The sequence below is a fragment of the Nansenia antarctica genome, assembly GCF_963989245.1.
Source record: "Nansenia antarctica genome assembly, chromosome: 7".
Lineage (NCBI taxonomy): Eukaryota > Metazoa > Chordata > Actinopteri > Argentiniformes > Microstomatidae > Nansenia > Nansenia antarctica.
In genome coordinates, this window is record NC_137677.1 from 48,392,217 (window position 1) to 48,512,216 (window position 120,000).

General features: G+C 46.4%; 7 protein-coding genes across 11 annotated transcripts in view; 3 read left to right on the forward strand and 4 right to left on the reverse strand.

The window, feature by feature from the left end:
- The window catches only part of caska (calcium/calmodulin-dependent serine protein kinase a), a 96,673-nt gene extending 85,481 nt beyond the window's left edge, over positions 1-11,192 (forward strand). The window contains exons 17-25 of the mRNA XM_080536841.1: positions 1,218-1,259; positions 1,848-2,044; positions 2,861-2,976; positions 7,289-7,369; positions 7,612-7,692; positions 7,789-7,991; positions 8,263-8,346; positions 9,202-9,228; positions 9,600-11,192. Coding sequence (XP_080392967.1) covers positions 1,218-1,259; positions 1,848-2,044; positions 2,861-2,976; positions 7,289-7,369; positions 7,612-7,692; positions 7,789-7,991; positions 8,263-8,346; positions 9,202-9,228; positions 9,600-9,776 — 1,008 coding nt within the window. The 3' untranslated portion in view covers positions 9,777-11,192. The remainder of the gene's footprint in view (positions 1-1,217; positions 1,260-1,847; positions 2,045-2,860; positions 2,977-7,288; positions 7,370-7,611; positions 7,693-7,788; positions 7,992-8,262; positions 8,347-9,201; positions 9,229-9,599) is intronic.
- A 3,871-nt stretch (positions 11,193-15,063) lies between these two features.
- nyx (nyctalopin) lies at positions 15,064-18,850 on the reverse strand (the record flags this gene model as incomplete). Its single annotated transcript, XM_080536842.1, has 4 exons — positions 15,064-15,901; positions 16,084-16,388; positions 16,620-16,906; positions 18,829-18,850. The coding sequence occupies 4 exons, from the start codon at positions 18,848-18,850 to the stop codon at positions 15,064-15,066; spliced, it is 1,452 nt and encodes a 483-aa protein (XP_080392968.1).
- Positions 18,851-20,474: 1,624 nt separating this feature from the next.
- On the reverse strand, positions 20,475-39,019 carry ddx3xa (DEAD-box helicase 3 X-linked a). 2 transcript variants are annotated; one of them, XM_080536399.1, is made up of 18 exons: positions 38,707-39,019; positions 37,478-37,523; positions 36,988-37,035; positions 29,818-29,986; positions 29,612-29,719; positions 29,413-29,512; positions 29,016-29,151; positions 28,807-28,901; positions 28,526-28,624; positions 28,163-28,323; positions 27,616-27,760; positions 27,389-27,533; positions 26,214-26,264; positions 24,619-24,800; positions 24,396-24,513; positions 24,012-24,165; positions 23,711-23,853; positions 20,475-23,562 (listed from the first exon to the last, which is right to left on the reverse strand). In XM_080536399.1, the coding sequence occupies exons 1-18, from the start codon at positions 38,749-38,751 to the stop codon at positions 23,471-23,473; spliced, it is 2,037 nt and encodes a 678-aa protein (XP_080392525.1). In that variant the 5' UTR covers positions 38,752-39,019; the 3' UTR covers positions 20,475-23,470. The 2 variants fall into 2 exon arrangements, with proteins under 2 accessions (XP_080392525.1, XP_080392526.1); XM_080536400.1 differs by lacking the exon at positions 26,214-26,264.
- Positions 39,020-46,285: 7,266 nt separating this feature from the next.
- Positions 46,286-48,038, reverse strand: LOC308162702 (putative E3 ubiquitin-protein ligase makorin-1; the record flags this gene model as incomplete). Its single annotated transcript, XM_080536844.1, has 4 exons — positions 46,286-46,819; positions 47,503-47,591; positions 47,751-47,850; positions 48,018-48,038. The coding sequence occupies 4 exons, from the start codon at positions 48,036-48,038 to the stop codon at positions 46,286-46,288; spliced, it is 744 nt and encodes a 247-aa protein (XP_080392970.1).
- Positions 48,039-52,571: 4,533 nt separating this feature from the next.
- Positions 52,572-55,107, forward strand: rpl8 (ribosomal protein L8). Its single transcript, XM_080536102.1, has 6 exons — positions 52,572-52,589; positions 53,312-53,454; positions 53,591-53,732; positions 53,870-54,088; positions 54,560-54,675; positions 54,923-55,107. The coding sequence occupies exons 2-6, from the start codon at positions 53,317-53,319 to the stop codon at positions 55,079-55,081; spliced, it is 774 nt and encodes a 257-aa protein (XP_080392228.1). The 5' UTR covers positions 52,572-52,589; positions 53,312-53,316; the 3' UTR covers positions 55,082-55,107.
- Positions 55,108-56,459: 1,352 nt separating this feature from the next.
- usp9 (ubiquitin specific peptidase 9) lies at positions 56,460-86,378 on the reverse strand (the record flags this gene model as incomplete). 2 transcript variants are annotated; one of them, XM_080535726.1, is made up of 47 exons in its annotated part: positions 56,460-58,577; positions 58,807-58,905; positions 60,103-60,213; positions 61,141-61,353; positions 61,552-61,708; positions 61,981-62,069; positions 62,280-62,500; positions 62,664-62,849; positions 62,990-63,119; positions 63,513-63,738; positions 63,857-63,980; positions 65,108-65,867; positions 66,048-66,189; positions 66,325-66,498; positions 66,691-66,881; positions 67,413-67,633; positions 67,911-68,118; positions 68,302-68,448; positions 68,555-68,701; positions 69,129-69,237; positions 69,535-69,701; positions 71,458-71,595; positions 71,795-71,920; positions 72,162-72,440; positions 72,599-72,729; positions 72,889-73,009; positions 73,123-73,272; positions 73,670-73,910; positions 74,113-74,324; positions 74,461-74,556; positions 75,542-75,770; positions 76,034-76,147; positions 76,492-76,582; positions 76,760-76,893; positions 77,575-77,613; positions 78,337-78,473; positions 78,643-78,849; positions 79,837-79,941; positions 80,147-80,299; positions 80,504-80,642; positions 80,871-81,122; positions 81,290-81,405; positions 82,452-82,670; positions 83,627-83,739; positions 83,999-84,078; positions 84,255-84,400; positions 86,271-86,378. In XM_080535726.1, 47 exons carry the CDS (start codon positions 86,376-86,378, stop codon positions 58,335-58,337), a joined length of 7,941 nt encoding a protein of 2,646 aa, XP_080391852.1. In that variant the 3' UTR covers positions 56,460-58,334. The 2 variants fall into 2 exon arrangements, with proteins under 2 accessions (XP_080391852.1, XP_080391853.1); XM_080535727.1 differs by lacking the exon at positions 77,575-77,613 and having other exon boundaries at positions 56,460-58,580.
- A 22,803-nt stretch (positions 86,379-109,181) lies between these two features.
- med14 (mediator complex subunit 14) overlaps positions 109,182-120,000 on the forward strand; it is a 19,011-nt gene continuing 8,192 nt past the window's right edge. For all 3 annotated transcript variants that reach the window (XM_080536237.1, XM_080536235.1, XM_080536236.1), the window contains exons 1-19: positions 109,182-109,523; positions 109,769-109,795; positions 109,920-110,025; positions 110,144-110,317; positions 110,730-110,859; positions 111,373-111,501; positions 113,397-113,504; positions 115,025-115,157; positions 115,389-115,539; positions 116,088-116,199; positions 116,447-116,572; positions 116,670-116,748; positions 117,752-117,911; positions 118,094-118,291; positions 118,412-118,546; positions 118,960-119,036; positions 119,284-119,444; positions 119,564-119,710; positions 119,973-120,000. The exon at positions 119,973-120,000 is cut by the window's right edge and continues 64 nt beyond it. In XM_080536237.1, coding sequence (XP_080392363.1) covers positions 109,351-109,523; positions 109,769-109,795; positions 109,920-110,025; positions 110,144-110,317; positions 110,730-110,859; positions 111,373-111,501; positions 113,397-113,504; positions 115,025-115,157; positions 115,389-115,539; positions 116,088-116,199; positions 116,447-116,572; positions 116,670-116,748; positions 117,752-117,911; positions 118,094-118,291; positions 118,412-118,546; positions 118,960-119,036; positions 119,284-119,444; positions 119,564-119,710; positions 119,973-120,000 — 2,354 coding nt within the window. In that variant the 5' untranslated portion in view covers positions 109,182-109,350. The remainder of the gene's footprint in view (positions 109,524-109,768; positions 109,796-109,919; positions 110,026-110,143; positions 110,318-110,729; positions 110,860-111,372; positions 111,502-113,396; positions 113,505-115,024; positions 115,158-115,388; positions 115,540-116,087; positions 116,200-116,446; positions 116,573-116,669; positions 116,749-117,751; positions 117,912-118,093; positions 118,292-118,411; positions 118,547-118,959; positions 119,037-119,283; positions 119,445-119,563; positions 119,711-119,972) is intronic.

Sequence of the window (120,000 nt, forward strand, 5' to 3'; positions counted from 1 at the left end):
AAACCAGTAACACCACTGTTTCATGTGTATCCACCATTCCTCATTAGCCTGAAACCTACCTCTGCAAACGCAACGCAAACCCAAGCTATAACATCACATTAAATAGAAATCTAACCAAGGGGAGTGGTCACATTACACTCCTACCTGGAATGATAACTGCTCAGCTAAGCTAAGCAAGCTGAGGCCGCACACCGAAGGAGGACATTGTGTACGTTTCTATGCACAGCTCCACCAGTAGAGGGCACTGTTGCCTTCAACAGCACAGCCAGGCCCTCTCCTAGACTGTCCCAGATACTGTATTTGGCTGCAGTTCAAATGCAGAGTCACGGCATTACACACACAGTCCACATATAGACCACACTCACTGAAGCCACATGCACGGGCAGGAGTTGGCCTCCAAATCACACGTGTGACATATGTGTCCCATAATCCCTTCACACCTTCAACAGAGCACTGCTGCCTCGTTCAAACGCGTCATGCATCCTTCCGACTTCAATCACTGATCTGAGCGGGATGGAGAGGTGCAAGATGCGTCACCTTCACCCATCTGAACGTGTCAGATCTATTTAATGAAGCAGAACAGGAAGGCATGCATGTTATAAGCATTTGAACTTACGGGCTTATGGTTTGTCATGACTTCATCGTCATAGTAGAACACGCAAGTAGTAGTCATCTCTAGACTTTGCCCCCAACTACTGCTATAGGGTCGGATATTGTTGTATCCCTCTACTTGTTGAAGCAGCGTTTTACTCAAAAGTCTTCGTTTTCTATATTTCACATCCACCCACCATTAATATGTCCCAAAATGTAATGACTTTGTGCATACAAACCTATATCCTAGTTGTTGAGTTTTATTTATAGATTTATGTTTGATGTACTTCCCGGAATAGGCGACGAAATGCATCAGGAAGTAAATCTAAGATTGCTGTTAGGATATGAGGCTCTGTTGTGCAAAATAATGATATTTGGGGACCATGTCAACGGAGGGCTGACGAGAAATATATTTTAAAAAAACAATATTATTGAGTAAAAGTTCTGCTTTAAGGTTTGCATTCGGGGCAACCTAATCTGATCTGAAATCTGTGGTTAGGGGGCAACCTCTACTTCCAGTTCATCACCCCACTCCCACGCCACTCCCCCCCACCGCGGTTGTAATGTTGTCTGGACTCTCAACACCCGTTTTACTGCATGACGTGTGTAATGCTTTCACATTCTAGATCCTACCCAAGACTCCAATCAAGGATAAAATGTCTATCAAGGTAAGATATAGCCCACGCAAAAAAAATAAACAGATATAGCTCACTCTGATTCATCCTTAAATCACTGTACCATCACTTCGTACCATCAAAGACGTACCCTAGACATTTCTGATGTTCAGAATAACAGACGGCTCTAGAGCTAGTTGTATTCCCACCTGCATGATGGCAGGAAAGGATGGGTTTTAACGAGTCCTGTGAGGGATTCTAATGAGAGTGGGTGGAAGGGTAAGCGATGCCTGTGCTATTAATACCATTGAAGCCAGAGGCTCTTTTATAGGACTGCTCTGTCTGGGCTCTCTCGTGGGAGTTAACACTCCCCCGTAGAGACAGGTCTCCAATCTGGCAACCCGGGGTTCAGTACAGCCACACACTCCGCTCCCTCTCCTCTCCACAGAATCAAGGTGTCTGGGGGCAACGTTGTTTATCACCGCCCGTATGCCCAGCCTTAGGACCAGCCCTCCCTACACTCTCTCTCTCTTTCTCTCTTTCTCTCTCTCTCTCTTTCCCTCCATCTCTCTCTCCTTACTGACTCTCCGCAGCTCACCTGGCTCTCCCTCCTGACCTCTGAACTTTGACCCTTTGTCTTAGATCTACGTGCGGGCGCAGTTTGAGTACGATCCCTCCAGAGATGACCTCATCCCCTGCAAGGAGGCGGGGATTCGCTTCCGGGTGGGTGACATCATCCAGATCATCAGCAAGGACGACCACAACTGGTGGCAGGGCAAGCTGGAGAACACCAAGAACGGGACGGCAGGACTCATCCCTTCACCTGAGCTGCAGGAGTGGTGAGGAGGGGGCAGAGCACCAGACATAGAGAACACACACACACACACACACACACACACACCCCTTTTCCTCCAAGGCAGTTTGAGGGCTGGTTCAGAGCCAATGCATAATCTCGAACCAGTTCTTCACGTTTCTTCCAAAGTGGCACCAAACCGCTTACGTGAGGGGGCTGGGGGCGGGATTATCGTGACCAACCAGGACCAAGAAATTGCCGTATCATTAATAGCCTATATTAGATTTCTTTGATGGTAATGTGATCGATACCAGCGTAGTCGATACTAGGTAGCTAGCTATATCAACCTAGCGAGCTAGCTTACAACAACACAAAAGGCTAGTATTAACATCTTACGTTCAGTGTTAATAATAATGAAAATGTGTAATTACCTTTCTTCTTGAACAACAGTACAGATAAATATTGTTGCTGTGGTGCTTGAAGTTGGCGCATTGCTGGGAAAGCGGAGACGTATGAGGATGTATACAGTGACATACCGGCCCGTGGAAAAGCAATCCGGTTCTTAGAAGGTTCACAAGTTGGACCAATGGCGAACCGGCACTAGCATCAGCCCAGAACTAGAGCTAGCTTTGCGTTGGTGGGAAAAGGGGGACAGTGGCGATGAGAAATGTCAGACACACCGGACTAAGAGACAGATCCCCCACACACACACATACACACACACACACACACACACACAAATAACCTAAAACCATAAGAGCATAGTGTGTATGAATGCCTCTCTGCTCAGGATTGGAATATGACATTCAGGCATATCCAAGTAGCAGCAGTAGTGATGTTCTCTGGGACGTTCTCTCTCCAGGCGCGTGGCGTGTATAGCCATGGAGAAGACCAAGCAGGAGCAGCAGGCCAGCTGTACCTGGTTTGGCAAGAAGAAGAAGCAGTACAAAGACAAGTACCTGGCCAAGCACAACGCAGGTACACACACACACACACACACACACACACACACACACACACACACCTCAGCTGTTACAGCATGGAATATGACAATGTCACGTGTGTGAGAAGGACGTATGACTGTCTAGATGGTATGGGGGGGGGGGTTGACAGGTAAGAGAGCTCTGTAGCCTGCAGCTCCAGTAACACTGTCATGACAGAAATAGAGAGTGTGTACACGGGCGCTAGCAGAGCTACTGAAATGGGATACGTGTGCTTGTGTCTGTGTGCAAGGCATGTGTGAGTGTGCAAGAAGGCGTGCGTGTGAGTGTGTGTGCGCATGTGAGTGTTTGCATGCACATTAATGTCCTGTTTGCACGTGTGGTTGCGTGTGACTGTGTGTCCGTGTCAGTGTGTGCATGAGAATTAGTTTTGAAGGCCTTCGTTCGTCTCCTCACAGTTGCAAAGATAAAAAAGGTCAATAGCACGAAAACAGAGGCCTACATTAAAGTGGCATACATGCCATCTATTGTACTGTACCAAAAGCTCTGTTGTATTCAACGCAGATAGTGTCACATCTGAGTTGCTCTGCAGAGGGCAGCACTGAGTCATATGTGCCACACTGTGTGAGCAGGCTAGGGAAACGTACAGGAGGAACCGCCACGTTTGTGTCTGCGACCAGGACTGGGATGGATCAGATGACATGGTGGGCTGGGGGAGGGAAGGAGGAGAGGGGAGGGAGGGAAGGAGGGGGTGGGAGGGCGTAGGTAAGGAATGGGAGAGAGGAGTAGGGGTGAAGAAGGCGAAGGAAGGAGGGGGAATAGGGTAGGAGGTGGTGTGAAGGAGGCGTGAGGGGTTGGGAGAGAGATGGAAGGAGAGAGGGAGGGAGAGAGGGAAGGAGAAGGGGGTTGGGAGAGTGAAGAGTATCAGGTGACCCAGGAATGTTGGCAGCACCTGCTGTAGATATAAAGTGCTACACCCACCCACCCACCCACCCACCCCACCTCTTCCCTCTCGACCCGGGCCAAGGTCACGCCGTGCTTCAGTCCTTGCCCTTTAACGAGCTTCTAGAACTGTGTGAAGCAGAGGCTAGAAAGCCTCTCTCCACCCTGTTCTGCTGTCAGTTCTGACCCTCGACACTGCCCGTCTGCCAGAGTTGAAACAGCCGTGGCACTGATCTCCTATCAGTTCTCGCTGCTGGACTGCCTCTGTGCCAAGGATGTGTCTGGGAAGAGAGAGAGAGAGAGATCAATCTGGCAGGAGAGACTGTATCCATCTCCAGCCAAGGGCTCCACACCCACATACACACACACACGCACAGACACACACAGACACACACAACAGCCAGAGAGGAGCATAGGGGAGGGCCAAAGCCTCCATAGAGACTGTGCTAGCCTCCTTATGAAGTTGGCCTTAGGCATCGATCCAGGATCAGCAAAGATGACCAACATCCAAGGGCAGGTTCACCCTACTCCAGAGGCCACGGGGAGCCGACATAGGGCTCACTAAAGGCAGAGCGGAGCTGCAACTAGAGATCAGCTCTTAATCCCCCACCAGCCCTGTTTACAGGGGACCTGGAGAGGACAGGGAGGGAGGGAGGGAGGGGACAGAAGGGGGGGGATGGTTGAGCCAGGGTATTATGTTGATTTTGTTGTGGGGAGAGTTCATTTTTAATTGTGTAAAGATGTTTACACAACGTTTGCTACAGCTGCACACCCAGCTTTTACCCAGGGATTATGGGAAGCAGGGGCCATGCAGTGTGTGTGTGTGCGTATGTCCATATCTGTGTGAATGAGCCTCTGAGGTGAGTTTAGTGCGAATGGTAAAGCACCACAAACAAGTCAATAACCTAACTAAGTAACGATTAACGCACTGTTCGGTTTAAGAAATAGACGTACAGAATATCAATCTAATGAAGTCTAATTAAGGGGCGTGATGTTTACCTAGGACTATTTCATACAGAACTCAAGAACACATTTGGGATGTGGTAGAACGGGAGACTCGCGGCTTGAAAGTGCCGCTGAAAAAATCAACAGGAATTGCGTGATGTAATCATGTCATCATGGACCAGAACCTCAAAGGAATGTTTCCCACATCTGCTGGAATCAATGCCACGAAGAATCGAGGCTGTTTTCAGAGCAAAGGGAGGCCCTACCCAGTATTAGTATAGTGTTCCTATTCCTAATAATGTGTCGGGTGAGTGTCTGTGGTGGATGGATGCATGTCTGGTGGAGGTAGAAATGGGAGGACGAGTTCATTGCAATGCGTGGCGGCCGTACAAGGAGCCCGAAGGAGGAAATGATGTTTGATACCATACCTCCGTGCATTCCAATGAGCCGCAGTCGTCCCATGTCTACCTCCACCGGCCTCCCCTGACGCATGTCCACATGATGATGTTCATATCCCCGGGCCTTGTTCAAATACAGCAGTGAAGATGCATCCCTCCTCACTGCTTGACTGGAGTTTGACTGTGATTGAAAGCGCTGTGTGTGTGTGTGTGTGTGTGTGTGGTGCGTGACAGCAGGTGTGCATCGCTGTGTTGTGGTACTGCTGCTGTATGGTAACTGCTGTTGTGTAACTGAACCGTGTTATGCCCCCCCCCTGTCCATCTCTCATGCTGTCTCCTTCCAATGGCCTCTCTGCATGTAAGTAACAACGAGTGACAGTAGTTAACGCCTCTTTGGTTAGCACCTCTGTCTTTCTCTGTCTCTCTGTCTCTCTGTCCCTTTACTCTCTCTCTATCTCTCTTTCTCTGACTCTTTACCTCTGTCTTTCTCTCTCTTTATCTCTTTTGCGCTCTGTATTTCTAGTCTTTCTTACTTCCCTCACTCCCTCTGCTTCTGTGTCCTGTCTTTGGTTCCTTTGCCTCCTCATTAACTGGGTAGTTTTGATCCCGTCACTTTCAACATTTCGGTTTTGTTTCTGTTGCCGCCCCCCCGGAGAGAGAGCCACAGAGAGAGCTCAAACAAAACTGAAAGAATACAGCTTTGCAGTGTTTTTGTGTGCATTTTTTTTTTTATGTTTGTGGGTGTTGTTGTTCAGTTGCAGTGTGTGGTGCCACACAACACAAATAGAATAGAACATTCTTTTCCCCCCAGGGACATTCCAGGGGTGGCATTCATAATCACAACGCACCTATTTGAAAATATTATAGATACACACACATACAGCATCTTAATGGATATTTGTTCATAGAAAATGAAGAGTCAGACTCAGACAGACAGAAGGCAAGATAGTGGGGGACAGACAGACAGACAGACAGACAGAATAGAGAGACAGACAGACAGATAGACAGACAGATACAGACAGTCACAGACAGATACAGACAGACAGACAGAGAGAGAGCTATTACAGAGTACAGGGGCTTGTTGGTGTTGTATTTCACACGTCAGCTACACAGATGACAGGCTCACATTACAGTCAAAGCAGAATGTGCAATAACCTGCACTGCAAGATAGTATGAGCTCTGCTGGCGTCCAGGAGGGCTCTCTGTCCTCTCTGTGACCTCCTTTTTCCTCCCATTCATATACCTCTCCTCTCCCTTCCCTCCATCATACCATTGTCTCTCTTCTCCACCATCCATCATGTCTACCAGCTTTTCGGTTTGAACTCATCAGGACCTCATAAACACACACACACACACACACACAGACACACACACACACACACACACACACACACACACACACACACACACACACTGGCAGATGGTTGTTTGTGCCACTTCTGGGATGTTACCTAGTGGTCACATCTGTGTAATGCTCAGGTCAGTGAAGATGATTGAATTCTAAAACATTTCCCCCCTCTCTCTGCAATCACATAGAAACACACACATACACACACACACACAAATCTCTCTCCTGCGTCTCATTGGATTAGGGCTTCAGCTTGTTTTTGAATAAATTGCTCTCCGGTTTATGATATTTGATACAATGATGTCTGGTTCCCAGATATGCAGGCTCACACAACTCTCGGGAGAGAACGTATATCTCTTTCCTTATCACATAGTTAATTGAACAGTTAATTACACAATGAACACTAATTAAGTTCCTTTTTTTTTTCTTCTTGTCACCAACTGTTGTTATGTCAAAGTCTCGATCCCTGTCCAATAGTATGACATGATCAGTAGCCTCGGTGCCAGTCTGTTTGTGCTATAGTCAGTCAACCAGCCATGGTCTTTCACAGCTCCATCTCAACCTCATATACATACTGTATATCCTATCATAGATTCTCCTGACTTACGGTTCAGGTTTGTCGCAGTCTGTGGATGTCGGTACCTCTCCTCCTCAACCTCACAATCTCTCTCTTTCCCTCCCTCCCTCCCTCCCTCCCTCCTTCCCTCCCTCTCCAGTATTCGACCAACTAGATCTCGTCACGTATGAAGAGGTAGTGAAACTGCCCGCGTTCAAGAGGAAAACGCTAGTCTTATTAGGTAAGTACAGTCCCTCCTCCATGTGTCCTATGGTGTAGTTATGTTGTTAGCAGAGGTTACTAGATAGCATGCTAGTGTGGATGGAGGGACAGCGTATTGTGGGTGCATCTCAATGGTCTACAGCAGCTCCCTTTTCTACTTGATCAGTTGTCAATGTCAATTCTGGTTGATATCTGTGAGGTAGACTGACAGTAGGACCCTGGGGACACGTGACTGACTGCCTGCCTGCCTCTCTTCCACAGGTGCCCATGGAGTCGGCAGAAGACATATCAAGAACACACTCATAACAAAACACCCAGACAGATTCGCCTACCCCATCCCACGTAAGACACGCACACACACACACACGCAGACACAGACACACACACACACACACACACACATTTATTTACTGTATTTGACCATTCATTCTCTCTCAGACACGACCAGACCTCCTAAGAAGGATGAGGAGAATGGGAAGAACTACTACTTTGTGTCCCACGACCAGATGATGCAGGACATCAGTAACAACGACTATCTGGAGTACGGCAGTCACGAGGACGCCATGTACGGAACACGACTAGAGACCATCCGCAAGATCCACGAACAGGGCAACATATCTATACTGGACGTAGAGCCTCAGGTGTGTGTGTGTGTGTGTGTGTGTGTGTGTGTGCGTGTGTGTGTGTGTGTGTGTGTGCGTGTGTGCGTGTGCGCGCGTGCAGAAACTGGAAAGCGATGCGTGTATGGAGACAGGGTAGGTAGGTGTGTGTGTGTGTGGGGACACCGTGTGTGTTGGGAAAGTCAAAGCCCAGTCTGTTGCCAGCATGTACTATATGTTTTGTATATCGAAAGTTGAGGGACCTTTCTCACACGTACACACACAGCTGACCCCTGACCCTGTTCTCCACTAGGCCCTGAAGGTCCTGCGGACAGCAGAGTTCGCCCCCTACGTTGTCTTCATCGCCGCGCCAACCATCACCCCCGGCATCAACGAGGTACGAATCGACATTGCATACACACGGTCACACAGTCACACACATTTCACAATCCAACTTTCATTTGACAGGGTTCCCACGGGTCCTTGAAATCCTTGAAAGTTTGTGAATTTGAGAAAAAAAAATCAAGGCCTTAAAAGTTTTTTACGACATGGGTCATTGAAAGTGCTTGAATTCCCCTCTCTCTCTCTCTCTCTCTCTCTCTCTCTCTCTCTCTCTCTCTCTCTCTCTCTCTCTCTCTCTCTCGTAGTAGACTATGTAGACTTATAGTAGATAAGTCACATTGCTTAACTTAACACAGTATCTTTACACATATTTCACAATATTGTTTTGCTGTGCTGTGGTAGAGAAGGCAAGAGACTACTTGCCTCTACATTTAAAAGCCTCTCTTTTTAATTGTTGTCTTTGAGCGGATAGTTCCTATTATACAAATTCTCATCTAGATCTGTCTCAAACTATGCCGTGTTGGGTCCTTGAATTTGAGGGAATTGAGTCTTGAAAGTCCTTGAAAAGTGCTTGAATTTGATGTTTCAGAAGGTGTGGGAACCCTGATTTGACCCATTAAAACCTTACAATGACCCAACGTGGTTGTATGTGCTGCTTCAATACATACGTACAGATCTTACAAACATCTTACAAACATCTTTCAAACACGACACACGTGTATGAATCCTGACATGGACGTCTGCTGTCTCCACCGTGTCAGTCCACTGTCTGCATGTGGTTCTAACGCCCAGAGACACGCTCCTCCACCTGTCCTCTCAGAGTCTGCACTCTTCTGTCTTCCTCTCTCACCCTCTTTACTCACCCCATTATTTTGCACGCTGCATGCATTTGTCTGGCACTCCCTATCAGCTCCCCAGGTGGTGCAGAAAGCTGCCAGTAAGTATGAGTAGACAGAGCAGTGACTGTATAGACGTGTGCGTGCGTGCGTGTGCACCTTTCTGAATCTGTGTCTGTATCTATCTATGTGTGTGTGTGTGTGTGTGTTTATGATTTATTCATCCCGGTTCAGTCCCATTGAGACGTGTGTGTGTGTGCTGTTTGGTAGTCAGTCAGTAGTGCCTGTTGTGTGGTGCTCCACCTCAGTACAGACAAGCTCTCCTCGTACTCTCCTTCACTCTCCTCTCGCTATGGTTGACATTTTAGTTCCAGAGCCCCTCTTCTTCTCCTTCTTCACTTTTCCCTCTCTCATACCTTCCTGAGCTTGCTCTCTCTCTCTCTCTCTTAACCCCCTCTCTCTGTCTCTCCAGGATGAGTCCTTGCAGAGACTGCAGAAGGAGTCTGAGATCCTCCAGAAAACGTATGCCCACTACTTTGACCAGACCATCATTAACAATGAGATAGATGAGACCATCAGACATCTGGAGGAGGCTATAGACCTGGTCTGCACCACTGGCCAGTGGGTGCCTGTCTCCTGGGTCTACTGAGCTAGACACAACCCCTCCTCTCCCCCTTCTTCTCCTTTCTCTCTCTCTCTGTCTCTCTCCCCTGTCCCCCCTCTCTTCTTCCTCCTTCTCCCCTCCTGCCCTGCCTCTCTCCTCCTCCTCCTCTTCCTCTCTCTCTAGCCCCACCCCCTCTCCTGGTGATGCATCTGCGAAACTCCCATCATTCCTCGGAAAAGAAAAGCACCTCAACCAATCAGAAACCTCTGTGCACTGCGCACGACCTGCAGCAGCCAATCAAGATCATCTGTGGTACTGCACATGACCTGCAGCAGCCAATCAGACTCTGCCCTTACAGACTACCTAGCCGTAGTGTTGTATAAACAAAATAAACAAATGAGTATTGTCATGTCTGTAATAGCTAGGAGGCAACATTTTTGTAGATGTTTGTTTTAAAGAGACAGTACTGAATCTCCTCCCCTGTGCACTGCAGCCCCCTCACACGTGACTGTCTGTGCTCCCACACTGTAGTCCTGCTGGGTGTTGTAGTTCTTAGCTCGTAGCTCTCTAGACGCTGTTCGTGGGTACTCTCTCTCTCAGCAGACTGAAGAAAAGCACATAAACTCTGCAGTGTCTCATCTCGTCTACCACATCATTACCCCCTGTCTTCTTCTGTTCATCCCTCGCCCTCATTAACAGTCTCCTGCATTCATATACTCATACAGTACTGGTTCTCTCTCACGTCACTCTCCTTTCGTCATTCATGTTGTTCTGTCCAATGTCTTTGTTCATTTCAACGGTACTGTCATCACCTCTCGGCCGGTGTCGCCCCCCCCCCACTCCCTAACACACCTTTTTCCAGGTACTGTCTCTTCTAAATGAATCCATAAATGTTTTAAAGATTTGAATGAGGCGTCATGCATGTGGACATTTGAAAGCTTCCATGCTGTCAGTCAGTGTTCCCAGTGTTCTACTGTAACCTCCCACTGAAGAAGAAAACATTCCAACCGTTTGGAAGACTCGACTCAAACCAAGGGAAGCAAGATGAGCAAGAAAATAACCAACAACAACAAAAAAAGATAAAGACCGTTGACTTGACACCTATGCACATCCCTTGCATTTTGGGTGACATTTCTAAACAACTTGATTTTTAAATCAACCATGTAGTGAGATGTGTTTGTAAATTGTCTCGATTTTGAGTTGTCGTATAAGAAGATCAAGACGGGGGAAATTACACCTGATTCCTGATTTGCCAATTCAGAAACGTGTCGTCCGAGAGTATTAATGTTTTAATTAAGTTGAATCAAAGAAAGATAAATGCTGATTTTTATTCTGCAACCGTGTAACTGTTTGGAAAAAAAATTGCAAGTTTTTGCAAGGTAAACACTTTGCAAGGGAAGAGGAGGCAGTTTGTGCATCTGGCTAACCGTGTATATGAATATGACAGACTGATGATATATGACTGCCCCTGTGTAAATTACTCTGCAATGATAAAGTTCTTCAATATGAACCGTTTTTTAAAATATATTCGCTTTTATGTGTTGAAAAATTAACACCATCAGTGTTTCTTGTTAGTTTTTTTTCCCTAAAGACAGACAAACAGACACACATGTACACAATCTGAAATACTTTACTTGGATGCATAATAAGATATGGACGTACAAAGGAATACAATATTTAACAAATGTGTTCACTAGTCATTTTTATAGCATTTAACACATACACAGGATGTGTGTAATTTGTAAGTGTATGCTGGCAATAAGTGTGTAAGCATGGTGTGACAGTAGGTTAGTACTAGCCTGTTGACAGGAAGTAAAAAAAATCCTCTAATGAACAACTGGGCCATACTGACCATGGCTGGGAGGAGAGGGTAGAGCCACACACAGACACACAGGGCAGAGATGGTAGGGACATACACACATAAAAGACGGATTGAAACACAGACATTGGAAAGAGAGCGTAGGTTGATTTTAAGTGTGAAAATGCAGGGTGAGCCAAGCACATACCACTAGGCTTGGCTGAACACAAACACACTCAAAGGCTAATAAGACGGGCAAGCACACAGGCTAATCCAGACACGCAAGATGGAACATGCCTGCAGACACACAGGGCTAACTGGCTAGGCAGGACAAGTAGGTACCAATTAGGCAAATAGAGCACCCTCAAGACATGTGTTGCAACCAAGTCTTTCCCTGAAGTTGTGTACCTGTGCATTCCCCACGTAGCTTTACAAGCATAAGATTGATCTGACATACGGTGTTAAGGTGTAAGAAACTAGTTAAGAGAATTAAGAAACAAAAAACACAAATGGCCACATCTCAATAGTCTAGTGATTCTGTTCTAATCTCACTTCCTTCACCCACATCGTTCTGAAAGAAGCGACCAGGGGAAGGTTTGTTCCCAGACAGCAACTGCCATATTGCTTTCACCTGCCGTGTCTACTTAGATCAGTGCATTGGAATGTTCCAGGAGGTATAAAAAAGTGATGTGACCTAGTTCCTGTCATGGGTGTTGCTGTGGTGGCACACGCCTGGTAATTACCAGTGTCAAGAGTCCTCCCACCTTCAGTCCCTAGCCATGTGACCAAGTTCACTTGTGTGCTCCCTGACCCAAGTGAGTCCAGCTAGGGTGTGTCTTCTACTGTCTAACCAGTGGAACTGGGAGAGGAAAACCTAGAATTCGGGATTGACAAGGCCTAGTATTTCAAAACGTGTAGGGTTATAGTGTAAAGTCTCTATCCTCATGACCGCTTCTAAAGAGGAACCTACACCTGTCTGCTTGTGCTGACAGTTATTCTGCAATACTGAATGTAAAAGGTGAAACTAATAAATAATGGATACTTTATTAAAGAGCAAAGAAGACACATGCAGATTCTTTGAACAGGATCATGTTTGTTCAGACAGATGGTGTTCAGGTTTAGTAGCAACATCTCTGCTTTGTCAGTAGTAAGCCCCCACCACCATTTTCTTTCAGTCCATACAAATATAATCTCCCTCATAAACTTTATAATGGTAAAATATGAATAATGTAAAAACATTAAATTATAAAAATAAAATAAAATGATGAAATAACACCATGGCCTTGCAGTGGACAGCCCTGCCCAGGGTTTGTCACCCATAGTCTTTACAGTCCTAATCCGACTCTAAAGGGAAATGACAGATTACCAGGACTCACTGCTTCAGCAAATCGACACCTATGCATAGCTAAAAGGACTTACTTAAAAACAGGTCAAAGTTCAGCGTGCATTTCTGTAGAATCATGTGGGAATATGCAACAACAATATTTATATGCAACAAACATTGACCTTTTTATTGACCTAAATTACTAGTCTGATGAAGCTACTTTGATACAACAAGCACCATCAAGGAAACTGGTGAGCGTTTACATATCAAATCAGGGAACATTTGATGTATTCTAGCAATAAATATACATCAGTACACATACACATCCATATGATAAACAATACTGTAAAATGTACAGTATTATGCATCTAAGGCAGCATATTAGATCAGATCCCAAAACGGGTTGAAGTCCTTTTACACCATGGCTTCCTGTATTGACTATACAGTAAGTATACGATAGGTATACCCACGACAAAAATATGGTCCATAAGAGGCAAACGTAATGATACTCTATGTACAGGCTTAGAGGATAAGAAGTGCACGAGCCGTGTGCTGTAAGCAGATTAATGCATTTATGAAAAGCTCTACGTTCACAGAGTTGCATGAATATAACAAGCAGGGAGCGAGCCGAGGGTAGAGAGAGGACATCTGGTTGGAGGAAGGTTACAGGCGCTACTGGCTTCATCTGTGCTTTTACACATGGGCATGAATTACACATGGGACATGAACGTTACAAAAAAACGATTAATGTTATAACATGTTCCCTAATACTAATTCATGTGAATCTTCGTTACAGATTGTTACATAATACACTTTGGGATAATCACGATAATCCATGATTTTGATGATTCGACAACTGATATACATGGAAAAGACAGTGCTGTACAATAGCTGTTGGTGAATCCTGAAATTTAGCAGTTCAATTAGATTTTGTTGATGAAGTGACAAGTCCATCACACTCCTCTCATCATTTAAATTAAAACAACATGAAGTCTCTTCATCAGAGACATGCCCAATCCCATTTCTATCCCAACCCGTCGTTTTGGAGTGCCACCCGCTTTGGAGCCAAGGCCTTGAACAGTCACAAGATGGTAGTGATTGAAAACCTTCCCCTATGAAATGAGACAACACTTCAAGACCCTGATAAATCATCAGTAGTATCGTAGAAAAGCATCGACGCTCACGATTCGTTCACAACTTAAGTTTCATCCTATCAATCGATCAAACAAGTCATCAAATAAAAAAGAACAATGCTTCATTACCAGGCCAGTTCATGACAGAATAGCGGTGCTCTGTAGGCTCGCAACCCGTGCCCCTACTCTGCCAGTCTGCACTGATATTAGAGGAGCAGTAACAAGTGGAACAACTTCGCGGCTGAACTTAAGTTACATTTTGGGCGTCATATATCATCAAAGGAGGAAAATGCGGCATGGAAATATGGCGAAATGCGGGACTATCATGCACAAATCAGCCTTAAAACATGTAACGTTAGTTAGACACACAGCTAGACACACAGGCATAGGCATAAACACATAGGCATAAATAGCATTTTTTTTATGTTTGTTATAAAGAAAAGGTCCATAATACACTGAAATAACATTAAACTTAAAAGATAATACAATGGTTATCATAATTTTTTAAATCTTTATTAACTAAGAAAATAATTACATTTGTGGTTCTCTTCCTGCTTCTTTTCCTCATTCCACTATCGTGCCGATGATTCTCAAGGCATTCTGGGATGTCGCATAACCCTCTGGCTGTGACTCTCTTTGGAGTCTGGTCCTCAAAAATCTCAGTTTGGAGGGCTGATGTACACCTACACCTTGGCCCTAGCCCTACATGAAAACAAGAATTGGGACACCCCGACTCTACACGTGAACACGCAAAACGGAGCCATAGGGCTGAAATTGAGGCCCAAGGGGTGGAATGGGATTGGGCCACAGTCTCTGTGGGCTCAAGTGATGTCAGACCTCTTTTCTGACCTGTTCTCTGGAGGTTTCTTAGCACTGTCCTTTAGTTAGTGGATATTTCCAAGAGAGCAAAATATTCATACCTTCTCTTTAGCACCATATTCATACAAGATAGCCAAAATCGACACGTCCAATAAAGAGGAAAACTTTAGTTTCCAGTATCCATACATCCGTTTTAACTCCCACTGGTATTGAAAAGAAAACGTTTATTTTAGATGCTCAACCCTAATCTTTCAGCTCTCAGGTGCCAGTCACATATCCTGCTAGGGCGCCAAAGTCTGAACGATCAATGATCGAAACCCAGATGACCCACACCACCAGGAAGAAGAGCAGTGATTGGCTGGCCTGTGCTTCCTGCCTGCTGGCCCCTGCAGTGAGCTCCTCTGCAGGGTCCAGCAGGGTTCCATTCCTGGCGGTCTCAGTCCCGTTGCCCAACTCCTCCCTCAGCTCCTGCTGCAGTAGTTTAGAGATCAGACTGTTGTAACGGTCCTCCGTGGTGGAGAGAAGCCCTGAGGAGGAGGTGGTCAAGTTCAGCTCTCCCGGATCCACGCAGGTTCCATTGATCCGGGCATAGACCACCTCACTCAGGTCCAGACCAGCTACAGACGACGGGGAAGCGCAGGGGATGTCCCGCACTAACTTATAGCTCTCCATCCATTCCTTCAGGTACTCCAGGGTGCAGTCACACTCCCAGGGGTTCCTGAACAGGTAGAGGCGGCCAATGAAATAGACAGGCTGGAAGACGGGGAAGGGAAGGCTGGTTAAGTTGTTGCTGTTGAGGTGGAGGGTGATCAGGCTGGTCAGGTTTTCAAAGGACCCTTCCTCGATGTAGGCCAGACGGTTCCGGTCCAGGTAGAGGACCTCCAGTTCTACAAGGTCGCTGAACCAGGTGTTGGAGACGTTGATGAGTTGGTTCCCACCGATGTTGAGCATCTTGAGGCGGGTGAGGCCCTTGAAGGAGTCCCGAGGGAGGTCCGTCAGGACGTTGTCGTTGAGGTAGAAGTTCTCTAGCCTTAGAAGGTCCTGGAAGGCGTAGTCATGGATCACGTTGATGCGGTTCTCTTGGAGGTTCAGATACCTGAGGTTATGAAAAAGGGAACTATGTAATCCACATCCGAAACACAGAGGCTAGACAAAGTATACTGTTATATTCTATGATGGGAGAAATGTCTGTTTGCTGCTCACAAACAAAGCGTGTGCTAACCTTTTTTTTAAGGATGCAGCAAAGAAAGCAGTTCTAACTTTTTCAGTGGTACCTACTTGAGATTCCCCAGGCCCAGGAGGGAGTTATAGGCCACCGCCTCAATCTTGCACCTCTCCAGGTAGACATGGGTCAGGTTCTCCATCCCTCGCAGTGCTCCGGGGATCCTGCGGAAGTTGTTTTTGAAGCAGATGAGCTCCTTCAGGGCCTGTTGCTCAAGGAAGATGCGGTCAGGCAAGTTGAAGAGGTGACAGTCAGCCAAACCCAGGCGGACAAGCCTCTTTAGCCCGGTGAAGGTCCTGGTGTGGAGGTAACTGATGTACTCGTTGTGGGCCATCTCCAGCTCCACCACATTGTGCAGGCCCTTTAGTGATGAATAGAATCACTAACATTCATTTGTGAGGCCTTTTTCAAGAAACAGCATAGCTCATCACATTGTCATTGTATACAGCTAGCCTGGGTGTGGTTCTGCATTAGCCTACCCCTTTATCGTTGTCATGGCAATTGGAGGAGTTGTAATAGCAGAAATACATCTGACAAATAAAAAAACATAGGACAAATAAATAATTTCAAGAGAAAAAGATGACGCCCTAACCTTGAAGGCCCCGGGGGTGATGAAGGATATGTTGTTATGGGCCAGAGAAAGTGATTTCAGTGAGGGCAGGGTGCCGAAGGCCCTCTCAGATAGGAACTTGAGGCTGTTCTTGTCGAGGTTGATGTAAGAGGCTTCGCAGGGGAACTCTCTGGGTAGCTCTGCCATGCCAGTGCGGTCACACAACACGCTACAGCTCTTCTCTTGTGTACACATGCACAAAGCCGGGCACGAGCGTGCACATGCCCACAGCCCCAATGCAGCCTGGGGCAGTAGGGACAGCACAGAGACTGGGAGGGGTTGAGGGGGAGGAGACAGAGAGAGAGGGGGGAGTGCAAGAGAGAGAGAGGGGCACAAATGAGAAAGAGTGGGTACAGTGAATACAGTGTCTAGATCTATTTACTGTATGTCTAACAACCAATATGATTGTGATGAGGCAGAGGATGTGAGTGGGTTTGTTTCTTCAGATGTACTGTACCGAAAGCTTTCCTACAGTTTGCGCTCTCCTTTTAACAAGATATAAAAAATAAAAAAACTTTGAGCTTAGTTGAATTGTCTCAATACTCACAATAACCCCAACTTAACTGGAGCTTTCATCATCTGTCCAAAAACAGATGATTTATCACAGCTGGTTCACTCATTGATCATACAGTGGTGAACACTACACAGAAAAAATAATGCGGTTTGATATATGCGAAATAGCTTTTGAAAAAGGACTCATGACCAAAAATCTCCCCAAATCTCCAAAATCCGCCAAAAGCAAAAATGAAAACTCATCCCAGATGGGTTTCTCTCGCAGGCAGACAGATGATGGAGGAGGATTGCCTAATACTGCTGATGAAAGGGGATTTCAGAGACTTGATTTGAAAGTTTTAGGATTAATACTTTCATTTGGTAACCCTGCAGTTACACAAGCCAGCTGTCACAAAACAAAGCATATCACTGATTAATACAGGACAAACAAACAAATGTTTTACTTGGAATACAGATGTAGGTCGAACAGGTCATTTGTTAAGCTTTCGTATTATCATCTCACAAAGTCAGCTTTTTTATGATGGAAATGTTTTGGGGTTTTTTTGCATTCTCTTTTTTTATTCAATATATTCTGCATATAGACATGCACTAGCCACAGTGAGATTTGAGCTTTTCTCAAAAATGCTACCTATTCAGAGGAATGATTCAAGTGCAGAAAGTAGTTGTACACAGCTTTGCTCCATGAAGCACCTCCAACTGTGCACATGTGCTAACCAACCATAAGTCTCCCTGATCATAATTATTGATGCCTGAAAATCACCAGTCAGGACTATCCAGGACATCACTTTGCAGATGGGTTCTGATATTTCCACCCTCCACAGATTAAAAGGAAGCTGTGAATAGACGCAGCGAGAAACAGTGTAATAATGATTTGATGAGTGAGTCACGTTGACTGAGGGCTATTTTCAGGGTGTTTTGTCTCGTTTCCAGCTGGTGACCACGGTGAAATGATGTGATTAAGAAAGAACATCTTAGATTAGAGATTAGCCCAACAACAATAGGCATTGTCTGCAAATGGGATTATTTCACCCACTTTACTGTTAATGTGTGCTGGAGTATAAGAGCGCTTTTTAATTTGATCAATCAATAAAGCTCTTAAGATCAGGGGCAACTATTCAATCAAAACAGGTTCCCAAGTTTCTGCTATGAATCAACAATATTTGACTATAAGGGTGATATTTGGCTCAATGCACAATGTTAAATGTAGAGATATCATCTCAACTCCTTCCTTGCAGTCTAATGTTATTTCTGGCCTTTCCCCACAGACACAGTTACCACATACTTTACCATGCTTTTATAGAGCCCTTGGTTTTACATAGATTTCCTAGGCTACTAGTGGACCATTTGGAGCAACTATAGACTTTTTGCTCTAGTCTTTTACTGTAGATCCTTGTTCAATTCCAAAAATGATCTCTTGCCCTTTACCAGGGTAGCCTTGTTTTAGATCTGTGTTGAAGCCAACTCTGACTACAGTTGTCAACTGTCACCATGGCAGTCATTCTGGCCCTACCAAATGGATTACTGAAGACTGGATTAGTGAAACCCTTGCTTTCACATATTCAATGGTGTTGGATCAGCGGTTACGTTCAGTGAATCAAAGAAGGAATGGAGGATGCATGTTTTAAGTATTTAAACAAGGCCCTAGAAACAGTGAATTAAGAGCGTAGTTGAAACTTACCAGTGAAAGCGATGAGAATCATCCCTGTATTTTCTCATCTAGGACATGGCAGGATTAAATGAGGGGACATTTTTAAGTAATAAGCAGGTCTGCTGATAAACATTGATAGATAGAAATGCTGCCTGTACTATTGTTGTACTTTAATAATTTTACAGGTCCTCTTGAAATGGTTCATAAAATGAAATGGAAATACCTTTTTATCTGCTAAAGTTAATAATAAATAAATGCCCAATTGACAGTAATTGATGTCCATTGTACTAATGTCTATGTAATAACGGTTTATATCCAGTACATAAGCAGTGTTACTGAAAATATAAATGTCAAGGGCTGAAAATACAAGTAAATCCGTCACAATGACAACATGCAATGCGGAAATGTTCAAGGGCATTACAATAGCAGTGGAAAATCAACATGGATGTCATTTAGGAAATGCTAGTGTAATAAATAATGTGACACCACCGTTATATAATTCAAGTCATAACTATTACAAATCTGGCCAAATGTACGCCAACATCATTGCACCTGGAGCGAAACGCAGACTTACCTGTCAATCATGTCTGAAACTTACGTCCATGTGTGACACAGGTGACTGTCCTACTGTCCATGTCGGCCCTTTCAGCCAGTCACTCTGAAGAGTTTGCTCCCCATTACATTACTGAAGAGGCTTTCAGGTCCTGGTCCTGTGCCTGTGTGTGTGTGAAAGAGAGCAAGAAAGTGTGTGCATCTGCATGACTGGGTCTGTATGGGGATCAGTTTGTAGCCTGTAAGAGTGTGTTATTACACTTATTGCACAGGGACCTCCCCTCACAAAAGCGTGTGCGCGAGTGTGTGTGTGTGTGTGTGTGTCTGTCTATGACTACACACATCACACACACACTTTACTAAAAGCCATCTCTTAATGGCAGTGAAATCCCCTGGACGGAGAGATAGAGGGATTGAGATAGAGGGAGTGTTGGGCGGCTGGTAGGATTAGAGAAGGGCAGAGCAGTACTCAGATCAGAGGACCAGAGACAGGCCTGAAACCCTGCAGTGACAAGCACTCAGATCCCACCAGCTCCAATCCCCTGACCCAACACGGCAGTTCACGCTCACACGGCCGGGGACGAGAGGAGCAACGCAGATCCATTCAAATGGATAACGGATCAGCAACCCATTAGAGGTGTGATCAGCAAGTATATGCAGACATGATGATATCGATGCTATCATTCAGTCACCGCTCTGCAACGCAATGGGGTTATTTCATACCTTTCAATCTAAGATTAAGTCGAAAGCAGACTACTGCTAATATCGGCAACTCTCTGAATATGTAAGCCTACTTAACTGTCCATATACAAAAAGAACATCTTGGGATGCAGAGCATTTGAGTAATTTTAGCCAGTATTTTTTTATCAGTTCAATTGATTCATATTTTCAGTTCAATTGATTCATGTGATCATGATCTTCAATGAGGATTACTACCAGTTAAAGTGTAAAGAGCTGGTACAAAAGCCTGCGCAAACTGCAGGACAGTAGTGGCTCACGTGTGATCTAGCATGTGAAAAGGCATTGAGCCTGTGTCAAAAGCAAGAAGAACACAGTGACTTGAACCTCAAACAGCAGCTTTGACAAATACAAAGGACATTCTCAAATAAGACAAGTGACAACGCTTGATTTAAAAATTAAATTTCTTTCAAAAGAACTGAAGCCCATCAAATCTCAACCAACTTCAATTTTGCCAATTCTTCTCTTCGCAGTCACACAGCCAGCCTGCTACAGCAGTTTCCTCTGCAGAGCTACAGTTACCACAAGTCTTAGAAAACATGCTTGATTTTTAAGGTACTTTTGCATTCAAACTTTTTATTTTGGTAAAATCATACAATAATCGCACAGCTGAGTCTTTCCCATGCAGTGCATTAGCCTATAAGCTAGTACAGAAAGCAAAGTCTACATCTAACGAGTTCTGGGCTTCTCTGAGGGGCATAGAGCAGGTCTGGGGCCTAGTTCAACCCATCTGCACTGTGCGAATGCTGTGGGAGTCACTGTTGCAACCGAGACGTGCTCTATACCTCCGAGAGAAATTGCCAGAGGTGCCATATATGCAAATGCAACAATAGAGAATAAACCACATGTTTGTTTTTTTTAAGATTGCCATGTGCCAGACATTCACTGGAAAAAAATAAATCAGGTCAAATTAGAGTAAAGAATCATACACAATGCACACAATTGGAGAATCCGAACACTTCTGCACTGATACGTTTAAGAAATTGTTTGCTTTTTTGACAACTTTTTTCCAAACCTTGGCATGTTTGTTTAATTCCATTTCGAATTTTTGATGGCCAATTGGGTATCTAATAGTTATCATTGGCCCTTAGGCCTCGAAACAGCTGCGGATATTATTGACCGAGTCCAATATGTCTTAAACATTAAAAAGCTCACACTACCCCGAAATATATAAATTTCACGCATACAGGTGACATTCAACATTCAAGTGCCAGTGTTTTTGTACTGTCTTTTGGTCAAGTTTCTTGAAACTTTCAAAGAATCACTTTGAGGCTTACAAAAATAAATATTTCTCAAAAATGCTTAATAAATTACACAAAACTAGCAGCAAAAGTAGAATCTAGAAATCTGTGTGCAAATGGCTAAATTCCCCAACTGCTAAATCCCCTGGTCCCAAATAAATCCTGGTTGAACGTTGAGAACCCTTCCCCTTTGTAAACAAGCTGCGTTTTTCCACAATCTCCTCACACACAATATTTGGAAGCTTAAGGACACGTATTCAAGACATTTATATAAAACTCTAGATGTGCAATAAAATAACTTTTGTAAAACTCGATGGGCACGACATACAAGGGCCTACACACCTAACTCAAGTAGCACCATTCAATCTTAAGTTCACAACACTGTCAGTGCATCCGCTTTAACTTTATCAATTTTTTAAAAAGTTTTCAAGGCACAACACGCATGAGAAGAAAAAAGAGCACTTATGAGGTTAAATGCCCTATCCCTCCTCCTCTCGTTGGCTGGTCCTCTGGTCTGGCTTTGATAAGCCAGAGCTATTATACACATTTATGCAGATGAACTCCCAGAGGAGTTGACAGTACTTATGTACCACAAGGAAGGGTAAACTCCCCTGTCTTTGGCCACCTCCACAGCTACAGTACAGAGCAATGGAAACCAAAGCCACGGACTACAATGGTGGTGCACTGAAAACTGCGCCCCAGACCTGACCCCAGTGGCCAGAGTGCTGCCCTGCCCTGCCCTTGCTTAGACTGGTAAACCTCAGTGATCATTCTAATGCCTCTGTCTCTGAAAGATGAGCCATGCCTCCAACGCAGCTTGAAAAGAGAAAACGTTTGTAATTAAGTTAAGCCTGCGACTCGTTCATTTGTCTTATATCTCCTTGACCAAAAAACAAAACACTAGCATGCGTAGAATAACGGCTGGACCTCGCAGTTAACGGTATTACGGTAAACGTTAACGCCACGCCACGCTTTGCCCCCCCCCTCCCCCCGATGCTGTGGTTCTTATGCAGCCATTTTGAACTTCACTTTCAAGATGGCGGGCATTTTTTGTTTTGATACATATTTGTAAAGAAACATTTCACTCAAATCAAAAAACTGAGTCAGTTCCGTCAATCATGCGCGCACCCGCTCTAAAATGTTTCAAGTAAAAATAAACCAACAAAAAACACCGCCCACTTATGTAGCTAGCACGTGGTAACTTACTAGCTGCCGTAACACTGTCAAGTCAATTCAAAGATGTGGAGTAACAAGTTCCAGCATTGAGTGTTTATGCTGTTATACCCCAGTGTGTGTTAGCACTGAGATGAACAACTCTCCGTGTTAATTAAGATCACAACTGGAATGGCTTTTTTGAACACTACCATATCCATAATAGCGGAGCCTATCCAGGATAGAGTGAGCGAAAAAAGAAAAAAGTAATCGAACTCTTCGTCCCTTAAGATCAGAATACAGTTGCCACACTAGGAGTAGACCCAGTGGAATAGGACGCTATAGTGATGGCTCCATTAGCTGTTTGACTCGGGCCTGTAGAAAAGGCTTCATGATGTCCCTGCAACAATTTTGAAGTTCAAATGGAATCATGACTCGATGGAGCCACAACACCATGGTTTTGCCAAGGTTTGATTAAGTACAAGCTTATTTTTTCTATGCTTTTCACCAAATAAAAAAATAACAATAACAATTTAGAGCTCTTGGCCAAGTTCGTTTGGTGAAATGACAACAGATTTCCTGCCTAAATTCAAAAGGCACAGTACATTAACATACAAATGATCCTCAGGTTATTCATTTAGTTAGTTTACTTGTTTTTTTTGTTTTGTTTTTTACAAATAAAGAAAATGTTTTGCTGTTTTGAACAACGAAAGTCCAAGTTGCTATCAGACAATACATGCCAGCATCCATGCCCACACTATCTAAAAGGTGAGCGACTCTCTGCTTTCTCCAGTGGATCGCGCTGGCTGGTTTCTTCCTTCGCGACGTGGCGCACTGCGCTCCGTTTGAGAGAGGCGAAGGGCAGAGAATCAGAGTTGGTAATGTACTGTGTGTCAGTGAAGCTACACAGGGGGAGTATTATGGTCTGGCTAAAGTTCACATGTGGTTTCCGTGGGAATGGGTTGGCATGGCAACCATTGATATGGTAACTAGTTGCCCCACCAGTCGGTACCGCTGCCGGAGTGGCTGTAGTTTCCTCCGTAGCCATCGTTGCTGTAGAAGTTGCCACCGAAGCCACCACCTGGGAAGGACAGGGTCATTGGTCAGAGTTCAAATAATAGCTCGAGTGAAAAAAAAGTCAGAAACCCTTACCCACTGCGTGCCAAACACACACACACAACTCCAAATCAGCTATGTACAGAACATGAGATGTGACAGATGGATCTCACCTCCACCGCCGAAGCCACGGTTTCCTCCTCCATGGCCACCTGAAGTGCCGCGTCCGCCGCCACGTCCACCGCCCCCACCGAAGCTGCTGGCACCGCCGGGCGTCTGGCGGTAGTCCCTCGCTCCGAACCCAGAAGAAGAGAACCTATAGAACGGAACGTGTTGGACATCATTCACTGGTGACTGTGGACCCAGCTGTGTGGGTGTATGCGGAGTGTCTGTACAGAATTACTGTCTGTGCTCAATGTCTGTATTTTAGTCAAGTATGTGGTGTAGCTCTTGGTTGCTGGTGTGTGTGTGTACCTCTTAGAGCGTCCACGTGTGGTGCTCTTGTGCTGGTGCTCGTAGGCCAGACTCTCCAGCCAGGAGGGTACCTCCTGCTTGGCTTCCACCAGGATATCCAGAAGATCTTTGGTAATGTTGCTGTTCTTGTCGTTAAAGAACGACGTGGCCAGACCTACACACAAGCATACATACATACAGGCTTTAGCTATGTGGCTAAATATTTATAGCTCCATTTCCCAGCTCAAGCTCTACAACTCCAAGTTCAACTAGCCCCTGGTCTACGCTGGTCTTTGGTTCAAACCTGTACCGGTGTTGATGACCCCTGCTGTAAAGGCTTCTGGGTGAAAAACAACGGCTTGTTTATCATTTAGTTTAATGAGTGTGAAATGCTCCCACGCTTACCCAGGTTTCCTACACGTCCCGTACGGCCGATACGGTGGACATACTCTTCTATGTCGCTGGGCAGGTCAAAGTTGATGACGTGTTTGACGTTGGAGATGTCCAGACCTCGGGCAGCCACCTGCAGCAGAGAGAAACCACCGTCTCAATGAACTTCAAGGCCAGACAAGGTGAGACTAATGATGTCATTACTGCAGAGTGTGTGCGTGGGCGTGTGTGCACGCACCGCTGTGGCCACCAGGATGGGGCAGCGTCCGGAACGGAACTGGTGCAGCGCCTCCTCTCGGTCTCTCTGGGAACGGTCTCCATGGATACTGGTGCAGGCATAGCCCTCGCGGTACAGGAAGTCCTCCAGAGAGTCAGCTCCCTTCTTTGTCTCAACAAAGACCAGTGTCAGAGAGTCCTTACCTAGAAAGAGAGAGAGGGGAGGGGAGAGAGAGAACGAGAGAGGGATAAAGAGATCTTGAGACCTAAGCACACAGGGAATAGCAGTAGACAGACAAGAATGAGGGAGCCATGGGAGCAGGAACTTAAAATGGCACAGCACTTTAAGGCAGTATGCTGTGCGACCTCATTAACCATGAGAAAATAAACTAAATGGCAACTGAAGATGGAGCCCAGAGGTGCATAAGCAGCTGACAACCATTAAGTAAAATCTGTTTTATTATGCGTTTACAGCATTATGCCTGTTCATGTTTAGAACTACTCAATCGTCCAAATACTTGGCCATTGGGCACACACTTTGCATTAATGGCTGTCAGAGCAAATTAAAGCTCAAGAGTGAAACTGGATGGAGAGGTGGGTGGGTGGGTGGGTGGGTTGGGGGTGCAGACAGGGCCATGAGGTAGCCTAACACCCCTGCATCTTCTCGATGCCACCATTCTCACACCCAATCCCATAAGGGCCTGTAGACCCAACCCTGGGCATTTGGTCTAGTTTTGGAAGGGTTGGACGGGTATAACCGACAGCTCTACCTTGCCGTCTAACAGGCAAGGGGGAAGCCTTTTTCACAATCACGGCTTGTATACATCCGATTCTTTTAGATCTCCAAAAGCCTAGGGGGTCAGGGCTAAGGGCTGAGATTGAGTAAGTGGCAGGTTGGCCATGTTAGGGTTTGGGTGATGTTGCCATGGCAACATGAAGCAGTGAGGATACACATTTACATGCTTTCCCCTCTCCGGGCCTGGTCATCATGGTGATGGGAGATGAGTGCTTGCTTTGGCCAAGCTGCCTGCGACATCTATTTGTTTAATTTTAAATGGCGACTAGTAGCCAGGGAAACATCACGGCAATACGTCGACGTTTCATTTCTGGTTAGCAATGGCCAATACAATTGGTTGGGGAAAAGTGGGTTGTTCGGTGATGCACTCAATACTAAAATGAGAGAGAAGTGAATACACAGGGCTTGTATTCTGTTTGTCATGGACAAGACCCGAACCTCTGATTTAAGTCCTCCTGACAGTTGACCAAAGGAAACTGGAGCTCAGTTTCCAAAGGCAACAACCCAAATTTGTCCACATTGACTCACTACACAGGCAGATGGTGTTGTATGTGTGTTGCTGTTGAACATCGTCCCAGACAGCAACTCTAAGCCAAAGCGTCTATTTTCACCAGAAGGGGAAATACTTTAAATGCAAGACCAGCTTTGTTCCATTTAGGAAAACCTCAGTAGAGGATAGCAAGGACTGCTGCTGCTCCTAAGCTCCGGTCAGGAATGAGAGAGGGGAAGGTCGGCCAGGGAGGAGGGAAGAGAGGGGGGGGATGAGGAGTGGGATGTGATGTTTCCAGCTGGTGGGTCAGACAGGTATTATTCATACTCACCGGGTTTCTCTGGAGTCTCTGCCACAATTTCCTGAACATCATTCGGAATGACTAGATAAATACAGACCGCCCAGTAAACGCAAGGCCGTACACAACAGTTAGCAGATGTGGGTGGTAGTAGAACATTAGTAGTGGATGAGTCCCCATAAAGTCCCCATAAAGTAAAACGCTTTGAGCACATGGGAATCAACTCAATTAAAAATGTAACCCATTATTTATTATTGGTTTACCAAAATACTCCAATGTTTTTACATTTTACCATTTAGCAGATGCTTTTATCCAAAGTAGTGTTGTTCCGATACCATTTTTTGATCCCGATACCGATACCGATACCTGACCGTGCAGTACTTGCCGATACCGAGTACCGATCCGATACCACGGCGTTTGAAAAAACAAAACAAAAAAACATGTTTTTTGAGCCGCATACTCACCTCGATGTAAAATTATTGCTAACACTTAGTCTGGCACTGCTCAAAACCTTTGTAAAACTCGTAGGGCCGGTTTCAGAGACAAGGCTTAAGCCTAGTCCTGGACTAAATCACACTTTCAATGTAAAATCTCCATTGAAGATGTGTTTTAGTCTAGGATTAGGCTTAAGCCTTGTCTGTGAAACCGGCCCGTAAAGTTTTTGTAAAACTTAAGTAAAAAAAAATTAATAATAATAATAAACTTACGTTTTTGTAAAGTACTCGCCGATACCGATACCAGCATTTTTGTGCGTATCGGTGGCCATGCCGATACTAGTATCGGTATCGGAACAACACTAATCCAAAGTATTACAGATTACAGGGACAGTCTCCCTGGAGTAACTTAGGGCTAAGTGCCTTACTCAAGTGGTGGTGTTCCTAGGTGAAATTTGAACTCATGACCTTCTAATCACCAGTCCAACTCACTCCTCAACTGCCTAGGCCACCACTAACCCTACAGTGTCTGTAATAAGGGTGAGGGTTCCTTGGTAACGAGGATACACCATAGTGTTACACTGCCTTCTCTCTCCTTCTATACTGGCTGCGCATAAGTAGCACACTAGCTAGCACAGGGGGCGGGGGAAGTACTCTAACAAACACTCACTATCCTCAATGAGAAGATTCTGTATCATTTCATAGATATAGTATCATTGGTTTAATTACAGTTATAGTACTGTGTTACTGAATTTGCATGTGTGTGTTCCTTACCTGTAGCATTGAGCAGATCCAGGAGGAAGGACCTCTTGTCGCCATCCTCAACCCACACCACCTTCTGGGTGATGTTTTCAGAGGTGGAGCCAACACGGCCTACCGCTAGGAAAATATAGTCTTCCAGGAAATCACGAGCCAAGATCTACAAAAACAAGAAAGGTCACATTTTGCACTCTAGCTTTTTCCACAATCAATGTGGTGTGGGCAGGTGTGAGTGTGTGTACCTGGATCTCCTTGGGGAAGGTAGCGCTGAACATCATAGTCTGGCGGACGCCTTTGGGGGGCATGGTGTCCTGCTCCACGATGCGTCTGATCTGGGGCTCGAAACCCATGTCCAACATACGGTCAGCCTCATCCAGCACCAAGTAGCTACAGGACACAACACATACACCTCACTTAGCTATATAGGGCTGGGGGCCTTTACCGGGGGTAGTGGTGGCCGAGTGGATAGTGAGTTGGACTGGTGTTCAGAAGGATCATGAGTTCAAATCCCACCAGGGAATACCACCACTAGGTGTGCCCTTGAGTAAGGCACTTAGCCATAAATTACTCCAGGGAGACTGTCCCTGTAATCTCCAATTGTAAGTCGTGTAAAAGCATCTGCTAAATGATTAAAACGTAAACTTACCAGTTACCATTGCTCAGTACTAAGAAAGCAAGAATTATAAATACCCCCACATTTCAATAACTGGATGCAGCATTACTCATCTGCAGAAACATTAGCCTGAGCCAACCAACTTATCGGCCACATGCGTTAGCGCCTCTACTCACTTGCAGTAGTCCAGGCCGATCTTGCCCCTCTCCATCATGTCCACTAGGCGTCCGGGCGTGGCCACCAGCAGATGGCAGCCTCGCTCCAGGTCTCTGATCTGCTGCCCGATGTCTGCCCCTCCGTACACCACGCAGGGACGCACCTTGGAGCGGTACGCAAACTACAGGAGGGGGCAAATACAGAGATCCAAGGTTGAGTGTCTCACTCTTTGTGTGATGGGAACAAAGCATAGCAGCATTAGCGAGCAAGAACTTGAAGCAAGCCGAGCAAGTCAACCTCTTAATCATGTCCTTAGCTACGAGAAAATACCGCTGCAGGTATTACAAAACACATGAGGCCAGCCTGTATGGGCTTGTCACTACCTTTCTGGCCTCTTCGTAGATCTGCAGGGCCAGTTCTCTGGTGGGAGCCAGGACCAGAGAGAGGGGGAACTGCTTACGACGGCCATATTTACCATTGTCCTGAAGGGGGAAATGAGACAGGAAGACAACTTTTACAACTCGTCAAGATGACGTAAGAAGTAGTGTGGGGGGGGGGGGGTGTATGGTGTACGTATGTGGGTTCAGAGAGGGTTGAAGGAACACCCAACTCCTGGTCTGGAGTGTGGGTGTGTGTGTTGGTGGTGTGGGTGTTTGTTCAGTACCTGTCCTCCATTCTTGCCTGACGAAGTATCTCCAGGCCCCAGTGTGTAGATCTGACTCAGCACGGGCAGCAGGAAGGCTGCGGTCTTGCCAGAGCCTTAGAGGGAAGACAAACACACACTTTTGTAAGTCATACAAAGAGGTGATCCCAAGCAGAGCAGGTCACATTAGATCCAGATGCATGCAATATTATTCTGTACATAATTTTTACCAGTTTGCGCGCAAGCCATGAGGTCTCTCTTAGACTTTATGATGGGGATTGCGTATTTCTGGACCGGGGTGGGCCGTGTGTAGCGAGTCAAAGCAATGTTTCCCATAATGATCTCCCCCATGTCCACGTCATGGAACTGAAACACAAACAAAGCCATTATAAATATGAGGCGTGTTATTATTACAAACGGACATGTTTGAGTCCTGTATAAGGATCAAAATCCCCAGGAAAAGTTATTCCTTTATAAACCCCAATGCCGCTAATCTGAAGGCATGGGATGGTTGTAAGCGATATGGTGAAAACTCCACCAAGCTTTTCTAATTCCATTTAGACCTTCAGTAAAGGCCACGGTATAGGGGTTTAACTTCCTACAGGACACAACAGTAGACAGCCTTACACTCTCGATGTGGGGAGGGCAGTTGGCTCCGGTGGCCTCCACAGGAATGTCGTCATAATTATCAAAGTTAATCCCTGTGTTGCCGCTAGAGAACAGCTCACTAGAGGAGAGAGAGAAGAGGGGTTTGGGTTAGCGAAGAGAACCCAAACGGTAGATTGGTGAGGAGATCCAGGATGAAGCGTTAAGAGAGGAGACTCACTTTTCCAGGCGCTCGTTAGAGGGTGTGGGTTTGGACCAATCGTCTTCCTCTCTGGAGTCCTCTGACCAACGGCTGTTTCCTCCACCGCCGAAACCGCCACGCTCATATCTACCACACGCACGGTTTAACACAGCTATTACTCGATACACAGCTTCAGAAAATGTGGTTTAACACACACATGTAACACATCAACAGACGTCACCCACCTTCCTCTGGAGCCTGATCCGCCACGGTCGTTGAAGAAGGCAGACTTGCCCCGCCCCCCGAAGCTGTTGTAGGCTGCGTCCTTGGGAGCACCGCCCCAGCCGCTGACGGTGCCGACGCTGCCGCCGCCGCCGCCACCACCACCACCGCCACCGCCGTCACCACCGAACCCTGGGGAGGAGCAGAGGGGCGATTGGAGAACGGTAGGACGGCAGGATGCCTAGTTTCCCCTCACATCAACCATGCTGTGGTGTTCTTACCAATACACAGATTTGATGGGTATTCGTTTCCAATTTACACTATTTAATCCAACCATTTTCTTTTGAATATCTATATGTGTGGTTACGAAATGTCTACCTCTGCCGATTTTACCTCTGTTAGTATTACATCCATCTTGTAGTATTAGTCGTCATTTAAAACAATCTTAAAGGAATTGGAAGCTAAATTTAGACTGACACTGTTACTTTTTTTGTAGTAACTACTAGGAGTGTGCCGAACTCGTACGTGTATCCCTTAATTAGCACTTGATACTTGGAATCATATTGAACTCGCGATCGGACAACCGGGAGTGCGATTTTAATGCCAAAATGACGGGGCGAGTGGTTTAGAATGTCATTGAGCAGCACAAGTCAGACAGGTGCTTGCATATTGCCTGTAACCATCCCTCCTCACAAATTGTTCCTTCCAGCCATTTCATGCACGAGTCATGGGAGTAGGATGGAATCATGGCAGTATTCATCACGCACATCTCCCATTTGTTAACAGATCGATAAACTGGCCAATGGTGTAATCATTTTTGAGAGACAGGAAGAAAGGAATCCCCCTCCAATAACATCTCAAAATGATCCGAGTGATGAACGTATCTGTAAAACGCCCAAAATCCGCAGAGTACTTGTTTCGTCCGAGTAACCGGCACACCCCTAGTAACTAGGCTACTAGTATTCAGATTAAACAAATAATCAATCAATCAGACTATAGCACAGTAGGTTTCCCCACCTGCGTTATGCATTGGCTGATTAAACGAGCCTCCGCCCCTGTTACCACGGTAGACGCCGCCCCCACCTCTATCATTGCGAGGGGGTCCTCGCCCACCGAAGCCGCCATTCATGCGGTTGTCATTGAAACCATTCACGAATCCGTTGCCTCGTCCGCCATCCCATCCAGGAGAGTCTTCGTGGTGAGAAGAGGGGCATGAAAAGAGGAAAGTGGTATGAGGAAAAGAGGTGTAGAGATTTATACTATGGGGCTGGTTGTCTTGGTCAGTGAATATGGGGATGGATAGTAAGTTCAGGGCCGATGTGCTTCAAATATCACTATTTGATGTCTGATATTGTTCTCTTACAGAAAGTACTAGGCAAGTATGCTTAAAACGAACTATGTAGATAGAAGTGCAGTTTCCAGTATCTACTGGTGAAAACGTGTTTCTGTTTCAGAAGACTATCCACAACACCAGCCAAACACTTCACGTCATTTTGCTCACCCTGGCATGTTTACACCTACTTCATTTTGTACATACACCAACCTGTATGGACATTTTACTACCGGGCCTACACCGCCCGTTGTCAATCAATCCTTTGTTTATACAGGCCTCAAATTGTCATTCCAATTGATGCTTGTTAAGAAAATAATCAAGACTCAATGATTGCATTGTTAAAGGAATCCTAAATAAACTCCTACACAACGGCACGTAATGGACAGCTAGATCGAGGGGGGCACCAAGGTAGAAACTCTTCCCAACCATCCCAACCTCAAGAGCTAACAACTTTATTTAGCTTATGTAACGAGGGCTTCTCTTTCCCACACTCCACATGCCGTTCCCCTGCCTCTGAGGGACATTTACCACAACAACCTGCCCAGCCCAGCACACTGGCTGTGTCATCGTCCCCATCGGTGGCCACACTGCTATCAGTGGAGGCGGGGGGGGGGGCTAGGAGGGACAGTGTACAGTTAGTGTCACCAGATTGAGGCTAGGCTTACCTAGGCCTGAGTCAGAGGTGACAGATGGCCCCAACCCACCGATCTACGGTCAGATTTGATCTTCTGATAGAGGTTTGGGTAGGGAGGGTTGACCCTAGATCTGTGGTAGAGATCTCTAACCTAAACCGATGGGCAGAGCTCCTTCAGTGCCAACCCCCCCCCCCACACACACACACACAGCTGTGTATACAGTCACACACAAACAGTACCAGCTAACAGCCATAGACCAGGCCAAACGGCTCATACCCCGGGTCACTGTGCAAACAGAGCTAGCCACATCATGCAGGATGAAAGGCTACTATTCAGGTAGGCAGCACTAAGGAACTTGCCTATAATGACTGCATCAAAAAACTGTCTCATCTTAGACTATAGGCAAGAAGTCCAGAAATACTTGGCTCATTTAGCCATCCAGTAATGCAAACTGGGCTTTAGGCCAAACATAAGAGGCTTGTGACTCACATCGAAGCAGGTTAGCATAGCCTGGGTCATATGATCCATCTGAGGTGTAGCCCTATTCAACTTCTCATATTTATCAGGAATCTTGTGAACAAAGCAGAGAGGCTTGTATAGTTCATATCGGTAGGCATAACACTGAGAATTATTAACTGAAACGTACAAGACATTAGACTTAATGGCCCAATTAAATTTAGCACAAACAGTCTGCATACTTTTTTCTTTTTGGGGGGGTGGACTATTTCTGGACAGTGGAGTTAGTGCACAGCACACCGAATGCAGTAGTCAGAATACAGAAAACATCTATCACTAGAGGCCTACACAACACCACACAGTCTGATATCACAACACAAGGCAGCACACTGCCATGTTTTTACATCACAGCAAGTCTATTGCCAATTTTGACTCCATTTCCGTTCCACCCACTGAAGTCCATCATCAGCCTACGACTCTGCAATCAGTGTCAACTAGCTGCAGGTGGTATTCAAAGGTACCCCTGTATTCTGCACAATGCCAATATTTCTTATTCATGGGTGTGCACAATTTAAGACCACTTTTGAGATACGAAACCACATGAAAAAGTAGCAGCCATCTCATATTACTAGACAATGACAAGTCTAGTAATAGCCTAGTTCCATCATGATGAGGATTTGACTTCAAGAACAGCTTGTCGGACAGAAGTGAGCCTTCTGTCCGATCTTCTTGGAGTTTTTGCACAGAGGTGCAAAATCCAAGACTAGCTTCTGAGCTAGTTTAACAGGCTCCACTCCCTGCTTTAACTCATCATTGTAGGAATGCGACCAGAATGAATGAACGGTCTTTATTGTCATTAATACATGGGTATGTATACTGGACACCAGAGGCAATTTTAAATGCTAGGAGTTTCAAACTTCAGATATCCAGCTTCACTGGCATTATTAACACAGCCACACTAGTGATGCAGAGCAACATCTTCAACACCAAGAAAGCATGCATCACAGGCATGCATCACAGGCAAGCAACTACAGTGCAAGCTTTGACACCACAGTCACATTTCAAATGGCTCTCAAGTAAGGACCATTACAAAGCATTGATGCAGTGACCAAGGCCTGGCTTTAGATGCTGTGTTCTGCAGTCAAACTGGGTCAACTCAGCCAGCGAGTAAGTGGCATGGCGTGCAGGTACATCCAGGTATACCACATCTGCCTGGCCAGCCCCCACTGTAGGCATGGTAAAAGGCAAGCTCCTGAGAGGCCAGTCTTGGGTAACCTAAGCAAAAGTACAGGGGAAGTAGGCTATAAAAAAAACTGAGACTCTCCCATGGCAATTGGCTGGTGCAATAAGAGTACCGGTAGTTTGACTTGACACTAAGAGTTACCGGTCCTACAGTCATCCCATCCAGGAGTATAGCTATTTCTGTAGCTCTGGTTGTGCTCTGGCTGCCATGTTTGGGGGGGATACTGCTTAAGAGAAACTTTAGGGACATTACATATATGTAAATATAGTGGAGCTTAAGACAATACTCTAAAGGCACACACACACAAAACATTGTTAAAAATGCAAGATTGCAGCCTTGATAAGATGTTAAAATGGACTGAAAAGTCATCAAAAAGGGAGAAAAAAAGCCCATTGTTGGTGATATCAAATCTCCTGTTCCTTTACTCCAAATGAATAATTAATCATGTGAGAAGTGGGTGTTGAAGTGTTTCACAAACTGGGTCCCTTCACATTGGCTTTGCTAGTGTGGAAATGGCTATTTCATGCATCTGGGAAAGCATGTTGCCCTCAGCGGAAACAGACAGAAGGGACTTACAGAGGTTTACTGGTGCCACTGAATAACCGCCCTGTCTACCAGAGGAATAAGCATTTCCTGCGGTGGAATAAGAAAACAAACGAAAAGTAAGTCAAATATGTGAAATGAAACTCATCAAGACAAATTCATTGCCATGTTCAATGAGATGTTGAATCGGGAATCATTGGCTTTGACTGAAGATTTTATTCTTACAGAGAGATTTTGTTGCATAATGACCTGCAGGCAATATGGCATTTACTAGCAGACACCTTTATCCAAGGCCACTTTCAAAAAATACATTTGTCTAAGTGAGTTGTCTATCCATCAGTCATCATAAGAAAAATAAATCTATGCTAGGACCAGGGGCCATTGGCAGTCACAATGCTAGACAAAACAATACTACCAACACAGTGATTCTAACAAGATTAAATTAACTTAATTAGTCTAGAGAACATACTCCTCTACTCATTCCAAATGTAGTTAGTTTAGAAGCCCTTATGAGGTAGATCAGGCATTCATCAATGAATTATTGTGTGAATTGAACCACAACCAAAGAACTATTTTCAATTCACAAAAGCCAATTTCCATTCAGTAGTGGCCAAATGACTGTCTGCTATTCTTTAAGAGTACACTGCTCCCCTCACCCTATTCGGGCGATTGCTAGTGCAGTCCGCTGTTTCATAACTACTTGTCACTTGTTAAAACCATACCCTGGCCACAAGGATACAAATAGAAGAAACCTCAAATCCACCTACCACCCAGAGGAGAGTCCAATTCCATTTGCTCCTTAATGGAACAATGTAGGACACTTAGGAAACAAACATAATGGCAGATGTTTCTGTTTGTATGTGTTCCTCACACATGCTCTAAACAAGGGGTATGTAACTCCAGTCCTAGAGAGCCAATGTAACCTACATGTGTTCCAGCTCATTGACTGGTTGTTTAATTCAGTGGTACCCATTTTTTCATAAGATGTGAAATTGGGGGTTGGGGCACCAGATGAAAAAGCTTGGGAACCCCTGGTTTAATTTGTAAAAAAAAAAAATGAGAAAAGGTTAACACAGCAGGTTGTCCTAGCTCATTGAGGCCTTTGAGTTTTACATTTTCCCCTCTTATGATTGAAATCCAATTATCCTCATTGATAAGACAAATTTGACACATTTTTGTCAAATACCGTGTATAAAAGAACAGCTAGAACATTGTGGAATATATCAATACCACAGAATTATATTGTTGTACAGACACGCATTAATATTGAGTAAGGAATCTTGTCAGGGCCAGGTCTCAAAAACAGCAGAGAGGCGCTGCTGAAAATGACTGCACTGAATTTCCTATCGAAATTCACTCATGATAAAGTCACAGGCTGACAGCCGACAATATTCAAATTGCAATATGAAACGGCCGTGAAAAACGCGTTTTCGGAACGGCCACGGAATGCAGCTATTGTACAATTCCTTGCATGCCTCGCTGCGTGCGAATGCGTTCTGGCAGTGAGAATAACTTATGAGAAGCCACAGTTATTATGCGTACGAGTGAAAGATGTATTTGACACGTTTAACGTTTTTTGGGTTTGTTTGTTTTTTGACACAACGGTTTTTTTGGTTTGTTTGTTTTTTGACACATAACTGTCTACAAAGTAGCCCAAATGCGAGCATACATTTATTAAATTTTTCTTGCAAATGCGCTCCTTAATTTTATTTTTCCCACACTGTAGAGTTCTGTACTGCAACCTACTAGTAGGCATTTTCAGTAACCTATGCAAGATTAGAACATTTTGCTTTTCTTTTTACATTAAACATTATTTATACATGGTGTCCCACTTAACACTTGTATTAAATTACATGATGCTACATCACAAATAATTATTTACATAAAATACAAGTTACAAACAATTACACAATATAAAATCAAGACACATGCATTCCTCAGATGACAGATCTTTTATCATCTTAAACTGACCAATAGCCACCTGAGAAACTAGTTTGAGCACATTTTGAAGGTTATTGCAGGTATTCGGGGCACAAAAACAAAATACTTTTTAATTTTAAAAACATGTGCCTTTTAAGGGACCGGTACTCAGGAAAGCATGTCTGCACAAAAGCAACAATGCTAAGTAAAATAGGAGTTAAAACTGCTTTAACGAATTGACTAATTTAGTATGGAAAATGTCAGGATGTCATACTAGATTTGCATTTCCATGTACCGTAGTATGAATTCACTGCATACTGACTGAAGTCATTTTCAGTCCCACAATTCAATGGAGCAGGTAAGGGGACGGGCAGTAGCGAAGTTTACCAAATACTGTGAACTACATGGTTGAGACACTGCATTTCATTCAGTGAGAAATGTGTTGCTTACGGCGTACATTGTTACTAAACAATATGGCCTAAACATTATGTACTACAATTAGTATGCAGTATATACTTTTAGTTATCAGTAGGCATGTGAGCATTCAGACACAGCCCATGGTTGGGGGAGCTGACCATGTCCATCAACATGCTCCTACTGATAAATTGGATTCACATACTGAATATATGTTCATTGTGATCTGACATGGGTAAAATACTTGGCGGAATGCCCTACTTTATAATTGCCAATGTAAGCCATCTTGTCAGACTCCAAATTCTACGCATTGGGGAAATTCTTGCAGTCGTCTTGGAGAGGATCAATGCTGACCACAAGTTTGAGCTATCAAAGTGGCATCCTATTTATCTGACATTAGTGCAGTTATTTAACTGTCCAGTCATATTAACACAGTCAGCAAAGCCTAACGCACGCCTGTTTTAACAACATATTATTATTTATTTGTCACTGCATCAAAAGGTCAAACAGAGACATGGCATGTCTGGGAGCTGACTGGGTGGCAGCAGTATAGAATTACTCCGTGTCAGATTGTGTTACCAAGGACTGAAGTGAAATCACTGCTGATGTCTTGTGTGTACTTTTCAAGGAGTTAAGAGAAAACACTCACCGTTTTTGGAAACCTCTCTGTTCCTCAAGTGAGGTGGAATGTAACGCCCTGGAAGAAGAGGAAAACGTGTCTTAGAGAGCTATGCATACACAATGACATATGAATCACCTGCAGGTTAAGCTAACCACTGTAGTAATGGTGTCAGCATTAGATCATTTTCTCTCAATGCGACTAACCTGGATAAAAAAATGTTTCAATACAAATGGTTTAAGGGTTAATCAAGCCAATGACATACACTACAAGTAAAGCACCTGTGCTAACACGCTTCTAGGGTTTGTGTAAGGTTGTTAGAAGCCACTTGTGGGATCCTTAGGCTCCTCTAAATCATGCAATCATGGTAAAACAATATCTTGAGAAGTGTCTGCTAAAACATGTTAATTGTAAAGAAACTAGACACATGTCTGGATTTGAAACTATCATATTGCCACTGTAATCTGCTTAAAACATCTATACAGGAATACAACACGAAACACAGAATCTCTTTACTTACTGCCAGTACCTCCACCCTGACCGTCATTCAAGTCTAGGCCAGCAAGCTGTAAAACACACGGAAGAACATTTTAAAACGACTGATCTGTATTAAGTAACTGCGTAGTATTAGTCCCTTTAGTCTCAACAGGGAATCATGCTTCTAGGAAAACAACTTAAATCAGACAGTCCTCAAGGACGTCCTACGTTTTATTAGCTCATTCTGTGCTAGCTCAATCTGGAACTCAGAGCGAGTTAAACGAAATGGGCTGATTAACGTTAACTGGCTAACTTTAGCCTGTATGTGGCTGAATGAAACGCAATTTCAATGTAGTCTTCGCCACAACTCCAGAAAGGTTAGGTAGGTAGCCAAGGTACAGGATGTCTGGCGCCACGTTTCAAGGCTCAGTCTACTTAGCTAAGTCAGACGCCGGCCGGCTAAAGCAGCTAGCACACACCATGGTAACGAGCTAGCTAACTGACTAGAACCGAGCCTGAATTAGCTAACTGACTATAACAATGCCGGGAACTCAGAAGGTTATCACATTATCAGTCAAGCCCAGTAATAACACAGTTGTCTAAGCAATCACCGTCCACAGGCCATTGATTAGTGAGACCTGTGTTGGTAACGAGCTAGCTAGCTGACTACAGTTACCTCGCTAACCACAAGATGACTATCACCGACTGCGCAATAAAGGGTCAGTCTAATTACTGGAAAGGACCGCTCCAGTATTTGAGCGCTGTCTGTTTGATACAATGTAACAAATGTCCGAGTTCAAGTTCAAGTTGTTTCCTTTCTATTGGAACATCCTGATTATTATCAGCACATTAAGAGAGATACGAATCAGTCAATAGGAAACGTAAGTACGACATGGGACGATCTCGTTCCAGGGATTAGTCAGACCCCCAGAGGCCGCAATCGATACTGAATGAGTCACGTGTATTTCTCAACAATCAAATCCAGACGTTTTTAGGCCCGATTGTTTTAGCTTTGGTTGACCAGTATATAATAATTATTTTTGATGAGAAAAGTTGTATCGAAACTGAATGTTGGGTGACAACCTGGGTCACATGCGCTACCCTGGCCTCACCACCATCACCATCATCTCACCGGCGACATGAACCTCCATTTTAACCAGGAGCCACGCAGATGGCGAAGCTATAGCTTTGACTATCTTTACAGTTCCCAAATTCATCAAAGTTCATCTGACACTTGAGTTAAACACGTGATATAACGAGGCCAACACTCACCTGCTGGTCCAGACCGTGTGGATTATCCACGACCACATGACTCATAACTAAAAGAGGAGTGTGAGCAGATTATTTCTCGAGAGAAAGGGATTTTCTTTGTTAGCACGCTAAGCTAGCTAGTTTTAATGTAGAGCACACGGAATTCGCCCGGATTCCTTCCAGTCCAGCAATCTGTAGCTTAGCTTAATTTCCTCTTGGGTCAATTAAACGAAAAGTCTTTACTGTAAGAGTAATTGTTCCTTATTGTGGTTTAACGTGGTTTATCCTAATGGAAATATCCGCTGAGTTTTATAACCGACACCTTCCGCTGAGCTTGTCCGTGGTGGAATGGTTGGAGCTGGATGCCCAGGTACCGCGAGATATGCCCCAGGTACCGCGAGATTATCACTACGACTCGGCGCTTGGTGGGCAGATCGGGAGTCGCGTTGGTTTCGATTCCCGGCTCACCATGATTGCCAAAAGAATGAATGTGGAAAAGAAAGAATGAATGTGGAAAAGAAATAATGAATGTGGAAAAGAAAGAATGAATGTGGAAAAGAATGTGGAAAACAAAGAATGAAAGTGGAAAACAAAGAATGAATGCGTAAAAGAATAAATAAATATAGAAATGTATTTCGTTATACTGTGTGTATTCATTCATTTATTTGTTCATACATTCATTTATGTATCTATATATTTATTGTTAATTTTGACAGACTTGGTCCTCCATATGCCTTCATTCTGTAACCGGACTGCTTCCTGTACTCCAGTCGAATCCATATTGATAGATACATACATAAATAGTAATGCAAGTATGTTCAGTGTTTTCAAGTGCATAACGTTGTTCGAAGTCATACTCATTTACATATTAACGCACCTTTTTAAGGGGAAGCTAATTCGAACAATAATGTTATGAAAAGGACACAAGTCCGTTACTTGTTTGATCTGAACGACCGTACAGGATATCCTCACTTGTCAGTAAAAACACACTGAGGACCCTATCAGGAGCTCTCATTCAATGTCACTTCGACTATGCCGTAACATCATGGTACTATAGAACCACAAAGGCCCATAAAACAAGACTCCAGACAGCCCAAAATAAACTGGTTAGGCTTCTGCTAGGCCTCAACCCTAGGACACATCTAACCGCTGCTCATTTTTTGAGCCTTGATTGGCTACGAGTAGTTGACAGAGTGCAGCAGCTTGCACTGGGCCTGGTCTTCAAGATACGCTACACCACAAAGACACCCAAGTACCTGTCAACATACTTCCAAAAAGTGAACAACGTCCACACATACAACACCAGAGGAAGCTCCACGAACCACGTTCAACCGCGTTGCACCACAAACAAGGGGTTAAACTCGTTTGCAAACTATGCAGTAAAAATGTGGAACGCCCTTCCTATAATCTTAAAGGAGTGCAAAACACTGCCCACCTTCAAAACCACTCTCAAAAAACATTTACAGGAGGCTGCAATCCGTAACTGGACCCTCTAAATCAAAAATCAGATTAAAAGACCCGAACTACCCACTGTACATACTTTGTGTTTTGTCCCCTGCCCCCACCTGTGGTGTATGTCCCCACCTGTCCTACCCGCTGTACATACCTGATGTTTTGTTGTATTGTTCTTCCCATGATGGATGTATTTTTATCTTGTAGATAGTAATAGTTATTTGTCTGTATTATCTTGTAGATAGTACTAGTTTTTTTTTTGTCTGTCTTACATGTAACGATGAATTGAGAATCAAGGACCCCAATTGAAATAAGCCAGTGGCTTTCTTGGGTTTTTATCCTTTTAGTTGACCTTGTATGTAATATGTACTTTCATGTACCTACTTCTGCAAATCTTCTAATAAAGTTTTCAATCAATCAATCAATCATGTTGCTTTTTTGACAGGGACCTACTGGCGATGTAGATTTCTCTTCGCTCCGCTGGGGCCCTCACCAGTAAGACCACTATTTACGGGCCAATGCCTGGTTAGATCTAATCGAACGAACGCCACTACTAACCCTATCATCTTTGGGCAGAACATCACAATGTTGCTTTTCTGCTGATACATTTCTGCTGAGAAATATTTAGCCAATTTGGTTGCTGCTTGGTTGAACAATTTTTTATAATCAATAAATGAGACACCATAGTGACCTATGGTGTCTCATTTATTGATTATAAAAAATTGTTCACTTGTGCATCTCCCTTGTTTTTGGTACTCTCCTCTCCTCTCTCTCATATCTCTATTCTATTTTGTAGGAACTAAGTGAAAGTACATTTCCTTTTTTACAGCCCCAGATCAGTCCAGAGAAGAAATAGAAATTGATGAAAGGAAGCCATTTTATACTATTGAGATAAAAGCCATATTATAGGTTGCAAGGTAGTATGCATGCCTTGTACTGGAGCAGAGAATTATTCCCAGGCGAGCCTGGAGGTCTCTATCTGGCCTTGCTAGAATAGATGGACATTATTTGATTTGCTCAACAGTTCTGACAGTTCAGATGTTGTCCTTTTTAGCTTGGTCATCTATTGACTACCTTGTGAATCATGGGCTTGCCCATCCTTATGAGGGCAAAACCAACGGCAGCTGGCACTGTGCCTCTACTAGGGCTTTCTCTTATGTGAACCTGTGTGTGAACTGAAGCACAAAGAGCCTCTCCACTCTAACTGGTTTGTGAACTAGGGAAAAGCTGTGATGTAATGGCAGATCTCACTTTATTGAGAAATTCATCCATTGACTTATCTGTCTAAGGGAGTGTCATATTGTTTACATAAAGAACACCACACAGACACACACATATGCCTGCCCTGGGGGGTATTTCAACATTGCTAAAGGAAAATCCAGGCAAATTCTGATAAGTCTTGCAAGAGTTATAAACAACAAGCCTGTATTTTCCTTTAGTGACATTGATGGAATACACCCCTGCACTCTCTGTTACTCCTCCTAGTGTTTGCTGATCCAAACTGGATAGCTGTCTGGAGTGGCTAATATTACTTGGTCTCAAATGCCCTCTGCAGGGTCAGGCAACTGGTACAGAGAGCTCTTCTCTGCTCTTCCCTCTCTTGCTCTTTCTCTGCTCTCTATTCCTGCCCCCTTTCCATTCAGACTATGAGCCAGCCCTTTTCTTTTCTTTAAGTGTTGTAGAAAAGAATAGAGCAGAAATAGTTTTTTCTATTTTAAAGATGGTACAAATCAACCACCATAGCCCCCAGATGAGGTGCATGTATTAGTCCAGTGATTCTGTTGGGCGGGGGGGATGACTAGAGCAGCCAGAGCATATGTTTAGGGGATCAGGTGAATCAGAGGTAATTGGCTGTGTGGAAGAGCTTGCCGGTGGGGATTTATGATTTAGGCAGGCTGTGTTGTTGTTTCAAGGGGAAAACTGCTTGTCTGTTTCACAGCTAGATAAATCCCCCAGACTGAGCAATTAGTCTCATGCCAAAGTAGTTACATCTCCACAACGGTTAATAGAATGATGATAAGAATCACGGCAAGAAAAAAATAAATACACTTCTTTATTTATTTGATACAAGAGATGTGTCAAACTATGTAATCTGGTAAATACCCTGGTTGCTTTCTTGTTTGTCCTGTTTTGTTAAAGGTTCAGTCTGTAAGATAAGCAGTAATTTAAATTAATGAAGATTACAGACAAAGAGTACAATATTGTAGCAACCCTGTTCATTAATGTTCATTGATGCTTGAGTTCATGTTCATGTTCGCACTGTTACTGTGTTGTGTGCCAATGCACCCCTGTGATTGGTGGAGGTCACGGGGGGGGGGGGGGGGGGGCGCGTGCTGTGTTGTGGTTGTTGTTGTGGAGACCGTTGGAAGAGAGCGCTCCGGTGAACTAAGAAAGTTGTGTATGAGATAGTTTACAATTAAACGCACAGATTACATGAGAGAAGCTATCTGTAATTATTCCAACCACTGTCCAAGTCGGGACGTTACATTGGTGTCAGAAGTAAAAAAAAAAAAAAAACGACCGTTCGTCACCCTTCGTTGGTCAGGGTACAGCTAGGCTAGCTAGCCGCGGACATACTGGCCATGCAGCGGGACGGGACCGGGACGCGTCCGAAAGTTAAGGAGGAGAAGTAAGGAGAGAAGGAGGGAGATGAAGTATGGAGAGAAGGAGGGAGATGATGCTTCGAGGCTGACGGGGGAAGGTGCTTCAGCACACAAGGCTCACTTGAGGGACACAGCCAGGAGATTAGCTGCCGATGCAGGACTGGGCTCGTCCGGGCACCGGCATAAAGGGAAACAGGCTGACTCCTCCTCCAGCGCAGCGACGCACAGCAGAGACTATGTACACAAAGATGGCGGCCCCCATGGGAATCATGTCCCTGTTAAAACACCAAAATACTCTGGTAAGGCAGACTGGGAGGCTTTCCGTGCCCAATTTGAACTATTAGCGCAGGCAGCGGGCTGGTCTGAGGACAATAAAGCTCTACAGCTGGCTCTATGCCTCACAGATGAAGCATTATCATGCTTGCTACTACTTAGCTTTCATGTGACGTCACAGCATAGTGGAAACGCCCACCTGACGGGCAAAAGGCACTTTTTCCAACACTATTTGAATGGAGTCGATCCTCCACTCCTATCACCGTGGACACAGCAAGGAGCGAATTCCCGGATATAAATATTCCCTCGCCTCGCTGACAGCGGGAGTTGGGAGTTTCGTCCAGCAGCCGGTGAACGCCCGGTTGATCGAGTTTCATATTAAAAGTATATCTTCTCGGGGTGTCAGCGCGTTGGTTAAGGGCTCAAAATGACCGTATACTGATGGTGAATTTAGCAATAATAGTCTTATGTTTGTACCACCTCCATAACCGGTGTTATTCACGGGAAAAGACGGTCAAGGAGGCACCCTTTGCAGGTCAATAACTTTGATTCTCCGGGGGTTAGGAAAATAATTCCAACGTGTCCGGATAGAGTAGATGACAGGGAATCCAACACTATTTGAATGGAGTCGATCCTCCACTCCTATCACCGTGGACACAGCAAGGAGCGAATTCCCGGATATAAATATTCCCTCGCCTCGCTGACAGCTGGAGTTGGGAGTTTCGTCCAGCAGCCGGTGAACGCCCGGTTGATCGAGTTTCATATTAAAAGTATATCTTCTCGGGGTGTCAGCGCGTTGGTTAAGGGCTCAAAATGACCGTATACTGATGGTGAATTTAGCAATAATAGTCTTATGTTTGTACCACCTCCATAACCGGTGTTATTCACGGGAAAAGCCGGTCAAGGAGGCACCCTTTGCAGGTCAATAACTTTGATTCTCCGGGGGTTAGGAAAATAATTCCAACGTGTCCGGATAGAGTAGAAGACAGGGAATCCAACACTATTTGAATGGTGTCAATCCTCCACTCCTATCACCGTCGTGTATCTTGATAGTTCTTCATGAGTGAGGTGGTCTAAATAGTAGGCAGCCATGTTGAGCGATGTTGCTATGATACTTTTTGCCCGTCAGGTTGGTGGTTGCTAGGGAAGAAACCACGTGACTGAAAGCTATGAATTGGGCTCTAGTTGGCACTCTGCAGAGGCGTTTTGGACAATGTGAACAGCCTGGTGTCCTGCGCTCTGAACTGTGTAGCAGGCGCAGGCAGCCCGGGGAGCCATTCCGGGCGTTAGCCAATGACATTGAGACCCTGTCAAGGAGAGCCTATGCCCACATGCCCCCCGGGGTGCAGAGTGAGCTCGCCAGAGACCAGTTTATCCAGGCTATAAATCCAAGGGAGCTGCGCATCCAGACCCAACTGGCACACCCCCGCACGCTACAAGAGGCACTCGAGCTGGCGTTGGAAAGAGAGATAGTGGGAGCTGGGACAGCAGGGAGCAGTCTGCGGGACGGCAGCCCTGTGGTGAGAACCGCCGTTGACAACAGCCTAACCCAAGAGAGGCCTGCGTGGGCGACAAAGCTGACAGAACTGATCCGGGCTGTGTCGCTGCAATCATCACGCAGTGACACACGTCCACGCAATCGAAATGACTGGGGCGACATGCGGCCTCGCCAGGGCCCTTTCGTCTGTTGGGAGTGTGGCCAAGCTGGCCATATCCGCAGGCGGTGCCCCAAGCTTGCTGGCGACCAGGGAAACGCCCCGGGGTCTGTATAGATGGGACGATACAGACCCCTGGCGCCGCATCCCATGCTGCCCCACCTCTGACAGGAGCCCAACAGCACAGACGGGGGAGTGGGGCTCCACTACCCCCAGAAGCGAAAGACACCGCGGAGCCCACGAGGGTGGTAGGGTGGACTCATGCTGGGGATTTTTGTCATGTCCACATCACCCTGGCTGGGACTCCCTGTACGGCCCTTGTGGACACAGGCTACACTGCAACACTGATGAGGCCCGACGTCATTCCAGTGGGGACACAATTGGAGACAACTGCTGTGCAGCTGCGAACAGTAACAGGTGAACTAGCCCCTATGCGGGGGAGAGGGAGGGTGGCTATAAATGTGGGAGGTCTGTCAGTGACATTTAGTGTATGGGTGGCAGATGTGCAGGACCCCTGTATACTGGGTCTGGACTTCCTGTTTGCTTGCTGTGTGCTGGACCTGGGGAAGGACACACTGAGCTTCCCTGGGGGCCCCACTGTTAAAATTATATCCCCCTCGCTGGTCCCGAGACCACAATCACTGTCCGTGAAAGCCACAGACACACAATGTTATGGGTCCGACCCCTCGGCTGAGGACAATGGCGCCCCACTCTCCCGACCAAACCCCCCACCCCCCCCTTCACCCATCCCCTCGATGCTTGGTAGCCCATCAGTTGAGCCCCACACCCCCACTGGTGGACAGCCTCCATCTCCGGCAACACTTCCCTCTACAGGTTTGGGCCCCCTTCCCCCGACCCAGCCGTCCACAACGGAAGAGGTGGATAGACTGTCGGCAGTGAGAGAAATATGGAAACGTAACTGTGACACGTTGGAGCCCTGGCAACAAGAAGAGCTATGGCAGGTGTTGTCTGAATTTAAAGACATTTTCGCCCTGACAGAGGAGGAAGAGGGACTGACACATCTGGTGCAGCATGAGATAGACACCGGGGATGCTCGGCCCATCAAGATGCGTCCCCGCCGTCTTCCCATGGCATATCAGGCGGCTGCCGACAGTGCGATTGAGGAGATGCAGAGGGCAGGCATCATTGAACCCTCTGACAGTCCCTGGGCTTCGGGGGTTGTAATGGTCAACAAAAAAAAGAGCCAGAAAATGAGATTCTGTGTGGATTACAGACCGCTGAACAGCGTGACCAGGAAAGACTCGTATTCACTGCCCCGCATCGACGAGTCACTGGACTTGGTGTCCGGCTCATCCTGGTTCTCCTCACTAGACCTGCACAGTGGCTATTGGCAGGTGCCCCTTAGCCCCGAGGCCAGGCCGAAGACCGCCTTCTGTACGGGCAGGGGGTTGTGGCAGTTCCGTGTCCTCAGCTTTGGCCTGTGCAATGCCCCTGCCACGTTCGAAAGGCTGATGGAAGAGGTGCTGCTTGGCATCCCCCGCCAAGAATGCCTGGTCTACTTGGATGACATTCTGGCTCATGGGAGCTCCTTCCAGGCGACCTTGGGGACCCTGAGGCAGATACTGCAGAGGATAGCAGCAGCAGGTCCGATAAAGCTTAGAAAAGGTCATACTCGTCACTGTGGTACATTAGAAACTCGTCATCATCGTCGTCATCTTCGTCATAGACATTCAGTACGTCTAACAGTAGGGTCATTGCCATGACCTGATCAAGAAACTCATCCAGATTCACTGCATGATGAGAATGTGTTGAGTGACGGCGGCGGTGAGGACGGTAGCCATGTGGAAGGTCATGCGCATAGAGGCACTCTGCCTTGAAGGGACAGCATCCATGGCGCATGAAGAAACTACATTTTATTTTACTGCATTTCTCTCTAAAGGTAGTAATAAGAGTTTCCTTTAGCCGTCCTTCCACCCAGTACTTACTGGGGATGTAAAAGGATGATTTCACTCTGCACTGTGGACAAGCCTTGATATCTTCCTCCTGAAAGTTTTTGGTTTTCCTCCAGGTAACGATGCATTCCAGGCAGAAGGAATGACTGCAGTTTGGTAGGATGCCAAAACGACGGTCCTCAGTACTGGTCTTCTCATATACCTTGTCCATGCAGATGCCACAGGTCACATCTTTGCTCTGTTTAAAAATAAAAAATAAACACAATATTTTTATTATCATTTTTATATACCAACATCAAAGACGAGACAACAAAAGACAAAAAAAGAGAAACATACAATAACAAAATTCACAAACAGACACACACAACTTGCATCAATTTTGGATTGAATGAAAAAACAATACAAAAACAAAACTTTCCTCCTGTATAAAGTATTCTATCTTACATGTTCTTCATGTATGGTTCCCACAGCTTGTCAAAGTCTTTCCGCTTGCCTTTAATAATATAGGTTAATCTTTCCAGACCAATAGATTCCAAGAGCCCCCTTTTCCACATTCTCAATGTTGGAGCGTCCATACTCTTCCAGCATAGTGCTATGACTCTCCTGGCTTGAAGGAGTCCAAAGTCCAGAAGTTTGGTCTGTTTTGATGTCTGTGTGAAGTCCTCCGGATATATTCCAAGCACACAGAGTTTTACATTTATCTTTGCTCTGGTTGAAAGAGTCCGTTTGGACCTGGTCATTAGGGGCAGCAGCCCCACCAAGCTCTGCTGCCTTCTGGGATGAGCCCTCATCCTGTTTTTGGCCTTCTAACGATATGCCAGCTTGAGCTAATAGATTACTGTAAGGAAGAATTTGAGCTGATGTCTTGGGAGTCTGCTGAACTGATACTTGGGGAACAGCGAAATTAAACTGTGACATCACCTCTTGCTGTTGGGGTGAGGATGAACCCTCTGCTAAATCTTCCTCAGTAACATTGGTGGTCTGATGCCCAAAGTTGTTCTGCAGGTTGGCTACATGTGTTAGCACAGACTCTGACCCCCTGCGGTGTTGGCTAGAAAACCTTTGAGCCTGAAGTAAAGCAGGCTCTGAGCCTCTGCGGCCAGGCAGCACATCCCAAGGTGTATGGACGATTGTAGCTGAACCCCTTCTACTTGTAGTGGTCCCCTCACTATCAGGCTGAAGGATGTGGCGATATCTGCAGCTCTCTCCAAACCAGCATCCACCTTTCTGGAAGTACCTGCATATTTGAGCTGATGGCAACACTGGCAACTGGTGTAGAAAATGACAACAGGCACCAAACAGGCATGATCCTTCCATGAATTGCCTCAGGAGAATCAGACCAGCAGAGCTCGTGCTGCTTCAGACTCCAACAAACGTTCGAAAGGCTGATGGAAGAGGTGCTGCTTGGCATCCCCCGCCAAGAATGCCTGGTCTACCTGGATGACATTCTGGCTCATGGGAGCTCCTTCCAGGCGACCTTGGGGACCCTGAGGCAGATACTGCAGAGGATAGCAGCAGCAGGTCTGACCTCCACCCTGACAAATGTTGCTTCATGAGGAGAGAAGTGGAGTTTTTGGGGCACAAGCTGGGGGCAGAAGGCATCAGCACAACGGATGAGAAGGTGCATGCAGTACAATACTGGCCCACCCCCACTACCCAGCGAGAGCTAAAAAGCTTTCTGGGTTTGGCCTCATACTACAGAAGGTTTGTGCGAGGCTTCTCCTGCCTAGCCGCCCCCCTGTATCGCCTGCAGCAGAAGGACAGGGATTTCATCTGGACACCGGAGTGTGAACAGGCCTTCAACTCTCTCAAGAAGGCGTTGACAGAGTCCCCCACTCTCACTCCCCCGAACCCCAACCTGCCATTTGTCCTGGACACGGACGCCAGCGACGTGGGCACAGGTGCGGTGCTGAGTCAGGTGGGGCCGGAGGGGGAGAGAGTTGTGGCGTATTTCAGCAAAACGTTCAACAAGGCAGAGCGCCGCTACTGCATCACGCGTAGAGAGCTTCTGGCCATTGTGATGGCAATAAGCCACTTCAGATATTACCTCTGTGGCCTGCCCTTCACTGTCAGGACCGACCACTCAGCTCTCCAGTGGTTGATGTCCTTCAAGGAACCGGAGGGGCAGATCGCCCGCTGGCTGGAACCGCTGGCGTTCTACGACGTCACAGTGGTGTACAGGGCCGGCGCTCATCACGCCAATGCCGATGCTCTGTCCCGACGCCCCTGTGCGCCAGCCGGGTGTCGCTACTGCGAGCGCAGAGAGGCACGTGAGAGAGAGCTCCGGGAGGGGGAGGGGATATGTCCCATGCACGAGGCGAGTGAGCCGGTCTGCAGAGAGATGCAGGTTATCGGCTCAGCGGAGTGGAGAGCACAGCAGGAGCAGGATACCGATTTACAACCGGTGCTGCAGTGGGTGGAGTCTGGACAGAAACCACCGTGGCCTGAGGTAGCAGGGAGCTCACCTGCAACTAAGGCTGTATGCAAAGTTTGTATGCAAAGTTTGAGACCCTGCGTGTGAGTGAGGGGGTGCTGCAAAGATCCTGGAAAGAGCCAGCTACAGGAGAGAGCAAGTGGCAGGTGGTGGTCCCCCGAGCGCTGAGAGAGGCCGTGTTCCGAACCTCTCATGGAACCACAGGGGCTGGACATTTTGGAGTCTCCAAGACCCTTCGTCGCCTCCGTCAAGGGTTTTACTGGGGGCAGTTCCAAAGGGATGCTGAAGACTTTTGTCGCCGCTGTGACCTCTGTGCTGCGCACAAGGGTCCTCCGGATCAGTCCCACGCGCTGCTCCAGCAGCTGGCGGTGGGCGCTCCCATGGAGAGAGTAGCAGTGGATGTCATGGGCCCCTTTCCCCGCACGGACAAGGGCAATCGTTTTGTCCTAGTGGCCATGGACTATTTTACAAAATGGCCAGAGGCATACGCGTTGCCCAACCAAGAGGCAGAGACTGTGGCAGATGTTCTAGTAGAGGGCTTGTTTGCCAGGTTTGGAGCAGCAGAGACCATCCACAGCGATCAAGGGAGGAACTTCGAGTCGCGGGTGTTCGCTGCTATGTGTGAGCGTCTGGGCATGCACAAGACCCGGACCACACCACACCCTTACATCCCCAGAGCGATGGACTCGTGGAAAGGTTCAATAGGACCTTAGCACAGCAGCTCGCCATCCTCACCGCAGAACACCAGCGTGACTGGGACATGCATATTCCCCTCGTCCTCATGGCCTACAGATCTGCTGTGCAGGACTCCACCTCCTGCACACCTGCCCTGCTCATGTTGGGGAGAGAACTACGGACGCCGGCAGAGATGGCTTTTGGCAAATCCCCGGACACTCCGACTGTTCCCCCGGGGCGGGAGTACGCCAGAAGACTCCAAGACAGGATGGAGTCAGCTCACAGCTTTGCTCGCAATCAGCTGGAGAAAGCGGGTATGAGACAGAAGAGAAACTATGACGTGAGGGCCAAAGGAAAGCACTTCCAGGCTGGGGACCTGGTGTGGGTGTATAGTCCACGGAGAAAGAGGGGCCGATGCCCTAAGTTGGACTGTCACTGGGTGGGGCCCTGTAAGGTACTGGGTGGGGGAGGTAGTGTACAGGGTCCAGCTACCACCCAGGGGAAGACGGGTGGCACTTCACAGAGACAGGTTAGCCCCATACAGAGGGGACTCTCTTCCCCCTCAGCATCCTGAGCCACCGACACCCTCCCGGAGAGACAGGGACACTAATGACACGCCCAGGCCAAGGAGAACGGGCCTTAGAACAGCAGTGGGCAGGAGCCTCAGTATCCCTGAACCCAATTCCCCAGATTCACTGCCTATGTCCCCCATTGATACCCCCCCCATTGATACCCCCCATTTCCCCTATTCACCACCCCAAGTCCCTGCCATGCAGCAGGGTAGTCCCACTCAACAGGCGGAGCCGCCTGTGTCACTACCAGGACAACGACCTCCGAGACTGAGACGGGCCCCGGGTCACCTCAGAGACTTTGTTTGGCCCTCGGGGCGAGGGCCTTTGTAAGGGGGGAGCAATGTAGCAACCCTGTTCATTAATGTTCATTAATGCTTGAGTTCATGTTCATGTTCGCACTGTTACTGTGTTGTGTGCCAATGCACCCCTGTGATTGGTGGAGGTCACGGGGGGGGGGGGGGGGCGCGTGCTGTGTTGTGGTTGTTGTTGTGGAGACCGTTGGAAGAGAGCGCTCCGGTGAACTAAGAAAGTTGTGTATGAGATAGTTTACAATTAAACGCACAGATTACATGAGAGAAGCTATCTGTCATTATTCCAACCACTGTCCAAGTCGGGACGTTACAATATGCTGTCTAAATACTTTGATTATCATATCAGAACCACTATTTTACTTTTTCATAGCCAAAACCAGAACATAATACTGTATTATTTATATTTCATTGTCATATGTTTTTGTAAATAAATTAAGGTCTATGTATAATCTCAAAACAAAGAGTAATGCTGGAATGACATTCCTTGAGCACACAGATGTCATTTAAGTCAAGCGCTATTTGCATGTGAAAATGCAATTGCTACATTGTCTATATGTATATTGGTGGCTTTGGCCCACTATTTCATGGTATGCATGAGGTGTATATCCCGTTGCCTGGCAACATGTCACCTTTCCACAAGCAACACACCTCTTCTTGTTCAGCAATACTAATTGTTAAGAGACAATTAGCCTCACAATGGAATGTTCAGAAATCGAAACAGAAGAGAGGAGGAAGGTCTGAGGGTTTCCTCCTTTCTCCTCCAACAGAAACTACTCCTCCCTCTTCTAATATTGAAGGATTAGGAGAAAGTCCAAGGTCAAATTACTACATGAAAAAAGAGAACTATCTGCTGTCACCTGCTGGGCAAAGTAAATCCCATACAATTTATGGTGGATAATGTGGAATCAAACGATTCAGGGGATTCGAAAAAAAAAAAATCTTTAACTTTTCACTTGGGTAAATTGGGACTGCGCCAAAATGTATTATACCATATAGAACTCATTATTTGAAAAGCCACCACCAAGCCTTGACTTCTGCAATGCACTCCTTGGCCGGGCTCCCCGTCTCCAGACCTCTGCATCTCTTCCTGAATGGTGCCGCCCGTTCGGAGTTCAATCTCCCCAAATTCTCCCATGTGACCCCCCTCTTTCGCACCCTTCACTGGGTCCCGGTAAGCAGCTCGCATCACATTCGATGGTCAGCCGTCAAACCCCTGCCCAGTCACTCTGCTCTTCCACCTGGACTGACCGCCGCCTGCCTGGCCCCGCCACCTCTACGTGGATGTAGTCGCACTGCTCACCACTGTCAGGACTGCAGAGTCGCTGCCTATCTTCCATACTCTCTTCAGGCTACGTCTTAAAATTGTCCCTCCTAAAGACCTCACCCCCACTTCCCCCCTGTACAGCTTCTCTACTATAAATAATTTATATTATAATAATATTATTTATTATTATTTTTGCCTGTTTTTGCATTGTATTTGTACTTGTTTTTGTTCATGTATATGTGAAAAAAGCATAAATGCACCTTCTGTAATGCCAAAACAAATTCCTATATGTGTCAAGCATAATGGCAATAACGTTATCTGAATCTGAATCTGAAAAGAAAAGAAAAGAAAGACAGAAAGAAAGAAAGAAAAAACGTAATTCTTCGTTCTCCTTGCCATGTAACTGCTCGTCATAGCATAGATTACTTTTTCTTATTATGACTGATGGATAGACTTGTACGACACATGATAAAGGCGTCTGCTACAATCATTTCGTTGCATTTTCTTTACTATGTAATGACAATAAAGTGAATCCAATCTAAATGCCCAAAATGTAAATGCAATATGATCACTGCCACGACATAAAAATTAAGTAATACAACTATTTCTTCTTACAAATGGAATGAACGTGGCAGAATAACATAACATGCCAAATGGACTACTATTCCCATCAGCCCCACGACAGCCTATTTCTCCGGAAGAAATCGTCCAGTTCTGCCTCTACGCTTCCTCTTTCCGTCTACGGGGTTTAGGTACGAGAATGGTCATTTTATGCTCTTCACACAATCTAATCTAAATCTTGTTTAAAATAACCTCATCCACTCTCTGACATAATTTGAACGTTCACAATAAGTACTCAGTAGGGTAACGCTTGTATTCTTGAAACAAAAAAGTCTCTATTTTGTTGTTTAAAATACTATCCAAATGTGGTGTGTATGGGTAGAGGTCCGTAGTGACATGGCCTGTCATAGCTTTGCTAGCAGCTACCGGTAGCTTGTTCTAATGATTCGCTTCAGTCCACAAATGTTTCTGCCATATATTTTGAACGTCATGAGTTTCTCCCATCGTTGTTTACTTACACTTTTTGGTTTAGAAACTTCACTTACAAGTTAGTTGGCAACTTACAAGCTTGCGATGTGAGTTAGCATGCAACTTAGCAGGCTACTCAAACCACCGTGTTGGCTGTCTAGTCCCTCTGTTAGACCCTTGTAGGGTTGTCCAGAGAGCAAAACTAGTTTGTCACTAGTGTTAATGTGGCTCCTTGCTCAGTGCTGAGCACGACAACCGGTCGCTAGTTTTAGTTGTATTAATGAAGTTGTCACTTGTAGTCATGTAAGCTAAAGCTCGCTGTGGCTTGTGTGTATATGCACGCAGTCATACAGGATGCACTACAAGCTAGTAAAGCATGTCTCATCTGTCAGTATTTTCTTTATTGAAAATTCATACCGACATCAATCTTGCCTGTCCATTTCAGACACAATGGGACGTGTGATCAGGGGACAGAGAAAAGGTGCGGGCTCCGTGTTCAAAGCCCATGTGAAGCACAGAAAAGGTGCTGCTAAACTCCGCCACATTGACTTCGCTGAACGCCATGGCTACATCAAGGGAATCGTGAAGGTAAGTCCTCCTGTAACCGGTACACTTATTACCATTGTCACTGTCACAGAAAGGAAATCCATGCTAGAAAGGAAATCTTTATTAACTTCACCATTATGACCTGATTTAACCTTATCATTATCATTATCCCTCTCAGGACATCATCCATGACCCCGGCCGTGGAGCTCCCCTGGCAAAGGTGGCTTTCCGTGACCCCTACCGCTTCAAGAAGAGGACAGAGCTCTTCATTGCCGCTGAGGGCATCCATACCGGACAGTTCATCTACTGTGGCAAGAAGGGTAAGGGCAGGGCTAAGACGTTGTTATGGCTGCTTAGAATCATGAGCACAATGCTGCAGTTGGTGGCTCTCAAAGTGTTTTGCATCCATAACCAACACCCTCTCCCCTCCCTTCTGCTCTGCCCCTCTCCATCACAGCTCAGCTGAACATCGGCAATGTCCTGCCTGTCGGCACCATGCCTGAGGGTACCATCATCTGCTGCCTGGAGGAGAAGCCTGGTGACAGGGGCAAGCTGGCACGCGCATCCGGAAACTACGCCACCGTCATCTCCCACAACCCAGAGACCAAGAAATCCAGAGTCAAGCTGCCCTCTGGCTCAAAGAAGGTCATCGCATCTGCCAACAGAGCCGTTGTCGGTAAGGACCTTGCCCTGAGAAATGATGGGCGTCTAGGCTTTTATTGGTTTTGTTCCGGAATTCCTTTTGTGATATTTTTTTTGTGTCTGAAGGAATGTAATGTATTGGAAACTGCTATGAGCCTTTCCAGACTCATGTTGTACCAAATGCATTGCTAATGTTACTAGGTGATTTAAAAGTGTGCTGTAGCAGGTTGGTATCAGGATGGACCCTTTTTGTGATGGAATATTATATAGGATCCTTGAAAATGGAATGCTTTGAAAATGCTTACTTCAAAGTAGGCTGATCGATCTTGAAAGATCTAATGCAATGTAGTGGAACCCATGTTTTCACCCATCCAAACATATTGGCTTTAAAATGACCTCAAGTGAGGGAAGAATGTATTAATGTTTTTTGAACAGGTCACAGGTTGAATGGGGTATTTAATTAAGTTAATGTCATGTTGAATGACTTCTGTCCTGTGGTTGCCAGGTGTGGTTGCTGGAGGTGGTCGTATTGACAAGCCCATCCTGAAGGCTGGTCGTGCCTACCACAAGTACAAGGCCAAGAGAAACTGCTGGCCCCGTGTCCGTGGTGTGGCCATGAACGTAAGTGGCCATTTAATTTGGTTGAATATTACATTCAACATCTGAATGACCGGACTTTACTAAATAGTTAAATTTGTCGAAGAACCGTTACAATTTGTAACTGTTTGACGATCTAACATTCCCCTTTTAGTTGCTAGGCTCTGGTGTGCAAGTTTCCACATTTTCTTATCAAAGAAGCAATAGGACATTATTGCAGTTCAGATTAATTTGAGTCCATAACCAATTCTCCCTTCTCTTGCCTCTGCAGCCAGTTGAGCATCCCTTCGGTGGTGGTAACCATCAGCATATTGGCAAACCCTCGACTATCAGGAGGGACGCACCCGCTGGTCGCAAGGTCGGTCTCATTGCTGCCCGCCGCACAGGCAGACTGCGTGGAACAAAGACCGTCCAGGAGAAGGAAAACTAACTGTCTTGATAATAAAATATGTTCCAAGAAAACTGACCTGTGTTGCCTCCTTTTGTGTTTGATTCTATATACTACTTGCACCATGAGGCCCAATTGTAATCGGGGGGGGGGGGGGGGGGAGTTCTGATTAGTAGCTTCAGTATTATGCAGGCTGAATCAATGGAACCCAATACATTTATGTAATTTCTAGGTGCTTGTCTTGCAGATCCCTGGTCCTAAATAAGTTGGCAGTTCTGAACAGGTCAAGAGGGCAGCAATGTCTAGTTCTATGATGGGATGGATTAGGACTGGGTTTTCAACTCCAGTCTAGGGAATTTTACAATCTGTTTCAGGGTTGGATAACCACAAAAGTAGTCACCCAGTGACTGCAGTGACATTTGAGTTGTACAAATCAGAGCCTTGTCTTGGCCTGAGACTAGCATTAGAATACCCTGACTAGGAGATTGTGGTCATTAACATTAGAAATGACTTGCCATCCCGATGCATTTGACTTTAACATGTATCTTATGATCAAACATATTAAATGTCTTGGTAAATCTAAATGATGGGATATTCAGTATTTTATCTATCCTGAACACCTGGTGGTGGGGAGTAAAATAATTATGAGAATTGACATGGTTGATTGGTCATAATCATGAACACAGTGGAACCAGGTCAGTGGCCTTGTGGTTGGACTGTCCACCGAGATTGGGAGGTGAGTTTGATCCCTGGCCAAGTCATACCAAAGACTATTAAAAAATGGTACCCGATTCCTCCCTGCTTGACACTCAGCATTAAGGGTTGGATTGGGGGTAAGACCCTGTGACATACCAGCGTCATGTCCAGGGGGTGTACTTGTACATCAAGCCGCCTCACACTACAGAAAGAGGAGATGGGCCATTAGGCTCAAGAACCATCGGTTCACAAGACTACTTACTTTACATAAACATAAAGTCTTTGAATAATATAGCACAATAATGGCATTTATAGTGAATGCCTGGATGTAAGAAGGATGCATCCTTTCTGCTCCCACAGTATTTTGCAGTGGCTCACATTTGGTCCACAGAAAGAAGATCTGAGAATGTGTTGAAGGCACATGTAGCCATATGGCCATCTACTCACCTATGGTTCACTAATGGTTCACATTGTTTGTAACTATTTTATAGTGTATGGAAATGTAATGTGTGATTCTTATGCGATTGTACATGCTATATAAATATTGCCTTTTTGTGCAATGTTTGACACCTGACACCACAAGCAAAGCCCCTTCATGAAAAATTATCTTAATTCTTGATATTGAAAGTTCCAGCTCTGATCAGACAATCCAGAAATAAATATATTTGTATATTTAATGTGTGTCAGGTGTTTATAGTGAGGCTTGAATACAAATGAGACAGTCAAGATTCCACGTTCTTTATTTGCTAAGGGCGCAATGCTTTTTTTGTTATATTTCTGTGCACAAAAAACCTCACAAAGTGAAAGTTCACATCGCGACTGTAGCTCCAGAATTCAACGTCACACCATGGCCAAAACAAAAGTCGGCAAAAAACAGGGCGCAGAACTCTGTACAGTCAATATCTTCTTTAAAAATAACACAAGGACAAAAATGTTCCTCTTAAATCAAATTCTATTATTTTTTAGTGAAATACAACAAAATAAATTCTATAAAATAAGAGCAAAATATTTAAATATAATACGGTGGGCAGAATATTTTCATTTGCAGGAGTATTTGGTATATTTTAGACAAAAAAATCCAAAAAATACACGCATTCAAGTTACCAATTAAATACAGTATTTACTGATGTTTACCTTTTACTCCTAAAGAATTACACTTTACTTAGCTCAAGTTGCAACATGACTAACCAGCCGATATCTTATGGTACAACCCTGCTGTGTGCCCATTCTCCATGGAGGGAAGGGGAGGTCTCAGACACCACAGCCCAGGATCAGTAACCCTCCCTGGGCAGCAGAGAGACACCCAGCCTGGAGAGCTCCAAGGAACAATGGAAGCCAACAGGCATTTGTCTGTCTAAAGACTAGGCTCTACCAAGGAGAGACAGAGAAGCAAACCACACACAGTCTATTATACACCAGGCAGCCTGGCATAGCAAATCTGTTGCATATATGTGTGTTTTTCTTTTTCAAAATTCCTATAGATGAAAACTAAGCTGTCTATCCCACCAAAAACTGACTGCCGAATGTGAAGTTGGAGGATTATAATAATGTGCAATTGAAAAGCCACTTATTCTTACATTGGTTCAAAATATCGCCCTCAATGTACAAGGGGTAGATGAGTAAAAAAAAAAAAAAAAAAAAAAAAATCCGAAGGAAGTCCCCCACAGTAACTGAGGATTAAGATGTTGGTTGTTATGGTCACAAACCTTCCCTTGGGCTACACTATTCTGGTGAGAAGCCATGCTAAATGTTACAGCATATTAACTAGAGCTTCAAAAGGATTGAATTATTTACCAGAACAAAAAAAAAAAAAAAAAGAGAGAAAGGCAATGAGAGTTTCAGAACAATGTTGTATCACCGCTTTTTCACATCAACCAAACACCGTAAAAGTTCACCCAACCAGTCCACATCTCACACTAAAACCAACCCCAGCAGTTGATTTGGCATGGGTCAAGAGGTTGCCAAGGAACTTAATAATAATAATAATAATATTGATGATGTGTCCTCCTAAAGATGAATGACCAGTAACCATCCTATGGCAGACCAAACCTCACTGCTGAGCATGGGTGACAAAACAAAAAGGAGTTGTTTGTCTTTAAGTGTTTTCTTTTTGTTTTGTTTTTTTGTTTCTTATATCATCCATTTTGTTTCTCATTAGATCTGCAAGATCTCCCAACAGCAAACCTGACAAAATTACACTATCAGGGGATTTTTGAACAGTCAAAACATTAACATACTATTTACACCTTTTTGTCATGTAGACAAGCGCATCAGCATCATCAGGCCTGGGTAATTTGTATATGTTTATTACAACACTATCCACTCACTCCTCTCTGCAGCTGGCAGCAAGCCCCAGTCTGCAGGGCAGGCAGCCCCAGGGAAGAGCGCCCCCCCCCAGGCTGGCTGCAGAGAAGCGGGCTGGTGGGGGAGAAACTCACAGGGGGGGGGGCCTGGAGAGGAGCTGTGAGGCCCTGCCCTACCCTGCCCTGCCCCTGGAGGTCAGCGAGAGAGTGTCCCGATGAGGAGCCCGGTCGATCAGAGGATGAGAGGAGAGAGCAGGACGATGGAGGCTCGAGGCACGGCAGGGGGGGGGCCGGTGTTACTCCTTAGGCGGGGCAGGCGCTGGGGTGGTGGTGGAGGTGGAGGTAGGGGTAGGGGTGACCTCCTCAGTGCTCTCCCAGTTCTCTTGTGCTCGTGGACCTGGGCTGGGGGTAGGGCCTAGACCTGGACCTGGGGTTTGGGTAGGCCCTGGGGCAGGGGCAGGGGCAGGTCCAGGGCGCTGGGGGTTGTTCATGTGCTGAGCAGCTGGGCCTGTGTATGGCTGCCCATGGGGGTGGTTGTTCTGCTGGAGAGAGGAAAACCAAACCAGGTTTTAGTGGAACTACTGATGCCCTATGACACAACATGTCTGCTGTAATATGCCTCTGTACATTAGTGAGGCCATGTACCATCAACACTATCAGGGGTCTTCTGAAGTTAAATTGCATAAAAAGAAGCAGTTCTACTCTTCTGCATCTAACTGTCGGCCATTAGAATCACATAACAGAAAAAGGTGGTGTCTGTGATTGTACCTGCTGAAACTGTGTCGTCCCAGGAGAGTTTGGGTAGAGGGAGGTGTCTTCAGGAGGGGAGGAGTCCTGATCACCAGGAGCTTCCTGGTCATCGGGCTCCTGGGAAACATAGAAAACATATTTTCATTCCTCTTACCTCTCAAGCTAACAAAACATTCCTATTCAGCTGCTAGTACAGTATAGACCAATCTCTCACTCTAAGTGTCTATTATGAGTCTACCATGAGACTATGTAGGAGTTCCCAAACTATAAGATTGCTACCATATCAAAGGATTGAGAAATAAATATAAAAAGAGAGTTAATTATGTGAGTAGGTGTAGGCCACAACAGAGTTCATCTACACAGCAGGAGGGATCTCTTGTTAATGTTGTTGTTGTTGCTGTTTCCATAGATCTGAGGGGCTCATACTAGATTGCTGTTCTCAGTGAGTTTTATCGACTAACATCTTTGACAAGATAAAGTCATAGAAGAGTGTCGCTGTGTGTTGGTGATTTGTTCTGGTTAGAGTGACAGGGTGACAATACAATTAGTTACACATTAACAGGTGACCTCTGTATTAGTGATGACAAACATTGTCAAATGTCCTGAAAACATGGTATTGTAATGAAATGTCTAACAAATAGTAAATAAAGTGTATATATGGCAATGTTTCAGCTTTAAACAAAAGTGTGTGTGTGTGTGTGTGTCTGTTAACAAGCAGTACATGAACATATTCAAACAAATGGCTGATGCAAATTAATCACAGGCTGCTCTTACTATACTGCACAGGCCTGATCTCAACACAAAAACAACAACAGCTCTTGAACACATACAGTGACACACATCATCAACGGTAGCAATTCATACACTATAGCCAAGGCTTAGAGTTTTCGATCATGTGTGTGCGTGGTTGACTATATACCAGTTTGAGTTTGCTTTGGGGAGGAAGAACAAACCGTTGTCATGGATAGAAGTTCAGATGGGGGGACTGGCTCGGGGGAAAGTAAGTGCTGCTTTGGATAACCAATGAGACTGCGCTAGTGGACTGTGCTAATGAGACTGAAGAGACAGAAAAAGTCCACTCCATGTTTGCTACTTCTAAATCAGATACTCAATGAAGCTTTATGATGGTACAATGCCATCTTTTGTGTCCAGCTCCTGTGCAACAGTATGTTTGTCTCAGGCTGTGTGTCTGCTATAATGGCTGTTGGGTCACTGTGCTACTCTAACACCACGCCCTGTGGGCCACCAAGAGGAGGACGGAGGATGGCGATAGGGGGCAGAGGAAGCGTGCTGCTGGGGTTATACAAGTCTTACAGTGTGCTGCTGCTGTCCTGTCCCTTCCCCTGGCAAAAGCTGCTGTGGCGAGGACGATTTCCGCATGGCCGCATCTTCTTCAGACACCCCCTCGTGCTTCGTTAAGTGACACTATTTTGAAATGGCAGTTAATATTACAGATAGACAAGTGTGGACGCTTCAGATGGAATTCCTTCCCCAAGTCTATGAAGTTTATAATTTGTATCATTTTGCAAGTTATGATAAAACATGCTAAACATTGCTTGTATGTTGAGGAAATGAAAGACCTCAAGTTTTTAACAAAAATAAGAGAAATTATATTATGAGAATACTTAACATCTTAGCTTGAATTCGTATACATTAACAGGGGGAATAATCTGGAAATAAAACTATCGAAAACTCAAAGCCATACCTATAGTAAAAACATGCAAACAAATCTAAAACCATACTCCTGCAAATAACAGCTTTTTAGACAACCTCAACTGGAGCTACACTTGAAGCTAACAATACTTAGTACACACAAGGTTAAACTGCTAACTTTAAAACACAATAAGGAAGAGTGAAAAACAAAGGTGGTTAGCAACATTGTCAATTTACACAACAGATGCAAACCATACAGACCTAGAGGCTAAAATGCCTTGACTTATTGAGTTATTGCCAGATATCAGCGAAAGTAAAAAGTACATAACTTGGAAAATAAACCTATATGGACATATCTACCTACTTCGCTATGGTATTTCTATACTTTCCATGGTTCATCAACTATGTATGGCAGCAATGTTAACCTAATGAGCTAATTAAGGAATAAGGACTCATTTGACTTAACTGAATGACTAGTTCTGAGCCATAGTCGGTCCTGTCTGAGAGACGGGAGGCTGAACACACAGACATTGTCAACATGGTGCTGCCAAACCGCTTTCTTTTGGGACTATCGATACTGGCATCAATCCATTTCTCAACTTCTGCCATGCACTTGTGTTCAATAAGAGTGTATTAAGATAGGGTGTGTGTGTGTGTGAGTGAGTTCATCAAATCATGAGGCATTAGGCAAAGTGTTACCTCCTCGGGGCAGAGTTCGCAGGCCTTGGCCAGGGTCATGCGTGCGCTGTGCGAGCGCTCCAGGAAGTATCCGTTGGAGGTCTCGTTGCTCTGGACGGGGGGGGACCAGTTGTTGTAGGTGTACTGGGGGTTCCCCGTGTACGGCCTCCGCTCCAGCTCATCCCCCAGCCACTCCACAGCCCACGTCCACTTGCGCTTCAGGTCCCCGTTACTCTGTACACGCACACGCACACACACACACACACAGACACAGACACAGACACAGACACAGACACAGACAGAGTTACTAGTGATCAGTACAGCCAGAAAGACCAGAACAGGCACATTTCTGAATAAACAGCGATACTGACCGATACATAAGATTTAGACACAGGGGAGGGAGAGGTGGAGAGTGTGTTGCCTGAGCGGTACCTGGAGGATCTGGTAGGCCACAGAGCAGTTGCTGAAGAGGGCCACCATGCATTTGATGCACTGGTAGGCCCGTTTCTGGTAGTGGTTCTTGGAGCGCTGGATGGTGTCAAACAGCCCGTCCCGGTCATCAGGGATCCCCTTCAGAACGTTGTGGATCCTACAGAGCCAGGGACACCACTTATAATCAACCAGGGAGAAACATGTGGGAGTCAAGGTCGAGAGGACTCCTTCATTGGTTTAATCAACACACACGCACGCACAACCCCACCCACCCACCCACTCACACACACACACAACCCCACACACACACACATACACACACACACACACACACACACACACACACACCCCCCCCCCCCACCATTGAGGTGAGGAGAACACGTCCTTTACAGGACAGGGTTAGGGTTAGAGAACAGTTGACAGTCTGACCTGTGTGTCTGCCAGGAGTCCTCGATGAGCAGGATCTGCAGCAGCAAGTCCAGGTAAGGCCTCAGCTCGTAGGTGTACGAGTACGCCACCTGGGGGGACAGACACGGCTTAGACGGCCAGATTACCTCCTTCTGCAGACTTTGACAGTCTTGCGTACTGGCATTTTAACCCCCCCCCGCTCCCCCCGTTTCATGACAAACATGATATTGTGAAACGTAGAGGGAGATCCAAGTCAATTGTCTGGTTCCCTCACCTGCCAGAGCAGTGTGTAGTAGAGGAGGCCGTGGTCAACCCCTTACCTGCCAGAGCAGTTCGCTGAGCACAGTAGAAGAGAACTGGGGGTTTTCCCAGCAGCTGAAGCGCAGCAGTTTGACCGTCTCCTCCGAGTTGCTACAGTCCTCGATGATCTTCTTCACGTAGCTGGTCCTCACAAACAGGATCTCGCCGACTAGCTGCTGAACGGGCATCACAGGGGTAGTCAGGTTGGCGTCGCCGTACGGGTTGGGGAGAGGGGGATTGCCTGGAGAGAAAAAAAAAGAGAGAGAAAGACAAAAGATCACAGTCAGTGTTCCACTATTGTCTGTGTGGTACTGGGGTCATGAAGACTAGGGTTAGGCTAGTCGATGACCTTTACCCGCCCCCCCCCCCCCCCCCCACTTAACCTTTGACTCCTGTCCACTCACCGTTGATGGAGGACTGCATGCGTGGAGACACGTCACAGCAGCGCACCAGCTGGGAGACCACAGTGTAGAGCTTGCCCAGCTCAGCGTACTGGTACTTGATGGGGGGGCCCGGGCCCTCGTCCAGAGCCACCAGCATGAAGGTCGCGGGAACACTCAGCTTCAGGAGCTGGGTCTTCTCTGCCAGGCCTGGGGAGGGAGGGAGGGAGAGGGGATGTGAGGAGGTGGGGGATATTCTGTGCATCCCTTCTGTCTATATGGTGCAATTGTGTGTGTGTGTGTGTGTGTGTGTGTGTGTGTGTGTGTGTGAGAGACTGTCAGGTCCTTACCCAGGTTGGCGTACATGACAAAGAGATTGAAGTACTGCTGCAGGTGCCGGCCGTGTTCAGACACCTCTCTCCTGAGCAGGTTCAACACGGCTCTCAGCAGGTGGTCACTTAGACTCAAGTTATCACAGGCCTGGCAGAGACGGAAACAAACACTCACTAAGTCAGAAGAACGCAGGCTACAAATCAAGACAACGGCCCACAGCCGCACACACGACCAAGGCTTTACTAAGCGGTTGCCCAGCTGTATACACACTAGCAAAGCACAGCATATGAAGCCACGTGGTTAGCGTTTACGCTATAATACGACTACTATACAGAGCATATGAAAAGCTACTATTTATTTATTTATATCAGCAGCTCTGATCTCGGTACCATATCCGCAAACTTCCACATGGCCAACCGTCCACATGGCCAATTAGGTACTTGATGGGAAAGCTGTTACTAGGTGATGCAGCCCTTCGGCCCTTCACTCTCTTGCGCGACAGATGTTCAGTGTCGTTTCTGGAGGCCGGGTACTACCCACCTGTGTGGAGGGGCCGGGGGAGGCGGTGGGGGAGGGGCAGGGGCCGTCTTGCAGGGAGAAGTGTGCGATGAAGACGATGAGTTTGGCAAACGCGCCCCGGACCTCCGCACTGGGGCACTCCAGCAGGTACTCGGAGAAGCGGTTGGTGTAGGCAAACAGGACGTTGTGTGCAAACCAGTAGCGTACATTCTTACTGTGTCTCAGCAACACGCAGAGGGCGTCATACCTGGGGGGGGGGGGGCAAGAGGAAGAGAGTGTTAAGGATCACTCATATCTGGTCAATGTGGAAAATCAACAAATGAAAGATTGAAAAGGGTAAGAGAAACCGGTAGCCCTTCACTTACCAGTCACTGGCGGGACCCCGCACTACTTTCTTAGTGTGGAACCCTGTGCTGAAGAGGAACCGAGCAGCCAGCTGAACACTAGTCATAGCTATCTCCTCAGCTTCTGGCAGTAGATGGTCTTGTCCTGGTCAAAACAGAACAGAACAGAGATCAGCAGTCAGCGCCTCATGGTGAGGACAACACGCCTCTAATAGCATAGGAAAATCAGGGCAATGGGGATAGCATGGACTCCATACTACACAAAAAAATAACTAATCAGTAGTATAGGAGAGATCCAGTGTCATTTCTATCAAAATAGAAGCATATAACTTAATTAGCTTGAATTGAAATGGAAAATGTGGACATAACAGTGGCCTTTGCTAGCTGCTCAAGAATGCTTAGGATGATTATGCTCACGATGAGCTGGAAGCATTTAATCCTAACCAAGTGCTTTTACACTGATGTCTACCCCCGTTGTTCATTTCCGAGTGCAGCACATTGGGGCATGGCTTCATTAATAATGCATTGGCACATATTAACTTCAGATGCAGATAGAAACTGCAGTTCACAGCAGCTGATATTCACCTCCACTATATCTTACACAACCCCATTTAATCTAAATCTCTATGGAGACGCTGTATCTAGACGACTGTATCAGCAGCAGAGTGTGTGAGCGGAACGGGGACATTTTGAAGTTGAAGTGTTGGCTTTTTCTCTCACTTCATTCTCACTCCAGTACCACTCACCTCACAAGCTCAGGGCAGCGATTTTGAAGAGGATATGGTCTGTTTTTTTTGTTTTTCTTACTTCACTATTCAAATATTAGTTGCATGTTCATAATATATGGTCACAAGAGAGAGGCGCTCATTAAACATGTAAAACGAGTCTTGAGTGGCACCATTTCCCCCTGCGAGCGGTGAGCGCAGCGGGGAAGTGGAGCGTTAACAAGTCCTCGTGAGCGGCAAGTGATTTTTCCAACTCCTCGACTCTGTTCAAATGCTCTGATCACCAGCAATAACGTTATATGAAAGGGGAACGTCCGTTCAGCGGTAAACAGCAGTGATAAAAAACCTTTTGAAATCATCATCATCATTATTATTGCAGGAGCCTTAAGGTACGACAGTGTTACGGAAATTCACGGTACAGAAATGAAAAATAATAAACATTTCCCAGTTAAACGAATCCCTTTAGGTTATTTACACGACAGCAAAGTTAGAAACAGGAGTAAAAAGGTCACTCTATATTGTCTGTGATTCATCGACAATTACATACCTGGAGGAGGGTTTAAATAGACACTGTTACAGGTCAGAAGTTTCTTAATGAACTGGAAATATTCCAGGCTGTATTGCATACGGTTGTGCATGAACTGCACGTTCTGCTTGCGCACGCTGCACTCGATGACCCCCGGCATCTTGACCTGGTGGGGCTTTTGGGTGGACGAGAGGGTGAGTTCCGAGATGTACTTCACCAGCTCGCTGTCCTTGTCCAGAGAGTCCATCCTCTCGTAGAACAGGATGTAGGCGTTCCACCAGCGCTTCTGCCTCCTGTAGGACATCCTCTTCATCATGTGGTCGAACACCTCGCCCATGTACTCCCCGCCGAAGCACTGGTTCTTCATCTCCTCCTCGTCGTCCATCTTGCACTCCGTCACGTCGCCGTCGTCGAACTTGTACCAGCGGTTCTTCTCGCCGTCCCCCCCGTTCCTCTGGATGATGTAGGAGTAGTAGTGGCCCCCGCTGGCCTGGCCCGAGTGGACCAGCACCCCGACCAGGCGGTACTTGGAGCTGCCGGGGGGCTCCGGTTCCGAGGGCTCGTTCTGCTGGATCACCTGGTTCTCCGGGTTCACATCGTCCCCCTCCAGCTTGGCCACGCCCGCCACGGTGTAGGGCTCCATGTCCAGCTCCCGGGGGAACTCGAAGTAGTCGTTGAACTTGATGGCGCACTCCCTCTCCCAGTCGTAGTCGAAGCGCTTCAGCTGGATGGCCAGGACCGGGGGCAGCTTCTTGATCAGCAGGCGCTTCACCGTGTCCACCTGAGGGGAGACACACAGACACAGACAGACACAGACACAGACACAGACACAGACACAGACAGAGACACAGACACAGACACACAGACAGGTTAGTACGCTGGGCTTCAGACTGACCTGGTGAAAGGCTACTCTATAAAACAGAATCCATGTCAGTAACTGGGCCTAGTGAGTCACTCTCACCTTCTTGTTGCACTTCTCACAGTGGTACGCGTTGGCCCCCTCCAGGAGGTCTCCCTTCACATACTGTTCCATGGAGTCCAACAGGTTCTGATGGTTTCGGATGTCTACATTCAGCGTGGTGAACGACTCCTCACACTCATACCTACAGAACACATCCACATCACCCCAAAGTTAACACCGCAGCAGGCTCACTATGCAATATATGCAGGTATATATTGAAGGTTATTCATCAGTAGATTGATTGATTTCATTTGGATAATGACAAAGGTGTAGTTACCTGTGGGGACAGCCCTGGCAGATCTTCTGGTCAGCGAAGGACCCTCCCAGCACCTTGCTGAGCATGGCCGGGTGGCCCAACGCCTTCAGAGCCTCATCCAGACTGTCCACTAAAGAGTTAAAGAACTCCAGGGCGTCGTGCTGCTCCCGCAGGTTCACTGGCTCACCCCATAACCTAGAGAGGGAGAAGAAGAGAGAGGGGAGGGGCGGGGGGCAGAGAAGGAGGAGATGGGTCAAGATGGGGGTGCAGCAGAATGGTAAGGAAAAAGCAGTAGGGACATGTGGAGCATGGTTTTGCATTGTGGGTTTTTCTTCAAACGTTTTTTTTTGTTACTTTATGTCAGTCAGACAGAAACATTCATCGTACCTGAACTGCTTCCAGAACCCTCTGGGAACATAGTACTGCAGCCTGGAGGCCGCCAGGTGGCCAAAGATCACCTGCAGGTGGCGCAACACCCCGATGTTGTACTCCTTCCTGTCCTCCGACTTACTGAGCGAGGGCTTGTCGTCGAACTGATGGTGGTAGCTGAACACCTCGTCCCGCGGGTCGACGTTACTCTGTGGAGACGTCGATGACAGACAGGCTCAGTGAAAAACAACACGGATTGCAAGTCAAACGACTAGTCTAGTTCTCGAGGCGTTTCTAGAAAGCTTTGTCTTAAAGAAGCCACAATATGTCTCTAGTACTATTAGTGCCCTCAGCTCCAAGCTCTGCCTTCACAGCACGTGAGCCTGGAGCAGGCTATTTTGTCAGTCACTGGATGCTGAGAAAGGATGAAACTCGTCATCGGGCAAAAGCCGCAGGCTCACAGACGTCGGGAGTTAGGAAGGAGCAGTTATTTTAAGCTGTAGGTCTAAAATGTCTCTTCGACAAAAAATGAAGTGGCATAATTCAGTGGTTCCCTTTGATGTTTGAACACCATGACCCATCTAAAGCCTGCTGAATTTTCTTGACCCCAAAAAACTGCGGGGACTTGGCAATGACGTACTATAGAGATATGAGCACTCGCACGCGCACGCGCACGCGCACGCGCACACACACACACACACACACACACACACACACACACACACACACACACACGCTACCTCATTCTCCTGCTTCTCGTCTCCAGACATGTCATCGTCCACGTCGCTGCCGGTGCCCTCGATGGCCAGGATGCCGTTGCGGATGGGCGGGATCATGTAGAGCTGCTGGATGACTGAGTTCATGTAGCAGGTGGCTCCGGCGTTCTTCAGACCCACAAAGCCTTTAGTGGGCCGGGGCCCTACAGGGGGCAGGTACTCCCACTCTGTCAGCGCCTCGCAACCTGAAAACGTAGAAATAAAAAAACATGTTTAGCTATTTAAGACATAAATCCTTCAGCACTCGTACATTTACATTTGACATTTAGTGGATGCCCTTTATCCAAAGCGACTTACAACAAATACATGTGTCTAAAGTAAGTGAATCATCTATCAGGCCATCAGTCATCAAAGAAAAAGAAATCTATGCTAGGACCAGGGGCAGTCACAAAGCTAGAAGAAGGAAAGGTTGCACTCTTAGGGGAAGCATGGTGCGAGGGTAAGTCTACTCGGGTTCCTTACCTAGGTAGTACATGTCTGTGAGAGTTTCTACGATCTGCTTCAGGTTCCGGACACAGCCGACCGCTAGCGCCACCAGCAGCTCAAAGCCGGCGTTGATGGAGGCCGGGCTGCTGCAGACAGGGATGGCCTGCTCTGTGGGGAACTCCCCACTCTTCATGAATTGCAGGTACACATTCGACGCAGGGAAGATGAAGTCATCGATCAGCTCCTGGAGACAAGAGGAAGGAGCGGGGGGGAAAGGAGGCTCTGAACTGGGGTGTCCATCAGAAGCAACTAAACACACCATTGAACAAAAATAACATTTGGAGGAGGGACAATTTCGAAAGTCCGACACTTATTTCCGTTCGCCGTGTGAAGAACATCCGTCAGAATGCTATGCCCTATTTTTTACCTTGATGAGGTTGGCTCCTCCCTTCTCACAGCCGATGTAGTACTTCTTCTCTGGGGTCTGGAAGGCCAGCAGCTCCTTGGTGACGCCGATGTGGCCCTCCAGGATGGTCTCCTCCACTCCCGTCTCCCCCGTCCTCTTCACCTCATCCTGGGAAAACATCAGCACCATTAATCAACTCTGGCGCACTCTCCCGGAAACCGGAAACTCAACAACGAGCGGAGCGCAGTTTGCAGCCGTTCGGGCCTGATCTTACCCTGATCCTTTTGAGCCAGTCGATCTCGTTGTTGAGGAGCACCTCTGCGTTGGGCAGGTTGATGTTGCTGTTGTAGGCGTAGTTCAGTAGGTGTCGGAGCAGGGTGAAGTAGTCCCCTGCGTGCTTGGCCCGCTCCTTCGCTGTGCTCTAGAACAGTCAGACAGAGAGGAAATCAACACTGGCCTCTGAAGGCTGGGTGCTAGTGTAGGGTGCTAGGGTGCTAGTGTATGGGTTTGCAGCACTAGTTGCTGTCGGGTTTTTATTCCAGCATGGGGCTAGGGTTGCCAACTGTCCTGTATTAGCCAGAATGGCCCGTATTTTGGGCTGGATGAACATACGGGACCTCCCTAGTCCCGTATATTCATCCAATCACGGGCTCCCTCATGCGTATGTATAGCGTAAATGCGCCAACTCTTGGACCCCCCCCCCCCCCGCCCTGTGCAGTGGCACGCCATCTTTTGTCCTGTATTTGGTAGTGAGAAAGTTGGCAACCCCTACATGTGGCACACATTGAAGTAGCTTTGGATAAAAGTGTCTGTTGAAACACAATACAAGCACCCCTGTGGATTCTTACCCCCAGGACTGTGAAGAGGAGGGTGATGAAGAAGAGGAGGGGCCGGTGGCCCATACAGCACCTGGTGGCCATGAGGAAGAACTGCTCCTGAGCCATCTGACGAACTGACCTGGGAACAGAGACAGAGAGGACCAGTTACAGCAACGCATTGTTACCACCACAAACACCGTCCACTGAAGGGGTTGTGGCGCAGTGGTCATCAAACCTGACCCTGGGGCTGCAGACTTTTTGTTCCAGCCCAGCTCAATCGTGCTTTTTTTATGAGCTCTAACAAAAGCCTCTAGGACCACGGTTGATTGCACACACCCAGTCAGAACCTCTGTTCTCCACACACACACACACACACACACACACACACACACACACACACACACAAACACACACAAACACACACACACGTACGTACTTGCTGTGGCAGTGCAGTAGCAGGTCAATGATGAAGGTCTGCCAGGCCTTCTCCTTACTGAGCGTGTCCAGGGCCGTGGGCAGCAGGGCGAAACACAGGGTCATGACCTCCAGCGCCTCGCAGCAAACCTGCTCGTCCTCCCCATCGGGCTCCTTACCCGCGTTCGTCTGGCACAGGGGAGAGAAGATTCACAGGGATGAGTGACGCATAAACCCAATCCCATTTCACCATTTCACCTCTTGCCCCTACCACTTAGCCCTACCCTTCTATTTTGTGCGTTCACGTGGTAGGGAGTCCCGATTGTTGTTGGAATGGAGGGGTAGGACGAGGTGGTAGGGCTACATGGCCCTCCAAACAGAGTTTTTTCAGAGGCACACTCCAAACGGAGTGTTATATTAAATCTCCCAGAATGCCTTGCGAATCATCGGCAAGATAGTGGCGAACGCACAAGCAACAAAATAAAACCACAAATGTAATTATTTTCTTCGTTAATAATAAAGATAAAAAAATTATGATAACCATCGTATTAGCTTAGTTTAAGGTCATTTCAATGTATTATAGACCTTTTCTTTATAACAAACATAACCAACAAATCGCTAGTATGCAGATGTCTCTAGCATAGCTAATGTCTAATTTCCCCCTTTGATGGCATGTCCAGCAGCAAAGTTGTTACACTTGTTACCGCTCCTCTAATATCAGTGCAGACTGGCAGAGTAGGAGCACGGGTTGCTAGCCTACAGAGCACCGCTATTCTGTCATGAACTGGCCTGGTAATGAAGCATTGTTCTTTTTTATGTGATGACTGGATTGATCGATTGATAGCGTGAAACGTATGAACCTATGTTCCCCGGTCCTAAAAAAGGGTCCTATGTTCCCCATTCTCATGGGTATATCTCAGCTATGTTTTCCGGTCACTGTGTTGTGTTTTTAAATAATAGCCTCAATTCCCACTTCTATTAAACGGATGAATATTAAATGAATGTGTATAAACTAGATGCCTATGGAACGAAAGATCGAACGAAACAACTGTTGAAATAGGCTACATTTTTGTTACAGCTGAAGTGCTCGCTAACGACAATGATTTTATAGCAGATCTACAGTAGACTAAAGCGGGAGCGTGTCAATGTTCCCACAGCCTTATGTTTCCTCAGTTTGACCCTAACCCTAGTAGTTACTTGGCTTGAAAATCTTATGGAAAACCTTATGGAAAGAGGGATCGAGAAGCCTTTTTCGTGACTGGGGAACATAGGACCCTTTTTCAGGAGTGGGGAACATAGGACCCGGGAACATAGGGATGACCCCGATTTCAACCACTACCCCTTGTACTCTGTTCCGAGAGGCAAGCCGAAAAGCGAGTGGCATTCGAAAACGAGGGGTAGGGGTAAAAATAAGAAATGGGATTGGGCCATAGACACACACCTAAAACATACATATGGATGTGCACACAAACACACTTGCGCACACACACAAACATTTGGACACAAAAACAAACACACAAAAGCAAACAGACAAGTAGAAAGTAGAATATATCCATCCACACAAACAAATGCAGTGTTTTGATGTTTTATTCAATGACTCAATTGTTTTGAAAACTAAATTCACACTCAGCAGTGTGACTTCCAACGCCAGACTCGCTGATGCTTCTCGCAGCAGGCAGCAGGTGCCCAAAATCAACTAATTAGTTAGTCATCTCAGCGCGCTCATAATCTCATCCTATTGACTCCACATGGAGGCAATTACCAGTGTACAACACACACACACACACACACCCACACAGTGTAACAACAGACCTGTGAGTGTAAATGCCAAAACAAAAACATTTCTTCCAGACAATGCACAACCAATAAACTGTATACACAAAATAACTACATGACAGCACACAACACTTCACTATTCAGATAAGCTAAGAACACCCAACCTTACCTTCTCATAGATCTTGCTGATGTCTTCGTTGGAGCTGAAGACCAGTTGGACGGTGCCGCAGCCTGACGCCCAGACGATCTTCTGCACCGCCCGGATCACACAGATGTCTGGGATGTACTTGGATGCCTGGAAGAAGTTCTGGAACAGAGCACACTCCCGTTAGAACAGATATTACAGACATTACTACGGCATATCAATCAATATCTGGCTGTTATATATCCCTGCACCCCTCCCTCCCCCCCCCCCCCCCATACTGTATCAATTTTGCACTCTCTCCTTAGCTCTACCCCCCTCTTGTCCCCACGCCCTGCACCCCCCTGCTCCAGCCCCCTGTCACCTCGTCAGAGATCTGCTGGGCCAGTCGTATGGCCACATTGCGCAGCATGCACTCAGAGGCGGGGTTAGGGATGTTCTGCAGAGCGCTCTGGAGGACCAGGGCCTGATCGTGAGTCGCCTGGTTGATCTGCAGGGGGAGAAACCAGGAAGTGGAAGAACATCCAGGTCAACAACAGGCGGGCTTGGATGTCGATGCAATCTGAGGGGGAGGGGGGGGACTGACCACAAACCGGTATAACAAGAACGTGTGTGTGATAGAGAGAGAGAGAGGAGAGAGAGAAAGAGAGGAGAAAAAGAGAGAAAGAGAGAGAGAGAGAGAGAAAGAGAAAGAGAGAAACACAGAAAGAGAGAGAGAGAGAGAGACTAACCGGTGAGACAGGGATGGTTCCCTCTGCGTTGGGCTGGCAGGCTTCTGCCACCGCCTTGACGTGACCGAAGCCCACGGCGGTTAGCAGCAGCTTGGCAATCTTCAGCGCGTTGAGGTAGGCCCCGCGCCGCGTCTCCATGTCCGCGCTGGGCAGGAAGTTGTTCCTGGTGAGCATGCTCAGGACCAGGGGGAGTCCGCCGCTCTTCAGGAAGTTGTACTGGAAGTCACTGGCGTCCTCGCCCAGCGTGGCGCTTGCTGGCATAAGTAGAGCGTAGACCACCTGAGGAGAGGGTAGATGGGGGGGGGGGGGGTTAGCCATACACACAGAAATACCAACACAAACAAGTATACAAACGCGTGGCACACACACACACACACACAGCTACATTATTGTACACAAAACCCATGTGACAATGTTCCACATGGACATCCACCCACCTCTATGAGGTAAAGCACTTGTGAGGGCGAGGGGCCGAAGAAGCGGGAGTCCAGAGTGGGGCTGAGGCTGTTCTCCCCCAGCTTGGCGTGGTCCAGACACACGGCACGCAGGTTCTCTACCGTGGTGTTATCTACACACACACACACACACACACACCATCATCAGTCAGGAAAACACATGGCAAGGCCACGACTACTAACATGTCTAGCAGCATCAAACAGTACTGTCTTTACAGTATCACATGAATACAGCAAATCATGTATGTGTGTGTGTGTGTGTGTGTGTGTACCTGGGGGCATGAGCTTCATGAGGACCCTGGCTCCGTCTCGGAGCAGAGGCATGTTGAGGCTGCAGCCCAGGTCAGCCACCTGCCACAGGAAGGAGATGTAGCGCAGGTGGAGGGACATGATCTGGAGGACAGGAGACACACAGGTTAGCACTGGGCTCAGCTCCACTACAACTTCACAGGTAGTCAAGTCTCTTAGACTGTTTGTGTGTGAGTGTGTGTGTGGGGGTAACTCACCACGCCGGGCAGGCAGCTCTCCACCTCCGGGTTGGGCCCGTCGCTGAAGTGGTTGCCGTGGTTTCCAGGGGAGCCAGTGGAAGAGTCTGAGGAGCTGTCAGGGCTGGAGGGCATGTTGGCGCTCACCTGGGTCAGCTTGGCTGTGATTAACTACACACACACACACACACACACAGCCACAGCCACACCCACACACACATGAGAGGATGTAATTGAAGACATCTCCAAATACAATAAAAAGTCAGGAGAGACAGACACACAACGTGCAGGTATTCTCCACTCTTTTAAATTAAATGATATTCTCTAATCATAACACATAACAGTTATTTCACAGTTCTCATCGTGCCATCACTAGGCCTATAACAATTATGAAATAATTGGCAATTATTTGCAATGGCAATTTATTTGTCTAATGGCAATCTTGACTGTGCTCCATTATCTGGGTCACATAACAGTGAGACAATAATATTGTTAATCGCAATTATTTCTGAGACAATTAACTGAAAGCAACGTGTTGAATAGTCCCAGGCCTAGCCGCCACGCTCACCGTCTTGTCTTTGAGGTTGAGCTGTCCGATCAGCTTCCGGTCGTCAGCCGGGTCCACCACCTCCCCGCCGATGAACAGCTCTATCTTGGTGTGCGTGGCGTTGGCCTTGATCCGGGTCAGGATGCCGCGGCGCACCGAGCCGATGGTGTCGTTGGTGTGGGACCAGATGTCCAGGTCGTCCACCTGGCGCCCCTGGTTCGGGAAGCGCACGATCAACGTGATGTGCTTCCCGCGGAACGCCCTGAGAGAGGGAGACGGTGACACACAGAGAGAGAGAGAGAGAGAGGGAGAGAGAGAGAGAGAGAGAGGGAGAGGGAGAGAATGGGGGGGCGGGGGGTGAGATGTGGTCTCGGTATAATAATCAGGACAGCTAGAATGAAAGTTTCATGCCTCAAGAACAGTCTGTGTCTGTCTGTCTGTCTGTCTGTCTGTCTGTCTCCTACCTGGACATAGGCAGTATAGTCCTCTCCTCGTGGTAGTCGCTGTCACACTCGTTGATGTACTCCTTGAGAACGGTGAGCACCCGCACCATGCGGATGGCCTCCTGCCGGGCGCAGTTGATGCTGTCCTTGTCCCCGTCCAGCACGCACAGAGTGTCGTAGGACGCCTTCAGACGGTCGAAACACGACTGGATGAAATCCTCATGGATCTCTACCTGCAGGGGGAAAAACACACAAGAGGACACACTCGTCAGATGTGACAAGAGCACAACCTGGTGCTACCGCTTGACCTCAGTGAGCAGGACAGACGGCATCTGTTATCGCACTGGGACAGACGGACAACGAGGGTACCTGATTGACTTGTAGTTTTGGTCCGAGGTTGGTGTAGATCTCCTTCAGCAGGTCTATGGCTCGACTGGCGATGTCATCGCTTCCTTGAATTACGACCTGCAGAGGGGGGGGGGGGGGGGGGGGGAATACAGGAGAAATCAATGTTTAGCCTCTGGCACTCTCCACCCTATTGTCGGTAGTTTTTGTTTTTGTGTGTGTGTGTCCTATCCATCACACTGTAGGTCACAGGCCTGGAGCCAGTGAGAGCTATGACTCATCATCTCCAGGCTCATTAATAGGCCGCTGGACAAGCACAAGTGCATTAGCCTACAGTCTTAGGGTTGGATGTTACTGTGTGTGTGAGTGTGTGTGTGTGTGTATTAGTACAATCAATAACATCAGTGCATTTAGAATGTTTCTTGCTTATTACGTCATGAAATATTCACCACCATAAACTCTACATGAGGAAGTATTATTAACACAACCCCTATTGTGTGTTATGCATCCACGTGTAAAATATCCTCATTCCTGAATGGGTGAGATGGTGGCCACTGGTGGGTGTTCAACAACCACTCAGGTTTCATCCCCCTGATAGGGAGGACTGGATAGACGACACATCCAACCAGTACCACAGCAGCTCACCCACAAGCCTGACTGTTCCTGTCTTGATGTCATGAATGTGTTTTTACATTGGGTAAATTAAAGGGATTATATAGCAATGTAGGTCACCAAGATAAACAGCTGCATTCAACTGGGTCACTCAACGCCCCCCTAACCCGTACATACGTACTAAACCTATCAGTTATAGCAGCTCCTGATTACAATCCCACTGGCGTCAGAAACAACAAACAGATACAGCAACACCCGGGGCTTATATATGGAAATGACAAACTTGTGGACCATGGCAGCACAAAAAATAAAACTAAAAATAAAGTGCGATGAGATGATGGAATTAAGTTTTGCATTATCAAGCAGCATAGGGGCTATTGCACAACGCCTACTCTGTGTGTGTGTGTGTGTGTGTATGTGTGTGCGTGCATGCGCATGTGTGCATGCGCGCGCGCGTGTGTGTGTGTGTGTGTGTGTGTGCGTCTCCACACACCCTCCAGAGGTAGTCCAGGCCTATGAGCTCCAGGTCGTCCATCATGTAGGCCCTGCGCTTGGCCACCAGCTTGCCCTCCCGGCAGTTGACGGCCTTGAAGAACCTCTCGAAGCACTTCATGCCGTTCTCCGTCAGCAGGGCCGGGTCCAGCTGCAGGACGTTGTTCTCGAAGAAGTCCTTGTTGATGTCCGGGTCCAGGTCCGGCTCGTCCCCCATCAGTTTGGAGTACCTGTCGGTGCCAAAGACAACCTCACATTACACTCAAGATTAAAGAGAAAACACACACAAAATGTTATCATTGATGATAGCCCACTAATACATAATTTAAAAAGTCTGTTTAACACACATATTGGAAGTATCATCACATACAGGGTGTTATGGTAGAATGCTGTTAGGCTACGCTAGAATGCCATCGTGCTCAGGCAGAATGCTGTTGTGCTATGCTAGAACGCTACGGTAGATGACGGTGAAGAGCGGGTGTGTTTACAGTACCATTTGAAGCAGGCCTCGCGGTCACACAGGAACACGGCGTTCTCCGCCAGGCACTTCCAGATCTGCTTGGCCTGGGGAGCGCACAGCCACAACTGGCCGTCCTTCAGCAGGAACCTGGTAACGCAAACAAACACATCCATTAACAACCCAGCTCTGAAAGGCAGCGGTTTGGTTCCCAAATGTTATTGCATTACGTCCCCCATTAAGCCTTTCAAATTATTTATGACCCGGGGAAAATAGACTAATGTTTTCAACCACAACCCAGGTCTTTAGCCAAGGGCCGAGAGGCACGGGCTTGCAAACCACCATTGGGTTCGTCCCCGACCATTGAGGAAACGAGAGTCACTCACACTACTGTGACTTCTTGTTTTGTGGTCATTCCGTAAACACAGAACGCGTACGGTTCCATTCAGGTCGTTGGGTTCGTATAGAAAACGAGAGAAGCGCTGACGTCATACCTCAGGAAGTTGAGTCTCTCCTGTACTTCCTGTACGTGGCTGTAGCGGCTCCCTGCCCTCACCGTCTGAGGGTCAAACTCGGCCTGCTCGGCTGCAGAAACCACACACACACACACACACACACACACACACACAAACACAAAACAATGGCTCTTACATAATCATCTACGCCAGTGCTCAAGGTGACGTCTCTCTGTAAATATCAAGAAAGTCCTGGCACTCTGAAACATGGTTGAGATGTCCCCAGGGCACAGGCGGAGCGGCCTACCTTTAGAGAACTGCCTCATGGTCTCCATGTAGGCTGACAGGTTCTCAGCCACCAGGGTGACCAGGGCGTGGTTGTGCTGCAGCTGGTTGATCAGGTCATGACGGTAGAACACATGAGGACTCCTCTGTGTCTGACTGTAGGGGATACAGAGAAAGAGGTGCAATTGGAGGGAGAGGGAGAGCTAGGATGTGTCAAAAATGAGTACAGAACATCAACCTTACATCGCCGCCCCGCCCCCCCCCCCTCCCACTTGTACAGACAATGATTGTGATATCTGTAGAATTAGTGAATTTGTGGGTTTGTTTGTCTGTCTGTAGCATAAGGAAAGCAGTATTGGTTCCAGCATTCTAACAAGTAACCCATGATCTGTGTGTTTGTGTGTTTACTTGTGTATCTAATAAAAAGAACAGCAGAGGAATCTTAGTTGTTGTAAAATCACTAAGTTGTTGTTTTTGGAAATGTGAGTAACCGCCCCAGAAATGCCCCCAATATGTCGCCCTGCAAACAGTCAGTGATTAGAGCTGAGAGGAGCTGGTGCAGAATGACCACGGCTGTCTCAAACGCCACCCAATTCTCCCTATAGAGCACTACTTAGACCAGAGATCTACACGGATGTGGCTTTGGCCAAACGTAGTACGCTATATGGGGAATTATGGAGTCGTTTGAGATTTGCCCTAAAAGAAGTTTGCTGAAGCAGATTTATGAATGTAAACATTATAGATCTGTTGTAACAAATCGGGAAAGAACAAAAAATTAGACATTTTTCACAATTTAAAAATGGCCATAATATCCCCCCAAATTAGCTGTCAACTTACCCCGCTAAGTTCGTTTGTATGTTAATAGGCATTTTCTTTCTGAAAAACAACAGGCATGTGGGCTACATATTTGCTGCATTTACTAGAAGTACTACTTCAGTCACGTGTCAATTTATGTTGTTAAAAGCGGCATTACAGCAAGTCAACAATATTTCTATGCTACTCTGAGAGCAGTGTTTAAGACGTTTAGCATAGCTTTGTATGTTTTAGTCTTGAATGTTCCCTGCCGGATGTTAGTGAGAACAAACTGAATGGCAAGGTCACCCAGAGTGTTGACAAAAATGCCCGTTTTATAAACAGTTGGCATGCCTCAGCTCCTCTGAAAATGTGATTAAAATGCCTGGGACATCAGTGTGTCAACTATGTGAAAAATGAAGGCCATGCTTTCTTTTAAGGTTGTTCAGGCATAGTGTAACAGAACATAGCTACCATTCTGAGCCCAGCACAAAGATTAGCCTTATTCTGGGGGGTGCGATGTTTAGAACATTGACGTTTAAAACATTACACACATGCAGACAGAAATGCATTGTATAGAGCTGACACAATTCCTTATTATATGATAGAGAATTGTGACTGTTCAACAGATCACTTTTCAATCTGGGACATTGCACCCTCCAGAGAAGACCAATCTTTCCTCATACTGTTCTGTATCTGCGTTTGAAGTTGTCCATCACTATCACGGTTCATGCTTAACAGAAATTCGGGAACTACATTCCCTTTTTCAAGTCCCAGGATGAACTTTGACCCTGTCCATCTCTTTACCTTAGATTCTGAGGAGCTTCTCCGAACAGGCTACAGATCTCTCTGATTTGCTTTAGTGCAGGAATCACCCATTTGTCATTGGTTCGCAACTCTTCTATGAAGCGATCTATCCACTGGATCTTCTGCGTGTCTCTGTCCTACAATGACCCAAGAACAAACAAGATCAGTAATCAGTAATAAGTAAAGTATTATTATTTTTTTTTTTAACACGCATGCACGCGCAAGCTGGGACCCTCTGTTGCCTTTGGACCAAGTTTGTCCAAAGGATTCAGTGTCTCCCCGTCTTGCAGTCGTAGTGCTGTGTACCTGTGAGCAGCTGTAGTCCAATATCTTGATGTGAGCGCTGAGGGCCTGGTCCATGATGTCCACAGGCACGTCATCACTGTGTGCCAGGTTCCACAGCAGGTTGAGGACCTTGTGGGCCATCACCCCATCCTTGTCGTCCTCCGCCAGACGCCTGATCAGCTCCAACAGCTTCTCACGCTGCTTCTTACTCGCATTCGTCCAACTGGCCTGCGCAGGGCACACACACATCATCAGGGGATTAGCACAGCAGATTAGAGGGTCTGCGCGTGCCTGAAATCTTGGCCCGAGCCCGGTTCAAGCCCGTGGCATTCAGGCCCGGCCCTACCCAACGAAATCTAGCGGTTTTTTAATAGATTTTTACGGTGGGAACGCTACGTGTGTCTGCGTCAAAGAGCCCGGCCTGAACCCTATCTATGCCAAATAAAATCGTCCCAAGCCCGGCCCTAATTGGTTCATGGCGTTGGGCCCCATCGGGCTAGCAGACCTCGACATCAGATACACACGTCTGTGTGTTTGGGCTATACGCTGTTCAGTGACGACCACTTCAAGCTAGACGTAGTGCAGCTCAAGGGTAGGTCTGCGCAAGCTCACTGACCAACAGACAATAACAAGAACATCCTTTATTATTTTTTGCAGTTGGAAGTTGCAGGTACGATACATTGATCAGCATCTCTTGTTGTTTACATCATAATTCATCAGTAGTAGTTAATCATAATTAGTCATAGATCACAAATGATATACAAATAGATCCATACTTATAACAAATGTGCAAACAGTGCTGGAAACTGAGTTAGAGACAGGGTTCCTACAAGTTTCAACAAGTCAAATTTAATACAATTTTTAGACCTCTTTGGATATAATTTTAGACCTATTCGGAACGCCATATGATAGCTTTTTGTCATCTCGAGGTGATGAAATTAGGGATTTCACTGCCATACAGACAAAAAAGGAAGCAAATTGGCATTTTTTGGGGTTCCAGGCTTGATTAATTTCCGCGTTAATAGATGTGGTCGGACTGATTTCCTTGCAGGATAAAATGTTTAAGACCTAGCACCTAATTTTTAGACTGAATAACTGACTTTTTTGTGGCTTTTTTAGGCCTTATAAATTGGATTGCTAGATTTGAGACTTTACTGCTTTTTAGGACGAGCGCGGGAACCCTGTAGAGAGCAGATGGACCAACCAACCACTCACCTTGAAGCAGTCGAAGAGATGGTCGAGCTGCTCTGGTGAGAAGTCCCACGCCAGCTTAGCTAGGAGGTCATGAACGTTCTTCACAATGGCCTCATGTTTTCCAGCCTGCGGGTCAGATAACAACGACAACAACAACAACTCTACTGGATTAACATCATTCCTGAGACAATAAAGATAAAGAAGATGAACTGCCACATAAACAGCATTTTATCAGCACAGAAAACCCAACGACCTGTAAATGCCCCAAGGTGAGACATAATATTTCACGCATGCAAACACACACGCACGCGCACGCACACACGCACATTACCTGTGCCGCCCAGATATTGTCCAGGTCTTGCATGGTAAGAGCTTTCTCCTTGATGACGAAGCGAAGGATCTTCTCCAGTTTCTCCACGTACTGAGGCTGGTGCAGGCTGTCCCTCAACACGATGGACAGGATGTGGTTCTGCTGGATCCACTCCTGACAGAGGGATGGGGGAGAAGAGGTTATCAGAGGTAATTGGGGTCGCGAGAATTCCATCATAGCCATTTGTGGATGTGTGCCGAGACCACTTGCGAACCCCTGCGCTAAGCACTTTGTGACACACATACTTGTGAAAAGCAAACAATATTTGATAGACAGACGTGCATACAGACATATAGCCAGACAGACGGCTTAACTCACCGCCATTCGTTCTGCAGTGAGCCACTCCTCCTCCTCGGGGTTGCCATGCCGATGTGTGTAGTAGGACACACTGGAGATCACCTTGTTTACTTCATTTAGTGCATTCATCTTGCCATTAAAAGAGGAAATTTGCAATAACCTGAGGATGAAAAGGTAACCGACAAAGATTAGCATCTTAATTATCAAGGATTAGTTTTTCTTGTAAGTGATCAATATTGCTATTGTGTGCATGTTTAAGTGCATCGGTTGCTCGCCTAATCAATGCTGGAAAAAGCAATAGCCAATTACAATATCGACTTGTTCACTGGGGGGGGGTCACGTGACGGGAGGCAAAACAAGGATGCAATTATGTTTGGTACCAACTCACCTAAGAATCATTTTTAACCTAAAAATCTCTAAGTTTTTCACTGTCTCCTCCTGCCCTGGTACTCGGGAGGCCAGGTTCTTCAGGGACTTGATTATCATGGACAGTGCGTCGTTTTTGGCTTCATTCTTGGCCTCCTTTTTCAGCTCCTCATCTGTGAGGTTCTCCAGAAACTGAGGAACCATCTCAATGACTGGGAGGAAGTACTTCTTCACGGTGTGCAACGTGAGGAACTCGTAACACTGGCCGAAAGGCCTGCAAAAAAAACAAAACACAGCTACTTGTAAAAGACTTCCAAAAAGCCAAATTCTGACTTAAATGACGATGTGGTGATTTTCCACTGGTTGGAGAATATGCAGAGTTACCAAACCTACAGTAACACTCTTAAGAGACTAGATGCATGTTCTCTCTGATAGACTCACTTGATAAGTGCAGCGATGATCTGGACGTTCAGTGCTTGGCCACTCATAAAGCGATCGTGCAGCGTTTGAAACCCGTTTAACGTGCCGAATTTGTTTATTAAATCCACCAACCAGCCCTGTGAATAGGGAGAAAGAACAGAACAGAGAAAAAAACAAGAGTTAACAAACTTGCCCTCCCTCTGATTGCAAGCCATCACACAGAACAGCTGGCCTAATGGATGATTTAATCAGACAACTACCTTCTGACTACACTACACAGACACACACCCACCCACACCAGAGACTGCAGAGGTAGTACTGGGCTACATGCCATGTAACACAGACAGGCAGCTGCCTTGCTGTCCTGCAGCAGTGTTCATACTGACCCGACTGCCCACGCTGCATTTTCATGGTAGAACTCATACTAACTGGCACTGCCTCCCTCTCATTAATTAAACCGGCATCACCACTCCCAAGAGTCTCAAGTACATGCTTTTATTTTATTCCCATCCTTTTGTTGTTTTCCAGCCCTGATGGAGGATTCTCGCTGAGGGATTCTCTTGATTTCGCTCAGACCCTGAAGGCAAGGCCGTGGGGCTCTCCTTTGTAAGTGGGTTCATTCTAAGAACCGAAAAATGCCAGCAAACAGCATATTTGGGGAACAAAAAGCCTTTTCTCCACATTGCTGGTCCTGTGGCAATTGCACGGCGCATTAAAAAGACGTAACCTGTGGAGCATCCAGAGGATATTTCATCTAGCCCAATTGTACAAATGTATCCAGCCATGTTTCGTTGTGCAGATGTGAGATTTGGCTGAGAGAGATGGAAGACGTTTACACAGCATAGGCAGCATCACTGTAGGACCTAGAACCTAGTCCATTTAAGATTTAAATACAGATTTATATCGATAAAGATTGAAATGTCTTTCAGCTGATCACAAAACACACTTCCTGGACACAAACCAAACAACTCCTTATCTTCTCAATTGAAGACCGGGGACAGGTAAAAGCCTTTTGAAGGCTGCATACTGACAGCAAACAGCTAACAGCAAACTAGCCGGAGAGCATTGGTCCATGGGGCTTAAGCGCTGGGAATGGATCAAAGTGATGATTTGAGGCTTGCCTTGTAGGAGAACGGGCCATCTGGGTTGGTTATTCGGGATCTAGTGCAGGTTTGTGGCCTACCTTAGGTGACCGGGGGTCGGGGGGGCGGGCGTAGAGCTCGTCGTCGGCCAGCTGAGCCCCAGCGGGGACGGTCTCGGAGGGGCGCGTGCCGTTGTAGATGTGGAACTTGCAGTGGGGGTTGGCGGCCATGGCCAGCAGCTCCAGTAAGGGAAACCAGTCCTGAGAGAGCTTGGCCACACACAACTCCACCAGGCGGTGTGTGTTATTGATGATACACCTCTGTGGTCAGAGAGAGGGGAGGGCCCGTAGTTAGTTAACACTTGTTCTAATTACACAGGACACATACAGCATAGTCACCTAGTATGCAATATACAAAAATGGGGTGGTAACAAGAAAACGACAACGTTGTACTGGTTGGGGTAGGTCACTCCTTCTGTGTTTGCAAATCTCAAGAACCGGAGGGGTGTAAGTAATATGGCTCAACATAGCCTTCCAGGGGGCTACGGGAAGCTTCCCCTATATATTGCTTACAACTATCTGGTTCCGTTAGATCTGGTTCATTTACATCATGAGAACAGCGTACAGCAGCAAAGAGACAGAACCATGAGTATCTAAAATCCAGAATAGATTCCTCTCCTCTCCAAAAACACAGGACAGGTGAAAGCTATAAATATCACTTAAGGTGGATTTTGCTTTCACCTCTCCATGAATTTCACATTTGTTCAGGTGAAGGAAAGGATTCATGGCTTTATTGAGGAAGGCTCTTCGGATCAGATCAAATTTCATGGAATTACACAGAACAGCCCAATCAAAACACCTCCGATGAACAGAGCGTGGATCACCCCCAGGCATCCTCCACATCCTCCAACCCAGGGACCAAAGAGCAGACTGAATTTAGGAACAAAACTGAGGCGGAGGAACAAAATACACCCACTGAGCTGAACAACCCCCGTAGAGGAGGAGACAATCACTGATGCATTGAATTCATGTTCAGAAAACCCTGAGCAGCAGGGTGGTTCTGTCTTCGTCACTCAAGTACGTCTGGGTTTCTGGATGTGTCGTGTCATTTGGTATAGATTTCTTCAGAATTCGCTTTTATTACGGCACGTTACATAAGAGTCGATTTCTTTGGCTTTGGTTCATGGATCTAAGGACTCCCTGGGTTAATAGTGAAACCAGCTTTGCTGAGAGCACTATGCAGCTTAAATCAAATGAAAGAGAAAAAAGTGTCTCACATGGATCTCAAACTTCCACCCGCTGACAGCCTCGTCCGTCAGGATCTTAGTGAAGGAGATCGTCAGGCCGTCTCGGAAAAACCTCTGGCAAGCCTCACACTTGACATCGAGTCCTTCAGCGAGAAAGAGAGAAATTATTGACAGGGTGACATTGCAAGAATCTTTTACAAACTGAAAGTGAAAGAGGGGCATTTATGACTGAAGGCTTCAAATAAAAAATAAAAAAGGTGCAAGCACCGTTTGACCTGACATGCCATACTGTATATTTCACACGCCTTCCGGCTTGAATAGAATACATGGAAGACGTGTTCTCAACGAGCACACAGCCAAAGGTTAAAACAAATACACGGCTTCAATCTACAGCCTTCTTACCTTTTTTACTAAGATCTATAGCAGCTTCTAGAAGAACCTCCAACTCTCCCTTTGGCAGAACTGGAACAACCCAGCGGGGTCTGGAAGCACAAACATCCAAATGAATACAGATACTGTATACACACACACACACACACACTCACACCTTCACTGTACCATTAGAGATGGGGAGAGACATTCAGGATGGCCACGTTGGTTAATCACCCGAGATGAAAGGGGGGTGTGTGTGTGTGTGTGTGTGTGTGTGTGTGTGTACCTGTTGATCATGTCGTCCAGCTTGGCCAGGTCTGTGTGAGGGAAGGCTGGCTCCTCCTCTTCCAGCTGAGGGGGTCCATCCCCTTGACCCTGCTCATCCGGGGGGCTCACTGGAGAGTTCTCATTGGACGAGTTAGGAGACGACGTCTGGAACACAAACACACACACACACACACACTCTCTCTCACAACATATACAACATACTGAATGGAGCTTCAAGGCCAGGGCCCAAGACAGGAATAGGACCGGAGGGGTCAAGATATTCTCAGAACATACGACACACACATAATATTGACAAGAGGACTGGAGAACAAGCATAGAGGCCATTTTGACAAAAGAAACAGTTGATTCAGTCCATCTCGAGCTCGTATGAAGAACATACTCATTTTCACAGCCACCGCTTTGACAAGATTTATTTACACAGCTTAGCCTAGAGTAATTATAGCAAGAATATTGCGGTAAGATAAAATTCAAGCTTCAACATAGAAAATCGAGGTGTCAAATCAGAGAAGATTCGGTGTGACAGGAATATATCTATTGAATTCTATAACAAATCCTGTTTGTTTCTCATGCGCAATCTTCTGGTGTGTGTGTGTGTGTGTGTGTGTGTGTGTGTGTGGGAGGGGGGGGGGGCAGATGTCTCTTGAAGTGCTTCTAAATAAGCTCAGCTGCCATCTAATCAGAATCTTCTCCTGGTGTTATTTATACAGTCTAATTTACTCATCCTCATCACCCTCAAGGAAAAACCCCACGGTGTGTGTGTGTGTGTGTGTGTGTGTGTGTGTGTGTGTGTGTGTGTGCAGCCTGTTTCCTGCTCTGTGTTCATAGCTGAATGTGTGTGAGCGCTGGTGGTGTCAGCAGCAGAATGAGTGTGAATGTGAGGGAGCTGCAGAACTTGGGAAATGTGGGGGTGTGTGGAGAAGGCTCCTTCTGCTTGGCTGACCTACATAGGCAGCTTGCCTCTCACGTCTGGGCACTGCTCATCTCTAACTAACAGCAACACGCACGTCCGTCCGTCCCCACGCACGCACTCACTCCCTCTCTCTCTCTCTCTCTCTCTCTCTCTCTCTCTGCCGCACACACTCTCTTGCGCACACACTCACGTGCGCGCACACTCTCTCTCTCTCTCTCGCGCAAACACGTACATACCCTCTCTCTTTATCCATCACTCAGGGGCTTGTGTTCATTGATTCCTTCCCCTCTCTCTCTTCCTCTCCCTCCCTCCCTCTCTCGCTCGCTCCCTCCCTCGCTCCCTCCCTCCCTGTGTGGTTAGTGTGAGCCCTGACTGTTGAATGAAAAACTGTGCTGCAGTGTCTCCTGCAGACACACACACATTCTCTTTCTTCCCTCCGCAGGTTAATTCAATTACGTGTGCGTCTCTCTTGATGCTGTGGACTGAGGGGTTGTTGTGAGCCTTCACTGCTGCAGTTCAACTTTGTAACAAACCAACACATGGTACAAACACCACCCGGATCAACAAAATATATCACAACAACATTCATCCAACACTTAGCTTTAAAAAAAGGGGGAAGAGAGAGAGGAAATATTTTGAGGAAATGATCAAAAATAATAAGAAAATGGGGGGCAGAAGGGTGAAAGGGAGAGTAGGGGAGAGGAAGAAAATAGTGATTGAGTAGAGGAGGGAGACAACAGGGGAGAGGGAGAGATAGAGGACAAAGGCAGGATATTGACGATGGAGGACAGAGATGATGGGAATGAGAGAGAGGGAGCTCAGGAAGTCGCCGGGGAGCTGAAGGACAGAGAGATGTGCGTGGAGAGGAAGATGCCGGCGGCGACAGAGGCAAGGAGGGTATGATGAGGAGAGGGAGAGGGAGGAAGAGAGAGAGAGAGATAGACCAGGTGATTAGGCAAAGGATCGAGACCTGAAAAAGATATGAGCAGAGGACAAAATGATGAGGCTGGAAGAGCGCACAAGAAACGAGAGAGAGAGAGAGAGAGAGAGAGAGAGAAGACGGAGAGAGAGAAAGAAAGAGATGTAGCGTTTCTTGATTCTGACCTGGTTCTGTGGCAGCGGGGGCTGGCTCTGGGCATCGGGCGCCTGGCCCTGGCCCTGGCCCTGGCTGTCGTTGCCACCCACCGGAGAGCCACGCGTAGTGGCCGTCATGCTCGCCACAGGGCAGATCTTGGCAATCTTGGCCTCTTAGGAAGCACTGGCCAGAAGGGAAATCACAACCGCCTCAGCCTTGGAGCAGAGGGAGGAGAGCCCGAGCGTGCGAGAGAGGGACAGAACCACCTGGAGAGCTGGACGGGCCGCTGAGACCATTGCATAACCTGGAGAGGAGAGACGAGAGACGGTTAGGGTGCATTATAATGTCTGTTACCTACAGCTTAAACCAAGCCAATCAAGGCTGCATTCTCACTAGCAAACGTACCATGGCACGACTGCCACAGGGACATGGTTCCCTACCAACGCTACAGGTGGAGGACCTGTACATATCAGTGGGGGCAACCAGTGTTAAGAGACACTGGTGAGGTTGATGAGCATATGATAAAGAGCTTAGCTCCATAGGAGGAGGATACTTGGGGCATATATCCTCAAGTCTCTAAAACCTGTTACACCAACTTTGGGCTGCTGAAAATTCCAGACGGATCAGCTGAAAACTTGGCATGGGTTGGTGAGATATCAGTATGACGACCATTGAAACATAACATCACCTGCCAATTCAGCACTTTGGTACAAGTTAGACTGCCTAATCAACAACACATCTAGCATACACAAACAGGCACATACATCTCAGCATTTGATGACGGTTCAATGCAAGGCCTGGCCATGCCTCCCCAGGAAGTTTACAAAAGTACTGGTTGATGTCAGCTTGGTAGGAGTACAGGTGAAAAGAAAAATGAGTGACAACATTGCCAGCAATTGAGGGAAGAGAGGGAAAAATAACAATCAACAGATGGAAAGAATTCCTCCACTCAGCATTAAAGCTGCCAGAAAGCATGTTCCGAAGGGCTGTAAACGTACTGAGAGCAACACCCTCTCCAGTTATGACAGCATGACTGACACCACAGGCCTGACAGGAGAAGAAGTGCATTCAGAACCTGCTACATATGGTAAAGCTGGTTCGTAATTTTCATGCAAACATTTTAGCATTTTATTCGACACAAAACAAGCATGAAGACAAGGCTTTTTGTCTAGCTAAAATCACTGCAATTAAACTTAACAGGGCGAAGCTTATTGATTGTTGAATCTTGATGCTCAATGTATGCAACATGACCAGCGAGAAAACCTATTAATAGTCAAGTGGCTTATTAACGTGAGTTGTGTGCATGCTAAAGTGGTTCCATCAGGTCAATATATCAGATTTTCTTAATATTCCTCCCCAAAGTCTGTACGGCATTGACCATCCAGAAAGATGTCTCCTAAATATGTACATTGAAGAACCACCGAACCCAACAAAAGCCTTTGTTCAGTAAGAAATCCCTAATCTCCGGTCCAATCTTCATCGGTGCGAGTTGAGATCAGACGCAAACCATGCACGGAAAACAACTATTATAATAAAGAAAAGGAGGGTGACGTCATATAAAAACTGTTAAGCATCACTAACTGACGTTTGCATAGGCCTTCAATGTGATGGAAATGTGAGTGACATCATACTGCTGAGTGCTTTTCCTAATGCCATAAAACTCTGACCAGAGAGGAAACTTGTCCGGCAGGCTTGAAACCACATGAAACCTGTTTCGACTTTCAGATACCGTCATTCCAGGGAACATGTCAGTATTCTAACTCTGGACACCATAATGGGAAGACACCATGATTTTGTGAGTTTCAGGCAAGTCTGAGGATTTCCTGCAGTAACCATGGGATCTGTTGGCAAGGAAGCAGGATAGATGTGCTCATCCTTGCCTTTTTCTCTTTACTTTCATAATCTCTTCCAGACCACAGAACCTTTGGATGAAACACAAATGTACAAATGTATGGACTGTTTCCCCCTTGCCTTGAGGACATCTGCTCAACCACTTTAAGAAACAAAATACATTTGTTGAGGAAATAAAAACAACAAGTCAACATCTAGCCTACCTAATAAACACATCTTTAACATCACTCACACCCATCAACAGCAGTTTTATTCTGAGCATTCTCCCTGCAGCTAAAAGGTCCTATCTGTTTGATAACCACAACACGCACGCTGACCTCCAATGAGCCAACAAAGCCCAGCTACGGAGGACACATGAGGCCATGAGCCATAATGATGAGCATTGTTTACTCTCCCTCCACCCATCTAAAAGTCTGGCTGCAGTCAGTCGGCTGCCCAGAGACACCAGTCGCCTCGTCTGTGGTCTGACAGATAAACAAAATGACTGGAAATCTACACCAGCATCGGACAAGAGGGTTTCATCATGCATTACTAAACATCATATTTCCCTTAAAAAGACAAGCCCTGGTGCACAGCCACATATTTAGACCTAAACAGGATCTGGCAGACAATTGCAAATAATTCAAACCAGTAGAACTGTGACTGTGACAAAGTAGGCCTATATGTAATGTCATTAAAAAACCACGGCAGCTGCACTGATCATGTAGGCTAGTGCTGTACAGATGTGGACACAAACTGATCGACACCTGACTGCTTGATTTTATGTATACATATATCACAATACTCATGCGGCAATCAACTGCTCAAGAACAGCTTTGTCATCCTGACAGGACAAGACCCGTCATCATCATCACTATACTGACTCTGAACTCAGGTCTTGCATAAAACACCATTTGATTAGTGATCAAACATACTCTTACGCAGTTACCAACTGTGAGCCTGCACATTTGCTATGTTATGAAGATGCATGGGTGTGGTACCACCCTTTAAACATATTCAACTGTTATATAGGCCTATATATCTATATACACATACTTATGCTAAGTAATTTGACTGAACTTTAAGGTAGTGAAACTGGGACATTTCCTGTCCCTTTTGCAGGTGGTTGTTGACATCAGAAGATTTCGTCTCAGTGATGAGTAGAGCTCTTGCAGTAGTTGATCACTTATTTCAAATAAGTCACTTATTGATCACTTATTTCAAATAAGTGATCAACTTGCAAGAGCTCTACTCATCACTGAGACACAGTCCAATGTTCGTCCACAACAACATTAAGACACTACACTCAAATCTGGAACTAAAATCAATCATGTAATACAGTCAATCCACAGTAAGTATCTGACAAATGGACATGAAATAATACGATACAGGCCTCCAGCTTTGAGACATGGAGGTCATCCCTCTGTTTAACATCCAGCCACTCACTCGCTGCTGCAACACAAGAAGTGCTGCTGTTATTGTTGAGGCCTGTCTGTTGAGGACTTTAAATCTCACAAGCTTGATCAGCTGGGGTGGACCAAAAGATCTCTGATGAAACGTGTCTACCGATCATGCCATCTTCCAAATCAAATGACAGGGGTGGGCGGGGGGGGGGCATAGACTGAAAACAAACACTTGTAAAACTCTCGACTCATTGAACGACTTGTGCGAAATTGTGCTCATGACATTTAATAGGTGTCAAATGTCTGTACCCCACACTGATCTAGCTAGCAATCTCTAGCTTCCTATTCTCATATCCCACAAGTATTTGACTCAAATGTTCCTCAAACATTACTGTTGGACGAGCTAACATAATCATACTTCTGCAAGTTTAGAGAACATCTGTAGATCCAACATCAATGATGCTTCTTCATCTTAACATAAAAGACTTCCCTTCCGCAACCAAGTCAACTTAGCATACAGCTAGCTCGTCCAGAGACCTCTGTCTGAGTGTCTGTGCTTCCAAAAATGACACTGCCCTCCCAAATCAGAGGCTGTGTGAATCACACACTCGGGGATAAAAACACACTCAAGGTTAAAAACATATCCATAGCATATTATTGTTGCGGCTGGCTAGCTTATAAAAGCCCGAGTTTACACGGCGATCCGCCCCTTGTCTGAAGGCCTAGTTTCAGGCCTGTGTGGCCCGGGCTGGGCTAGTCAGCTAACGTTAGCGCAAAACCGACAAGTAAAAAGCAGCGTTTACTTACTCACTCCTCTGTGTGCTAATATCTCCAGCTATTTTAAATGGGATGAAGTCCATTCGGGCTCATTTCACCCTCACTTCACCCTCTAACCAGCTAACTAATGTATTTAGCTAGCTGCTAACTTAACTCTTGTCAGTTTAGCTAGGTAAGATCAAGGCCGTGGGGATGGACATTTTATAGGGTTAGCTAGTGGCTACCTAGCAAGTTCGCTAGCTTCCCCTTAGCAAGATCAACATCAACTCAACCATAACATAGTTAGTCGTCTGGGCAAAGCTAGTCTTAGCTAAAGTCACTCATTCGCAGTATCGACCCAGGCTTTTACTGTTCACTGGCCCTGGTACTGCCCAGACAAACTAAACTAGCTGTCTTTAACAAGCTAAGCTAACTGCAGGATGCTAGCTAACGTTCCGCTGACAACTGACACTTGTTCTGTCCCCCTGTCTGTCAGGGACTAGTGTCAGTTACTTGTCGCTTATCTTACTCTCTTTTAACAGAACATGCACGTCTAAATATCGCTCTGAAATTATTCAATTATGAACCAACGTCATTATTCAGGTCAGGTATTTAGATACGTTGATACGAAATGTTCAAACAAAAGAAAACGCAGTCAAGCTAAGCTAACGTTCTCAAGTCAGCTGCCGTTGTACCTGCATCCACCAGCTGACTAGCGCTAACGTTAGCGACGTGTGCTAAGCTAGCGAGCTAACACTTACCAGGAATTTGATAGTACTTCCTTCCCCCTCTTATTCACCGAGCTAAGTCCAGCGTTGACGCGATAAGTGTAGTTGTTTAAATATGACCTAGAAACCCAACGTAGACCTATGTTATGCTATTTTCGTTTCGAGGCTTTAACTGCCTTAGTTAGAATGGTCTGGTTTCCTTTGGGGGTTTTTTGTCAGCAGCTCTTGGGTGTTTTTCCTGCGTCACCAGCGCGGTGTAGCAGCCCCCCCAACACTGTCAGCTCTCAGGTCCCAGTCAGACACAACTGAACCCGCTTCAATATGGCGGAGAGCGCAGTCCACCCGAAACACACGTCGCGCATCTAAACAGAAACAGAAGCCTAATATATAATAATATAACGACTTTACGAACTCCAACTCGAGCCGAATAGACCTTCTGTCGAGAACAAGAACTCCTCAAATGGAACCCGTTGCTGAATGATATAGATTAAAAAAATGTGTCTATGGATTGTTGAATCCAGGCCCCACACACTGGATTCACGGCTCCGAGTTTTTTCTCAAACACAGTAGTGGTAGTGGTAGTTCAGTTAAAAGAGGGGTTCGTAAAGGCTACTTTACCGCCTCCTATCGTCATGGATCTGGTCAGATCAGATTGTAATACTAGCTACACTTTGCACCAGGGGCGGATTTAGAATTGTAGGAGATCCGGGGCTTAGCCCAGAGGGAGAATATAATGTGCGCGCAGAGCATACCTGTCAACCCTCCCGTTTTCCCCAGGATTCTCCCGTATTTTACCTTTCTTTCCCGCTGTGCTCCCGTTTTAATATTTTCCTGTAAATCTCCCGTATTTTTAACCTATAATATAATCTAATTTAACACTTAATTGTTAGACGTTGGCGCATGCGCACAATCTTTATATCCATGTCGGAGTTGACTTGTTTCCGCTCGTTTCTTGGGCTGCGTTCGTAATTTTGCTCTGAGAGTGCCGGAACGCACACTAGGTGCAACGTCATAAAGGGACCAAGTAATTTGATTGGACAAGAGACATTCCATGAGTGGTGATCAGATTTCCAGAGCGTATTTACGAACGCAGCCTCGGTTATCTCCGTTTTGAAATGATCGCTGGTAGCATTGCGCCGCTCTTTTCCCATTGACATCATGGTGTCAAGTAATGTATAAATAAATGTGCTTGTTGTGAAGGCCCACAGTTTTAGAGCCAGTTTTAGTTTCCCCGAAATCAGCCCTTCTGCCCCAGTTATTTACTTTGTTATTTTCTATACTATTAATATACGTTTCGTGAAGTGTATGTATTATTCTTGTAATGTTTATGCATATGTTTGATGACGTAGTATCCGGGGTGTGTCCGTGACCCGGATGCTACGTTCGGTGGTGTATATATAAGAAACGGAAGTAGTCCGCGAGTGAGTGTGATGAGAAGCAGAACGAGAGAGAAGCAGAACGAGAGAGAGTAACGCGAAGTCAATGTAAGATGGCGGATTCAGTACGACGCACACCGTGCAGAAGCTGAGGACGCCAGGAAAGCGATTATTGAGTGTACCACTGTAGCCCGTTTAGTTGTGTTCCCGTTGGACCGCCTTGCCAGCAGCCGGCTGTTCAACGTTGGACCAAGCGAGACGCCAGCGGGACATAATCGTCGCCTCCACGAGCGGACTGCGATCGAACACTGACTCCAGCGGAGCTTCGACGCGGACCACCGGACTTGGGCCCTTCACCTCGTGGTGGACCACGAAGACGGCCCTTTCCCTCCGCGTTGCTACGTCCCCCCCCCTTTCGTCGGCTAACTTCATCGACGCACATGCCATCCAACCAGGCCTCAACGCGCACCACAACCCTGGACTATAAGCCTGTTCAGGCCAGAGACTATCAGTGAGTGATTGAGTGTGTGTGTGGCCGGCGGGAGGGAATGTATATATATGGGGATGTATACAACCGTCATGTAAATAAATGTGTTGTTCATATGTGATACTGTTACCGTGTGTTAGTTGTTTGTAGGCTAATGCTAATGCTAATTTGTAGGCTAATGCTAATGCTAAGTACAAGGCTAATGCTAATGCTAATTCCATGCTAATGCTAATTCCGTGCTAATGCTAACGATAGTAACTGCTAGTCTAACGGTTTGCTGGCGCCCCCTGCCTGTATCCTCCTACACTGCCTATTTAGCTTTAGAGTTAGTTAGATAGCCAGCCCCTTCCTAAATTATACAGTCCTTTCAGCTACTCCCTGGCTACAATTGGTCCTTCGAGCCGGATAGGTAGTGTAGTGATAGCATGGCTGAGCGCAGCCAACCAGACCAGACAGTTACCCCCCCTTCTCCGCCCCCTGAGCCAGAGCCACGACCACAGAGAGTCCCGCGGTTGCCTCCGAGGTTACAGGAGTATGAGCTTGAGCTCGAAAGCTCACTGAGTGGTAGCGAGGAGCGCACTCCACGGGATACAGTGGTCGGAGAGGCCGAGGTGTCCGCCGGCGCGCGGGTGGCTAGCACTGAGACAGCCCTCAAAGAGCACCAGCCTGAGGATGAGATGGCAGAACCGCAGGGTTTTGCCGTGGAAACGGAAGAACAGGAAGGAGAGGCCCGGTCCGACAGCGCCTGCGGGCGGAAGAGGGAGGGCCTCAGCCTTAACGATCTGCCTCCCAGTACGGCGCGCTCGAGACCTAGCTCCTGCCGCTCAGTGGCTTCCTACCGGTCCAGGGCTTCCGTGGGCAGTTCTGCCTCTGGGGCGGATAGCCTGCACTCCAGAGGGAGTAGTGCCGCGCTGTCCGAATGTATGCGCCAACAGGCCGAGATGGCGTTAGAGCGGGAGCGCCAACAGGCCGAGACGGCGTTAGAGCGGGAACGACTCCAGTTCGAGCGTGAACGCCTCCAGCGCCAGGAGGCGCTAGAACGCGAACGCCTCCAGATGAACGGAGCGGAACGCGCGGCGGAGAGACAGCGCCAGGAGGCGCTAGAACGTGAACGCTTCCAGATGGAGCGTGAACGCCTCCAGCGCCAGGAGGCGCTAGAACGTGAACGCCTCCAGATGGACGGAGCGGAACGCGCGGCGGAGAGACAGATGGAGGGGGCGGAACGCGCGGCGGAGAGGCAGATGGCGAGAGAGCAACTGCACGCAGAGAAGATGGAGGAAATGATGCAGACCATGCGCGACGTGTGCATCAGCAGAACTCCGTCGGCCCGTAGCTCCAGAGCATCATCCGCACGGCCCTCTCGAGTGCCATCTCCTGAACCCCCCGCCGATGGCTCCATGACCCCCGCCATGACTGTCCAACTGCAGGCCCAGCTGACCACCTGGAAGGAAGAGGACCAGGGACCCGACCGCTACGCGGCCCAGAGGGAGCCAGCGTCGCTGCCCGGGAGGGGGGCCATCCCCCAAGAGCGTAGCACACCCCTAGGTCCTCCAGTGCACCAAAATGCATGCAGGCCGGACACCCAGACCGTCCCTCCAGCACCGATGATCCACTACAGGATGTTCCCCCAGGTGGAGGGACCCAAGTTCCCCTTCTTCAAGGACGAGGACAGGAGCCAGTATGTGGAGCTACGCATCTGCCTAGACACGCTCTTGGACAACTCCTGCTCAGAGTCCTACAAATATGCGATTCTCCTTCAGCATGTGAGGAACCCCAGAGCCCACAACATGGTACTGGCCCATGCCTCCGCACCGACACCTTACACCAGAGCGCTCGCTGACTTGGATGCCCGCTACGGTCGTCCCTGGAACCACGCCCTTGCTGAACTGCAAGCCCTCGAACAGCAGGCCCCCATCAAGGATGACCGGGCGCTGGATGACTTCGCGCTCCGCGTGCACACCTTGGTTGGAATGCTGAAGACGCAGGGCCCAGCTGGCGCCAGCGAGATCAACAGCACCTCCAACGTAGAGCGGCTGCTCCGCAAGATCCCACGCTTCCGGCAGGAGAGGTTCCGGCGACAGCAGCGCGTTCGTAACCCCGGGAAGTTGGGTCTGAGCATGGCTGCCTTCGCGGAGTTCCTACTGGAGGAAGTGCATGACACCAACGTAGACGCCATGGGTTACGCTGAGCCGAAGAAGGAGAGGGAGAAGGGAGACCGCTGGGACCGGCCGAGCTCGAACAGAGGACGCCCAGTAGGAGTGCTGCACACGGAGGAGGAGCCTCGGAGAGAGAGGACCACCCGACCTGAGGGAAAGGATTCCTCTCAACCCCCCCAAAAGGGACGGAGAGGTCCACCGCCATGTCCGTACTGCCCCAGCGAGCACTGGTTCAATGAGTGCAGTGACTTCAACAACCTGAGTACCGAGGCCAAGCAGAGGTGGCTCGAGGAGCACAAGAGGTGCTGGAACTGTGGGCGCGACCATCTGGCGAAGAACTGCACCTTGAGGAGGAAGTGCAACCGCTGTGAGGAGGTCCACCTCCACATCCTACACGAGGTCTCCCTCGCCAGGTCCACGGAGGGCAACAGAAGCCCTAGGTCCGGTCGCGCACCGGAAGAGGAAACCCCTGTCTACTACCTAGACTCGCCACAGAGCAGCGGCTCCAAGGTTCTACTGAAGGTGGTGAAGGTCCGACTTCACCACAACAACGCTGTGTACGACACGTACGCCGTTCTAGACGACGGGTCGGAACGGACCATCCTTCTCCAGGGGGCAGTGCGCCAGTTGGGGCTCCAAGGGACTGCGGAGAAGCTGACTCTGCGCACGATACGTCGCGACCTTAAAGAGGTCACCGGGGCGAGAATCAACTTCTCTATCTCCCCGGCGGGGCGGCCGTCGGATAGACATCGGCTTCAGAATGTCTTCACCGCCGACCAGCTAGCGCTCTCCCGCTACGACTACCCCCTGGAGAGGTTACGCGCAAGATATCCCCACCTACGGAGAGTAGACCTACACCCGATAGAAGGAGCGGAGCCAACCCTTCTCATCGGCTCGGACAACGCTGACCTGATCGTGTCGCTCCGTCCTCCGCTGAGAGGACCACGAGGCTGCCCGATGGCTGTTAAGACTGCGCTTGGGTGGGCCCTCCAAGGCGCTACCGAGGGGAGAGATAGAGACGGGGAGCTACGTCATCCCTCCATGTCCGAACCGAAGAAGCAAACCAACCAACCGGACCGCCTGGAGTGGAATCTATTGCTGCCAGTGCACCTGGAACAGTTAGTACCACAAATGGTTCACCACAGGATGACCAACCAAAGAAGAAGTCTCTGTGGACAGAGCATAAGTCTCTGGATGGGAAGACCTACTACTACAACTCCCAGACTAAGGAGTCCCGGTGGTGGCGCTACCGTGCCATGGCGGCAACAGCTGTTGCCGAGGAACACCTGCAGGTGGCCATGCACCCTCACGTGGCCGAGGTCAGCATTGACGCACCCGTCAACTCCGTCGAGTACACGTCAGCCATGGAGGTCTCAGCCAGTATTGTAGACGCCTCCAAGGAGGAAAGGCCGGAGTTGGCGAAGAAGACGTACAAGTGGAACCCAAAAGAGGAGGCCAAGCAGGCCTTCAAAGAGCTTCTGGAGGAGGATGGTGGTTCATTCAACGCGTCATGGGAGCAAACCATGAGAATGATCATCAACGACCCACGCTACAGCGCCCTGCCCAAGCTGAGTGAGAAGAAGCAAGCGTTTAACACTGGGAGCGCAGCGGATCGCGACCTTATTCAAGCGCGATGAGGTGTGCTTCAGCACTATGATAGTTTAACATAGAGAAGAGTGTACTGACGCACAAAGATCGCTGGAGGGCGATGTCACGCAAGAAGCGTGAACACCCAACACACCCGGGGGAAACCCGATCTCTGTTCATTGATCAGAGCGCATGTCTTATCACTGGAACAAGACTGACTGATACACACCACACCTCTGCCATCATACATCGGTCCCACATGTATTTATTTACCATCATATTTTTCAATATAAAACGGTATGATATGGTAGCCTACATTGCAGTCGTCCCGCAGTTCTAGTAGATCGCCGACATCATGTTATTTGATGTACACATTTCACGGCAAGAGAATTCCGATTTGTGGCAAACACCCAACAATTGTTCGTTCACTAAACATTATAACATGAACACAGTTATAGCACCAGTTCCTAGCACCTAGTTTCCTAGCACCAGGGGAGCCCCCCCTCCCAAATTTCGTCGTTTGGTACCTGTACTATATCAATGACAAATAAAGACCATTCATTCATTCATTCAAACAATGACAGTTACAGTCTCGCTCAAACTGTAGCGAGATTAGGAGACTACTAATTGAGAAAAGGAAAAGAAAATACATGAAAGAAAGGAGAGAAAGAGTACAAAATGATAAATCATTCAGAATGTTATTGGTTTTAATATTTCACAATCTGCCAGAATAAGCACGCTCCCTCGCACACCCAGCCCATCATTTTTGATGCCGCTAATGTGTGTAATGAAAAGTGTGACAATGTTGAAAGACATGATGTCATAATCAAAATATAAAACCTGGTTGGATAAAATAAGATTCTGTTGTGATTGTGTTGACATTGTTGTGATGTCAAAAGAGATGTTGGTTATGTAATGTGTAAAGTGGAGAGGAGATTGATCGGAACTGCAGGAGTTTTCATTACTAACGAATGATGGTTGATTATTATTATACAAAAATAATAGTAATAAATATTGCAATATTGTGTTATCATAGTTATGAGCTTCACAGTGATAAAGTCTGTTTATCGTGAACTTCACGCCGGCCGTGCCCGTAACATCAGCAGACAATCGACTGCTGTAAGCGTGTAAGCGTTGAAACCTGCTTGGCAGCTTTGAAACCCGCTTGGCTCGCTCATGAATTGGCAGCTATTGTTTGCTAATGGAAAACGATCAATAAGATTACCCTCCCCGGTGCATCAAGTCATTGTATGAAGTCAAGTGGTAGCTACATTGCAGTCGTCCCGCAGTTCTAGTAGATCGTCGACATCATGTTATTTGATGTACACATTTCACGGCAAGAGAATTCCGATTTGTGGCAAACACCCAACAATTGTTCGTTCACTAAACATTATAACATGAACACAGTTATAGCACCAGTTCCTAGCACCTAGTTTCCTAGCACCAGGGGAGCCCCCCCTCCCAAATTTCGTTGTTTGGTACCTGTACTATATCAATGACAAATAAAGACCATTCATTCATTCAAACAATGACAGTTACAGTCTCGCTCAAACTGTAGCGAGATTAGGAGACTACTAATTGAGAAAAGGAAAAGAAAATACATGAAAGAAAGGAGAGAAAGAGTACAGAATGATAAATCATTCAGAATGTTATTGGTTTTAATATTTCACAATCTGCCAGAATAAGCACGCTCCCTCGCACGCCCAGCCCATCATTTTTGATGCCGCTAATGTGTGTAATGAAAAGTGTGACAATGTTGAAAGACATGATGTCATAATCAAAATATAAAACCTGGTTGGATAAAATAAGATTATGTTGTGATTGTGTTGACATTGTTGTGATGTCAAAAGAGATGTTGGTTATGTAATGTGTAAAGTGGAGAGGAGATTGATCGGAACTGCAGGAGTTTTCATTACTAACGAATGATGGTTGATTATTATTATACAAAAATAATAGTAATAAATATTGCAATATTGTGTTATCATAGTTATGAGCTTCACAGTGATAAAGTCTGTTTATCGTGAACTTCACGCCGGCCGTGCCCGTAACATCAGCAGACAATCGACTGCTGTAAGCGTGTAAGCGTTGAAACCTGCTTGGCAGCTTTGAAACCCGCTTGGCTCGCTCATGAATTGGCAGCTATTGTTTGCTAATGGAAAACGATCAATAAGATTACCCTCCCCGGTGCATCAAGTCATTGTATGAAGTCAAGTGGTAGCTACATTGCAGTCGTCCCGCAGTTCTAGTAGATCGTCGACATCATGTTATTTGATGTACACATTTCACGGCAAGAGAATTCCGATTTGTGGCAAACACCCAACAATTGTTCGTTCACTAAACATTATAACATGAACACAGTTATAGCACCAGTTCCTAGCACCTAGTTTCCTAGCACCAGGGGAGCCCCCCCTCCCAAATTTCGTTGTTTGGTACCTGTACTATATCAATGACAAATAAAGACCATTCATTCATTCAAACAATGACAGTTACAGTCTCGCTCAAACTGTAGCGAGATTAGGAGACTACTAATTGAGAAAAGGAAAAGAAAATACATGAAAGAAAGGAGAGAAAGAGTACAGAATGATAAATCATTCAGAATGTTATTGGTTTTAATATTTCACAATCTGCCAGAATAAGCACGCTCCCTCGCACGCCCAGCCCATCATTTTTGATGCCGCTAATGTGTGTAATGAAAAGTGTGACAATGTTGAAAGACATGATGTCATAATCAAAATATAAAACCTGGTTGGATAAAATAAGATTATGTTGTGATTGTGTTGACATTGTTGTGATGTCAAAAGAGATGTTGGTTATGTAATGTGTAAAGTGGAGAGGAGATTGATCGGAACTGCAGGAGTTTTCATTACTAACGAATGATGGTTGATTATTATTATACAAAAATAATAGTAATAAATATTGCAATATTGTGTTATCATAGTTATGAGCTTCACAGTGATAAAGTCTGTTTATCGTGAACTTCACGCCGGCCGTGCCCGTAACATCAGCAGACAATCGACTGCTGTAAGCGTGTAAGCGTTGAAACCTGCTTGGCAGCTTTGAAACCCGCTTGGCTCGCTCATGAATTGGCAGCTATTGTTTGCTAATGGAAAACGATCAATAAGATTACCCTCCCCCGTGCATCAAGTGATTGTATGAAGTCAAGTGGTAGCTACATTGCAGTCGTCCCGCAGTTCTAGTAGATCGTCGACATCATGTTATTTGATGTACACATTTCACGGCAAGAGAATTCCGATTTGTGGCAAACACCCAACAATTGTTCGTTCACTAAACATTATAACATGAACACAGTTATAGCACCAGTTCCTAGCACCTAGTTTCCTAGCACCAGGGGAGCCCCCCCTCCCAAATTTCGTTGTTTGGTACCTGTACTATATCAATGACAAATAAAGACCATTCATTCATTCAAACAATGACAGTTACAGTCTCGCTCAAACTGTAGCGAGATTAGGAGACTACTAATTGAGAAAAAGAAAAGAAAATACATGAAAGAAAGGAGAGAAAGAGTACAGAATGATAAATCATTCAGAATGTTATTGGTTTTAATATTTCACAATCTGCCAGAATAAGCACGCTCCCTCGCACGCCCAGCACATCATTTTTGATGCCGCTAATGTGTGTAATGAAAAGTGTGACAATGTTGAAAGACATGATGTCATAATCAAAATATAAAACCTGGTTGGATAAAATAAGATTCTGTTGTGATTGTGTTGACATTGTTGTGATGTCAAAAGAGATCTGTGGATTATTATTTATACATAGTGGTCTATATTTATATAGTGGTCTAAATTTGTTTTATGCAACAAGGAGGAGAAAATGGTTACAGAAACACACCGTTGAAACGTGGTGGAGCGGGGGGAACCCGATGTCTTTGTTCATTGATCGGAAACGATCGACAGCCATCAACACTCCCCCCATCAAGCGCATGTCTTATTGAGTCAACACGAGTTGACTCGCTGGAACGAGACAGACTGATACACACCTGATAAACAATGGCCTACTAATTTCATATATATATATATATAGCCTATAGCATTATTTGAAAATTGACAGCGCTGTACAGGCATAATCATCAAAAAAGACATTATATACAATATTATAAATATCCGTTTGTTATATAATATTTGTTGATGAACTACTTTGCTGTGGTACCTATGTAATACCACACAGCTTGATAGGTACATACTGTGCAGTGTATCATTCATAACTGTACATAGGCTACACATATCATAATATCTTATCACTATTGCATGGAACTTGGGTGAAAAAAAGCAACGGTGTGCTGGGGATGCTGACTGTCCCATGGCCAGGCCTGATGCCTCTCCTGCCCTGTCTACCTGACAGCGCCCACGCTGAGCGCTCCGGCGACCTCCTATTCACTTTCTACTTTTTTTAAATATATATTGGTGTTCATATTAATTACCATACTTTTTACTTGGAAGAATTGACGTGAACATTGCAAGTAAATAAAAATGTTACTTGAATTATCTGTCTCTCTGTGTTCGTTTGTAGTAGAAATATCACATCTGATATATCTATGTAAATAGATTTCACTGCAACATGAACACACTATATTTTCACTTTTCACAACAGCTATTTTCATTTCATTTATAATGTGCAGTAAACAAACAAAATAATGTATACTCTCTGCAATTGGCTACTATACAATGGTGCCAAAATCAACTATCCAAATATGAATCTGCGTATATCTATGTACAACCCTGTTGTAGCCTATTATTATCATGGTCGACATGAGAATTGTTGGCTACTTCATATCACAACTGAACATTCATATCAGAATCAGAATCAGAAGACTTTTATTGCCATGACATGTAAACATGTTAGGAATTTGGTTTGGAACAATGGAGCACGGTTTACAGCAGGATAGGTGCAAGACAGGACAAGACAGTGCAAACCAACATCAAAGTGCAAGAGTCATAATTAATATAAATATAAAGTGCAGAGATCAAGTGTTCATATCCAGACAGTCCAAAGCTCTCTGGGTGGGGGTGGAGGGAGGGTAGATATATATATATATATAGCCTATAGCATTATTTGAAAATTGACAGCGCTGTACAGGCATAATCATCAAAAAAGACATTATATACAATATTATAAATATCCGTTTGTTATATAATATTTGTTGATGAACTACTTTGCTGTGGTACCTATGTAATACCACACAGCTTGATAGGTACATACTGTGCAGTGTATCATTCATAACTGTACATAGGCTACACATATCATAATATCTTATCACTATTGCATGGAACTTGGGTGAAAAAAAAACCTCAGCTCCAACAAATCTGAAGGGATTGTAAAAGTCATACTGTACAGTTTATCATTTTCATAACTGTCTGTACATATACATATCTTATGTATCACTATTGCTATATATAGCCTATATATAAACACATTATGTTACAAATATCAGTCTTATCCACTGTATCTAATTCAGCACTGAAGCCTGAAGGTTGAGCACAGTGTGTGCCCCCTTGCTACCTCTGCTGATATAAAAGAGAATTGCAGCCTTGGAGAAAAATATGGCAGCCGAATCCCAAGGCAAATACACAGACACACACAGAAATACTGCAAAATCGCTTTATACTAACTCGATTTTGAAAATGTAAAGATGCTGGGTGGTAGAACGCACATATCTAGGAAAAGTCATGAAAGGAGGGTCCTGAAATTTGATCGAGTGCAAAGGTAGATTTTTTTTTGTACTCACTGGTGCTGTTTAACACCTCACGGCTGTTCTAGTGTTTTAAGGCCTACCAGGCTAAGAAGGAGAAGGAACAAGCCAAGCAGCTCAGGAAGAGGAACTGGGAGGCGCTGAAGAGCATTCTGGACAACATGGCCAACGTCACCTACCGCACCACCTGGTCCGAGGCCCAGCAGTACCTGCTGGACGACCCCACCTTCGTTGAGTACGAGGAGCTGGAGAACATGGACCAGGAAGACGCTCTGATCTGCTTCGAGGAGCACATCCGCGCCCTGGAGAAGGAGGAGAAGCAGAAGACTCTGCTGAGGGAGAGAGACCACTTGTCCGAAGGTGCCGTGGTACTGGTGATCGACCAGTCCCTTCCACGCGCCGCCTGGCAGACAGGCAGAGTGACCAAGGTCCTATCACCTCATACCTCACGCTGCTAGAGCAGCCTAGCCAGTGTGCCTTCTTAGTTAACTGAAACCGAGGGTTTCATGGGGCGGCTGTTGTGAAGGCCCACAGTTTTAGAGCCAGTTTTAGTTTCCCCGAAATCAGCCCTTCTGCCCCAGTTATTTACTTTGTTATTTTCTATACTATTAATATACGTTTCGTGAAGTGTATGTATTATTCTTGTAATGTTTATGCATATGTTTGATGACGTAGTATCCGGGGTGTGTCCGTGACCCGGATGCTACGTTCGGTGGTGTATATATAAGAAACGGAAGTAGTCCGCGAGTGAGTGTGATGAGAAGCAGAACGAGAGAGAAGCAGAACGAGAGAGAGTAACGCGAAGTCAATGTAAGATGGCGGATTCAGTACGACGCACACCGTGCAGAAGCTGAGGACGCCAGGAAAGCGATTATTGAGTGTACCACTGTAGCCCGTTTAGTTGTGTTCCCGTTGGACCGCCTTGCCAGCAGCCGGCTGTTCAACGTTGGACCAAGCGAGACGCCAGCGGGACATAATCGTCGCCTCCACGAGCGGACTGCGATCGAACACTGACTCCAGCGGAGCTTCGACGCGGACCACCGGACTTGGGCCCTTCACCTCGTGGTGGACCACGAAGACGGCCCTTTCCCTCCGCGTTGCTACGTCCCCCCCCCTTTCGTCGGCTAACTTCATCGACGCACATGCCATCCAACCAGGCCTCAACGCGCACCACAACCCTGGACTATAAGCCTGTTCAGGCCAGAGACTATCAGTGAGTGATTGAGTGTGTGTGTGGCCGGCGGGAGGGAATGTATATATATGGGGATGTATACAACCGTCATGTAAATAAATGTGTTGTTCATATGTGATACTGTTACCGTGTGTTAGTTGTTTGTAGGCTAATGCTAATGCTAATTTGTAGGCTAATGCTAATGCTAAGTACAAGGCTAATGCTAATGCTAATTCCATGCTAATGCTAATTCCGTGCTAATGCTAACGATAGTAACTGCTAGTCTAACGGTTTGCTGGCGCCCCCTGCCTGTATCCTCCTACACTGCCTATTTAGCTTTAGAGTTAGTTAGATAGCCAGCCCCTTCCTAAATTATACAGTCCTTTCAGCTACTCCCTGGCTACAGTGCTGAATTGATATGCCCTTTTGTGTTTTCATGTATATATATGCAGGGATGTTCAAAGTATTTTACTTTCAACCAGGTATCTGATTCTGATTACCTGTAGTCACTTACTTAATCATAGGAACTAGTTAACCCAATTCTTGTTGCACTGAAGCAGGTGGTTGATTGACTGTGTCCCCTTGTCTAAATGTAAGGGGTATCCTATGGTTGTCTAGTGGTGATGTTAGGACTGACTGTGTGTACCCTTGTCTGAATGTAAGAGGTATCCTATGATTGTCTAGTGGTGATGTTAGGATTGACTGTGTCTACCCTTGTCTAAATGTAAGGGGTATCCTATGGTTGTCTAGTGGTGATGTTAGGACTGACTGTCTACCCTTGTCTAAATGTAAGGGGTATGGTTTGTGGACGGTGGGGGAGGGGGGGGGGTGCGGGGAGGAGGACGGCCCGGGGGTGTGCGGGGGATATCCCTTATTTTCAAATCCCAATGTTGACAGGTATGGCGCAGAGCGCGCCCGAAAAATTTGCCTTCAACCTTCAACTTACCACCACCTTAAAGCGGACAAAAGGCACTGGAGAACACATATACATTCACACCCTTTAATGAAGCAAACTAATTGTGGTGGTTCTGGGCACAGAGGGAGGTCAGCACACGTAGCTCCCCCTGCAGGCCAGAACGCGCCATTGGATAGCAGCTGACCTGTATTACAAAATAGACAGTAAACACACACACACACACACACACACACACACACACACACACACACACACACACATGTCAGTCAGCATAATTTATATTTGTATAGAATTACATAATTGATGGGCTGAGGCTAGTTATGTTACAGTATGTATATCAGGGCAGACTCTGTGCTCACCACTTATATTGTATTTAGAGTCTTGTCCTGTGTTATATGACGATATATTACATGTATTGTTGGCCTGTGTATAGTACTGTGAAATCAAATTCCCCCTGGGACATTAAACAAACTTAGTTAGTTAGCGTTACATCTTAGGATAGATTTGAGTCATGTTCTGTATACTGTACATACTACCATAAGGGCATACTTAATGTGGTTACTCCATGTTTACTAGCTGTAACATTAACGTTACATCATTCTTTTTCACTTGTTACTCAGTCAACCAGAGTGCAGATATCAAAGACTATCAGCCTGTTATTCACTTTATTTGTATTAAGTATTATCCTTTGTTTGATTTCTTACCATGTACCGTAACAGTACCTTGCTATGTTTCATTTTCATTATAACATAACGTTATGTTCTGATAGCCAGCTAGCATTAGCAAACCGGAAAAGTAGTGTCAGTGAGTCAGTCACCTTTCTAATAAGATTCACAAACCTGAAACATCATCTATGTCATCACTGCTGGTGATGTCATTGTTGTCAGCTGCTGATACTGCTGCTGCAACAAGGCGCTTGTTTTGTTGAAAAAAACTTTCGGATATCCTTCCTTACAATTTTGCAAGTCAGGCACTGATTGAGATCACTTCTTCTTCAGGGCAGGGCAGGCTACGCAGTACGCAGGCTAATGTCGCGCAGCTGCTGCCTCTCTGTTGGACTCTGGTACTACACGTTACTCACGAGAGTATATATATATATATATTTTTTTTTGAAAGTAAAACATTCGGGGCTTTTCAAAAAACATCCGGGGCTTGAGCCCAAGTAGCCACCCCTGCTTTGCACCTATGTAGTGTGTATGAGAATAGATAGAGGCCCCTGTTAAAATATTTTGAATACACTCTTCCTTCCCTTATATACCAACCATACTTGCTTCCTTCCTGTAGGCAAGTAGTAATGCTGGTTTGGAACCTCCCTCAGTCACATTCATGCCTATAGGGCTCCAGACCCGGGGACGAACTCCAATTGGTCACACCATTGGCCCTCACCCTAACTCTGAATGAGACATGAGCTCCCACAAATGTTTGAGTGTAAATGGCTTAAATATCTCCATCTGTGTGTGTGTGTGTGTGTGTGTGTGTGTGTGCACTTTGCCAAACTCACACAGCCAAACTCTGACGCTAGATGTGCATGATATTTCCAACTTTGTCTAACCCCCCCCCCCCCGAATGTTGCAGTGTGATTTGCACACTGGTCTCACCAGTGCATCAAATAAATTGTGGGCAGGGGAAGTAATCAATCAAGGTTGTATAGGTTGCCCAAAAATGAACAATATCCCTACTGCTTTCCAACATCACCAGTAGTAGAAGTAGTGTGGTGTAGGATGGTCCATCATAGACATAGGCATAGAGATCAGGTTACTAATCTTTTTCTCTTCGGCACCAGCAGCACTGACAGTTGCCATGGCATCAGTAACCAGACTGTCAGTCATCCTGGTTGTGTGTGTGTGTGTGTGTGTGTGTGTGTGTGTGTGTGTGTGTGTGTGTGTGTGTTAGAGAGGAGACCTGTTCTGTCGGAATGAAACTATGGCTGGGAGTTTACAGAAAGAGGGAGAAAAAGAGAGTTGACTGCTGACTCACAGGACAACAATAGTCCAGCAGGATTAACCCATGCCACACATTTCCCTCTCTGATGTGTGTGTGTGTGTGTGTGTGTGTTCACATTTTCAGCACTTTCCCTTTGTCTCATCAACTTTAGTGTTACGACCCTCCTTTCTCTGTCCTGCAGTGGTTTGAAATTACAAAGCAAGTTGCTCTTATTTGCAAAGTAGGTGAAGAAGTCTAGTAAACAACACATATTCTCAACATAATCTCTTCACTGCATCCATCTCTAAATTATCTTCCTCTCTGTCTAGACAATATAGTAAAGTGATAATTAGAGTTGTCAATAATCTCTCACTTCATTTTGTGTACTTTTTAAAGTACTTTGACAACGAAAAGTTCAAATAGTGGTATTGTGCAAAAATTATAATTTGTATATTACAGTGAGTATGAATAATGAATATAAAGTGAATATAATGAGCATGATATGTACAGTTATGCAAATGATTGTCAATATGATATGTACATTTATGCAATGATACGTACAATATATGTACAGAATAAGGGTAATAGGCAAGAGGTGTGGTGATGCAAAAGACATGATAATGTAGACAGTGTATGGTAAAAGAATATACATGAGATGAATATCTGAATATGAATATCAATATGATGTACAGTTATGATATAATAGAGTATGATGTAGAACAAGGGCAATAAGGCTTGAAGTGTGTTACATATATGTCGATATATAGAAATATTGTAAGTATTGTTTTTGATGTAGTTTCTATCCCAAAGCTGATTAACAGTTGAACCATGACTGTCTCCTATACACTCTTTGCACACACTACACACCACACACCACACACTACACACTAAACACCACACACTACACACTACACACTACACACCACACACTACACACTACACACCACACACTACACACCACACACTACACACCACACACTACACACCACACACTACACACCACACATTACACACCACACACTACACACTACACACTACACACCACACACCACACACTACACATCACACACCACACACTACACACTACACACCACACACCACACACTACACACTACACACCACACACTACACACCACACTACACACTACACACTACACACACTACACACCACACACTACACACCACACTACACACTACACACTACACACCACACACTACACACCACACACCACACACTACACACCACACACTACACACCACACACTACACACTACACACCACACACTACACACCACACACTACACACCACACACCACACATCACACACCACACACTACACACCACACACTACACACCACACACTACACACCACACACCACACACTACACACTACACACCACACACTACACACTACACACTACACACCACACACTACACACTACACACTACACACTACACACTACACACTACACACCACACACCACACACCACACACCACACACCACACACCACACACCACACACCACACACTACACACCACACTACACACTGCTGCTTACCACCGTGGAGACATTATATTACCTGGTGCTCTGCTGCAACTATGTCTTATATATATATGTCTTGATATGACCCACTGTATTATTGTGTATTATTGTATTATTGTGTTACTATTGTATTATTATCCTGCGCTACTATTGTGTTCTATTGTGTTTTCGAAGATGAGAGCTTGTGACTGAGTATGTTCATTGTACTGTCACTGTCATACACTCTCCTGTATCCCAATACAAGTAACAATACATTTTGAATTTGAATTGCTGTAAAATAAAATGTTGTATAAAGTAATGCACCATCCATTGAAAAAAAAAAAAAAAAGGAGTTATGTATTGTACCCTGGCAACGTTAGGGTTAGGGCTTTCTTTATCAATAAAGCCTGAGAATACTAAATCAAATAATTATTATTTTGTTTGTATTTGACATTTTGTGCCACTGTATGTTTATGAAAAATGATATGTTTTTGTATTCTACACACCAAGTCAATGTCCTGTATGTGAGAATACACTTGGCAATAAAAATAAATTCTGATTCCGATTCTGATTCTGATTTTTCTTGTATGTTTGTCTGTGGTGCTATGTGAAACACAATGTATCCCAGGACTCAATAAAGCATTGACGGGCTCTTCCATCTAAAAATAAAAAGTAATATCTTATGTCCCACAAAATTCTGTCCAATAGATATTTAACTGAAGAAAAAGCCCCCAGCTAAGGAAAGCACCCAGCACGTCCCCACCCGTTGGTTTCTGCAGCTCGATTACAGTGGAGTAGGACTGATGTTAGAGAAATGATTAGATCATGAAGCAAAATAAAACGTTTTATCTTTGTAAATATATAGAGTTATATATTTCAATGAGATATTTGGTAAGTACTATTTTAGGGGGTCCCTGTCACAGTTTAGAGTAAATCCCTAAATGAAATTAGATCCAAACTTAAGGCATTACGTGAGCTTAGAATGATAAGGTTCTATCTCCGTTTAGGGCAGTTCAGAGATATTGAGCGTCAAAGTTTTTACATTCCATTATGTTTTGTGAGATGGAACCTTGGTGTTTTATTAATTACTAACTCAAAAATTTCAACATTTTAAAAATAACACCACACAGGCATTAATAAACACATAATGGATCAGATTATGTAAACAACTCATTCTAATTCTAACGTCACGGCAATGCTTACCCTGGAACGGCAAAGCAAAAAAAAAAAAAAAAAAAGATTTCAGTGAACTGGTCGCGGGTCCGTTAACTCCGCACCCGTGTTTTCTGTTTCACCGAACTGAGATCACTTCCCGTTAGACAGCAAAGATGGCGGGTGAACAGCATTGAATCTTTTTTTTGTAATAAGCTATTAAAACGCGGGTATCGACTAACGTTTCTATGGGGCGTAGACGCCGAGCCCTTTCTAAACAAATACGGCGTGAGAAATGTCGTAGAATACATGTCAGATCGGTAACCACGTCTCGGCATTTGTAATTTGTATTCGGTGTCCCAATCGCCGGAGCTCGTATTGTTATTTTAAAATGGCTCCGGTGCAGATTGGATCAGATGGGCAACTGGTGCCGGTCGGGGGTCCCACCTCGGCCCCCCAGCCGCCCCCTCCCGGCGCCCCGGCCACCCAGGGGGTCCGGCTGAGCCTCCTGATTGAGTTTCTCCTCCAGAGGACCTACCACGAGATCACCCTGCTGGCTGAGCTGTGAGTGATGAGGGTGATGGGGTCCCTGTTGAGTGGGGACCCGGTGTTGCATCCAACTCTGTCATCTGATGTCCCCCCCAGCCACAGAATTAGTGTTTAGCTTGTGCCTTAAAATAATAACCATTGATAACGTAGTGTTTCTGTGAGTTGTTTTCCAAGTTACTGACTGGTTTGATGGTCTTTTTTGTGATTGGTTGTCATTATTAATCAATTAGTTATTAATGGTGATTCTGTGTGTCTTTCAGTCTTCCCAGAAAAACGGACATGGAAAGGTAAGATTTGCTCTGGAGAGAGAGTGAAAGAAGTCATTTATGACATGGTAAAAGAGATTCCCATTGATTTGCTCTGACCTTTTTGTAGTAATGATTTAACATGGATCTCAACTGTTTCTGACAGGAAAATCGAGATAGTCCAGTTTGCCAGCCGCACCAGGCAGCTGTTTGTGCGTCTCCTAGCCCTGGTGAAGTGGGCAAGCAATGCAGGGAAAGTGGAGAAGTGTGCGGTATGTCGCTACTGCAGTAGCCTACGCTCAACATACCAGTCATCTGCTCTTTTGCACATACAACTCCTAAACATATTTGTGATGCTAACCCCCTCACCCCTGGTTTCCATGGTAACAGATGATCTCTAGCTTCCTGGACCAGCAGGCCTTCCTGTTTGTGGACACGGCCGATAGGCTGGCATCACTGGCCAGAGACGCCCTGGTACACGCCCGCCTGCCCAGCTTTGCCATTCCCTTTGCCATCGATGTGCTCACCACAGGGTCCTACCCACGCCTACCCACATGCATACGGGTAAGATGGCCGCTGACTGCCTTTCTGTGTGCAAGTACATGATATTGCATCAATAACTGTCAGTTGTTTCATTCCAAAGAGTTGGTTACAGCAGAAACAGACACAGCAATCTGTTTCAGTGTGTTTGTGAATATTTATGTTAAGAAACATTAACATTGGCCTTTGATTTTATCCCTGCTTGGGTGGTAACAAAGACAGACCAGGCTAGCTTATTTTATTTGTCTGACTCATGTTTGTATCACATTGGTGTCATCAATGTTGGAACTTTCTCTTTTGGGCTATTTCATTAACCCTGTGTGTGTGTGTGTGTGTGTGTCTGTGTGTGTGTCTGTGTCTGTGTCTGTGTGTGTGTGTGTGTGTGTGTCTGTGTCTGTGTCTGTGTCTGTGTCTGTGTCTGTGTCTGTGTGTGCAGGACAAGATCATTCCTCCAGACCCCATCACTAAGGTGGAAAAGCAGACCACTCTGAACCAGCTCAATCAGATACTGCGACACCGCCTTGTGACCACAGACCTGCCACCTCAGTTAGCCAACCTCACTGTGGGTAAGCATCACACGCCTCAGTTAGCCAACCTCACTGTGGGTATGCATCACACGCCTCAGTTAGCCAACCTCACTGTGGGGTATGCATCACACGCCTCAGTTAGCCAACCTCACTGTGGGTATGCATCACACGCCTCAGTTAGCCAACCTCACTGTGGGGTATGCATCACACGCCTCAGTTAGCCAACCTCACTGTGGGTATGCATCACACGCCTCAGTTAGCCAACCTCACTGTGGGTACGCATCACACGCCTCAGTTAGCCAACCTCACTGTGGGGTATGCATCACACGCCTCAGTTAGCCAACCTCACTGTGGGGTATGCATCACACGTCTACACACTACTAATATATTTTAGCAACCTCAATATGGGTAAGCATCAACTTAATCACACACACACACACACACATGCAAACACACACTCTACAAAAACACAATTAGACTATGATTTGAGGAGATATACTTTCGCTAATGTGTGTGTGTTTGCGCTTGTGCCTATGTGTGTGTCTCCCCCAGCTAATGGGCGTGTAAAGTTCCGTGTGGAAGGAGAGTTTGAGGCAACCCTGACAGTGATGGGAGATGATCCTGATATTCCCTGGAGACTGCTGAAGCTGGAGATACTCGTGGAGGACAAGGAGACCGGAGGTCAGACACACACAATTAGACACGAGGAAGGGAGAGAGAGAAAGTACAAGCAGTGTGTTTGTGGAATCTGTTTAGTAGAGTGCAGGGCTCGGCTTGTCCTCTTGTCCGGGACAAGTACATTTTATGTTCGGACAAGTGGACTTCCTCCTGCACTTGTCCGATGGACAAGTCAAAACAAAAAAAGAAATCAATATGTATTAATATCTGCAAAACATTAATTCCTCCTTCCGATCTGAATAGTAAAAAAAAATATTACAAGCAAAGCGATGCCGCGCCTCATTCTCGCTGAGGCTATTTCAGTCTCTCGTAGTTCATTATCGGCGATGTTATAGAGTAGTTCATTCATAGTTCGTAAATTCGCTCACAGCGCACACTGCGTTCAACGTCATAAAGAGACCAAGTAATTTGATTGGACACAAGGCATTCCATGAGTGCTGATCAAGTTTTAAGACCAGCACATCGCAATGCGAACTTCAGAATGACACTAATGATACATTTCTCAATTTGAATATAGGATACTATCCAAAAGCTAGCAAATAAGATTGCTTCCATTGGGGAGGTAGTTACAACATTTTTTTGTAAATATTCCTAGATATTTACAAAAAACTTTTGTGGCCAATCTTAATCTAAAAGGGTTAGGGTTAGTAATAATTTAAAATAATTACAAAATATTGTTTAATGAATACATTTGAAAATTAAGGATACATCATTATCAAATCAATAGTAGTCAAATGTGTTATTTGCATACACATACACTCACTGGCCACCTCATTAGGCACACCTTGGGGTTGGACCCCCTCTTTTGCCTTCAGAACTGCCTTATTTCTTTGTGGCATAGATTCAACAAGGTGCTGGAAACATTCCTCAGAGATTTTGGTCCATATTGACACTATAATATCACGCAAACAACCCCGTCTGGCACCAACAACCATGCCAGGTTCAAAGTCACTTAAATCACCTTTATTTCCCATTCTGATGCTTGGTTTGAACTTCAGCAGATCGTCTTGACCATGTCAACATGGTTTGCTGCCACATGATTGGCTGATTAGATATGTGCGTTAACAAGCAGTTGAAAAGGTGTACCTAATGAAGTGGCCGGTGAGAGTATAATATATTATTATTAATATTATTGATTTTTCAAAATCTTTGGATTTGGACAAGTAACTTGAGCTCTCGGACAAGTAAAAGATAAGTTCACTTGTCCGAAGGACAAGTACCAGAAAAATCTTAATGTCAAGCCCTGGAGTGTATACAGTGCCTTCTGTGTATTCAGACCCTTTCACTTTTTCCACATTTTGTTGTATTATAGACTCAATATTAAATAGATTAAATTAAAATAATTTGCCAATCCACACAGAATACCGCAGAATGACAAAGCAAAAACACATATTTTTGACATTTCTGTAAATGTATACAAATTGAAATACAAGAAATACCTGATGTATGTAAGTATTCAGACCCTTTGCTATGACACTCTTAAAATGAGCTAAAATGCAAAAATGTTATCAACATTTGCATTTTAGCTCATTTTAATAGTGTCATTACAAAGGGTCTGAATATTTATGTTCATGAGGTATTTCTGCATTTAAGTGTTTTCACTTTGTCATTCTTGGGTATTTTGTGTGGATTGATGGCAAATATTTTTATTTATTTAATCCATTTTAAATTGAGGCTATAACACAACAAAATGTGGAAAAAGTGAAGGGGTCTGAATACTTCCCGAATGCACTGTATATGTTCTCTCCAAATATACATCTCCTCAACCTTTATATCCCTCTCCCTTTTCTGTCTTTCGCCCTTTTATTACCCCTCCTTTCGATCTACTGTTTTCTCTCTCCATCCCGTTCTAAACCCTTTTCTTCGTCTTTCCCCTATCCCTCCCTTTTTCCTCACAGATGGCCGAGCACTGGTCCACAGTATGCAGGTGAACTTTATCCATGAGCTGGTACAGTCACGCCTATTTGCAGATGAGAAGCCCCTGCAGGACATGTACAGCTGCCTGCGTATCCTTTGTGTGTGTGTGTGTGTGTGTGTGTGTGTGTGTGTGTGTGTGTGTGTGTGTGTGCGTGCGTGCGTGCGTGCGTGCGTGCGTGCGTGCGTGCGTGCGTGCGTGCGTGCGTGCGTGCGTGCGTGCGTGCGTGCGTGCGTGCGTGCGTGCGTGCGTGCGTGCGTGCGTGCGTGCGTGCGTGCGTGCGTGCGTGCGTGCGTGCGTGCGTGCGTGCGTGCGTGCGTGCGTGCGTGCGTGCGTGCGTGCGTGCGTGCGTGCGTGCGTGCGTGCGTGCGTGCGTGCGTGCGTGCGTGCGTGCGTGCGTGCGTGCGTGCGTGCGTGCGTGCGTGCGTGCGTGCGTGCGTGCGTGCGTGCGTGCGTGCGTGCGTGCGTGCGTGCGTGCGTGCGTGCGTGCGTGCGTGCGTGCGTGCGTGCGTGCGTGCGTGCGTGATTCTTCTTCGTTCAGACAATGGGCTCAAAGCCAGTGCTGGCATGAAGTGCTGCAGTAGATATAAGTAATATTGTGTGGGGGTGTATGTGTGCATGTACAATTATGGGCGTGCTCATGTATACAGTATTGACTGAATGACCATGCAGAGGTCCAGGCAGACACAGCATTCCAATGAGCCTCAAGCACAGTCTGCCTCTTTGGAATGGTTTTCTAACAGTGTGGAGTCACACGTACACTCTCTTTCCTCGTCTCACCCCACCACCCCCTTATTGGGCTTCGTAACAACATGCTGTACAGACTAGAAACAGCTTAGGCACCAGGAAATGATTAACACCATGAAGTGACTGTGCCGTGTAGGTAATGACAGTGTTCTCTGTAAGGGAGGGGCTTGTAGAGTGTAGGAGCCTGCATCTGTTGCCCAGTCTGAAGTGTGGCTGCGGTACATTTTTCAAGGGTGTAAGTAGCTATGACTGAATCTGGCATCTACAGCTGCTGATAAGTGACCTGTCGTGAGTAAATCGCATTGTTTCTCAAGGTAATGGGGACATAATAGCGTTATCAATAATAGAATTACCAACTGCCATCCTCTGATAACACTGCTATAGATAATACTGTTATGCCCAAGAGAACAACACAGATTCGAGGTGTGAAAGGTCTGTCTTTATTAGAGTCTTTGTCTGAACCCTGTCGCACGTCCGTAACAACCATCAGTCAGCCACAGTCTGGTTTCAAAGTCTCTCAGCATCTCCCTAGCCACTGAGGCACATGGGAAAACAATAGCAACCGCGTGTTAGCATTATGCTAACATCAAAGGCCCTAATCAGATATGCAGGAGAGCATGGCCATGTTAATCACTATGCTAATCAGAGCAGCTCTGCTTCCCCCCCCACATTAACACATTAGTTCTTTACAATCTCTTAATGGGACCAAGATCTAGTTGATGCAATTTAGTTAATTGGCGTGTGCATGTGCGTGTGCATGTACGTGTGTGGGTGTGTGCGCGTGTGCGCGTGCGCGCATACATGTTCTCCACTCATCCTCCTAGTGTTTTCCTGCCAGCCGCTCCTTAACCCTCTCCTCTCCAGACTCGTTCTGCCTGTCTCTGCAGCTGGAGGTGCTGCACTCTCAGACCCTGATGCTGGTGAGAGAGCGCTGGGGAGACTTGGTGCAGGTGGAGAGATACATGCCAGCCAAGTGCCTCACACTCGCCGTCTGGAAGTAAGCAACACACACACACACACACTCCCTCATTGACAGAAGTTATACACAAGAAGGGCATGAGGGATTGACCGATTGCTCTTTGTCTCAACAACGACTATTTGCTACTTTGAAACCTGTTGAGGCTGCTTTTATGCTGTGCCAAATGAATTTCCTTTCAAGGAATAATGAGGCATCTCTTGACTCTCTCTCTCTTTCTCCCTTTCTCTCTCCCGCCTTCCCTCCCTCCAGCCAACAGGTCCTGGGCAGGAAGACTGGCACTGCGTCGGTCCACAAAGTCAGCATCAAGATCGACGAATCCGATGGATCCAAGCCACTGCAGATATCCCATGAGCCTCCACTACCCGCTTGTGACTCCAAACTCATGGAGAGAGCCATGAAGGTGATCTACCGAGCGTGCCCGGGCCACCTGGCCACCATGTCAGAAAAGACCTGTAGCATAACAGCGTGTAATAGAGTGTGACTGTAGACAAAACAAGCCTGCTCTAGCCCCGCGGTGGCGTAGCGGTCTAAGCACTAGCCACTAGTGCAAGCAGATCCGGATATGGCCGAGGCACACAGGGAGCGGCATATTGAGCGGCCGCTCCAGAGGGCGGTATAGGACTATTTCCGGACAAGGATCCGTCGCGCAACAGCGCCCCCGGGGTGCCGGAATAACGGTGCTGGGCTCGAGGAGCCAGTCAGCTAGTCTGCCTGGCGATCTCCTCTGGGGCTGCCGGCCACGGGGTCGTGCGGCGGATCCTACGCAATAGGCAGGGGATAATTGGATGCTAGGTTGGGTTCAATTGGATACCAAATTGGGTGAAAAAGGGATAAATAAAAAAAAAAAAAAAAAAAAAAAAAGCCTGCTCTGCATTCCTGCTATTTGTGGTCGTTTCCAATGACCTCATATCCTCTCTCTCTCTCTCTGACGCCGCCCCCCTCCTGTAGATTGACCATCTGTCGGTGGAGAAGCTTTTGATTGACAGCGTTCACGCCCGCTCCCATCAGAAACTGCAGGAGCTGAAAGCCATTCTGAAGACCAGTAACCCCGGTGATAACTGTGAGTGGCCCCTGCGACTACCGTTCACACTAAAAGATCCGCGGAAATATTTTTGTCTCTTTTTTCCTCCCACGATTTACGGCTAAGAAATGGCTTCCTCTGAAATGACTCACTGGTTCCCTGGTACCCCTCCCCCCCCCCCTCTTGGAACTGGCAGTCGTGAACGAAAGTCTTAGTCGCTGAGTAAAAAGAAGTGAGGATGGATTTCAACTTGTGAAGACATGTGGTTTCCCTCCCTGTGTTTCAGCGTTCATCGAGACGGCTCTGCCCACCCTGGTCATCCCTATCCTGGAGCCCTGCGGCCGCTCAGAGTGCCTGCACATCTTTGTGGACCTGCACTCAGGAATGTTCCAGCCCATGCTGTATGGGATAGGTAAGCAGACAGGCACGCACAAACACACACACACACACACACACACACACACACACACACGATCACGATCACTCTCTTCTCTGTGTTCTCTCTCCAGATCAGCCCATGCTGGATGACATTGAGAAGACCATCAACGATGACATGAAACGCATCATATCCTGGTTGCAGCAACTGAAGTAAATCCACTTCCGGTCTAAATATCTAGATCTCATCTTGACCTGCCCTTTTCAGAGCTCAGATACCCATTCTAGCCATACAGTGCCTCACCCTAGTACCGTTGTATTGCATACCTTGTAGTACGGACATTAGGACACAGACAGTCTCGCTGATGTGTGATGGGTCTATCCAAGAATACCTTCCTCAATAAGGCTTTTGGGTCCGTGCTTATGACGCATAAACATGTGTTCTATAGCGTTAGCTTCCGTCTGTCGCCTGTCACTGTGCTGATAGAGTAGAGTGTTATCGGCTGGAATGAATTATCCTTGTTATGGCCAGAGTGTTAGCAGAAGTGCTAATTGTGTTAGCGCGAGTGTATGGCTGCAACATGATGTTAGGGCTGTCTGTTAGTCTCTGAAGGCGCCTCAGACACGGGCAGCACCCTGGTAAGCAATTAGGGTTGGGATGAGATGTCTGTGAAGCCACTACTGTCATGTCATGTCCATGTTTACTCACGCTCATGTCCAACTGTCGTTTTAGCTAATCTCTCTTTCTCTCTTTCTCTTTCTCTCTGTCTTTCTCTCTCTCTCTTTCTCTTTCTTTCTTTCTCTCTTTTTCTTTCTCTCTTTCTCTTTCTCTCTTGCTCTCTTTCTCTCTCACTCTCTTTCTCTCTCACTCTCTTTCTCTTTCTCTCTCTCTTTCTCTCGCTCTTTCTCTCTCTCTTTCTTTCTCTCTCACTCTCTTTCTCTCTCGCTCTCTTTCACTCTCACTCTCTTTCTCTCTCTTTCTCTTTCACTCTTTCTCTCTCTTTCTCTCGCTCTTTCTCTCTCTTTCTTTCTCTCTCTCTTTCTTTCTCTCCCGCTCTCTTTCTCTCTCGCTCGCTCTCTCTCTCTTTCTCTTTCTCTTTTTCTTTCTCTTTCTCTTTCTCTCTCACTGTCTTTCTCTCTCTTTCTCTCTCTCTCTTTCTCTGTCACTTTCTCTCTCACTTTCATTCTCTCTCTTTCTCTCTCTCTCTCTCTCTAGGTTCTGGTTAGGGGAGCAGCGCTGTAGACAGTCAGTGAAGCACCTCCCCACGGTGTGCACAGACATACTGCATCTCTCCAACTCCGCCTCTCACCCAGCAGGCAACTTGTCCAAACACAAACTCTTCATCAAACTGACACGTCTTCCGCAATATTACATCGTAAGGCCCCCCCCCCTTTCTTTTTGATATAATTTGCTACATCTTTAGTGTCTCCAAAGGGACAGTACAGTACTTGAGGCAAAAACTGAAAACTAACATAAAGTCTTATCTGTTTCTCCTCTGTCTCTGCCCCCCCCCCCCCCACACACACACACACACACTTTTCCTCCCTCCCCCTCTAGGTGGTGGAGATGTTGGATGTGCCCGGCTGTCCCACAGAGCTGCAGTACAAGTACGCCATCTTGTCCGTGTCCCAGCTGGAGGGAGAGGAGGGACCTCCGTGCGCCCAGCTCCTGCAGCACTTCAAGCCCAACCTGGAGCAGCTAGTCCTGGACAACACTTCCGGCTGCAGAGGGGCCCGTCCTGGAACTAAGAGAAAGGTGTGGGAGATACTAGCAGCACTGATGTCAACCCTATACAGCTTAGGCAGATGTCTGTTCAATTTCTATGCCCTCCCACCGTGTGCTTAGGGTGTCCACTCTCTGTCTGTGTCCCCTCAGCTGTCTGGAGACCAGGGCCCTCTGGAGCCGAAGAAGCCCAAGCGCTCTGGGGAGATGTGTGCCTTCAACAAGGAGCTGGCTCACCTAGTGGCTATGTGTGACACCAACATGCCTTTCATAGGCCTCAGAGCAGAGGTAAGGAGGGAGTCTACCCCTCTCTCTCTCTCTCTCTCTCTCTCTCTCTCTCTCTCTCTCTCTCTCTCTCTCTCTCTCTCTCTCTCTCTCTCTCTCCAATCCACACCTCGCCTCACTCTCAACCTCCCTTACCTTAAATACTTCCCCACCATCCATCCATCCATACATACATCCACCTCTCCTCCTCCCATTCTGTCCTCCATCTCATCCTCTTATCTGCTGAAATCCTCTCGTTCCCTCATCACTCCCACCCTCCACCGTTCTCTTCATTGCTCCTCCCTCCCTCTTACCCTCAGTTGTCCATCTAAGTACTCAGTCTGTGTCTGTGTCTGTGTGTGTGTGTGTGTGTGTGTGTGTGTGTGTATGCGTGTGTGTGTGTGTGTGTGTGTGTGTGTGTGTGTGTGCGTGTGTAGTTGTCCAACATGGAGATTCCACACCAGGGAGTGCAGGTGGAGGGAGACGGCTGCAGCCACGCCATCCGCATCCTGAAGTATGACACATACACACCCTACACACACACAACCACAGTATTATTATTATTATTATTATTATTATTATTATTATTATTATTATTATTATTATTATTATCTTGTGGAAAAATGCAGTGGTAGATGTATGGTCTACTACCTACAGTAATGTCATGCTAGTTAGGTCACACATTTGTGAGTGTTTATAACACCATTTCAAGCCATGTTCATAAGAGTTTAGATCACGACATGCCTCCTCCCCTCCCCCAGGATCCCCCCCAGTAAGGGTGTGGGTGAGGAGACGAGGCGGGCTCTAGAGCGCTCCCTACTGGACTGCACCTTCCGCCTGCAGGGGCGCAACAACCGCACCTGGGTGGCTGAACTGATCCTGGCCAACTGCCCTCTGAACAGCACTCACAGCAAGGAGCAAGGTACACACACACACACACACACACACACACACACGCTGCCTCAACAGAGTATTTTTACAGAGTTGTATTGTATTGATTTCAAACCCGCCACGTGTCTGTCTGTCTGTCTGTGTCTCCAGCCTCGACGCGTCACGTGTATCTGACCTATGAGAACCCTCTGTCTGAGCCGGTGGGCGGGAGGAAGGTGGTGGAGATGTTCCTCAATGACTGGAGCAGCATCAGCCAACTCTACCAGTGTGTCATGGAGTTCTCCCGCTCACTACCAGGTGTGTGTGTGTGTGTGTGTGTCTGTGTGTGTGTGTGTCTGTGTGTGTGTGTGTCTGTGTCTGTGTCTGTGTGTGTGTGTGTGTGTCTGTGTCTGTCTGTGTCTGTGTCTGTATGTGTGTGTGTGCATGTGCATGTGTGCGTGTGTGTACGCGTCCTGAAATGTGATGTGTTGATCAGCTGTATTGGAGTGTGAAGCTGCCTTGGTAACATTGACGAATGTGGTTCTCTTGTTGTCCCTCGTCCTCCTCCTCCTCCTCCCAGAGATGCCATCGTACCTGAGTCTGTTCTC

Excerpts from the sequence above, each read along its gene's own strand:
- ddx3xa (XM_080536399.1), bottom strand. The coding sequence starts at position 38,751 with ATGAGTCATGTGGTCGTGGATAATCCACACGGTCTGGACCAGCAG. Across the intron at positions 28,324-28,525 it reads TCTACGAAGAGGCCAGAAAG|TTTGCGTACCGCTCCAAGGT; the intron begins GTAGTGACAAGC and ends CCCCTCCTGTAG. Across the intron at positions 23,854-24,011 it reads ACACGTGGACGCTCTAAGAG|GTTCTCTTCTTCTGGGTTCG; the intron begins GTACACACACAC and ends TCCGTTCTATAG.
- rpl8 (XM_080536102.1), top strand. The coding sequence starts at position 53,317 with ATGGGACGTGTGATCAGGGGACAGAGAAAAGGTGCGGGCTCCGTGTTC. Across the intron at positions 54,089-54,559 it reads TGCCAACAGAGCCGTTGTCG|GTGTGGTTGCTGGAGGTGGT; the intron begins GTAAGGACCTTG and ends TGTGGTTGCCAG. Across the intron at positions 54,676-54,922 it reads TCCGTGGTGTGGCCATGAAC|CCAGTTGAGCATCCCTTCGG; the intron begins GTAAGTGGCCAT and ends TTGCCTCTGCAG.